Below are 143,341 nucleotides of genomic sequence, written 5' to 3' on the forward strand. Positions count from 1 at the left end.
AATATTGTTCAAATTAATATGAAAAATTCCATCAAATGTTTATTTTTAAAAAAACCTCATGCAATATCCATGCAGTTAATATGTTGACATTGCTGTTGTATGATTGATTTCTGTATTGTGCTGTTCTTTGGATGACTCTCCAGTGCTTTTCTCAAACTCTAGTTATTAATGAGTTCAGAAGTCAGAGTAGGAACAAAAAACTCTTCAGCTCTGTAAACCCTACGGAAAGAGAGTGTTGGCCTCAGAGGCAAGCAATACCATTAAAGTGTCATTGCTCTTTGCTCAGAGATATACAGCTGATTGCTGAGGCTGTCCTCAGAAGCAGTTTAATTTCATGTGATAAAGGTTGTTCTTATTCCATGTACCCTGCTTTCTGTTCTTCCTGGCAGCCCTGGGACTCACCGTAGTGATTTTCTCTGTCCTGTCAGGTTATCACCCCGTGTCGGAAACTCATCCTCTGTGCAGATAACAGAAAAGAGATGGAGGATTGGATTGCAGCACTGAAGACTATACAGAACCGTGAGCATTTTGAGGTAATAGAAGAACTCTCTTATTTACCAGCTGCGTTTTGTGCAGTTCCTCCCACATAGCATCTGTTTACGGGCTTGACCCAGTGCCCATTAATGGGAGTCCTTTCATTGACTTCAGTGGGCATTGGATCAGATCTTATAAACGAAACCTCCAAACTGCTGCCTGTGCACAACTCCCTCTTACAGTGACTTTTGTACTCTGTACACTCCCCTCTTGGTGAGTGTTAGAACACTTACCACAGGATAGGTAGGTACAGAACACATACCTCGCACCCCGTGTCTTCAAATGCTTGGTGTCAGCCTACCACCATTGCCCTGACTTGTCACACCTGCTCAGGATTCAGCCTCTTGCAACTGCAGTGTATCCAGGTGCTTGGTCTGTAGCAACCGAACTCCTTGTCCTTCTAAGTGCTTAGCCTGCCTAGTGTGTTAACTGCACAAGGCCTGCCCTCTCCCTACCCCCCAGGAAAGATTGTGCCTTTTCTGTCTGTTATGTTTGAGTTTCTCTCTTAGGAAAACTCTCAACCTCCACCTTAGGGTTTACTGTACTGTATTTATTTTAAGTCTACGCAGTACAGTATGGACCATTTCTCAGGGATGCATAACTGGTACGCCTGCTCACATGCTCGGCCAACGTACTGCAACGTGTGCCGGGAGGCATTATCTGGGGTCACGTCGCATGGACTCTCATGTGAAGGTAAAAGAACTTTATTGTCTCTCACTCAGGGCATATTGCCATGGTGACTCACTAGTGTATTCCAAAGATCATTTAAAACAATGGATCTGTTGTTCACTGTCTACAGAATGGGCCAGAAGAAAAGTGACACCAAACACTCAGAAAGCTACAGAGTGTGTAAGAATGGAACTCTTATGGGCTTGATCCTACATTCCTTTTGCTCTCAGATTCCTGTTGGCTTCCTGGGTGCATAACGAATGCAGGATCTGGTCCTTAGAGGGCTGTAGGAAGATGATAGTGTGTGTAGTTTTAATGCTTGTTCTTATGTTGTTGGATCTGGCAGTGGTGTGGTGAAGCACTTATTTTTGATCTGCCAAGATCATTACTATAGAATATTAGAATTTTCCAAATCCGAAGTGTGAAAGTATCCGTTTTTGAAGAATCAAATTGCAAGTGTATTTTTTATTATTCACAGCAGCAAGTGCATATAAGTGTTTGAATCTCAGGAGGTTAATCTTGCTCAGCTTTGGCATAGGAGACATTCACAGCTTCTTGTGGCTCATACTTCTAGCGTGGAGAAGGTTACACCCATGATGTATAAAGGGGTGCAGGCATATTTTACTGTACATATCATGTCATATTGTACAATCCAGTGGTGAAAATGAGGAGCAAGAGTTAGCAGTTAGAGCAAAATAGAGGATTTTAACCAACTCAGTGCATTAAGCTCTGATAGTTTTGCCATTGCTAACGAGGCAGAGGGTGCTCTCTTTCGGAGCAGACATTTGAAGCTCTGTGTTTCACTGCTCAGTCAGCCTTTATGCTCATACTGTATGTGTTCAGTGTTAGGATTAATTTATTTTTCTTCCTCTTTAGTATGCAAGTTTAAAGCTCACAAACGGTGCGCTGTCCGGGCAACCAACAACTGCAAATGGACGACACTGGCGTCTATTGGGAAGGATATCATTGAAGATGAAGATGGGGTATGTATTGGCCTAGACCATGTCCCCTCTGGGTTGGAATAGCTGGAACTGTGGAGTCTACTTTGCATTTGTCCCTCCACACACGCTGCTTTTGAGAGATCAGGGTGGAATGACTAGAAGCAACTGAAGCCTTCTTTCCCCAAGTCCTGATGTGGAAAAATTAGACGGAACTGCATGGCCCGAGGCTATAAAAAAAAAAAAAATACTGGCTGGCAAATACTCTGTACAATTAACTGTCCTGTGGAAATAACCGACTTTGTCTTTAAATGCAAATGGTATGTAAAGCCACTTGATGTCAGAAAGTGATGTTCTTTATGAAAGAGCCTTCCGTTATTACTCATGTGTTATATTGATAGGATTCCATGATGGCCAGAGACATAACTGTAGAGTTATGGACCATCAGAACATGGTGCTTTGAGGTTGAGTAGTTAAGGGTGTGGTTCCCTATGTCTCAGTCTTGGGAAAGGAAGGATGGTCCAGTGGTTAGGGCACTAGCCTAGGACTTGGGAGACCTGGATTCAAGTTCCTGCTCCGCCACAGACTTCATTTGTGACCTTGGGCAAGTCACTTAGCCTATCTGTGCCTCAGTTCCATGTAAGTACTTAAGATCGATAAATAGGTGTTTCCTAGAGATTGCCCTTGCTGGCCTTAAGCATCACATCTGTGTGTGTCTCATTGCTACACCATGTCTTATATTCTTAGAGTTGTAGTCTGGAATCTCACAGTGGTCCCTCTGTGCTTGGTTTGCAGATTTCAATGCCACACCAGTGGCTGGAAGGAAACCTCCCCGTGAGTGCCAAATGCATGGTGTGCGATAAAACATGTGGCAGCGTTCTGCGCTTACAAGACTGGCGCTGTCTCTGGTGCAAAGCCATGGTAAGCTGAGTGAATGTGGTGTACCTCTGTGATAGTGTCAGCTCCTCACTGCTCGGTGTACACGTGGCTGTGTGCTCTGTTAACTGCTGTTTGTGTGAAGCGACAGTTGAGGCCAAGCTCTCATTCAAATGTATCCATGTTCTTCTTTATGTCATTGGTGGCCTGCAAAGGGTAAGAAGTAAGGCTTGTGCCTAGTTGCTTCACTGGGATGTGAATATATAAGGCCTGAAAAGCTTTTTCACACCAAAAATACTCTGGATTTTTTTCTGACTGTGTGTTCCCTTAGAAATACCTGGATTGTCATGTCTATCCATCGTCCTTTTACCAGAGGTCTTTGATGAAAGAATCTAAAGTGTATAGGGTGTGTCCTTGGCCCTTAGCTGCAGTGGGTGGAGATGATGAATCTTTAACAAACCACTGTTTAGAGCTGAGTAGGTATTAACAGAAACAAACAACAAAGCAGGGGGTTTTAAACCACTTCAATAAAAACCATTTCCCCTCCCAATTCAACAGGTTTCACTTGCTTAATATCTATGACATCATAAATCCTGCTAGTTTTCCAGTTGGCTATAGGGGTATTAAGGGGAAAAAACAGTACATGAATTTCTCATGTTAAAAATAAACAACAACAGAAATTAAAAACAAAATAACCCTTATGCCGGGCCTTCTCCATACATCAGAAAGGAGCAAAAAGGTCACTAGCCTAATTTCTGTTTACCTATGCAGGGCACTTTATCACCCTCCTTTCTTTCTTATCTTACCCCACACCATGTCAGTTGCACCCACACTGTGTATTTACCCTACTGCCTCCCTTCTCTCTGCTTTTCCATTCTCTGTGTTCCCTCTTCCACTGCTCCTTTTTCTTTCCCAACTTTTCATTTTATTCCTACTTTCTGTGTCCCCACTTGGGCCAAAATGTTGAAAACTGGGTGCCTGAAATGAGATTTAGGCACCTGAGTGGCCTGATTTCCAAAAATGTTGAGCACCCAGCTGTTCCCACTGAGGTGGGTGAAGTTATACCAGGGATTAACTTGGCCCAGTGGGTCCCAACCTTGTTATCATGTGCTCTGAGTGTCAAGTGCCCATCTCGAAAGGAAAGGCAGTGTGTATAAACAGGAAGGGCTGAGGAAAGCTAACAGAAGAGATGAATGAACTGTGAACCCAGTTTGCTGCATGGGGTGTATCTATACTGCAGCTAGGAGCGTTCTGCCTAGCCCAGGTAGACAGACTCTCATTAGCAGAGCTCGAGCTGGCATGCTAAAAATAGCACTGTGGACATTGCGCTCCTGCAGAGACTTGGACTAGCCAAAAGAGCTTAAACCCAAGGGATCAGTGTGCTTGAAAGCCCAAGGTGCAACATCCGCAGTGCTAATTTTAGCACACTAGCTCAAGCCCTGCTAGCGTGAGTTTTGCTCTCAGCTGCAGGGTAGACATACCCTTGGGTTTGTCTACTCAGGAAATTTAAGACAATTAACTAAAGGTGTGAAGTTAATGTGCATAAGTGAAAATGCTTTAAACCTGTGTTTAATGTAGCTTATGAATTAAGGCAACTTCTGAATGAGTGTCCACATGGTTTTCATGCACTTCAATTTATGTACATTAACTTCACACTTGTAGTTAAGTTGCCTAAATCCTCAAGTAGACAAGCCTTTAGACCGCTTTCTTTAAAATATTTTTGGTCACTTCATACTGTTGATTCCCATTTCTTTGGATGCCCCCCCTATTTCCTGGCTGTTAAAGTCCTGTTTTCAAAGTGGGATGGGTTTCTGCATTGTGGAACAGGACCTAGAAGGATCTGGCTGAATACAGTTTTATTATTTCAGGTACACACAACCTGTAAAGACTTGTTGCCAACTAAGTGCCCTCTCGGCCTCTGTAAAGTATCTGTCATCCCTCCCACGGCTCTGAACAGCATTGATTCAGATGGTAAGTATCCACTAATATCTTCCCCTCTCTCTTTCAGTTACAGGCCTTTCAACTAGATATTTTTACCCCAAGGCCCTGAACTGAATTCTGCTAAAATTTCAAGTAAAACCCAAACTGGAGGTTTTGGCTGAAGCATGAGAATGAATAATCTTATCAGCATTGAGTTCCTTGGGCTGTTTATTTTGATATTACATTTAGTTTATTTGCTATTGCCCCCAAAGTTTGCTGCAGCTGTTGTTGTTCATACTGCAAAATGCAATTTTGGGAGGTGGGGAAGCTGGCAATTCAAGCATCTGGCTAGAAGAACTGCAACATTTGACCTCATGATTGGTGGAAGGTGGTTCGTGCTGGATTCAGTGCTGTGTCCATTTGGCTTACTCTGCGTATGTCAGCACCTCAGAGAAAGAATTAACTTCTTCATCCCTGTGCTTGGAGAACGTTACTGCGAGGTGTGAGGTTGTTTCTTTCTTTGCCCCTCCCCTAGTGCAGCTTCACCTTTTCTGTGTTCCTTCTTCCCATTCAGGGTTCTGGAAAGCCACTTGCCCCCCGTCCTGCACAAGCCCCTTGCTGGTCTTTGTCAACTCAAAAAGTGGAGACAACCAGGGTGTAAAATTCCTAAGAAGATTCAAACAGCTGCTGAATCCGGCACAGGTCTTTGATCTTATGAATGGAGGACCTCACCTTGGGTAGGGAAATATTCTCTGGATGAGCAGATTCCTTGTAAATATCAAAGAAATAGCAATGATTGACTCTTTGATTTAAAATCTCTCTCTCTCTCTTTCCCCCCACACTTCCCCCCCCCCCCCAAAAAAAATCTAGCAAGGATACTACTCCTCAGAGAGAACTATATATATGCAGAGTGTGGAGGGGCTTTCCCTAGCTGTTAATTGAGTTACTGATCAGCCAAAACCAGATCTTAATGTTGAAATGTGTAATTTCTATTCTCCAATAACTGCAAAACAGCTGAAGGATTTCCCTGAGATTCCAGAAGCTCCCCTCTGGGATGAGACCAAGCATGGAAAGCTTCAGCCCCAAAAAGCAAGTTATGTGAAGACAGGCTTCTAAGAGCCATCCTGATCTAACTATTACTGTTGCATTTGCTATGATGAGAAACAGGATATTGTAGATGGTACTTGGATGCTGTCAAAGTGAGCTGTATAGAAATAGCTGCAAATAAAAATGACATCCATGGAATAAACTTTGACCTCCACCCTGACCACTAAGTCATTGCTCCTGGGCTGTTTCTAACATCTCGAGCCTCGTTCACATGGGAGAATGCCTTTTTAAAGAAAAAAAGCCCATCACACGTGTTTCCTTTTCTATTCCCCCAATATGGCTTTAGTAAAAGCAGGAATTTCAAACCATACTGAGTTGGGGTCCGAGATCAGGCAGCATCCACTCCTGGACCATGACCATTTTAAAATCTAATAGCTTGTGGACTATTGTAGCTACCATAGACATTTTGTTCACCTTAGCAGGATGCAAGATAGTGGACCTGAAAACTGAAGCACTCTGATTGATGGAAAAGTTATATTAGATCATTTTTAGAGGGTTATAAAATTAAATAGTACTAGTTATTTCCTCTCTCTGCCTGTATGGTTGGATTTGTGGTACTAAGGCACATGTTTTCAAAGGGGAGGGATATGAAATATAGTATCAAATAATTTTATCTAATTTTTAAAATTGCTTTTTTGTAGAAAAAGAAAGTGGCAATAACAAAATAAATGATGGTGTGGTATAATGTTCACTGAGTAATTTAAAACTCACGCCAATCAAACCGTGCACCACAAAATGCCATCATCTATGACAGCTTTTTCTCAATGCTGTGGTGATTGCTTACAGTAATATGATTTTTCTGTAGTGCTGTAGCAAATTTATTTAGTACAGGCAATACCCTTGGATGCTTTACAGTGAGAACCACAGACAGCTTTTAAAAAAGGTTGATTTTTAGGCCTAATATTCTGAACAGTGTCCATACTAGCCCAGATGAATGGGAAAGTTACACTTTTCTCGGTGGTGAGTTGTTTTCCTGGTTGCAAAGCAGACAAGGCAGCAGAGCAATGATTTGCAGAGTACCTTTGTGACAGAATTGTGAGGTTTAATCTCCTGTTCCTGAACACGTGCATGTACTGAATCCCCATTCTTGCAGTCTTTCTTTAATTGGCATGGCTCTGAATATGGAGGCACTGAATTCAGAACAATCCAAATAATCCATGACAAATAACCTAACTGTATGCAGAACACCAAAAATCTGCAGACAGGTATTAATTCAGCAGATTATCAGCTGCCAGATATTTGTTTCCTCTACTGTTGAGAGTAAAGTAGGCTGATGCAGAAGTGGAGTGCCCTGGTATAGATTCTCCATTCTATACAGTGAATAGATATGAACATTGCACATAGCTGTATTTATACTTCCTTTTTACAATGAAGAATTCAAATTCACCCGAAATCTAGCAGTGACTTGTGTTCATTGAAAAAACAGCCTAGTCAAAGCTACCCAGCAAAGTTTGTAACCCAGATTGAAATAGCTAATCACTCCTGTTTCTTTAGTAGCACATTATTCTTCCCATCTGTTGTTTTTTTTCTTTCCTCCTGTAGTTTACGTTTATTCCAGAAATTTGACACTTTCCGGATTCTGGTTTGTGGTGGGGATGGAAGTGTTGGATGGGTTCTGTCCGAAATTGACAGCCTCAATCTTCACAAACAGGTACCTGCCCACAGGGCTTGTCCATGTGTAAGAATGAAGAACAGACAACCACGGGTGAAGAGGACTCTGATCAGACAGAAATACAGTTGTGCCAGGAGTGAAGCAACTAAAAGCTTCCCATAGCCGGTGCTCCTGCAGTAACTTCTGCTGAATGGGGCCGGGCACTACACTAACAGTGACACCTCTCACTGTCAGGGCTTCTACACAGTTCCCTCCTGTGACAGCCAGGTATTGGAGTAGCTCTGAGCATTCGCTCGGTCCGTGCTCCTACACCATTCCCTACATAGATTTCTCCTGGGAGAGAGCTGGGACTAGCTCCCAAAAGGCCAGCGCTCCTACTCCAGTCCCTCTAATAATTCTAGGAGAGGGTGTGAGTCCCTTTGGTATCAGAGTCCAGGAATAGCTAAATACTTTCCCAAAGTGAGTGTTCTGTGTGCTGTGTTAATTCTGGAGATTTTCTCCTGGAGATCCCTGTGCCATTCCGTTAGGAAAGGCAACAGCACCACCTGGTGTAAAATGAGAATATTGAGCTCTGCCCAGCTGTTGAAAGGTTTTCTTTGTAGTGGATAGGTCAGGAGTATCATTGGAATCTACTCCTCTCTCCGTTCACAGCTTTTTCTGGTTGTGCTCAGTCCTAGCTGGCGTCCTCTTTATCTTATGACTAGTTTTCTCTCAGGGATTGATCTAGGTTGGGAATCAGTGAGGTTCTTCTCAGTGTTATTTTTGGATGGATGGGGCTTGCGTTTTCTCTTTTGGATATCCATATTGGTCTTCTTTTCTCCTGGTGCAGTGCCAGTTGGGAGTGCTTCCCCTGGGTACAGGAAATGACCTTGCCCGGGTGCTAGGCTGGGGATCTGCATGTGATGACGACACCCAGCTACCACAGATCCTGGAGAAGCTGGAGAGGGCCAGTACCAAAATGCTGGACAGGTGAGTGTCAGCCCAACCACAACATCCACATCTCTGACTCAAGTTCTACCACCGAGTGTGTGCTAAGCTCTGTTCTGAGACATCAGCCTGCCAGGACAGTCATACTGTTCCTGACTCTTATTTGCCTGAATTACTGACTAGTTTCACCAATGGTTCCCCATTATACTCAGTTATCAGGGCAAAGCATTCTTACATTGCATATTACCCCTGCAGAATAATCGCACCAAGGAGATATTGTGCAATCTAGAAGTGATTAGTAACACCTGGCAGGAGAGAGGCAGAGGTCTCCCCTTACTGCCCAGAGTTACACATGCATCAGTGATGACTGTAAAATGAGTTTGGTGATTTCAACCTAGTCCCAAACCACTACACCGTTTGGTATGGATGATCAGAGGAGATCTAAGGCTGCAATAAACTCATAGTAGTTAGATATGGCAAGGATGTTATGTCATTTTGTACATCCGCTTCCCTATCCTGCAGTATAGTCTTGAGCATTATGTCATGTCTAGAAGTTGGGTGGTGGAGTTGGATAGCACAGTGAAATTGACATGGTCCACAATCTCTGTACTCCAGAAATCTTCTCAGTGTAACTTGGCTGCATTACAGTCTGTGATTTTGCCATCAGGTGTTCACTCAGGATTTGAAATAGCTATTTCATGTCTGAATCAAAAAGTAAAACTGAAAACTGAAGTGGACATCTGTACTGCTAGTGTTTATTTCTAGATCAAGCTGACACTTAAAAAATATATCTGCAGCAGCCTTTGAGAGTTGCGCCATGGAAATTCTCATAGCAAAACCTGCAGGTTTTTTCTGTTAGAGAAGGTGGGGGTAGCGAATAGGGAATACTAAGGACATGGGGATGGAAAGGGATGTTTGTTTGGAGGGTATCACTCCTTCCCTTCCCCCAGTTCAAACCCCTTTACAAAGTGACATGCTGTGACACTAAGCACCCCTGTATGTGACACATGCATCTATAGGAATGCGGTCTTTTTTTTATCCTGAATGCGCATGTGCATAGCCTTCCATTCAGGTCATATAAAGAGCCCTTTCATTCTGACTTAGTCCACGGTTGTTTGTATTTCTCATGGCGAGAAGGCCATCAGCTTGGTAGTAATAGTTGCAATGGTTTCATTTCAATAGGTGGAGCATCATGGTGTATGAAACCAAACTCCCTCGTCAGTCATCGACTTCCACAGTCACTGAAGATTTCAGTGAGGATTCTGAGGTACTTAGCCAGCTGCAAAGGGCTGAAGACTGGAAGGGGATTCAGCAGCGGATGGGCTCAAACCAGACAAGGGAGCGGGCTATGGAGAAGAGAATTTAAATGAAGTGGGCATGGGCTCTACATCAGAGGGGTGACCTGCTGTAGAGAAGGATGGGAATTGGGCTGCCGAAAGCAATAGACTCTTAAGGAGGCATGATAGGAGATAGGTTGCTGCAGAAATGGGGACGCTTCCATATTAGGCAAGTGAAGGGCTGTAGAGGAATACAGGTTGGATTGGAAGTTATATTGGCTTTTCCGTACACTGCCATACAAGCTGGCATGCTATAGGAGCTGCTGAAAACTGCACAACGTTCTCAGAATCATAAAAAACCAGTGTTTTCTATTCCCAAGTGGATAGTCCTGAGCCCCAACTCTGTACCACATTGACAAGCTGGTAGAAGTTTGTTTCCTGATCAGATAGTCACGCCAGACCAGTAACTGTGATCTGTACCGTAGAGCTCTCAGAGGAAACCCAAAGAAAGTCGAGTGAATAGAAATCATGGCCCTGCACCTTAGAGTGCACTATGGGAAGCCCAAGTGTAACACAGCATATGGGAACCCTGGCCATGGGCCTAGGTGCACGATGGGAACAATAATCTAACAGCTTGTTTCTGGCTCTCGCCAGGTGCAGAAGATTCTCTTCTATGAAGACTCTGTGGCTGCTCATTTGTCCAAAATCTTGACTTCTGACCAACACTCTGTGGTCATCTCCTCAGCCAAGTGAGTATGTCCAGGAGAGCCCATTGCAGGGGATCAAGGGGGAAAAGTCACCCTGAGAATGGTGAGCAAACCTGTGAATGACTGTCTTGCCTGCCTCCTTTGCCTAGGGTGCTTTGTGAGACAGTGAAGGATTTTGTGGCTCGAGTAGGGAAGGCCTACGAGAAAGCGACGGAAAGCTCGGAGGAGTCGGAGGTCATGGCCAGGAAGGTATGTTGGGAAAAGAGCACTTCAAATGTAGAAAGGAATGGGAGAAAACCACTCTGCTGTCAGAGAGACCCAGCTGGCGCACGTACAGCAGCAATCCAACAGGCAGGGGGCTACCCAGTTCCACTGGTATGATCGTGCACAAACCTTCTGCTTTAACCTGCAGTGCTCTGTCCTGAAGGAGAAGCTGGACTCCCTTTTGAAGACATTAAATGATGAATCTCAAGCCTCTTCGTCTTTGTCAAACCCACCTCCCACCATTGCAGAGGAGACAGAAGATGGTGATGGATCTGGCAGTGCTTGTGATTCTTCTAGTGACCACTCCATGGGATCATCATGCACTGCCCGTCCCCAGATATTCCGGCCTAGAGAGCAGCTAATGTTGAGAGCCAACAGCCTGAAAAAAGCCATTCGTCAGATTATAGAACATGCAGAAAAAGGTAAGAGGTGCGGGATCCTGCCTGCAGTTCATTGTCTGCTCTTGGGACATGTACATTGCCTTTACTCCAGGGAGGAGCAGGATTCATGATTTAACCACAACATTCCTGATCTGTATGACAATCTTCCAGTAAGCCTGTATGCATTTTTCCCCATACAAAGAAGGGTTCCTACAGGATTGACCTTCCACCCCAGGCCACCAGTTAGAAAATCTTTGCCATCATATGGCTGTTCAGTGCTATTCTCAGTCTGGCCCCAGTTAAAGGGCCCACATCAAAGGCATATAGTAAGAGTCCTAGCCTCTCCATCTTCATATCACACTGTAGGACCCACCTCTTCAGTAAAGCATTCCCTAAAGAATCAGAACAGAACCAAACCTGGCAGCTGGGCACCTCCTCCGTCTCTTCGGACTTAGCATTTCCCCCTCTGGTGGTGGTGGTGGGGACTGGGGTAAATCAGCACCGCCTGGACAGCGTTTGTCTTTCCCCTCAGGGTTTATTTATTAGTATTGCCAAGGCAGGCCTCAGGGCAGGCCCAAGGAGCGCTTCTCCACTGAATAAAAGAAACAAATTCACAACACAAAATAAAAGGGGGATACCTTTCCCTGCCCCCTCTCTGCGGGTTGGGGTGTTGTCCTGTTGTTGGCCCCAGGATGCCAGTCCTTCTAAACAGGCAGTCAGGTTGGTTGTTTTCCCCCATTGGGGGGAGAGCAGCCTCTCACCCTGGAGAAGCCTTTCTTCCTGCTGCCACTGGCCCAGCAGCAGTTTGTTTCCCCCTCCGTCACCCCCCAGAGGTTCTGAAAAGTTGCAGGCAGCCCTTAATTGGATCCATGTGTCCCTAGTTGACCTGAGGTAACCTCTATTCAGCTTGTAGGGAAGGGCCTTTATCATTCATGGGCGAATATACCTGCCTTCCATCGTTCTCTTACAGCTGTCCAGGCTGACTTGGTCACACAGCACACTCCAAGGTAGAAGGCAACAATTAAACCAAAGAATAGAATGGCAAATTGGCTGGCCTGCTGTTTTCTGCAACCCGTGTACAATGTGTAAATACTCCCAGGGGAGGTGCTTTAGAAATACTTTAGATAGATTGGATCCAAAACCTAACATCATGGTTGGCTTTTAATTGGCACCTGGACTGACTGTTTCATACTCATTAGGCCCACTGTGTGCTCACTGGCCCTTTGTGGCCCAGCTCCAGCGGAACACGCCAGCTGCCATGCCTGTGACCCATTCCCCTCTCCCTGCCTCCCCTCAGCTCCAAGTTCCAGTCCCTTCAAAAGTGTCAAGCAGGAAATCCTGGTTGAACTGAGAAGGAAGTATGTATTGGTGTATTACAGAAGGGAGAGAAAAGCGTAAAAGTCAGAGATTTAAAGTCTCTGCACACCTAAATGAGTACAACCGTAAGCAACCTTAAACTTGGCACTAAGCCTGAAGTTGCAAATCATTGAAATATTACCTGGATTTACAACAGTGTAATACTCTGGGTGTTCACTGTCCTTTGTCAGAGAAACAAGAACTGATGCGGAGAGGTTGTGTCTGGGAAAGAACAAGCCCGTTAGTTCCATCCAGAGGAGGTTTTGATTTCTCCGAGTAATACATAAGCATTTGACTTCACCATCCCTTGAACAAACAAGTTCCGTTGCATTTTGTGAACATATTTGATTAAGTCCTCTGTGCCGTTTTGTTTCCAAAAACACACATTTAATTCCTGCCTTCCTTTTTATTGGTTTATGCCCAAGCCCTCTCTTTTCTCCACATGATACCAATGTTGGTGGTCACTTCAAATGGCCTATTTTATTGTCACGGTCTGGGCTGAGCAAACAGAAATCTGACATGCACATCAGTTAGCATCTTTCTGTTTGGCTAGCAATTCCGAGGAACTCATGCAAATAAAGGCAGGTCCTTTATTTGTAGCATAGCTCAAATGAGAAATAGGTCCTTAGGTAGTATAAATACAGTTATGGCAAGCATTAAAGTTGGGCAAATTTTTTCACAGTCCATCAAAGCTCTCTTGATGGTGGTCTCAGCAGAGAGACCAAGAAATGAGTGGGCCTGGAGACTGAAGTACCCTCACCCCAACAGCTGAGTCCTCCAGGTCAGAACTGACTCATGTTAAACGGTGTGGGAAAGTCTGCATTGTCACTGCCATTCATTGCTAGATGAATTCAGCACCGTCAGAGCCCTCATCCTACTGTCATTTAAGTCAGAGAGAGATTTGTCATTAACATCAATGGGAGCTGAATCAGGCTCATAATTTGGTATCTTTCATGAAAACTAACATGGTTTTTTTTAAGCAAGGAGTTCTGTGGATCGCCCCATTCAAGACCCTGGGGCAACTCTGGATTAGTTCTGGTGTGGGAATATAATTTTGGGGCAGTATTGTATTTCCTTGCTGTTTGCCTTCCCTCTGTACTCTCATGACAGAGCTGTAAGACACATGTCTGATTTCTCTCTCTGTCCAGCTGTTGATGAGCAGAATGCCCAGACACAGGAGCAGGAGGACTTCATCCTGGGGCTTTCCACCTCTGAGGAGGGAAAGGAGCTGAGGAACGAGGATAAAACCTCCCTGCAGCCATTGCACAGTGGCAACTATGGAGTTCCCAAAGGGAGGAGTCATCGGAAAGGTACTAGTCGCTGTCAGGCAGCCCAGGTTCCTGCATTTGGACAAGCACTAGGGTTCCCTTTTCCATTGGTGCTTTAGGATATTTCTGTGCCCATCCCTTCTTGGAACCTGTTTTCCTCCTGTGTGAGGTTGGCGATAGTTCTGTAACCTCAGCTCAGACGCTTCACATCTTCTCCATGCTCAAATCCCTTTGCCAAACAGTCTCCTTCCTGCTCAAAGAGGAACCCCTCTCAGATTTTTGAGGGTTTGTTCATGATCTTAGTGTGCAATTTGTAAGACCCAAGAGATTCATTAGCCTTATGCTGACAGCAGCAGCCAGTCTTCTCAGTGCTGTCAGCTTGCCGTGCTCTCAGGTGTCGTCCACTCCACTCCCCCTCTGACCCCGGCCTTCCTGCACAGATACTAGAGCAAGGAACAAGCTTGTAATCACTGTTAAGTGAGAAAATTTTAAGAGAGCCCTATTCACTCCAAATACATTCAGAACTGAACTGGGCCTGTGGACTAGGCCAATAGCCATCATCTGTTTTCTTCTTCAACTGAAGCCAGACCTCTCTCATCTCCATTCCTAGTATTAGTTCAAGGTATTTGTGTGCCTCACTGCTGGTACCAAGTGTTTGTGTGTCTCTCTGTTGCACTTGGGCCAAACCTTTTTGTCTCTTCATGAGTCTGGTTCTGTCTCTTTGCGTAACTGTGCTTTGTATTGTCTGGAATGTGTTGACGTTGAGTGACTGGTAATTTTACCTTCTGTCCCCTGTTCCTTACTGCTTGTGCAGTGCTGGTGTGTGCTTGTTTCAGCAATACACAATGTTTGTCAATTCCAGTGTTTTGTGTTGTATTTTGTAGTGTCCAAATCTCCTTGTGAAAGGCTAATAAACAAAGGAAGTTTGTCGCTGGGCAGCTCTGCATCTCTTCCTCCCCAGACAGGAAACCGGGACAACCTGCCAATGCTCAACACAAAGATCCTCTACCCAAGTGAGTGTCTCACCCACCTCTTCCCATTCAGGCAGCCTGCTGAGCTGGGGTGACAACAGCATAGCTTAGCTCTCCAGCTGAGGGCATGAAATGTTTGTCTGATATCCGTTCTCGCAGATAAACCGTTGCCAGAGCCAAGTTAGAGAGTAATCTGTTTGCAGGTAACTTTCCAACGGGCTTGAATAGTGAAGATGTTGGGAAAAGATTAGAATGACTCCCAGCTGAGACCGAGACACAGATTTAATGGCTGCAGTGCAGAGACAGGATTTAGGTCTTGATGATTGCACAAAGGTGTAAGCTTAACAGTAGGTTGTTGCAATGGTAAATAAGTGTAAAATTCTCAATACAGTCCTGGAGTCTGAGTTCAAGAGAAGCCCGAGAGTGAAGGGTGGTCCTTCCAAGTCAAGGCCGAAGTCACTGGCAGTACTTTCAGTCTCCCTTGTTCCCATCTCAGAGATCCTGCAGCTGTTTCTATCCCTTGGTGTTCTTAGCAGGTCACTCACTGATAACTTTAACACCACAAATCCTGACTTATTTGTTTACATTGGTTTGTTCTTGTCCAGAAAGAGTCGGGGTCACTTTCTCCCTGACTAAACCTGGCACGTCTTCATTGATAGCTGATAATGTGGGAGCAAGAAGCAGCAGCTCCTGAAGAGTGGTGTGCAGCCTTGAACCCCACTTCTGTCCCCTCAGTCTAGTCAGGCAGAGACCCAGCTGCACTCCTTGCCCCAGCAGCAGGAGAGAGCTATTGCAGTAAGATTGCTTCTGTCCCCTCTTTCCCAGGCACGGACCCTACCACACCCAAACCAGCAAAGAGACTTATGCACTCCCTTCCCACCTCCTTTACAGCTTGATTGCTGACTGCGTCTTGCTGGAGGGTAGAAGAATGCTCTGGAGCCCTCCTTGGTGCTGGGGGCTATACAAATGGAGACACATGGACTTTTTACTTTGCCTTTTTCCTTTAAAAAAAGAAAAGGCAAAGGTGGATTCCCCACCATAAAGGTGTGTGTGTGTGTGATCTCCTTTTTCCAGAAAGAGCCAAAAATGATGACAGCCCTTTTCTGGCACATTGTAATGTTTTGATCCCAAGTAGAAGAATTAACACCTATGTTTGGACCCAGTGCTGGTTAGGGTTGAGCCCTGAGACTAGTACTTGTCATATGTCTGATTTTATTGTTTTTCCAATGGGGGGTATATGTCTCTCACCCCAGTCCTCTTGGCTCTGGGAGTAAATAGCAGTTCTTTGCCCAGTGTTAACATGCCCTGGCCTCCATATTTAATAAACTCCATGATGTGCCCTACATACTATTCCCTCTTTATTTTCTCCCCCAGATATTCGTGCTGGTATGTCTGGTTCTCTGCCTGGGAGTTCGGTCATCAGCCGATTGTTGATCAATGCAGATCCCTTTAACTCTGAGCCAGAAAACCTGTGAGTATGCAGAGGAGCTAGACGGGAATGAATGGTTCCAGATGAACCTCAGCGTCAGTAAATTGTGGGGAGGGAAGAGGGTTGGTTTTGAGAGTTAATTGGGGATGTAGGCGGCGCCGGGATGAAGAGATGTGTAAATCAGCCCTCCCATGCTGGATGTCAGTTATCAAGGTGTATGGGCATGAGGAGTCAATGCAGAAGATATGGGGCTTCTAGTGAGAGAATCTAACCAAGGCCAGTCTCCTCCCAGGACTGTGGATGTGAGGGAGTGTCTCCCTCTCCCAGTTAGTGTGATATGGGCAAGGTCCAGTTAGCTGTTCAGCAAGCTAGACCTGAATTCTCCAATAAGGCCCCTTAGATTCTGCAGGAATCTGTAAATTCTGCAGCAGCTTCATGAAAATGCAATAATGACACATTTTTCACTGACTGAGCTGTGAAAGTGACAAATGCAATCCCCCTGTGGTGTTTGTCCCCAGAGTAAATCACATTCATTTGCCTGTGTCCCTAAATTTTCAATTGGTGTGCTGCAGATTGTTGTATTGGCTATGTCTGACGAAGCTGTACAGGGGAAAAACTGGACAGTTTGGCTGTGGGCTAACGGGATGTTTGGGCCTTTTGGTGTCCAGAAAGGGAGTGGGAAAGGAGTTGGAATTGTGAGATAAACCCATGTTTTGGATGTTTCCACTCAAATCTTTAGCAGCAAAATAGCCAAATATTGACATTTCAATCATCATCATTACGTTTCACCCCATTGAGCTGAGCAGTTGACCACACTGAGTTATTGTTTCAGGCTCTCTGCTGAGTCAGGCAGCTATCACCTTGTCAGTTACACTTTGTCCACACTTGTGAGATTTTCTTCACAGCCATAAGGGCTAGAAATGTAACATTTTCAAAATGAAATTGTAGAGTCTTGAGCACAGTTCTGTGGCACAGGAGTGAATTCAACTGCAGATTCTGTGGCCAGGGATTGGCAGAATCCACAGGACCTTGGACCCCTACACAGTGTGTCCAGACTGCTCTTTATGAAGTTTCTTATGGGGTAGTTGAATCAGCTCTCACTAGACTACAGAAGATCCTGCTGGTCTCCTCCTCTTCTTTCAACTATCTGTGTGTCAGGAGATGTGGGATGGCTGAGAGGGGTGTAAGAGATATGGGTCAATTTAACAAAAATTGTTTTCTTTAACTTGACAGAGAGTGTTACACAGAGAAGTGTGTCATGAATAATTATTTTGGAATTGGATTGGATGCAAAGATCTCTCTCGACTTCAACAACAAACGTGATGAGCACCCAGAGAAGTGCAGGTAGGTCAGTTCTTTGGGAGGCAGATTTTGGTCTTTTCGGTCTATAGTGATTGCATCAGAAGTGATTACAGTTTATAATCTACTATGGCACCTCGAAGCTGGTCATCTGAAACCAGCATGAGTAGTTTCACCTTGATTACTTCCTAATTCAAGACATTGTAGATAACATGGGAGATCCAGGTAGCTAGCTCTGATATGGATTGGATGCAGTGGTTCAGGCATTTACTTCATTACCTCACTAGCAGCCTTTCTCATATGGCTGCTTTTTAGCTACGAAAGAATTGTGTCCCAACTCCAAATGCCATGGAACTCCATTCTAAACCCGCACCCTGCCCTATAAATCGGGCCTATAGTTCTATGGTCTTCAGGATACCTGTATAGAAACAGGTCCTTCAAACAACCTGCGGTTAATAGGTTTTCTCTGTCCTGAGCAATGTTCAGCAACACCCTCAGCTCAGTGATGTGTGTGACTGGTTGCATCTCCCTTTTGGGAGCATCTGCACATATTTCTGACGGCTCATGTTAGTGGATCATCCCTAATTCCTGTTTCATTTTTTTCAAGGGCAGCCTCTTTTCAGAATACAAGGGGTGGCAATTTCCAGTTCTTGTTTCTTCTGAAAGAGGAGGACTCTTGTTTTTAGGGGATTGGGAGGTATCATTGAAATAATCTTTTCTTGCAATCAGACAGTAAATGACAGTGCCTCATGCTGACTGGTGCATCTCTTGTTTCTTTGTTTGCCCCTCTAAGAAGTCGTACTAAAAACATGATGTGGTATGGAGTGCTCGGGACCAAGGAGCTACTACACAGAACATACAAGAACTTGGAGCAAAAAGTCTTGCTGGAGGTGAGAAAGAAAATGCCCTTACGTGGTTAAATCTCTCCTTCTCCCATCCCAGTCAATTTTAAATTTTTCGCTTCTGATTTGGCACATTTATTTTAGCATCATTTATCAGTCTTTAACTGAACACTTGAAGCCCTTCCAGCATCTCCGTCAGTCACCTTGAATCTGACCCAACCTGTTGATTCCAGAGGAACATTTCCATTTTCAGTCCTTGGGGTTCCCCAACCCAACCCCGCTGCACTATTAGCATATGTCAATCCTCAGCCTGATGAAAGTAGCCTCTGCTGATACTAGGAAGATATTCCCATTCTCCACACATGGAATCTGTGCTTGTGATAGGAAATTACATCGTTTTAGAAAACGTTGATTAACACAACGTTAGTAAGTAAAGACTTAGCCCTCAGCATAGACAAGGGTTTTTGTGTTTAACATTGTATCTCCTGTAAACACCATTGTCCTTATCTACTCTGGTTGTCTAACGTATTAGTTAACACATATTCTACGGGGGTCAGATTGGGGAAGAAAATGGTGATATTCTTCCAGGCTTCCCCCACAACATTAGCTCCATCCATGAGTTGTCAAAATGCGACACCGCTCACAGCAAATTGTACAGATGTTCAAAGTGAGATTGCAATGCCATTGGCTCCACTAGGCTCTCTCAGCTGGACCCCCCCCCCTCACTTGGGGCTTAAATGTGCCCATGAGCTCTGCTACATTTCTAAGGCATGGCTCATGCTTGACCGGGGGAAAAGAGGGGTGGTGACACCTGCTTGTGTCACCAGAATGAAACAGCACTTACGGGAAATTGTGCACCTCCCTCTTCTTTCTTACATGAGGAATGAAGTAATTAATGTTGCAATTTAAACTGTCATCAATAGGCATCAAGAGTTAACATCTCAGTGACATGAATAGGGCTCTTCATTACCCCAAGAGCTATTATTCCTCTCTGCATCAAATACTCTTGGCTCACATTTTTGAGTGTGTTTTTGCCACCATACCAGCTGGAGACTTGCTTTCTCTTTTTAAATAAAAGCTGAGATTCTGGAAAGCAAGCCAGTCACTCAGAGAAGTGCCGGGACAGCATATGGGCATGTACCAGCTGTTTGAGCCCTGATATTATAACATGATATAATTTCCTGGTGTAGACAAGGCCAGTAGTCCTGGGAATTCATCCAGTTATGCAGGCAGTGTGCTTCAGTGCCAGCCCAGTGAGTGTGCCCTCAACAGTATCTGGACAATGTTCTACTCTCTTCAGCAGTCTGCCTAGTGATGACTGAGTAATCTGGAGAGGCTTTAAAATTGCTGCCTGCTAACATCAGCACAGCTATAAATGTGACATTATCTTCTGTTCTGTGCAGTGTGATGGGCGTCCGATCCCTTTGCCCAGTCTTCAGGGGATCGCTGTACTCAACATTCCCAGCTATGCTGGAGGCACTAACTTCTGGGGAGGCACCAAAGAAGATGATGTGAGTATTCCTTGAAGGTGGCAAATGGGAACGTGACAAATTTCTTCAGTATTTACTGTTGAATGCACCAGTAGCACCTGAGACCTGACGACAGGAACAAGAGCATGTCTGGCTGAGGTTTCTCTGTGAAATGTGTGGCTACCCAAAAGTCAAACTTCAGCAACTTGTCAGCCACAGGGGTTCAGACTAGAGTTAGATCCTATTCCAATCCTTCTGACTTTCATGAAGCGCGATAGATGAGCTCTGGGATGCCCCCCTGTTCCTCTCCGCTCAAAAGGCCTGCTCTAAAGCCCATTTAAGCTAAGGGCAGTGTTTCCATAAACTTCAGTGGGCTTTGCGTGAGGCTCCAAAATTTTGACCTCAAATAATGGAGATGATCAAGTCCCATAAGAAGAATGTTGTGTAGAGGCTTATGTGTCATCACTGTGCAGGAATGATCCTTTAGCTGCTTTTGGAAGCCCATTGGGAATACGGAGGCTACTTTTTCTCCTTCCTGGATCACTTCAAAATCCACCTTGTAGCCTCATTGTTAATTATATAGTGAATAAACAGCAAAAGAGAGAGCCACAAACCTCCATCCATGGGAGGGAAGGAAGCTCTTCTAAAACAGAGAAATATGGGAATTGAATTCTCACTCCCCTTGTGTTTGCTTAGACATTTACAGCCCCCTCCTTTGATGACAAGATCTTGGAGGTGGTAGCCGTGTTTGGTAGCATGCAGATGGCAGTGTCACGAGTGATTAATCTACAGCATCACCGGATTGCACAGGTATCTGTTGCTTTTGTGAGCTTCTTGGCCAACCTTATGCCTCCCTCACCCAGAACACTTGGTTTGAAGGCTGAGATGTGTTTCTGCTTGCTGTCAGTCCCAACAGGGCAGAGAATGCAAAGCCTGTGGCTCTTAGACTCCCCTAGTCCTGATGTGGGGGCCTGCAGGGATCAGGGCTAGTAGCTTCAGATGGTTTTGAGCATGGAGTGGTTTTCCACTGTTCGCTGTGATCTAGATAGGTTGTGGCAGTTGAAACACTGACTAGCACAGCAATCCATTAGATAACCCAAGGCATGATGCACCGGAGGCCAGGGCCCCAAGGGAGTTTGCCCTGCACAGGAAGAACTGAATCAGGTGGTCCAGCCCCACCAGCAGCAATTAGAACAAGGCTGTCAGACATAGGGAAACATTTTGAGAGGAAATGTATACAACACGTCTTGTCTTTTGGGACCTATTTAATGCATTTATTAACTTTTATTTTGGGACCTATTTAATGCATTTATTTCTCGCAGTGCCGGACAGTGAAGATAGCAATCCTGGGAGATGAGGGAGTGCCTGTACAAGTGGATGGAGAAGCCTGGATTCAACCCCCTGGTTATATTTGGATTGTTCATAAGAACAGGGCACAGACACTAACTAGAGACAGGGTAAGAGTAACCCTGCAGTACAGTACATGTACAAGAGAGACATCCTTTAACACCATATATACCCCAGAGAGGAATGCAATAACCTGACAGACTGTAGAGAGAGACATACATATCAGGTGTGCAATGTATATATATATATATATATATATATATATATATACACATACACCCATATACACTGTTAAAAGAATATTGGTAACTTTGCAAAATCAAGCATTCAGAGAACAGGAAATGCTAGAATTAAGGTTGTCCATGCCACCTTACCTTGGCCCCCTTGCGTGTATGCATACTGTCTTTAATGACATGATCACATACTATTTTTTCCGCAGGACCCCTGCCTCATTCTGTGCACTGGATGGATGAGACTCAATTAATGAAGAGCTATTCAGTGTTTTGTTTTGTTTTCTCTTCATTGTTCAGTGTGTGGCTCCAGGCCTTATTGGCCAGGAGAAACGAGGTCCTACACTCAACTGAACGGCATTTCTCTGTCTGTAACATGATAATATTTGAATGCTGCACCCAATCAATTTCAAAATTTGAGGGAATGTTCTAGACATCATTGTCCAGAACCCCGTGATTTGGAGGAAACCTGGAAGGAGGAAATGTGGACACACGGAGCCACTGGCATCTGGTTAGCAGACTCAGCGGTTTCAGCCAGATTTGACATTGACTATAGACCATTGAGGCCAGCCATTGACACCTTCCAGCATAACAACACTCCCCATGTGAGCTCTGCCCATCCTCTCAATAGGGGTTAACATTTTGACCTCCTGAATGTCTTCTATCCCTGACAAAAAGAAAAGATATAAGAATGGGTGAATGTGGAGGCACATAGAGGCCCTAGGCTGTGGGGAGAATGGGGGACCCTAGTATGGGGGAAGAGGCAATGGCAGGGGCAAACAGAACACCTGGCTGGGAGGAGAATGGGGGACCCCATGGTATGGGGGGGACACGGAGCCCATGACATGGTGGGGAAGGGTGTGTTGGGAGAACCGGGGAATGACGGAACACAAAACCAATGGGATGGGGGAAGGAGGAATGGGTTGCACAGAGCCCCTGGCATGGGAAGACAATGGGGGACAATGGTAAGGGGAAAGGGGACAGTGAAGAAATGGAAGGCACACAGAACTCCTGGCAGGGGTGGAATGGGGGGCACATAGAGCCCCAGGCATGTGACTCATGGGGGGGGGGGTGCACAGAGCCCCTGGCATTGGGGGGCGGAGAATGGGAGATTATGGTATGGGGGAGGGGAACATAAGAGACACACAAAGCCCCTGGCATACGGGGGAAAGAACGGTTGCAGAGAGTCCCTTAAATAGAGGGAGAGGGGAGAGTGGCACATGGGGAGCCTCTGGGGGGAGTGGAGGGGCGCCTGGAGTCCCTGGTGTCTGTGATGAGCTTAGCCTACAGCAGCAACAAAGTGGATGACCCTCTAGTTCACTGCACACTACTAAGAGAGTAGTGCTAATTTCCTCGTGGGCTTTTCTATGGTGCGCATCACTTGAGTGCTCACAAACATTAATCATTCTATCTTCACAGCACCTCCTCAAGGTGAGAGGGTCTCATCCCTGTTTTACAGCTGGGAGCGCAGGCATGGAGAGAGTACGGTCAAAAGTGTCCACTCATTTTGGGTGCCCAATTTGAGACACCTAGGGCCTGATTTTTCTTCAGACTGCTATGCTCAAACTGCTCTATGCTCAAACTGAAGCCTGTTCCCACTGGCTTCAGTTGCAGCTCTGAGTGCTCAACCCTTCTGCAAAGCAGACTCCAGGGTACCAAGTTGGCCACTCAGAAAATGAGAAACACAGTTAGTGATCATCTGTGAAAAGTTTTGTTTAAGTGAGTTGCCCAGCATCAGCTAAGAACTCCGTGGCAAAGACGGGCCTTAACTGTGAGACTGTCCTTTCTCTTCCTGCAGTCCCCTGTTTCATTCTGTACACACCTTCCAACTTCTGCAACAAATGTAGGGGGCCTACAGACAAGTCTACTTTTCTACACAACCCTGCGTCATCCCCAGAGCAGGCCCATCCTGTGCACTGAATGAAGCAGAGCAATGGTCCTGTGGAAAATTAGTATATGATCATGTAATTAAAGGCTGTATCATGATGCATATACACAAGGGAGGGCAAACTAAGGTGGCACAGGCAACCTTAATTCTGGCATTTCCTAACTTTTGAGTGCTTGACTTTTCATGTTCTTTTAACGTAGTTTTGTGTGTGTAATTTCCTGTTTTTTAAAAAAAAGCAAACTGGAAAACAGTTCTAGTATTTGACACCTACGTGGGTCATCAGCGGGGTTGGAAATTTCAGATTCATCACCTAGATCTCTGCTATTTGAGCTAACAGAGTAACTGATAGCAATAGTAGGTTGTCATCCTCTACAGGGACCAGCACTAGAGGGGAATGGACAGACACTTTGGTAGTGGGTTTCACAGATATTAGTTGACAGCAGAGAAACAGTGAGACTTAACCTTGGGTTCCATTCCAGGCTCTGGATGGGAGTGTGCTCTAGTGGGCCCTGACTCTTCTGTCCATTCCCTGAGCTTGATCCCTTCTGCCCCATTCCCTCCAACCTGTCCCAGACCTGTCTCTTCCCCAGTCCCAGCCTTCACCCTAACCCCTCTCAATACCCTACCCCCTGAGATCATGTTCTAGCCCCACATTTTTAGCCTCCTTTTCCATGCTGCCTTGCCAGCAAGGGTGGGGTCACTCCCTGCTCTCCATTTTGATACCTGGCCCCAGGGAAAGCCTGCTCAGCCCCAAGTTGGAGTATGCCCAGTGTGGATGGAATCTTCAAGGACTTCACCTGTCAAGCTCTAGCAAGTTTCTACTGAGCATGTGCGAACTACAGTTTTTCAAAGGCTTATAACTTGGCCAGATCTGTGTGGAATTTCATGGGGAAAGCAAAATGACTGTTCCCGACATAAAGGCCACCCCCTGCCAAATTTCAAGTCCCTGCTCCAAAGCATGGGGATGCTAAAGCTTCTCCAAGAAAAGGTGACCACAATTTTTTGACATGGCCGAAACAATGCATTTTTCCCTAAACTCATTCTCAGGAACGTCTGAACTGTTTGGACTGAAATTTTCCAACACAGAAAAAAAGTAATGAGCCTGAGTCAAACGTCCAGCATGGGAAATTTCAGCCCAAATGTTTGTCACAGTTGTAAGTAACTGAGAACAGGAGGGCCTTATAACAGGGAGTGTCAATCGGCGGTGCTGCCAGCCCTGCCTGTAATACAGGCACACACAGGGTTGAAATGCTTTCTCTGGGAGATTTGCAAGGTAGTTTTGAGTGCATTTTCCTTGTTTGTAGGCATTTGAGAGCACCCTAAAGTCCTGGGAAGATAAACAGAAGTGTGAGTTGCCCCGGCCCTCCTCTTTCTCCCTGCACCCAGAGATCATGTCTGAAGAAGAGTCCACCCAGATTAACCAGTTTGGTCAAGCGGCAGGAGCTCTGATTCATAGGTGAGACCCGCTTCTCTTTTCCTGGAGCTCACAGTCCTACTATGGCATCTTGTTCCTCTGGGCTCATGAGGCCCCCTCCTGGCTTCTGAGTGTGGTGCTTGTTGTCACATTCCCTTTCCTTCCAAAGCTGGCTGTCTTGTCTGATCACCTGCAGTGCTCATCTGTATCCCTGGGAATAGCCTAGAGCAATGTATAACTTCATCTGCTCATTGCTCTACCGCAGCTGCATTAGAATTTAAATCTACAAAGTGAAGTTTTTTCAGTCACTGTGGACCAAATTCACTCCTGGCACAAGCAAGCACAGCTCCCTTTGTTGCTCCTTTCAGGGTGAGGTTAATTTTATATTTTTAAAGAACATGGGGACTTAGGTTCATCTGTTGTTCTAGCCCTAGATGTTGCCAGTGAATTTGTCAGAAATGAAACAGCTGCTTCTCAGGGAAGAAGCCAGACTTGCTGGGGACCTTTAACCCAGAGCCACAGCAAAGATTGGTGAAAGAGGACTTTCACACCAATATACACACTTGCACTCTTTTCGCTGGTGTCCTGCTCACTGATACTAGCATTTAGGAGAAAATGCACAGAGCGGAACACCTCCGAAGTCTTCTGTGAACTACCATGTACATAGCTGCTGCTAAAATCACAGCCTACATGTAGTATAGGGCCATATTTTAAACTCTAGCCCTAAGTTGTGCTTTTCAAAAAAGAATGTGCACATGTGGAGTTTTGTGCACATGCCCTGCATTTGTGTAAGTAATTGCATGTGTGTATTCATTTTCAGGCACAATTTAGTGCTAAAGTGTATAAATTAGTGTATTCTTTCAAAAATCCCTTTAGACATACAAGTACAGATATTGCAATCAGCTCAGCTGTCTTAGGGCTGTGCTTCCTTGCTTGTGGTCTGGTAAAACATGCCAGGGTTAGACTTGTGCTACTTTTCATAAGATCATATGAAAGGGATGCCTCACTTGCCTTGCCCTATCCATGGCAGATCACCTGGACGGGAACTGATCTGCCAGAGGTCAGATCACCTACACGAGCACTGCCATGCTGCTATGTCCAAAGCCTCAGTACCCAGAATGGCATTGGAATAGAAAAGAATGAGGATCAGCTGACATGGTCTATGTTTCTCTCCCCAGCATTCGGGAAATAGCCCAGTCCTATCAAGACATGGAACAGGAACTTGCTCATGCAGTCAATGCCAGCTCCAAATCTATGGACAAAGTATATGCCAAATCCAAATCAACAGAGGTACTTCTAGGCAGTTTGTTTCTTAAGCTTTGCCGCAATTTTGTTACTGTGTTCTGCTTGGTTCTTGTTCGCTTCTCTGAGACTCCTTTCCCTCTAGCCATTTGACTGCTGTGTTTTCTGGCCCTTACACGTTTGTTGTTGCCACAGGGTCTGAACTGCAGCCTTGTTGTAGAGATGGTGAATAACGTTAAAGCCCTGCATAGTGAGACAGAGCTTCTGCTGGCTGGCAAGATGGCACTGGTAAGGAGGGCTAAACAGGAGGGAAGGGCTTGGAGGTAGTTTCCCTCAGTCTGTTTACTTCCTCTGTTCTTTTACTGTGGCCATGGCACGAAGACAAAATCTTGCTGGCCCCTGGACTCCTTTGGCTTTGTAACAAGTCAGTGCAAACTTTACCAGTGGGATTTAAACAAATTGTGCCGTCCATTGCCTCCATGGTTTGGTAACGTTACACATTATACGACAAGATCAGGCTGGTTAGCTCTGAGTTCTGGTTCCTTGAGAGGGAGGAAGCTTAATATTGTCTAGAAAGGAATGTCTTGATATGTGGTTTCTTTAAAAATATCTTGAAGGAGATAACATGCTCTGCATTCCAGCCTATGGTTCTGAACGCTGTTTGCCTTTGGTTCTGTCTCTGATGCAGCAGCTGGATCCTCCACAGAAGGAGCAGCTCCTAGCAGCGCTGACAGACATGGACCTTCAGCTGAGGAAGTTAGCAGACATCCCTTGGCTATGGCAACTCATGGAGCCCAGTGATGATGAGGTAATAACTCTCAAATGCAGGAGCAAAACAGTTTCCCTAGGTGCTGTCCTCGTTAGTTAGCTCTGCTCATCTTGCTTCAGTGACTTCTTGTGGGTGGGTCACAGTGTGAGACAGAATCAGTTCAGAAGAAAACTCCATGGAGTTACTGCCAGAGGTCCCTGGGTTGACATGGAGCTAACCATTTTTCTTCCCCCTCCTGACCATGAGATTGGAAGCTCTTTCCTCCTCACAAGGGCTGTGAGCTGCACTAGATGCTAGGTTCATTCAGTTGGTATGGATTTGAGACATAAGTTTCATTGATTTCCCTGTGTGTTTCTGCAGAACCAGATGCTGGATTATTCCAAACGCAGCCGCAGTGGCAAATTTCGGCTGGTGACCAAGTTTAAAAAGGAGAAAAACAACAAGAATAAGGAGACTCGTAGCAGCATGGGACTGCCTGGTACCAACTGGCTGTGTATTCACTCTGTGTGCCCCTGCATCTCCTGTTTGTGCACACACACTCTGCCCCTCCTCTGCCTGTGTCTCCATTTTGTGTCTTTCTCTCTCTTTCCTCTGTTTTCCCTTTCATGTACTTTTACTCACACATTACACTCACATTCTGTTTAGTGTTTCTTTTTCACTTAGCAAAGTAGTTTTTTTGCTGTGCTCTCTCTCTGAACCGTAACACCCTGCACTGAGCGGATATTCCCAAAGACAAACTGATGGCACCCTCCGAAGAGGTCTACCAAGACTTGGACTGTTTTCTGGAATGTTTTGGGAGGGCTGTGGGAGTGGACTTAGGCTTTTAGAAATCAAAATGACTGTGGGGCCCAAATCCGCATAACTCCAATCCTCCCACTGCTGATGCTCCCTGATGTGGTTAATGATGTTTCTTTCATTGATTCGCCCCTAGGGTTTAATCAAGTCTCATGTCTAATTGGCTGGGGATCCTGCATCACCACTGGTGCACCCTGAGCTCTAATCCTATTGGTCAGTATGATAAAAACTGGCCCATGAAATCAACAAATTGACTGGTATCAGGACACTTTCTCTCCAATTGGGTTAGTTGATTTTTGGTTTATATTCTACCTATGAAGACTCTCTGCCACTAAAATTTGGAAGTACTACTTGTTCTGTGGGATCATGGGTACTGTCCTCTCCCATGGAATTGTGGGTCCTGTCACTCTTTCCTCCATGACCTCTTTCTCCACTGGGATTGTGGGGACTTTTCTTTCTCTTATTTAGAGACTAATCTGGAAGCTGGGGGTCACCCTGTGTTCATTGCCAGTCCTCCCTCCCGCATCAGAGGGAGATTTTACCATATTGTCTATAAAACATTTGATGAGCCATGAATGTAAAGAGACCTATGTAATGTAAGTGCCAGTATGTACTGTTTACTCTAAAACAGTGGTTCCCAAACTGGGGTTCGTGAACCCCTGGGGGTTCCCGAAATGTTACAGGGAGTTCTTGGGCAAAAATTCCCTAATGGTGGACAGAGCTGTCCCTAGGGATCCTGGGCAGCACGGGGCCAGCAGCCTGGAGCCCTGCGGACTTCCAAGAGCTAAGCAGAGCAAAGCAAGCATATCTATCACACTGAGGAGATTTAAATTTCAACACTCCTTATACGAAATAGAAAGGGAGGTGGATATATTTTGCTGTTTTTAAAATTAAATAGGCAGCTAGGATTGTTTTTAAAATTATTATGAAGAACAAGTTTAAGCTTTGTTGTAACGTGTGTTCTTTGCCTGGACTGCTCAAGACCTAAATGTTTGTGTAGGAGGAACTCTTTGAGTTGGCTTCTTAAATACCTTCATGCTGTTTCACATCTGATACTCCTTGATGAAACATAGGAGCCTTGTCTTATAACAGGCTTAATCAAAGTGATACAAGCGAAGAAAGTGAGATCTTGGAAGAGTATTGCCGTTTTATTAATGTCATAAAATTACTGTAATGATAAATAATTAGTGTGTAATAAGCATGTCATAAAAACAAATTTTATATTTCCAAGATCACTGCTTTTATTATTTATGCTCAGGTAAGGGAGAAAATCCCGGGAAATATTCATTTTTAGGAGGGGGTTCGCAAGACTTGATATTTTAGTGAAAGGGGTTCGTGGGTTGTTAAAGTTTGGGAACCACTGCTCTAAAAGAACAATAGAAAATTAACCTGGGCCTGATTCTCTCCTAAACATTTTGCATGGCTCTGTTTTGTTTTTTAAATGGAGGGAAATTGAGTTTCTTATTAGACACGGTGGTAAAGTTTCAGTCCCAGCAAGGCAGTGACTGGACATGGACATAAACAGACTCCCGTGGTTCATTACCTCTAGTCTCTTTTTAAGAGAATGGCTCTGATTTTAATCTGACCTCCTTCTTTGTTTGAGATTGTAGATCCTGTTGTCAGTCCTCCTCTCCCTCATTTGGGGTTGTGGTCCTGCTTGACGTTCTCCCTTGACTTTCCTTTTGGTTTTGGATACTGTCGGTGTTCTTTCTCACTCTCTCTTTCCTCTGGGCTTCTGGGTACTCAATGCACTCCTGCTTTTCCATCTCCGACAGTTCACCTCTGGGGAACGGAGGAGGTTGCGGCCTGGCTTGAGCATCTCAGTCTTTGTGAGTATAAGGATATCTTCATCCGGCATGACGTCCGGGGCTCTGAGCTCCTGCATCTCGAACGGAGGGACCTCAAGGTACTTTCATGATCAGCTCATCAGAAATAGCCAGCTGCATCTGCATGGCCTTCTGTGCTGAATGTGCTTGGAAATGGCCTGCATCCCGTCCGTTCCTCGTGGCTTTGGCTAGATGAATGGGTTCATCATGGCTTCATTTTACTCTCTTCTCAGGTCACCTAATTAAAATGTATAGTAGGAAGCTAGCATAAATAGTCAGCCATTGGCCCATAGGCCAACAGTCCAGCTCTTTCCCAGTTTCCTGAAGTTGTGGTCCAATCCAACACCCAAACTAGTCGTTGTTTTTAAGAATCTCTTTATTTTGGAGCACTGTGGAAAAGGAGGATTTCAATATTCAGCTCACTCCCACCCCTTTACAGAATGAGTCATGATTTGGACTAGTTGGAGTTGAGTGTGTGGCTGTATTTGAGGGCCTGCAGATCATTGCATTTGCTTTTAAAAAGAAACAACCACAGTCTTAGAGATGAGACAGTTGGACAGAGACTTGTAGCCAGTCATATCCTTAGAGAAGAGAAAACTGTACTGCAGACCCACTCTGCAATACTTCACAGCGCTCCTCCCATCATCAGGAGAAGCTTTTTCTGGGAAGGGAAGTTATGAAGATCTGTGACTGATTTTGTGACTTGCATGTGATACAAGAGTATTTGTGGCCCATGAGTTGTGTGTGATATAAATGAATATCCATAGGATTTTAATTTGTGACTTGCCTTATGTTCTGTGTGTACAGTGGTTAATGTGATATACGAGTGATAATATGACTCCTGTGCATGATCTCTAACTATTTTCTGTGATTTCTGTGCATGGTATCTGAGTGTTCCCATAGTTATTCTGTGTGATCTGTGCCTAGTTGTGTTCTTTACCCATGTGTTTTGTGGCTGGCTGCTGACTTAGTTCCCTGGGATATATATAGTCCTTTCTGCACATGGTTTGATCTCCTGGCTAGCCATGTACTTTGCATCTGCGGCTAGCCACATGGTTTGCAGTTGTAGCTAGTCACTGCTTTGTTCCAGTTCTGTGATTGTTGGTTACTTTGTCTTACTCTGGTAAGCATTCGATGCTTGGTTTAAGCATTCATATGACTGTAAGGTTTGTAATCTTTCTATATGGTTTCCTTCTGTTTTTCGTGATCGGCTGATTAGTTCGTAACTGTTGATTGGCTGTCTAGCTTTTTTTTCTGTGATCTAAGATGTGCTTTCCTCTTTTCTTCCAGGACCTGGGAGTGACCAAAGTGGGTCATATGAAGAGGATATTACACGGGATCAAGGAGCTGAGCCGGAATACTCTTGTCAGCGAGGTTTAGCCTCTGTTTTCACAGCCTGTGTCTACCATTCCCCCTAACTTCTGCACAGCATTCACCTCCCAGAGCAGCTATGCTCAAAACTGTCACTGTTCAGAGTTCATATCAGCCAGTCATGGTGCTACCTTTTTTCATGTGGGGTACAGTTGCATCCAGCAAGAGGCACCTTATCTGCTGAGGGGGGTGGAGCCTCCCAGAAGAGAACTCATCAGCCATTTGAAGAACTCTGTCCTTAGACATGGAAAGTCTTAGTTCTGGTGACAATGCAGGACAACTGACAATTGCAACACAGCTACCTTTAGTGTGTGATTTCATCATATTGGAATTATTCAGGGCAAAAGATGTATTGGCCAGTCATAGTCTTTTCAGATCCGAGACTTTCCCACTGGCCTGTATGTGACAGCTGTATCTGATATTGCTCAAATGGGGCGACACTTGTCCTTTTGGCCTATTGTAGCCCCCTTCTGGATACATCCTTCAGTTGCATGTGATCTGCAAGAGAAGCTCAAAGCCAGTGCAAGTCTGCCCTTGCAGTGATTCTCTCTGTGTCACTTATGCCTTGCAACAAACAATGCATGTGGTTACAGCCTTTTGCACCAGCCTACAGTCTCACCCTCGGCCTGTGTCTGTCCTCCTTCAGCCAATGATGGTGGTGCAGACAAATTCAGAGCCATTGCAGTTAGGTGAAAATTCCAGCCAGTCACAGAGGACATTCTCTGGCTAGCCCCTTATCCCTTGACAATAGAGCAAAAATTGTACAGGCAATTCACTTATTAAATCACCCATTCAGTATTCATCTTTAGGAGACTGGGGGGAAGAACCACTCATGGCAGGAGGGGTAAATTAGCCAAATGGGATACAGAAACAATTCGACCCACTTTGTTAGGGGAGCAGCATGTCAGGCACCAGATTGGAGCCGGTTAGGAACGGCTTCTTTTCAGGTCAGTGCCACTTCCATAGCTACAAGTGAATGGATACTAACAATAGACCTGTGGCTTCAATTTATATACAAGGGCAGAAAACACTCCCCTCTCTTGAAGGATACAAACCTATCATTGAAACTTGCATCTTTTCCCCTATTTAAGTCTTTGTGCTGCTGTTCCCCCTCCTGTCTCTCTCAAGCTACCTTGTTCCCTCACAGCAGTACTGGTGGATGCCAAAGGAAACAGGGTCACTTACTCTTCATGGCATTGTACCTGTTACTAAGAGAGCATGTGCCTTGGAACATTGAGGGATTTTGTAGAAGCATCTGGAGTTAGTGTTACATGGCAGAGGAGCATCATGTTGAAAAGTGATGTCCCTTTGGCAACTAGCCTCTGATGCCAGCATGTGGAAGATGGGAAAATCAGCACGTCTGAATCAGAGGTCATAGACTGCTTCCAGATTCCTGTTCTATTGATTAACCTCCGTCAAGTGACTGGCGAAGCCCAAAGCCCAGCAGACCTAGTTCAGTTGGTGTGATTATCATTGGGGAGGGGGCTTGCTGGCAGTTAGCACCAAAAAGCTGGAAAGAGGGGAGGACTTTTTTGTTACAACTTTTGTATGTTTTTTTTTTTTTTTAATGAGTGGCACTTGGCTGACCCTGCCCATAGGCAGGGAAATGAGCACATACACAGTGGCACACAATTTAATTTCCGAGGGCAACTTTTTTTTCCTGTTCTTCATAAGGCTTTTGTTAAAACTGCCTTAGCTGTGCATAGTTAACTGAATCTGCAGTGTCAGACATGATGTTTTCTGTGATGGGAGACAATGAGCCAATTTCATCCCTAGTGCCAACTCCTTTGAATTCAAGAGAATTACCCCAAGGGTTATTTGGGCCTTGAGTGTACGGTCTTGTTTTCTCTCCAGTTCATGTCTCCCTACACATCTCCTTTTCGAACAGAGGACATCAGGGTTTGCTTATGCTTGATTCCCATAGCAAAACACCTGATATAAGCCATTGTAAGGAGGGAGCAGAGAGAAGAAATTTTGCAACTCTGCTCCCAGAGCTTCTCCCTCCTTACTTTTCACTAGCATCCCTTTCCACGGTGATTTTTTTTATTATTAGTACAAAGGCCTCTTGCTGCATTGGATCCCCTAGTGTATTGAACAAGTAAGAATCATAATTCTCTTACAGCTGCTTTCATTTGCTTGTTTGGACACTGATCAAGGCCTGTGTGAGTGTTAGGAAAACCCACTGGTAAGCGAAGCTGTAGGACATAATGAAGAGTATTGCTGTATATTTTCATTCTTACTGATGATAACCAAGTAGCGCCCGCTTCATGGTATCTTCAAGAGTAACTTGAAGAGTTGGTAGCAGTGTATACACAGGTAGGAGAACACGTCAGGAAGAGAAGTACCATGTGATAATTCTGGTGGAAGATGCAGCAAGGAAAGAGAGGATTTCTCTCTTTTTGCTCAGATTGTGAAAGAACCACAATTCTTGCTGATTATGCTTCTTTAAGACATCTCATGGTTAGAGGAACAATGTGTGCTTACCATGCTTGCATTACTTAGTCCTGGATGGATTCAGTTCTTGTCTCAATAGGAACAGTTCCTCTGTATTTTTTTTTTTTCCTAATCAGACTGATGATGAGATCCTAGCAGGTCCCCTCCTGTTCAAACATACTCCTTAGAACTACAACTTATCCTAGGAGGACTGAAGGTCACTGGTGCATCTGCTTTTGGCAATGTTTCCATTTTGTTAAGGAGTTAAACTCTGCACTCTTTATTTCCCTCTGTGTATCCCAATATATTTCTTTTCATTGTTGAATTTTCTGAATACGCTTATAGCAGTGTCACTCTCCATTGCATTAGCTATCCTCCAGCAGCATCCCATGGGAGTGGAGACACATGTTCTGCCTCCTTTTAAGAGTTAGAGAATGGGATCTTATATTTAACCTGAGTGCCTTTGGCTGTGCATGAGGTACATATCTAAAGAGAGGGTGTACCTCAGTGCCACTGGGAGTAATGCCATCTTTCTATAGCTCAGGCTCTGGGCCTAAAATGGGAGCACTGGTGTCAAGCATCACTGAAAGATGTCTCCATGCACTGGGTGGTCAGACTGAGGTTCTAGCTTACCTATTTAGAGTTGTCCCTCTGGTATCTGATAAGCTTTTCTGTAGGAGAGAAAATGGCTTGGACAACTCAGGAAAACCAGACTGAAAAAAATGTCACTGCTACTTTGCCAAAAACAAAACTCTCCTGCCCTGTCAAGCAAAACACCCACTTGGGAGAAGTTAGAATTTCACTGGTCTCTTGTACAAGTTCAGTCTTTTAATTAAAATGTTACTAGTGTCAAGGCTTCAGGTCACCTTCTGCCTCATCACTCCACTCCCCTGACAATGATTTGGGAGGGGAAGAGCAGTGTTTTACTGTGGCAAATTGGGCATGTGATTTCTGTTACCAGTAATGGAAGTTCAGTGCCTCGTTTACCAGGCATTGCAGTGGAAATTTACTCATTGGTGGCAGATTCTGCCCTGTCACCCTATTCAGCCCCATTCAATTCTTGCGATTGCATGCAGTATGAGTTAGAACAAGATTTGCCCACTAGCTGATCAAGAATGTCCTAGTGTGGGCCTCCTGGGGAAGGAAAGGGTTTTTATTTATAACACGGTCTTACCTGTTTTGCTGGAGTTCCTTTACAGTGCTTAGACTATAAGCATTTGACCAAGAGCAGCATGTGCCAGGTGTTCAGTGTAGGTGAAGTGTGTTATTTATTCTGTTTAGTTCTAGTGGAGACTTGTACTCTGTCAGACCATGAAGACTTGGTCAGTATACATTTCACTAGAGAGATCCCATCTCTAGGAAAGCGCCTCTGCAGCTAGGAATCTCACAGACTGTACAGAGCCACTTAGTCCCAGAATTTCTTGGACTGCTCCTGACTCCTATTCAAAGCTTCTTTTGTTATTTTAGTATTATTTAAAGATGCATATATGAGCTGTGTGATAAAGTGAAAGACTGTTTACACAAAAAAATTTTGTATCTTCAGAAACGTGTGTACTGTAAAAAAGAAAGATGAAAAATAATATTGTTTATAAGGCTGTCAGCAGTAATCGCATGTCCGTATCGCTGCCCACCAAGTGTTATTCCTCAGGGGTGTCCACACCATTCCTGTGATCCTGTCAAAAGTATAGGGAAGCACTTTGATCCCTGTACAGTCTTGGAAAGAAGGTTTTGTGCCTTAAGAATGGGATCTGCTCCCCTCCTATTTATTATCGTAATTTATACAGTGATTGCCATGGAAACGCCTCTTGTATTTTATGTACATAGTTTGCTGTTGATTGTTGTAAATAAGTTGTTCTTGTATATAAAGCAAACCTGTTTCTGATCTTCCAGAAAATAATTCCTCTGTTATTATCTTCATCATGCAAGTGGGCTACAAAGTCCACTTATTGTTCTTTCCCAGCAAGAAGCTCTGCTTTGGGACAATGATTTTATCCTGAATAGCATCAAAAGCTCAGAGGCTTCAAAGCTGCTTCTGAGGTGGGTTGGGGGTTATCAAGGAAGTGAAGAGATCATAGCTCTGATTGGTGTACATTAATTTATAGCTGTTCCTCATCACATTAGCTTAATCAATGTGTGCAGGAGGAAGTATTTATTTGAACTTTATTAGACAAGTTTCTATAGCAGGAAAAAAATATTTCAAATTCCTTGGTTCTAACACTGCAAATGCTACTGCATAGTTTCTGTGGGTATAAGACCCACTGCTAGAATGGGCATAGACCCCTTGGGGATTTGAGAGGCATTTAGGTCCCCTTTCCCTTTCAACTGCCAGCTGTATTTTTTAGTGACGAAGAGAAATTCCAACACCTTCCTAAACATGAGAGGTTATTCCCCTCCTGTGATCTAGTATAGCTCTGCATCAATTTTTTTGAACTTTGAGCTGCTGTTGTAACTTATCTCTAGCTTGATCATGCAGGCTCCTGGATCATCAGCTTGTTGCGGACACAGTTTCTAGACTCAGGAGATAAGTGAAAATGTATTTGTAAAGCAAGAAACATACTTTTTTCCCAGGAAATGTAGAAATTCAGTTGCAATCAAAAGTACACAATGAATCTGTAAACTTCAAACCTAAAAGTTTAGAGGGATTTGAGTGAGCAATGCCATAGGCCATGCTCTAACTCCATTCTCCTTCCAACTGTGTAATCAGATAACGATCAATGTGTTTGTAAGACTAAGAACCTTGCAACAAGTTATTCCTGACCTTAGGGCACAGTTCTTACAGTTTAACAACATTTCAAAGTAAGTGGAAACTCAGTAATATTTGTTTGAATAAATTATGAATATTTTCAGATGGAAAACAGAGCTTCACATGCAAGAATTACAGAGTGAAAGTTGCTGGAGCCCTTCCACTGAAAAGGAGGAATATTTTTAATGTATCAGGGATGTTAGAAATCCTAGCAGTTGTGTAGGCCTGATGCTAGATTAGAAATGGTTCACCACCACATTATGTTGTATTCTATAAACTAACCCCCAAAGTCTTAACAACATGGAAGAAAATGCAGATTTTAATTTAAATATGCACCCACTTACCCCCAGGTCAGAATAACATCCTAAGAGCCATTCTCTTCTGTGGAATTGCACCACTTACCCCAGGTCTGAGTCTAGGTCACTGTGCAGTAAATAGTGCTATAGAAAGAACTATCGAAGAAGACAGACACCAGCAGGGACGAACCAGATGAGTTACCACTTAGATAGACCATTAAGACAAACACATTTTTAGGTTAGTTCATCTCTTACTTTGGATTGCAGAAGCCTCATATCCAAATCTCTGCCATATACAGCTGTAGTCACATCGGGGATAATGGGTCACTTTCAGCACTGCTCGGACTCCACTGATGTGACTGAACATGGCCCAGCGGATCTCTTCACTGTGAACTGGGGAAGGCCCTTAATGTGCTGAAGCAACAATGGGTTTTCTGTCATTCAAGCATCTCTACACACCTCTCCTCATCCCACACACCTTCTTTCTCACTTGGTGTGAAAAATGGGGAGAGGGGAAGCCCTGGAGACCCTTCTTCACCCTGCAGTGCTGGCAGCATTGGAAGCAGACTGGTTTAGAGGGCACCAGAAGTGACTGAGGGAAGGGAAGTGGCTCCCCACCTCCTAGCACTGAGAAGGCTGCTCTTCTATGAGAAAGGCATTTGCAGTGGGCAGTGTCTGCTGGCATATTGCGTAGCCCCGCACCCACGTCTTAGGGGGAGCTCCAGTAGAAAGGCTTGAGGCCTTCATTCCTGAGTGGGCAGATGGAGGCAGTGCTGATAACTGGGTGGTTACATTAGTGAGTTGGCATGGTGTATTTTCCCCATTGTAATTATACATTACATTTCTCTAGTAGCTTCCAGCAGAGGAGTTCAAAAGATTTACAAACTTCCCAAGCAACCTGCAAGGTAGGTAACTATTACTATCCCCACAGTGAGTAGACAGATGGAGACATTTGTACATGGGTGCGAGTGGGTGCGCTACTCACCACTGGACAGCACCTCCTCCTCGCTGTTCTGGGGATTAGCTCTGCGAGGCCAACACCCCTTCTGTTGATTGCACCCCATATCTCTGTCTCTCCCAGTCTGCAGCCCCTCTCTTACCCCAGGAGCTGTTGCTGCCTCTTTGAGACTCGGTCCTCTGGCCAGGTCACTAAGCAGTTCCCCCTTCCAGGGTACCCAAGCACTTCCGCACCAACTGTCTCAGGCAGCCTTCTCCAGCACTGCCCTGATGGTCCAGTGGCCAGCAGGGGAACCCCAGGCCCACCCACTACTCCAGGTTCCAATCCAGGGACCCTATATCTGGCAACTGTGGTCTGCTTTCCCTGTTGCTCCTTCCCTGGACTACTTACAGCTTCTAGTCCCTGTTCCCCCCAGGTGTACCATCTCAAACCGCCCTCCTCCCAGGAGTGACTGCAGACTACATCTCTGCAGCCCTTTCCTGGTGCCAGCTTCCTAGCTTTATAAACCCAGCCCAACTCCTCTTTCAGCTCAACTTCATCAGCCAGTTAGACCATAGCACATCCTGGCATTCCTCCAGGTGCAGCCTATAGGTTAATTGGCCTAATTTACCCTGTCAGTCCTTGTGTGGCATGGGCACTCCATCACAATGGGGGAAAAGACACAGCAGGGAACCTGTATTGGCTGACTCAGGACATACTGCACAACCCAGCATTTTCCTCAAGTGGCAGGAAGAGGGAGAGGGGGTGGTTTGTCTGGGGAGTCTGGTGGTAGTTTTTAACAGTGGGTCCATATAATGGATGACCAGTCTTGTGAGGGGAGGAGTCAGGTTGGAGTGGATAGCTAAGTGTTGGTGGTGTGGCTATTAGTCTCTTACTTCTGTGCATTTGTTAATATCTCTGAGCAGCTACAGCCTTGGATGGGTGTTTTGTAGAACAAATATCCATGAATCAACTGAGTGCTAGGCTGGGACTGAAGTGTCATATGACCAATTTACTCCCTGCACAGCATCTAAATTCTCCTCTCCTGGTAAGAACATGAGAGCTAGGATCAAGCCATGACGAGCTGGAGTTCTCAGCCACAAGCGAATGAACGATTTCTGCCCTGCCTCCCTACTAGGTACATTCTCTGAAGGGGCAGCCGTAGGATCCTGTGGACACACCTCTCTGCTCCCATATGAGCTGTACCAGCACTTGGCTTGTAAAAGTAACCTGTGAGGAGAAAGGTGTTTGTGCGTTTTGCTTGATCATGGGTAAAGAAGCCCTGAGGGTTGTGGGGTTTGTTGTATATTGCAAATTCAGGTCTTGTTTATGAGTACTGGACTGGGACTCAGGAGAGCTGGGTTCTACTCTTGCTTTGCCTCTGGCCTGCTGGGTGACTTTAGGCAATCACTTTGCCTCAGTTTCCCCATCTGTAAAATGGGGATAATGATATTGACATCTCTTGTAAAACACTTTGAGATATGCTGATGGAAAGTGCTAAATAAGAACGAGCCATTATTATTATTACCCTGTATCTCCTAAGACTAGATGACTAGAACACAGGATACCAAGAAGAATCATGCAAGTGAAACCTGATTAATTGAGGGGGGGAAAGGGATTCTTAGACTGTTGAACATTTTTTATTTAACTCAAGTACCTGAGAAACACTGGACAGAAAAGATGTCTTTGGTAAAGATTCAGCACCCTACCCCTCCCGTAAAGGACTGAGAGAGCTCCTGAGCCACATTTTGAGAACTCTCAGGAGTCCTCCAGAAAAACCAGGGAAGACCAGACTTGATATTCTTAGTGCAAAAGCACAGAAAGAAAAGGCAGTGTAAAGGAAAATAAACCTTTCAGCTCTCTTTATCCAACAGAAAGAAGCAACAGAGCCCAAACCCATCATTTGCCTTTGCAGATCAGCTTCGTGAGGGGATGGCTTTGAGCTGAGAAATCTTATGATCCATAATCCTTTTCACTTGACAGGATTGTTTTCCTCTGTGATGTCTATTTCTAATGCCTTTATCTATTTGTAATATCCTCTGAATGTGATCTCTCGCTACAGTATTATTTAATTTTTGCTGTGGATCCTGTTTCCTGTCAGTCTGCCAAAGATCCTTATCTTTATTCCCCTTTATCTTCCTCTCATCCTCAGAGTTCAAACTTTAGTTAACCATCCTTCTGACCAAGAGAGACCAGAAAGTAGTCCCTTAGGAGCCCACCTGTATCATTTCTTATGACTCAAGCCCAGGGCCGTCCCTAGCCATTTGGGTGCCCTACGCAGCCCCCCCATGGGGGGGCTGTGTGGGGCCCCAGGCCTCCCCCCCCCCAGGGTCTGGGAGGCAGGAGCTGTGGGGGGCTACTTCGGGGGCCCCACAGGCCCAGAGTGGCCCAGTGGATTAGCGGGGGGCTGGGAGCAGCCTGCTCCGCTTCCCTCACCCTGGCCCCAGCCGTGTCGCTCAGGGGAGGGGGCTTGGGGGAAGGGATCCCCCCCACACTCACTGGCAGCGGCGGGAAGCGGAGCAGCCCGGCCCCAGCCCACTCTACTCCGCCAGCTCCCAGCCGCGGCGCTCCGCTTCCTGCTGCCGGTGACACCCGGGGGCGGTCCTTTTCCCAACCCGAGCGACATGGCTGGGGCAAGGGAAGCAGAACAGGCTGGGGCCGCGTTGCTCCACTTCCCCCCGCCAGTGAGTGCTGGGGGCGATCCTTTCCCCGCAGTCACCGGCGGCGGGAAGCGGAGCGCTGCGGAGTGGAGCGGGCTGGGGCCAGGTTGCTGCGCTTCCCACCACTGCCAGTGAGTGCGGGGTCGCTGGGGGAAGAGGTGGAATGGGGGCGGGCTGCCGGGGGCAGAGCCGGGGGGAGGGTAAGAGGCAGGGTAGAGGGAGCTGTCCTGGGCCCCACACACACCGTAGGGACGGCCTTGCCCCTTGCAGTGGGCGCAACCTGTGAGGAGGCCGGCCGAGGGATAGGGCTGGTCGCTGGGGCTGGTGCTGCTGTGTATGCAGCACGCAGCTGCCTAGGTCACCATGAAATTTGGGGCAATTTGGTGCCCCAAATTTCATGGTGCTCTACACAGCTACGGATGCTGCGTATACCTAAGGACAGCCCTGCTCAAGCCATTCTCTGTCTGGCCCTTGGGCTTGAGCAGTGTTGCCAACTCGTCAGGATTTTATCGCAGATCATTAAATATTTGGTGTTTTTTCGTAAATCTCCAGCTCCTGGGGTCATGTGATTACCAATCAAATGCAGGTTTCCTACATGGTAACACAGAGCACTGTCTATAGGCAATTAGTCCAGCTCCGTATAATATATTACTGTTTGCTGAGTGAACAAACCTGATACAGTAGTTAAAATAATACAATAGTATCATTTATAAGCCCCTGTTTTCATTTGCTCTAACTTTCTGGACATTCCCCCACCCCAAATCCTCCATGTTTAGTCTCAGCTGAAAGTTGTTTTTTTTTTTAATGGAAGCTTTGAAGAAAAACTTTGCTGGGACAGTTGAAAAAATAACTTTTTCAACTTTTAACTGCCACAGTGTTTTTCACACAACTCCAAAAATGGCTGACCCTTGAACCGTGAACCTTGGCATGCAAAGAGTGTTTGTTCTGGAGACTGCCCATGACCAGGTTCAGAAAAAGTGGGTGAATAAGAGTTATAAGCCATTGAAAAATCACTTCTGAGCATATTCAGTGGCCATCAAATGAATTTATTTTGGTGGGACCCAGTGAAGCCCCACCTCTTTCTGACATGGCAATGACATGGTCTCTGATCACAGACCCAGTAGGATGGGCTGCTGTGGGGACAATTAGCATGGACAGTCCCACTCAGCATGCTGCAGACCCCTAGAAAAGCTGCCTTAAGGTGACCTGCAAAGGTGGGGATGGGGGGAATTGGTTTGTATCCTCTTTTGGGTCGCTGGGATTCACCGTACTCCCGGTTTGGCTGGTGTTACTGTTTCACAAGGTCTGCAGCTGTAATGGGCTCCTGCAATCCAGACTGCACCTGACTTTCTAATGTAAAGCAGAAAAAAAATCTTACTATCCCTCCTTTCCCCCTTCCTCCCCCCAAAATCAAACCAACCAACCAAAACCCTCCAGGTTTCCAAAAAATGAACCCTTTCAGGTCACCTTTATACATTAGAAAGAAGAAAAAAAGTGCAAGTAACTCCTACTTATTAATCCACCAGTCACCACTAAGGATGGCTTCCAGCCGCACCATGTGATTAAAACTCAGTTACTTTGCATCATTCCGGCACTTTCAAAGGAGACTATGGTGACTGTGCACCCAGCTCCCACTGAAATTAAGTGAGATTTGGGCCTCTAACCTTTGAAAAATCCCACCCGAAGTGTTCCCCCCACTTCCCAGGTCATGCTTTACATAACCATTTAAGCAGGCTGTCTTCTGGCTTTGCACTATCAATGGACAGGATATAGTCAAAATTCAAACAGGAGAAATACTGAATTTAACATCATAAACCCAGATACCAAAAAGACAGTCAGTTGGAGAGGTGTCCACACTAAATAAGTTGTGTTAAAATAAAAAAGGGCTATTTTCCAACTATCAGATTAATTAAATGCAAAACCAAAAAACCCTACAGTCATGCAATAGTAAATGTAGTTTATGCAACTGGCATGTATTTTTTTAAGGTAATACAGCTACCTTGTTTTTTACCATGCTTCTCTCTTCCAACAAAGACGCACCTAACCTCTGGGTAATGTAGTGCAACAGGTACTTGATATACTGTTATTTTTTGTTTGTATTATTGTAACACTTAGAAGCACCAGTCATGGACCGGAACCCATTGTGCCAGATGAGGCTCAAATGAACAAAAAGACAGTCAAGTATTAGAACTGTCACTACAAGGAGGGCCCAAAATGTTTTCAATGATCCAGCACCCATTGAAATTAATCAGTACACCTCTACCCCATATAACGCTGTCCTCGGGAGCCAAAAAATCTTACTGCGTTATAGGTGAAACCGCGTTATATCGAACTTGCTTTGATCTGCCGGAGCGCACAGCCCCTCCCCCCCCACCCCGGAGCACTGCTTTATCGCGTTATATCCGAATTTGTGTTATTTCGGGTCGTGTTATATCGGGGTAGAGGTGTATTTCCACTGACTGCAGGGAAGTCAGATCAGGCAATTGCACGTGTTACTGTGTCCCATTAGGGACAGCAGAAATTTTGAAAAATCAGGGAATGCAAAGGTTAAGGTTCCAGAAGCAGGGTTAACTCAGCCCCTTGCCGGGTATGTGTTGTCCTTCTTGGTTTTGTGCAGCTATTGTTTGATGTTAAATGTATCCCATAAAATGGAAATTATTACTAAACAGTGTAGGCTTCCTTTAATGCCTCTAATGGTACTAACCATCCTGGCTATCTTAGCACCTTCTTTCTTGAGTCCTATGCTGACTAGACTTGCCACCTGACCAGGTTTTCCCAGGGTTGTCCCCTTTTGGAGGTAGCTGTCCCAGGCAATCTGTAAGGGTGGTCAGTACACACTGCCACCTGTCCAGTGTTATCGGCTCAGGCTCATCCCAGATGTCCCAGGTTTCTGCATCTCAGAGGTGGCACCCTGGTTTTAGGTAGAGAAGGGCTCAGCTGAAAACTTTGGCCCCCTATTCTGCAGTCAGATCTACACAGATGGACCCTTAAACCTGCCTGGAGTCCCAGTGAAGTCAGTGTAGCTCTGCCCAGGTGCAAGAGCCTTCTGCATGGATCCAATTGCAGGGCCAGGGCCTTTGTATCCTGATCTGAATCACCCCAAATACCAGGAGGATGTTTAGAGTTGGGATTTGGGATCAGACCCACCCACTCCAATCTTAGGGATTCCTCCATCCCTTCTTAAGTCAGCAGAGTCTGCTTTCCCTTTGGTGATCCAGGGGACTGGAAGCTCCTCCCCCACTGTAGCCATCAGCCCCTTCCTCCCCACTTTTGAACCACAGCTGAACACGGACCGTTTTCAGAGGATTTTATTATTACGGCTACTGGTGCGACCACATTTGGAATCGTTTCGCTTCCCTTTTTTCATACTTAGGATCTCTCCACTGTTTTATAATACAGATTTTATTGGAATGATAAAATAGGACAGCGGGACAAACATGTAGAGTTACATGCAGTTTTCGGGGTTCCAGAGGGAAGATCAATCTCTCAAATTACCCAACCTAAATCAGAATAAAAATTAACATTTTTGGTCCTCCTGAAAGGAGGACCTTTAAAAAAACAAAAAACGGGGGTGAAGGGTGTATTATTGTGGTTCTGATTGTGTGTATGTGTATTTTGTAATATATTTATTATGGAATTATAGAAAAGATCTCCCTCCTGATCACATCAGTGAGGGTGAAGTGGGGAGGATGATGTGTTATTTAATTACAGAATGGGAGTTCCTGGAGGGGGGGGGGGTGCTGGCACGGGAATCTAAGCATTCAGAGCTCTTCCTCCCAGGATGGCAAAAGCGCATGTTATGGCACTCTAGTGACCCCATGTGGCTGTAAGGAATCGGCGCTAGCCTCCTCAGCTCAAAAGGTGGTCCCATTGCAGGGTGGGGACTGTCCAGGCGAGAAGAAAGTGGGAGAATACTAACACACTTGCCCCCATGTAGAATAATACCGGGAATAGGACCCACCCAGTGTGGAGAAGGCAGTGGATCCTTATCTGCAGGCTTTAGGATTCACCAAGAAGAAGGTTTCTCAGTTCTGCCATGGTTGCATTTACCACCATCCGCTTCAAGTGGATCTTACCTGTTAGTGGCAAAAAATAAAGCAACAGGAAGCCCAGACATGAACAGCTCAGACCCCCAGAGGGGCCGTTTTACTTGTGCTCCTTGGAGCAGGGAATTGTCCCAGGAGCTGTACCCTGTTTGTTGACTGACCGAAAGTAAGGCCCTCTGGGATGAGTAAATATTTGAAGTTAGGGATTAACTAGCCTCCACCAGTGCTCATGGCAGAAGAGTAGAGAGCTGTGATTCAAACTGGTCGGTCAGTAAGTGCTTCCAAAGTATTATACCCTGTTCGATTTAAGAGGGAGGCTTGTTTGGCAAATCCTGAATCTGGGGAGGGAAGAGGAGAGAGAGGACGTATGTGGGGAGGCTGATGATGGAACAAAGGGAACTAGCGGAACCGTTAGGATGGACTTTAACGATCCACTACTTTTGGTTTGCACTCCAGCTGAGGAGCAAGTCAGCCTTTCAGATGGGCTCCGGCTGCCTGGAAAACGAAGGAGGGAACAGTCTGACCCGCTGCCTAGCTAGAAATTCCTCCATCTCGGGGAGTGCATTGGGCCCTGCCAGGGCGTGCGCTTTCATTCCTCCCTTTTAATCTCCTAGGTGTGCCGTTCTGCACTATGTGGAGGCTCTGTACTCTGTGTGTGTTGGTGGCTGCCTGCTCTGTGCACCATGGACACGGAGCTTCAGGTAAGTTCCACTCTGAGTTTCTCCTTTGGTGCTATCCTGGTGCAGCTACCATTGTGGTATCCATGGGGAGAGCACTGTCGCAGACAGGCCACTGCATTGCTGCCATCCTGTCTAATCCTGCCCAGAGCAGGCTGAGATGACGTGGCAGTTAAAACCCTGAGTCCAGCATATGCTGCTCTCCCCACCACTGGCTGTGGTGGAGCTACCCCAGGGACAGTGCAGCGGCCCAGTGATTGGTAATGCTGACAGAACAACTATCCTAGTGCAAGGAGTCCTCACAGGGTCAGATAAGGCTCATCCTGATGATAAAGTAATGTCCTTCTGTGAGGGAACCCTGTCGGATTTCAGCCAGTGCCCTACTTCAGACTCTTCCCAACCAGAAACCTAACACTTCACACAGAGAGGACACCCGATGTAGAGAAACCAGTGTATGGCCCATGGAAAGCCATGTGAGAACATGGAGGAGTCATGCCTGCTGCCTCTGTAATACAAGTATAGGGTATGTCTACACAGCAACTAAATATGCATGACTGGCCCAGGCCAACTGATTGGGGTTCATGGCTTGGGCTGCGGGGCTGTTTCATTGCTCCAGGACCCTGTGAGGTGGGAGGGGACTCCAGCCCAAGCCTGGAAGTCTAAACAGCAATGAAACAGCCCTGCAGCCCAACCCCCACGAGTCTGAATCAGCTGGCACAGGCCAGCCGCTGTTTTTTCTCTGCTTTGTAGACATACCCATGTTGACCAGTGTGTCTTCACTTCCTGGCAGGTTAGTAAGCACAGCCCCACTCCTTCCCCACGTACTATGCAAGACACACCCACCCAGCAATACATGGCTGCTCAGACCCTACTGGGAGGCCCCATGGCAATCAAGCCCCTACCTCCGCTGCATCTCCCAGACTCCTGCAAAAGAAAGTGCTAAGGTCCCTTTTCTGTTCTATCACACAGATGTACAAGCCTACCACCCACCTGCCTGCTTAACTTCCCAGGCCTCTCCATTACCCAGCTCTCTCCCCATGTGTCCCACATGCCTTGTGACCCTGACTGTCTGAGAGGAGGTGGGAGGGATGGCTTGGCCTCACGGTCTGGTAGTATTTCCTGCCTCTGAAACCAGGCTTAAAGCACTCCTATCTCAGCTTCTTACTAGAGAAACAAGGCTGGGGGAGGTAATATCTGTTATTGGACCTTTGGTTGGTGAGGGAGAGAAGCTTTCGAGCTACACAGAGCTCTTCTTCATGCTGTTGTCTTCAGGACCCGAAGAAGAGCTCTGTGTAGCTCGAAAGTGTGTCTCTTTCACCATCAGAAGTTGGTCCAATAAAAGATATTAACTCACCTGCCTTGTCTCTCTAATATCCTGAGACCAGCACAGCGACCACAACATTGTCAGCTTCTTACTGTGAGGCAAATACAAAAAAGAATTGTTTAGTTCAAACAAGCAAGCAAACCGACTGCAACACAACATCAAATAGGAATAGACCCCAGGCCTCTTGCCTCCTGGAGACCCTCCAGCCAAAGGAAGCTGTGCTTCTTGCAATATGCTCCAGGCCACCAGAGTCAGTTGGACAGTGCTCCGGCATGGCGTCTGCAATGGGTGGGTGCAGCCCTGTGCCTCACAGCACATTCGCAGCAATTTGTGCAGGAGTGAACTCTCTTAAAACATCCACTGGAACAAGCCAAACCTGTGAACAGGTGAAAATGGAGGGGTACCAGCCCCAGGAAGCTGTGCCAGGCATTGTGGGAAAGGTGCAACAGGCTGAAGGCCCTGCAATACTTGTAAGGCAGTACTGTGTATTGACATGGGGCAGAACTATACCCAAAACAGACTAATTAGTGTGACTCCACAGCACTTGCTAATTTCACCGTGCAATCCCAGTGGTTCCATTACCAATGATTCAGTTCTCTAATGGAAATGCAGCCTCTGTGTCTCAAACCCAGACACACCACGGGCCTGTCCTTCAGTCTGCTGCCCACCTGAACGTGTTCTCAGGAAACTTCACAGATTCTATGTCCCTCTGGCTTTTTGGGTGTCCAGATTCAGACCTTCTGTGCCTGACATTTAGAGGTGCTTCTGTGGTCTTGGGCACCTCTAAAAATCAGGCAGAAGGTGCCTTAAGCTGGAGATAATAAATAAGTGAATATCTCTGAAAGGGGCTGCAAACTAAGATTCGGTGCCACGCATGAGCCCCATGTTGGTTCTCCTCTCTCGGCTTCAAGTATTTTACAGCAGCAAAGATGCAAACCAAATCCTGAAAATCCAGAAGCGGGCAAACTCTTTTCTGGAGGAGCTCAAGCCAGGCTCTGTGGAGCGAGAATGTAATGAGGAGCAGTGTGATTTGGAGGAGGCCCATGAGATATTTGAAACCAGGGAAGCAACTGTAAGTCGTTCCCCTAAAGCTGGACGTGAGAATGAATTAACCAGTGAAATGTTGATTTTGGGAATGTATTCACGTCAGGAGCATAATGAGAGCTTCCCTTAAATATCCCTCCTCTCTCTTAGGGCCAGAGCCCCTGCTTGTGTGAATGTGCAGCACTCCACTGATGTCAAGGGAGCTGTGTCGTTTTACACCAGCAGAGGATCTGGCCCTTAGTCTCTATTTATTCCTCGCGGTTCTGGTTGTAAAAACCAAAGCCAGCCCTGTCTCTCCTGTGTGTGCTGGTAGGTCTCCCCTGGCCACTGTAGCCTTTTCCTGTCTGCCTCCTGCCCCAGCTCTCCCACAGCCAGCCTGTCCTAAAACCATCTTCCTCTCCCCTGCCAGCCCGAGGCTCGGAGCCACTTTGCCCCTGCTTGACTCCCTCCATTGGCATCTTGACTATTACCACAGCACATTCAGGCTCCTTCTCCTCCCCTAGGAGGCCTCTGGAATCTTGCCCCACTGACATCTCGCTGTCACTTCCCTCTGAACTTTTCCTCTTTGCCCATTCCCAGCTTCTACAGTCATCTGGCAGCCTCTGCCAGGCGCCATCCCCTCTCTCCTCTTTCAAATCCCTTCTGACAGCCCCCTTTTATTTAAATCACTTTCTCCTTCCATGTGCTCCTCTTTCCTGCACTATTCACCTCATCCAGGGTTCAGCGTATTGTCTTTCTACTATGGTAAACTCTCTGGGGCAGAGACTGCCTCTGGCCATGTGAATGCCTGGCAGCGAGCACGGTGAGGCGCACATCTCAGTGTGCCGGTGAGCTTTATTGGCAATAACACAAGGGAGACTGTATGGTAACAACATGTGGCCATTACCAAAGTGGGTGGGATTCGAGCCAATCACCTAGAAGAAAAGGCTTCACTGTCGTCTGTCTTTTTACCTGGCTGGGCACTGCTTGTAATTGTACACCAGAAATACAGGGGACTTACCCAGTCAGCGGTTGCCTACTGACAGCAAAGAAGCTGATGCAGATTGAGGGGAGGTAAGGGGCACAGCTGGGCCCATCACTGAGGCAGCTGGGTCCTCCCAGACCCACCAGGATCAACCCCTCTGGATCAGCAGAATCAAGCACACACTCAGGACCAGCCAGCACCAATGTCCCTGAGCTCTCAGCAGTATGTAAGATGTGTGTGCTGTGATGGGGGGTTGGCTGCTGTTGGGGGAGGGGGTCTGGGAAAAAGGCTGGTTGGGATTGTTGTGGTACAGTGTACTGGGCTGGCGAGTGGTTGGGGGCAGGTGGGGAGGTGTGATGAATGGAGGAGCGGGATCTGCACGAGGGAAGTGGTATGACCTGTGTTTGCAGCATCACATCCTAGCCTGCCACCCAGCCAGGTAATTGAGTCTTATTACTGCTGTGTCAAAGGGGAGGATACTACAACTATTAGCTGGAGACCTGAACGCCGTTGCCCCAAGGCAGAGAGACAGTTAAAGTTCATTCATTTGAACAGTCTGCTTCCAGCCCTAACCCTGTTTTTATTTCTACACAGCTAAACTTTTGGACTAAGTATGTTGGTAAGTAAGGAAAAGTTTCCGATTCCACTCCCCCTCCCTCCCACAGCGGGACCTCTGCATCCTTGCTGCCATGTACTGTATATTAATTCTCTCTACATCATTCGTTCCAGCTTTTACGCATTTGCAAAGTCTGTGTTCTCATGTCACAGTGTGTTTCCCCAGCTACTACATGGACTGTAGGGGCAGATTCCAAACACTTCTATGCCTGTTTCCATATCCTCTCCTAGAGCCAAGCCCCTGGTCAAAGTTGATGGGGGATCATTCCTAATCCTGGTGATTACTGTAGACCTCCCTGGTGCACACAAAGGATGAACTCCACCATTGCTCTCTAGTTCTAAGAAAACCAAGCCATGCCCCACTGCATTCAGTGCCTGCGTGCCCTCCTTCCTGCCCCCAGCACACACGCCCTACAGCTGTAACTCAGAACCCATCACATTGTCCTTGTGCCTTGGAGAACATCTAGAGCGACACATACAACTGGCAAAAAAAGCACCATAAAGATATCGAGCTCACAACACCCAGTTGCTGAGCTGATGTGGGGTGGTTGGGACTGAAGAGGTCAGATGTAGGGTTCATGATCTGGGTTTCCTTGCATGTGTATTTCAGATGGAGATCAGTGTTTATCCAATCCTTGTTTCAATGGGACCTGTCTGGACAATATTGGACGATTTAACTGTATTTGTAACCAAGGCTGGGAGGGACGCCTGTGCCAACATGGTAACGCTGGCTTCAATCCACCATTTTAATATTAGAAATAAAACTGGGGGGAAGGGGCGGAAGTACCTCTGCCTGTATAGGGAAACCAACACTTATGTCATTGCAGAACCTGTCTGCTTCTGATGCTGTTTTTCTCTATTTCATGGCCTGCCAGTGGATTGTTTGTTTTCTAAAATAGCATAAAGCTGATCTGTAATCATGGGAGAGGTCTAAGTCTCTCGCCAATGAAAATATTCCTGTAAAACAGGGTCTGCCACAACTGCTAAAGCTGTCAGCAAAACAAGAAAGGATGGATTTTGTTTGCAAGATAGTGAAAAAACATCACAATCCAATACAGAGATGAGCGAATTCTGAGCTGAACTCTTTTAAAAGAGCTATTTTTCTTCCCCGGCAAACTGCTGACCAGTGTATGCAGTAGACTCATGCTCAATGGCAAGGAAGAGAATTATGAGACCTTCAGTCTACTACTTCCTGGCACACTCCTTGGTATCATGCCCCTGGCCTCTCCCTCAGCACTCCCAGTGGCTAGCCCCATTTTCAATCTGCCACTCAAACACCACAAAGTCAGAAGCAGAAGCTGGAATCCCAAATCCATCAACTGCTGTTCCCTCAAATCAAGGCACAGGACAATTCCCTCTCACAGTGCACCTATTCCAATTTCAAAGCGGAACGTCAAGTCCCGCTCAGACCTTACCATCAGGTGACTCCTAGACCTTCTAACCTTGCATCTCTTTTCCCCTCCTCTGTTTCCCAGAGGCTAACTACACCAACTGCTCCACTTACAATGGGGGATGTGAACATTTCTGTCATGAGGATCCGAAGCAGAGCCAGCGCCGCTATTGCAGCTGTGCCTCAGGGTATCAGCTGATGGACGACCATTCCAAGTGCGAGCCCGTTGGTAAGAAGGAAGGGTGGGGTGGGAGGACACCCAAAATTCCAATTTTATACAGTGTTCTTCAAACAAGAGAACAGGGGACACACTTCTTTTCTGAAATGTGAGAACCATATGCAACACGGTTTCTAATAGTTCCAATGCATCTATCCCATGCAGAGTGATTTTCTGCTTGGGATTTTTCCACTTCTTCGAGTGATGGTCCCTATTGTATTCCACCAAGGGTTATACACATGCACCATGTGTCCAGAGCCAGAGATTTGGAAAGTAGTAGTGTCCATTGATCCACGCATGCACCCTTGCTCTGCCTCGTGGTTTCGTCGGAGGTGATAAAGGGCGGGATATACCGTCCATGCCCTCAGTTCCTTCTCACCGCTGCATAGTCCGAGTCAGAGCCTCTCCTGTTCTCTCATCTCTTGTGATGCGCTTTCTAAAACACAGAAAAAAGACTCTTTTTTACTTCTATATGCTTAGTATTCTTGTTGTTTTGCAGTAGATTAGTGATAGTTTTCAGGATTTTGGGATGCCGTTTTAAAGGTCTCCCACTTCCCCCCCACCCTGCCCAGCACCCAGGCCTGGGTACTGGATTACGCTGAAGATACCAGGGTTCAAGATCTGCTCCTCCTGCCCTCGTTCATTCTCAGTCAGTGACGAGCACCAATGCTGCCTTTACTGCTTGAGAGAAGCCCACATTGCATCCAGGTGCAGTGTCTGCCTCTCCTTCCCAAACCGTATTCGGGAAGGCCGGGCTCTCCACCTCAAGAAGCACTTTGTGGAAATCACCATGAGGCCACAGTCGGATCCAGACTGGGGAACTCCCCCATACATCAGCCTGAGCAGTCGAGGAGCACACCTCCTACCGCAGAGACCCAGTCTGGTTCCGTTGGTACCAGTGCTATGGACCCCATGCCGGGACCTAGTCATGAGGCAAAGAAGTATGTGCATAAGCATGGCAGTAAATCTTCCTCCACGCCCAGGAAGGACACTGCCCCATCCACAAGTTCCAGCCACAGAAAATGGCATGTTCCAAATCTCACAAGAATAACAAGAAGTTGCACAGAATGCTAGTCCTGTCCACAAAGCCATGTACCCCTTCCAGATCGGCACCGCTGAAGTCAAAGGAACCTTCAGTTCAAAGGCAGTCCTCTGTTCTGGCTCCAGTTCTGACTGCGGAGCACATACCGTTGATGCACGGGATGCTTGAGTTGGCCCCTGAGCCTCATGAACTCTTGGCTTTGGAGGAAGTGACGTTTCCACATCTTCAGGTTCAGTCACCACCTAAGGGGGTGGGCTGTCCTACCTTGGACTTACCTCCTTTGGGCTGTGTTCCCACCCACTTCCCTACAGTTCCGCGATTCGAACCAGGCTCTGACTTTTCGGCATCGGAGGAGTCAGACAAAGCGCATAGTCCGCCCCTCCCGTACCAATGTTTCTGACAACTCAGTGGCAGTGTCCTTCCTATCCCCAGCAAAGAAGTCCATTGGTACACCACTCCTTGGGGCCCTCCACAACAACCATCAAATCTGCCTTGTTGGCCATACTGGGGGTCCCAGCCCCAGTACCTACCTTCAGAACCTTCCCACTCAGCTTGAAAGGAGTCCCCCATCTCGCCTGTTCAACCATCATTGAGCAGGTGCTCAGAACTCCAATACTGGGAGGAAGAACCGCTTAGTCCAACTCCGACAGTACCACCAGAACCGGAGCAGTTCCCTTCCTCGTCCCTGGATGCCACAGTGTCTTCAGCTCCCTCCTTGTCCCCAGACTATCACCAGTTCCAGGACCTGTTACACAAGATGGCTGAACACCTCTACATCCCGCTGGAGGAGATACAGGACAAACAGCACCAGCTGCTTGACATCTTGCATGCTTCAGTACCGACCAGAGTAACTGGCCATTCTGCAACCAGCCCAGACTATCTGGCACACTCCAGCCACTTGTGCACTCACCCCCAAGGGGGCAAAGAAGAGGTACTATGTACCTGTGAAGAGGTCTGAGTTTCTGTTCTCTCACCTCCCACCCAATTCCCTCGTCATACAGGTGGCAACAACACCCATGCTCTACCCTGGCAGACAAAGAGGGCAAGTGACTGGATCGTCTGGATCACAATGTCTTCTCCTCTGCCAGCCTACAATTTGGAATCTCAAATTACTTGGATCTATTCACTAAATATTATTTCCTTACTACGGCAAGTTGGTGGATTTTGCAGACAAGCTTCCTCCAGGCTATCTTACAGGAGGGGAAACTGGTCATGAAGATGACACTTCAGGCTGCAGTGGATGTGGCAAACACTTCTTCATGCACGATGGCTATGGGGATCGTCATGTGAAGGGCACGGTGGCTACTTCATCAGATTTCCCAGGGGAAGTCCAGCACACCATGGAGGACCTCCCTTTCGATGAGTCTCATCTCTTCAATGAGAAGACTGACGATTCCCCTCTACTCCCTAAAGGACTCCAGAGCCACTCTACAATCGCTGGGTATCTACACACCAGCACCCAAGCGCAAGTTCTACCACTTACCACCGACACAATGATTCAGAGCTTCTCAATCCTTCCATCAGCGGCCTAGTGAGCCTCCTCACTAATGACAGAGATTCCAACAGCCCCATCCTCTCAGTTCATCGTCACAGCCTTCAGCATCTCATACTCAGTCTTTGCAGAATTGATATTTCTGAGTGCATCTGGTGACCCACCAACCAACTTGCCTCTTGCCTTACACCCAGCCCACCCCCTTTGGGGGGCATCTAGCACTCTTCTCAACAGCATGGAGTTTGATAATAATGGACAAGTGGGTCCTGGATGTCATTCAACATGGTTATACGATTGAGTTCATGATGCTGCCTCACCTCAGTGATCACTCTTATGACAGTATCCTCACCCTAGAAGTGGACTCCCTACTCCAAAGGGAGTGATAAAACCTGTTCCTGTGACCTATTAGGGCACAAGGTTCTATTCCTTCTAGTTCCCAAGAAGAAGGGTGATCGGTGGAGACCGATCTTAGATCTCCGTCGTCTCAACCACTTCATACGCAAGCCAAAATTTCGTATGGTCACCCTAGCAGCCATCATACCTTCGCTAGAAAAAGACATGTGGTTTATGGCTCTCGATATGCAGGATGCTTACTTTCATGTAGATAGCCATCCTACCCACAAACATTTCTTGAGATTCACAGCAGGCCCTCAATAGTTCCAATACAGGGTTCTACCATTCAGACTCACCACTGCTCCACAGGCTTTCACTGAAGTTTTCTCTATGGTGGTGGCCCACCGTAAGCATCAAGTGGTTGTTATGTTACCTTATCTCAACAACTGGCAGATAGCAGTGTGATCCAAAAGAGGGCTCGAGCCTTGACCTCCATACTGCTCACACACCTCTCCTCCCTGTGGGTGAATGTAAACATAGAAAAATAGATTTTGGATCCTACACAGGCTATAGAATTCATTGGGGGCCTGCATCAATGCAGTCTTGGCACATGCCTACCTACTGGAGGAAAGGTTCCAGACCCTACAAGAACTGATTACCAAGGTGATCTCTGGTCCTGTTCCATCCAGGACTTACCTTTCCCTTCTTGGTGGCCTGCATGTACATTACTGCCTTCGCTCGTCTTCACTTTCACTGCCTGCAGCTATGGCTCCAGAAGGCCTATACTCCCATGCACCATACCATGGACTTCCTACTGACAGTTCCCCGAGGTTCTTTCCTGCCTCCAGTGGTGGAAGGACCCTGGTCAGGTCTGCACCGGGATATCCTTCCTCCTGTTCTCCCCAAGCACGACGATCATCACAGGCACATCACTCATTGGATGGGGCGCCCACATGGGTGAGCACATGATACAGGGGACTTGGAGTGCTCGGGAATCCAGGATGCACATTAACATCCTGGAACTTCGGGCAATGCGGAGAGCATGTTGCACATTTCTCCCATCCATTCACTCCCATCATGTTCTCATCATGTCAGACAACACCATGTCAGACAACACCACCGCCCTTTACTACATCAAGAAACAAGAGGGCACGAGGTCGTCAGCAGTCTGTGCAGAAGCTGTTGGTCTTCGGGATTGGTGTGTTCAGGGCTGGCTTTAGGGCGATTCACCCGATTCCCCCGAATCGGGCCCCGCCCCCCTAAGAGGGCCCCGCAACGTCCCTACGGACCCTCCGCCGCTGTGCCGCTGAAGGCACCGGCAGCCAATTGAGCTGCCGCCAAAGTCCTGCTGCTGTCTTCAGCAGCAGCTCTTTCTAATCGGGCCCCGCAGTGCCTAAAGCCGGCCCTGGGTGTGTTACCCACGAGACGCTGTTGTCGGCAGCATATCTTTCCAGGTCTCAGAACGTAATTGCAGACTCTCTCAGGAAGAAATTCATGGCTGACCACGAATGGGAGCACCATAACACCATGGCCACAGACATTTTCAACTACTGGAGGACTCTGACCAGGGACCTCTTCACCTCCAACACCAACAGCAAATGCACTGGAGGGCCAGGGGGGGCCTCGGCACCCTTTACCAAGACGATCCCCTAGTCATCCACTGGTTGGACCAGGTCAATTATACCTTTCCTCCCCTACTGCTCCTGCTGCATGTCCTACACTGGCATGTCCATGGCCATGATGGACTCTCCCTTTACCACGTTCCATAAGGACAAGGTTTCCCTGCGGTTGCATTCCAAATTTCTGCCAAAGGTTGTATCCTGCTTTCATCTCAACCATCCCATACATTTACCTGCTTTCTTCCCGAAGCCTCACACCTCAACGGAGGAACGGCACCTTCACTCCCTCGACATCCGCAGAGCCCTGGCCTTCTACTTGCAGAGGATAAGATCATTCAGGACATCCCCATGACTGTGTATTGCTCTAACAGAAGGGACTAAGAGGCAAGCGATTTCTACTCTGAGGATCTCTAAGTGGGTTTTGGGATGCATTATGCTCTGCTATCAGTTATTGGGACTGTCTCCACCCCTTGGGGTATGAGCCCATTCCACGAGAGTGCTAGCATCGACTATGGCCGCGCTTCATGACGTACCACTTACAGACATATGTGGGGGGGGGGGCCCTGTGGAGTTTGGTACGTATCTTCTCTTCCCATTATGCCTTAGTGTGAGACTGTGATGGATGCCTCGTTCGGCATGCCTGTTCTCCATTCCACGGTTCCATCATCTTCCTCCACTGTCCTCCTAACTAGGTACTGCTTGTTAATCACCCTCAGTGGAATACAATAGAGACCATCACTTGAAGAAGAGGAGGAGGTTACTTACCTGTAACTGGAGGTTCTTCGAGATGTGTAGTCCCTATCTGTATTTCAACCCCATCCACCTTCCCCACTGCTGCGGATCTGTTCAATTTACGGTGGAGAAGGAACTGAGGGCCCGGTCAGTCTGTCTCACCCTTTATCACCTCAGACAAAACCATAAGGTGGAGCAAGGGCACGTGCATGGACCAATGGATACTACAGCTTTCAAAATCTCTGGCTTCAGACACATGGCGCATGTGTATAATCCTCAGTGGTACACAGCTAGGGACCACACATCTTGAAGAACCTCCAGTTACAGGTAAATAACCTCCTTTTATTGGAATTAGAAATCAATCATGTATCTCTGTGTTAGGAATTTCCCCCAGAGTGAAACAATGAGGGAATGCAGAGAAGCCATTGCGAGCATCTCACAGAAGTAAGGAGACAGGGTGAGGGGTTTTTGGAACAGTAGTGAGTTGGAGAGTTTCTTGTTTAATAAGCTGACAGTGATTGTGTTGACCGCTTAAGACTGTAGAGGGAGTGGAGATTAAGGATAATCTAGGCATGGCACAATATCTAAACGAATATTTTGCATCGGTCTTTAATGAGGCTAATGAAGGGCTTAGGAATAATGGCAGCGTAACGGATGGGAATAAAGGAGGGGGGGTTGACATTACCGTATCCGAGGTAGAAGCCAAACTCGAACAGATTAACGGGACTAAATCGGGTGGACCGGATGATCTTCATCCGAGAATATTAAAGGAACTGGTGCGAGAAATTGCAAACCCGTTAGCGATAATTTTTAATGAATCTGTAAACTCGGGGGTGGTACCGTTTGACTGGAGAATAGCTAATGTGGTTCCTATTTTCAAGAAGGGGAAAAAAAGTGACCCAGGTAACTACAGGCCTGTTAGTTTAACATCTGTAATATGCAAGGTCTTGGAAAAAATTTTGAAGGAGAAAGTAGTTAAGGACCTTGAGGTCAATGGCAATTGGGACAAATTACAACATGGTTTTACGAAAGGTAGATCGTGCCAAACCAACCTGATCTCCTTCTTTGAGAAAGTAACAGATTTTTTAGATAAAGGAAATGTGGTGGATCTAATATACCTCGATTTCAGTAAAGCGTTTGATACGGTACCGCATGAGGAATTATTGGTTAAATTGGAAAAGATGGGGATCGATATGAAAATCCAGAGGTGGATAAATAACTGGTTAAAGGGGAGACTGCAGCGGGTCGTACTGAAAGGTGAACTGTCAGGTTGGAGGGAGGTTACCAGTGGAGTTCCTCAAGGTTCGGTTTTGGGTCCGATTTTATTTAATCTATTTATTACTGACCTCGGAACCAAATGTAGGAGTGGGCTGATAAAGTTTGCGGATGACACAAAGTTGGGAGGTATTGCCAATTCGGAGAAGGATCGGGATATCCTGCAGGGAGATTTGGATGACCTTGTAAACTGGAGTAATAGTAATAGGATGAAATTTAATAGTGAGAAGTGTAAGGTTATGCATTTAGGGATGACTAACAAGAATTTTAGTTATAAGCTGGGGACGCATCAGTTGGAAGTAACGGAAGAGGAGAAGGACCTCGGAGTCCTCGTTGATCGCAAGATGACTATGAGTCGGCAATGTGACGTGGCCGTGAAAAAAGCTAATGCGGTCTTGGGATGCATTAGGCGAGGTATTTCTAGTAGGGATAAGGAGGTGCTGGTTCCGTTATACAAGGCACTGGTGAGACCTCATTTGGAGTACTGTGTGCAGTTCTGGTCTCCCATGTTTAAAAAGGATGAATTCAAACTGGAACGGGTACAGAGAAGGGCCACTAGGATGATCCGAGGAATGGAAAACCTGTCTTATGAAAGGAGACTCAAGGAGCTCGGTTTGTTTACCTTAACCAAAAGAAGGCTGAGGGGGGATATGATTGCTCTCTTTAAATATATCAGAGGGATAAATACCAGGGAGGGAGAGGAATTATTTCAGCTCAGTACTAATGTGGACACGAGAACAAATGGATATAAACTGGCCGTCGGGAAGTTTAGGCTTGAAATTAGACGAAGGTTTCTAACCATCAGAGGGGTGAAGTTCTGGAACAGCCTTCCGAGGAAAACAGTGGGGGCGAAAGACCTCTCTGGCTTTAAGATTAAGCTTGATAAGTTTATGGAGGGGATGGTTTGATGGGATAACGTGATTTTAGTCAATAGGTCAATAACGTGCCATCGCTGGTAATTAGTAACAATGGTCAATGATGGGATATTAAAAGTTACTACAGAGAACTTTTTCCGGAGGGTCTGGCTGGAGAATCTTGCCCGCATGCTCGGGGTTCAGCTGATCGCCATATTTGGGATCGGGAAGGAATTTTCCTCCAGGGTAAATTGGCAGAGGCCCTGGAGGTTTTTCGCCTTCCTCCGCAGCATGGGGCAGGGGTCGCTTGCTGGAGGATTCTCTGCGACTTGAAGTCTTTAAATCATGATTTGGGGACTTCAACAGCTGAGTCAAGGGAGAGAATTATCCCAGGAGTGGGTGGGTCAGCTTTTGTGGCCTGCATCATGCGGGAGGTCAGACTAGATGATCATAATGGTCCCTTCTGACCTTAAAGTCTATGAGTCTATGAATTGTCTGGATTTTGCTGGTTGACCTCTTTTTGATGTATCTCTTGTAGTGGAGTTCCCCTGCGGAAGGGTGAAGGCAGATCACATGGAGCTCAAATCAGGTGTCCAAATTCGACTCATTGCAGGGAAAATGGGGAAAAAAGGAGACAGCCCCTGGCAGGTGAGGAATAAATAATCTTTCGTGGTGGAGCTTTCAGTCTGTACCCAGAACTGCTTCATATGCACAGTAAAGCACTTAGGTCACAAATGATGGCACGATTGCAAGCTAAACTTCCCCTTATTTTAGACTTTCCAAGGCCAAATCAAAAGTTGGAGAGCTGAAGCGAATGTAACTTTTGTTGTATTTTGTTAGCCTTAGCACTCTTTGCCAAGCTATATTTGTTCTTGCTAACCATTCCAATGCAAGCAGCATCATGATGTACCTGCCTGTGGTGTCCCACCAAGCTGGGGATGGCCACGTCTTGAACATATTGAATACCTCCTGCAGCATACTCTGGCTATCGTAGTACTATCATGGTCGCGTCTGAACGAAATCTTTGTTGGTTTAGGACAGCTTTGTTTTTATAAATGTAAACCAAGCCTTGCCAGGCATCAGTTAGAGTTACAGAGCATGCTTTAGTCTAACAGAACATACCAGACCTTTACAGAGCATGCTGGGGGCTCACAGAGGAAGGATCCACCGTATGGACCCTACCAGGGCATTAGAGAAAGTGCTTTTCAGCCAGCCCGAGTCTCATGTACACTAAGATCCCTTTACACCACTGTGGCAGCATAAAGAGCTCTTAGCATAAATGAGAATCAGCCCAAGACGTTTTGCTCACTTCAGGCACACAGTGGTTGTTGGGCTAAACCATCTCTTGCTTGAGCTAAGAATCTCCAAAACTCAGAAGGACCAGAATGCTTCCAACTGCTGGTCTGCAGCATCTCCTGAGCAGTGAGCCCAGCCAGTGAGAAACACGAAAACTGATTTAGATGGAATGCTCAAAACCCAAACCTTCATTCCACGTGGACTGTAGATATCTTGTTAGGATGCTTCTGTCCACCGAGCGAGGAACTTTGACCTCTGCTAATGTCACGTGCTCTGGTACCTGAAGGTGCAGTGTAGACTGCTGCACGCAGAAGGAATATATCATATCCTACGTGTCTGAGCTGGATCCTGTGGTGCCGTACTTCTCTATTTCTTTGTTTCAGACCATGCTGCTAGATGGCAAGGGAAAGTTTAAGTGCGGAGGTGTTCTCATCCATCCCTCCTGGGTTCTAACGGCAGCACACTGCGTTGAGGAGAAAGGGAGGTTCAAAGTAAGACTTGGTATGGAAAAAAGACCAGCTCCTGTGCTACCCTCTTTTAACATATTACATTCTAATTCAGGATCCTGAGGCTTGTCCTTTCGGGAGAAGGATGCCAGATTATAGAGGGAGCATGTCATTCTGCATATAGAACTGGGTTGGCTAGGAAGCCCGTCGGGCCTACCTGAGATTTAAAAAATATGTTGTTAAACCCATCTGATTTCATTTGAGCAGCTAAGAGCCTGACTATGAGCTAAGTGGGCTGATACATTGTGAGGACTCTTGTGTATCTTGGAAGTGAAGGGGAAGTAAAGTTCCCACACTGTAATCTGGGAACTGAGATGGGGGATCCCACACTCTGGAGGAGCTTGGATTGTGTTTCTACTCCCAACCCCTGTGTGCTTGCACCCCAACGGCAGGGCAGTGAGTCTGCACTCAGTGCCCCAGGGCTAATGAGAATGTTGCTGCTTAGGAAGCATCTCTAGATTCCTGAGCCCAAATCTGGAATAGGCCACGAGTACTAGAGGTGCAGAGGAGTCTTAATCTAGACCAAGTTGGGCATGCATCCACCTTGCAAAACTACCCAACAGGGTGGTGTACTTGGAAATCTCCGCTCAGGAGAGGGGTGGATTTGAAGTAGCCAGGGTGCTGCAGATTGAAGGCACAGGCAGATCGGTGTGGAGTGCCATGTACAGTACATTGCCATAGCCAGCACTGCTAGCCCTGCACATATACGAAGTATATGAAGCATGGGAAAATGTCCACCAAATTTACCCCTGAATTACCAAACAAAAACCACCACAAGCATTGTTCCCTTCACATTCAAATAAAACCCCTCTGGAGGAGCATTTTCTACCTATCTGCTCTGACAGCAAAGGGATAATACAGCCTCTGCCTCAGCTGCTTAGTCAGTGAAAATACTTTTTGTTAAGTGTGGTACAGAAGATACAGGTATGAAGTATCCCACTAAGGGAATCAATGGTGCCACTGCCCCAAAATCTGAGATGCCAGCATGGGCATTAATACCACTATGAGCATCTTTTCTGACCCACCACTCTGATCATGTCTTTGAGCCCCTTCACTGGCTCCCTTTTCTCCATTGCATCAAACGCAATCTTCTTGTCCGTTCCTTTAAGGCTCTTCACAGTTTGGGCCCTCCCTGCTCATCTGCTGTTGTATCTAATTGTGTTGCCCCTAGCCGCCTCCACTCTGTGCCAGCAGTGCAAACCTCTACCCCCAGTTTGTACACTTCTCTCACAAGCCCCTTCACTCTGTCTTCCATGTAGCCCTTTAGGTATGGAACTGTCCTCCTGGAATTGTCCATAAAGTCACTACCCGGGGTGATGAAGTTTCAAGTGGCCAATGGATGTGCAGCACAGTGACAATTGTAAAGTCTTAGGTGATCATGGATTTCTTACAATACAAATCCCAGCTTCTAGGATGGACTAGTCCAGGAAGTCAGTCCTAATGGCCTTTACGTCAGGGAGTTCAATCAATCAGCCACTAAACACCCGTCAAAGAACTTGTACAAGCATATTGCTTTTGCTGTGTTATAGGCATGTTCCCCCCAACTTTTATGCTGGGTCCCACAAAAGGACCCCCCAAGAAATTCTCTCCAGCTGTACAATTCCCATTGTAATATGGACACTCTAGAGCAACACTGAAGAGTTTCAGTGTCTTCATTCTGTTGATATATTTATGCAGTGCTGCATAATATGTGCACGATACTTTATAGGCAAATCAAAAGATGATGTCCCTGCCCTGTGGAGCAAGGAGTGGGAGGCCAGTTAAGTATAACCCTGTTAAAATAGAACAGGGTAACTTGAGCAAACTCATATTTAAAGAAAACAAGGACAAATCTGAGCGCTCAATGTATTTTAGTCCTAATGTGGTTTGATGCAGGGAGTGGGGCTGGAGGTCCAGGAGCCCAGTAACATCTCTCATCTCCTTCCTCATTGCTCTTTCAGGGGAATACCACCGTCTGCGGCATGAGGAAACGGAGGAAACCATTGTGGTTGACAAGCTAGTGAGCCATGAAAACTACAGCAAGGAGACCTCCGATAATGACATAGCCATGCTGCATCTGGCTCAGCCCATGATTTTCAACAAATTCGTGCTCCCTGTTTGTCTTCCCACCAAGAAACTGGCAGAGCAGGAGCTGACAGCGAATGGGAAGCAGATGGTGGTGACTGGCTGGGGGAGCAAAAGTGGTGACTCCTCGAATTACTCTGCTGTTCTGAGTTACATCGAAATCCCCATGGTCCCACAGAGTGAGTGTGCCCAAGCCATGAGGCATGACATCTCTGAGAACATGCTGTGTGCAGGGATTATTGGAGACAAGCAGGATGCCTGTGGTGGGGACAGTGGAGGCCCCATGATCACTAAGTTCAAGAACACTTGGTTCCTAGTGGGACTGGTGAGCTGGGGAGAAGGTTGTGGGAAACTGGAGAAGTTTGGAGTCTACACCAAAGTCAGCCAATACCTGGAGTGGATCCACCAGCAAATTAAAACAATGGACGTCTCATCTAAGGGCTGATTCTCATTAAGAGGAATTGGGACCACTGTGGCCATATGCTAGTGACAATACACAGTACAATGTGCTGTCATGTCTTCTGGTATTAAAGCTAGAGTATATAAAGCAAGACTATGTTAACTGTGTGCACTCTTTTCCTTGCTATTTTCCCCTTCTTAGGTAGTTATTTATTTGTAGGGGCACCAGTTGTGACTTAGGGCCCCAGTGTGCTAAGTATTATACAATTACGTGACAAAAAGATGGGACCTGACCCAAAGAATTTGCAATCTAAATATGAGACAAAATATATGATGTTATGCACCAGCCTGTAATTGACTTATCTAGTCACCTGAGCTGTTTGGGGGCTGAGGTGCAAGTTGAACAGTCCAGATGAACATAACAGTAGTTCACATTAAAGCAGTATAAGACTAAGGTGTTCAAGGCAGCATAGGGAAACTGGGGAACTGACTCCTATTAGGCTGGGCACCTAACCCCCTTGGGTTAGTTTTGAAAATCCCTAAATGTTACATTCCTAAAGTGTTTTCTTAAAATTAAAGTTTAAGTGGGAGTTTGTTTTTTTCACATGCCAGGTTAAGGGGAAATTATTTCAGTTTTAAAAGGCAAGATTTAAAAAGGTACTTTCTCACTAGGGAAACAGTAAACGATATCATAGATAACTCTATCATCGTTAACCCGGGTTACTGTTTCAGCCGTACGTGGCACATTTACTAGTTATTCATAATTTTCAGCTTGCTCCCTCATGGTCAATCCAGTCTTTCAACTCCGTGCTGCCATTATAACACTGCTGCATCCACTCGCTTATCCATGTCTTCTCCCAGTGTTTGCAGTTCGTGAGCTAAGTGAGACTTCCCCTCCGCAGGGCCGTAGCAACAAAGAACGTGGCCCCCTCCGAACATATGTCCGGGCGGGGCCCCTTACAATGCAGAAACTGGAATGCGGTATTTATTTTGCCACTTTTAGGGGCCCCCTTCCTTGCGGGGCCCCCTCCGGTCGGAGGGTACGGAGGGCGCTCGCTACGCCTCTGCCCCTCCGATTTAGTTACTTGCAAATTCAGGCCACGATGCCGCTCCCATTGAAGCCAATGGATGTTTTGCTGTTGACTCTAAAAGGAGTAGGAGAAGAGCTTTAATTCCTAACTTTTACAACACATCCAGATGAATGATGCACATGTGATTCCCTTGTCTCGCAATTATTGGACAAAACCACATGTATTTTGTTAATGTCCCTTCATTGGTATAGAGATTGCAACCAGTTCTGTTACTTTATTTACAGATCTGTGTAATCAGTAAGCATCAGTGGTTTCCCCAGGAATTGAAATTAGGGGGGGTGTCCGAATTTACAGGGGGGGTGTCAGGACCGATGAGATATATAAAAGAGATATGAATAAAATAAATGTTTTGTTAGGATAATGCAAATTTAACATAAGGATAATGCAAGTTACACCAAAACACATAACAGGTCTAGATTTCTAAAAAAAATATATATTTTTTAAAAATATGTATTTAATTTAAATTGACTTTTGAAAAGTAAGCCATCATGGGATAAGAGGGAAGTCCTCTCATGGATCAGTAACTAGTTAAAAGATGGGAAACGAAGGGTAGGAATAAATTATCAGTTTTCAGAATGGAGAGAGATAAATAGTGGTATCCCTGAGGGGTTGGTACTGGGACCATTACTGTTCAACATACTCATAAATGATCTGGAAAAATGGGTAAACAGTGAGGTGGCAAAATTTGCAGATGATACAAAACTATTCAAGATAGTTAAGTCCCAGGCAGACTGCGAAGAGTTACAAAGGGATCTCACAAAACTGGGTGACTGGGCAACAAAAATGGCAGATGAAATTCAATGTTGATAAATGCAAAGTAATGCACATTGGAAAACAATCTCAACTATACATATAGCTGTTAACACTCAAGAAAGAGATCTTGGAGTCATTGTGGATAGTTCTCTGAAAAGATCCACTCAATGTGTAGCGGCAGTCAATGATTCCCAACATTCTGTTTGCTTTTTTAAAAAGAACAGGAGTACTTGTGGCACCTTAGAGACTAACAAATTTATTTGAGCATAAGCTTTCGTGGGCTACATCCAGTGAAGTGGGCTGTAGCCCACGAAAGCTTATGCTCAAATAAATTTGTTAGTCTCTAAGGTGCTACAAGTACTCCTGTTCTTTTTGCGGATACAGACTAACACGGCTGCTACTCTGAAACCTTTGCTTTTCTAAGAAAGGGACAGATAATAAGACAGAAAATATCATATTGCCTTTATATAAATCCATGGTACGTGCACACCTTGAATATTGTGTGCAGATCTGGTCACCCCATCCCAAAAAAGATACATTGGAAATGGAAAAGGTACAGAGATGGGCAACTAAAATGATTAGGGGTATGAAACAGGAGGAAAAATTATAATGACTGGGAATTTTCAGCTTAGAAAAGAGACGACTAAGGGGATATATGATAGAGGTCTATAAAATCTTGACTGGTGTGAAGAAGTGAATAAGGAAATGTTATTTAATCCTTCACATAACACAAGAACTAGCAGTCACCCAATGAAATTAATAGGCAGCAGGTTTAAAAAAAAAAAAAAGGAAGTACTTCTTCACACAACATAAAATCAACCCGTGGAACTCTTTGCCAGGGGATGCTGTGAAGACCAAAACTATAACAGGATTAAAAAAATAACTAGATAAATTCCTGGAGAATAGGTCCATCAGTGGCTATTAGCCAGGATGGGGAGGGATGCAACACCATGCTCTGAGTGTCCCTAGCCTGTTTGCCAGAAGCTGGGAATGGGCAACAGGGATCACTTGATGACTACCTGTTCTGTTCATTCCCTCTGAAGCACCTGGCCTTGACCACTGTTGGAAGACAGGATACTGGGCTATATGGACCATTGGTCTGACCCAGTATGACCATTCTTATGTAAAAATTAATTATAATAATAAAAATGTTTAGTACAGAAACTCCCCAACATAATGACCTCTCAAGATAGCAACAATGTGAGATAACAACCTTGGCAAATAATGCATTTTAAAAATCTTGGCCTACTAGGAAACATATTTATATAAGTTTCCATTCCCAGTCACAAATCTAGCATTCTGGAGCAAAGTCACTAAAATATAGTCCAACAAACAAATGTTTATTTAACGTGCTCCTCACTTTTCCCTCCACTGCACCCCACTCACCAGTGTTGTCCTTGGTCAGTGGAGACTCAGAGTTCAGAGGTGCTTTCACGTGAGTTCACCTCCCAGGTGGGGGGCAAGACGGCACCTTGCTCATTCCTCCAGCTGCTCACTGTTCGCTCTGGCCACGGCTGTTCGTTGTGCCACCGTTCACTCTGTGAACCAATCTGTTGCCAATGGCCCTGCACAGTCATCTTCTGCTGCCACCTGCCACTGTGACCTCTGCGAGTTGGTCTCTTGAGGTTCCACCCAGCTCTCAGTGATTTCAGCTGAGCTCTCGCTGCTAGTGCAGTCTGGGCTGTCTCTTCCACAGAAACACTGTCCCCACAGCAGGACTAAGCACTTAGACCTGATTATCAGTGATTTCAGCTGCAGTGGTCACTTAACAGAACAAAAGACTATCTATGGAGCCTAATCAGCTCTGTCTTTAAACAGTGGAGAGGGACAGGTCCCCACCCTCTCTCTTGATGCCCTCAATCAGCACAGGCTGAGTACAGTTCTACTGCCCTTTACTCACACAATGAGAACAACAACATTTCATTCCCCCCCACCCCCCACCCCCACATTCAAGTGATTTGTAACCCAACCCCAGCCAAAATCTATCACTTGGGCAACACAGCTTTGTTTGCTGGATACCTAGGTAGATTAGGTGTGAATGTAAATACAATCTGGTCCTGAACCCTTTCCCCCCAGCCCCAGCTCATCACTAGCTGTCAGGGAGAGCTCATTTAGACTTTGCTTACAAATCATCATTTGAAATTATTAGGTTGGCCAACATCACCGAAATGAATGCACTGACATTGTCATAAAAAACAACAGCTGTATAAGGAAGCTAGTCTATGTTCATACTTTTCAAATCTATTATACTTTCAGATACACATATTTTATCATACACTGTATATGCTTTTAAAGTGTGTATTAGTGTTTCAATTTCAATTCAAATTTCCAAACAGTCACTAAATTGGCATGTTTCAGCGTAGCAGCCGTGTTAGTCTGTATCCGCAAAAAGAACCAGGAGTACTTGTGGCACCTTAGAGACTAACAAATGTATTTGAGCATAAGCTTTCGTGGGCCCACTTCAACGGATGCATAAAATGGAACATATAATGAGGAGATATATATACATACAGAAAACATGAAAAGGTGGGAGTTGCCCAATCAACTCTAAGAGGCTAATTAATTAAGATGCGCTATTGTCAGCAGGAGAAAAAAAACTTTTGTAGTGATAATCAAGATAGCCCATTTAAGACAGTTTGACAAGAAGCTGTGAGGATACTTAACATGGGGAAATAGATTCAATGTTTGTAATGGCTCAGTCATTCCCAGTCTCTATTTAAGCTTAAGTTGATTGTATCTAGTTTGCATATTAATTCAAGTTCAGCAGTTTCTAGTTGGAGTCTGTTTTCGAAGCTTTTCTGTTGCAAAATTGCCACCTTTAAATCTGTTACTGAATGGCCAGAGAGGTTGAAGTGTTCTCCTACTGGTTTTTGAATGTTATGATTCCTGATGTCTGATTTGTGTCCATTTATTCTTTTGCGTAGAGACTGTCCGGTTTGGCCAATGTACATGGCAGAGGGGCATTGCTGGCACATGATGGCATATATCACATTGGTAGATGTGCAGGTGAACGAGCCCCTGATGGTGTGGCTGATGCGATCGGGTCCTATTATGGTGTCACTTGAATAGATATGTGGACAGAGTTGGCATCGGGCTTTGTTGCAAGGATAGGTTCCTGGGTCAGTGTTTTTGTTCTGTGGTGTGTGGTTGCTGGTGAGTATTTGCTTCAAATTGGGGGGTTGTCTGTAAGCGAGGACAGGCCTGTCTCCCAAGATCTGTGAGAGTGAGGGATCATCTTTCAGGATAGGTTGTAGATCTTTGATGATGTGCTGGAGAGGTTTTAGTTGGGGTCTGAAGGTGACGGCTAGTGACGTTCTGTTATTTTCTATGTTGGGCCTGTCTTGTAGTAGGTGACTTCTGGGTACTCTTCTGGCTCTGTCAATCTGTTTTTTCACTTTAGCAGGTGGGTATTGTAGTTTTAAGAATGCTTCATAGCGATCTTGTAGGTGTTTGTCTCTGTCTGAGGGATTGGAGCAAATGCGGTTGTATCTTAGAGCTTGGCTGTAGACAATGGATCGTGTGGTGTGTCCTGGATGGAAGCTGGAGGCATGTAGGTAAGTATAGTGGTCAGTAGGTTTCCGGTATAGGGTGGTGTTTATGTGACCATCGCTTATTAGCACAGTAGTGTCAAGGAAATGGATCACTTGTGTGGATTGGTCTAGGCTGAGGTTGATGGTGGGATGGAAATTGTTGAAATCATGGTGGAATTACTCAAGGGCTTCTTTTCCATGGGTCCAGATGATGAAGATGTCATCAGTGTAGCGCAAGTAGAGTAGGGGCATTAGGGGATGAGAGCTAAGGAAGCGTTGTTCTAAGTCAGGCATAAAAATGTTGGCATACTATGGGGCCATGCGGGTACCCATAGCGGTGCCGCTGACTTGAAGGTATAAATTGTCCCCAAACGTGAAATAGTTGTGGGTGAGGACAAAGTCGCAAAGTTCAGCCACCAGGTTTGGCATGTAACTAGTTCACAAAACTGAGGGGGGGAGGTTGGGGAAATTCAGGGGGGGTGTAGGGAAATCACTGGTAAGCATCACAAGATTGACTCATAGTCAAACTAAAATTAAACATAATCACATTTTGTAGGCTTTGCCTTTGTCCCTAAACCTGGTAAAATAAATGTTACTGCAGAGAGTAAAGATGAGCCTTCAAGAAATCAAACAATTCAGGCACCGTGGTAAATGATGATAGCATCTCACCCACCCTTCCCAGCTTGGATCAGGGAACATGGTGATCCAGTTGTAACGCACATGTGCAAATACTTGTAAGAAATCTAATCCCCATTCAGAAATGCCCTTTTTTTAATTAATGTAAGTAGTCGCATTGATTTCAGTGGGACTGCTCACATGCTTAAAGTTAAGCATGTGCTTAAATGCTTCCCTGAAGCAGGTCCAGTGGAACGCTAGAGAAGGGCAAATGCTTGGTGCTGTCCTGGACTCCTCTGAAACACACTTGCTCTTTTCACAGTGTGTTTCATTTGGGACTAGAATTAAGGCGGAGGGAGTAACTAAGGATATTAATGCAGGATTATGTTTCTTGATAGGGAAGCATTTGCAAGAAATTGAACCCCAGGGACCTTTGCACCTGAGCGAATTGGGGCTGCTACCTACTGAGCTAGAAGGAAGGATCTGCCTCGTCTATTAGTAATAACCTTGTCAAAGCTTCTAAGCCAAGGTTCCAACTAAAGGCAGCAAACATGAATAGCCATGATTATCACAGGGCAACACTTGCCTTCCAGCAAATGGCTCCTCTGAATCCTTCTGCCCACACATGAATCTGAGGGTCACTCATTGCAGCAGATATTTACAGAGCTCAAAGTTTCATGGGTCATTCAAACCAGGTGATACCAATGCACCACCAAAAGACGGGATTTCAGAAGCCCTCCCACAAAAGCATAAATGATACAACCAAAACCCTCCCCAAGAAGCACGCTGCAGGGAAACAGCCTTTAGTGCAGGATTTAAAGATGGAACAAAACATTTTTGCTTTAGAGTGCAAGTTGGCTCCATGGACTCAAAAGGGCTTTGCTTCCTCTGTCAATATTTGTGATAGGTTAATGATCAACCTCTAGGCCCCCATCTCTGTCTTTGGTGTTCATCCAAATATTACTTCTAGTGCCCTAAAACGGTAAGTGTTTATAATTACAGCGCTTTCAAAATGCGAATGTATTCTGGGCCCTGGCTTTTAGAAGGGGCTGTCGGTGTCCCAAAACTGTCTGCACTGACCCGCTCGCAAGGTTCCCTAGTGTTTGATGACTGTGTGAAGAGATCCCATCATTCCCTCTCAGAACCCTTACTGGCAGGTGTGTGTTGCTGTCCTGTGGACTTGCATTGGCGGGTGGCTCACTGTGTAAAAGTCTAGCATTTGGATCTCACTTGACAAGCCCATCAGGAGCTCAACAGCAGCTAATAGACACCAGGCTCGACTAGCCAATGTGTAAGCCAGAGCTGGGTGTGAGGTTCTCCATAGACTTTAAACAGGGCTGTCAGAACTGGTTTCTGCTCAGTTTGGGCCTGATCCAAAGCCCGTTGAAGTCAATCAGTGTCTTTCCATGGACTTGGCTCAGGCTCTTTATCCTCTGCAACTTTCCTGGGTTCTGTCAGTCTGCACACTTTGCCTTGTGAGTGGAGCATTTGGCTTCCTATTACAATGTGCATCGTCAGTCACTTGGAGAGAGAATACAAATGGAGTCAGATGAATAAGACTAACAAAACCTAGTTTTTTTCTGTATTGCCTCCTCCTTTTTTCCCTTGAGTCCATTTTCCCTGTCTCTCTCTTTCACTATGTGTTGATCTCTGCTTGTTTTTGTCCAGGATCTGTCTACTTCATTCTCCTTTTCTCCCAGCAGGGGACCATCTGTAAACCAGAGGATTCTGCATGGCCACGAAAATGGCTAGAGGTTCCTTACTTGTGACATTTCTCTTACTAATGTGTTCCATCTACAGCAGCTGGTCAGTTTCATTTTCAGGTAGGGACTTCTGACCTACATTTTAACTTCACTTTCTCACACCGAGAGGCTGCATTTAAAATTACACTGCACCCATTTTCTGAGCACAGCGTCTTGAAGGTTCAGCCTGCCAGAGGCACTTCCTGAAATGCACAGGAGAAAAATGAGAATTAATTCATAGTTATTAATGAACTCACCATATCTGGGCTTCCTACTTGAGGCCCAGTAACCTCCTTGTGATGCTGGACTTATAGGATCCAATGAGTTTTGCACAGAGGGCCACGTTCTCAGACTTAGGCGACCAAAGTGAGGCACCTAAATCTGTGTTTTAGGAACCTGTGGTGATTTAATACTACTACTTTACTGTTCTGTAGTGCTTTTCCTACGTAGCCCACAAAGCGCTTCACAAAGGCAGGTATCATTAACCCCATTTTGTAGAGCTGTAATGAGAAATGAAGTGACCTGCCAAAATACACAAGTCAGCTGGGAACAGAACTCAGGTCTCCTGACTCTCAGCCCAGTGCACTATCCCCTGGACCCCACAGTGCCTCCTGACAAAGGACCCAATCCTGCAACTGGAATGGCAAAGGAAACAAAAAGCCTCATGCATCTGATTGCAGGATCAGAGCGTATATCAGCATTTAAGTGCTTCAAATTGTATTTAAGTGGCTCACTTCAGGCAGCCAGGTTGAAAATTTAGCCCAGAGAGACTCCCAGCTGAGACAAGCTTTGGAGAGCTCCTCCTGGCTCAGTGAGCGGGAAGTTCCCTTTCACTCATTCAGTGAAGCTGCTGATTATGATTCCTATGGTTTTTGGGGTTTCTTTTAAGATGAGCTAATAATAACAATCTAATTTCTTTCATTGGGTTCCGGGATCCCAGGGCTAGTAATTTACCGACTCAGGAATTGCAGTATTGTCTCACACAGCAGAGGTGCAGTGATACAATTGCTTAACTATAGGAGACTAAAAACTGCTTAACAACCTCTGATATTGGTCCCCCATTTCTCCAGGGCCACTGTTCAACAGGAGAGTGACAACAGTCCCTGTGAAATTCAGATATGCCAAACCAAACATTTGACATGCAATTGACAATCTCTACAGAATGTTTTAGCCAAAATGGGAAGCGAGTGATGTCACTGCCCAAGCAAAGGATAGGTGGGGAACTTTTCACAATGCTGCATGAAGCCAAGTGGTAGCAGTTTTCTTTTAAGGTGTTATCTATAGGCACTGATGTTCTCACAAAGGCGATTGTAAGCAATAGCTAAGCAGGTGGAGGTGACGTATTGTAGACTTTCCTCCACTGCTATGTTCTATCAGAAGCTTTTTTTTTTTTTTTTGTCCAAAGTTGCTTTACATTGGAAGAAATGTTCTGCCAAAAAGCATTATAACAGGGGAAGATGGGTATGCTTTATTGAGATATATATTCAGGGTGTTCTCTTTCATTTCTACTGAGTTTTTCTTCTCCTGGGTTTTGGCTTCATCTCTGAGGTGACACAGCAGAGAGACTGAACATTCTGTTTTTATATTTTGGACATAAAATATTTAGATAAGTTTTATTTATTTCATTTGGACACAGTAAGTCCTTGATTAACTGAGACCTGCCGAACACTATGCCTGGTCATTAGCACAAATAAATGAACTTTAACCCAACCTCATGAATTTTGAGGCTGGGTCCTTTTAAATGAAGTATTCTTTTAATCCACTGAAATACTAGTCAGCTGCTCACCGCCTAGTGGAATACTGACTCTTTGTTGGGGCATAGACAAACTGAGTAAAGTTGTCCTTAAGTCTGTTTTGATTTTTTGAAAGTTGTCTCCTCCACTGTGTTATTTAGCCAAGTTAAAGCATAAATGACTCATTTCTATCCTAAAGATGAAGCTTTGGCTTCCTGTGACAGCATTAATGGTCAGATCCAATTTTGTTTTCATAGTGTTTATGAGAAAAGAAGAAGCACACCAGGTGCTGAAGATCCGTAAACGCGCTAACCAGTTCCTGGAGGAAATTCACCCAGGGAACTTGGAGAGAGAATGCACTGAGGAAACATGCTCCTTCGAGGAGGCAAAGGAGATTTTCCAATCGCAGGAGAAAACGGTGAGGCATTTCACTTCAGAAAAAGCAGTGAGCAATAGTTGATCAGTTGGGAGTGTTCTCACCCAGGATTTCCATTGATATGATTAGGGCTCTGTGTTTGTCAAGGAGGTCACAGAAGTCACGGATTCTGTGACTTTCCACGACCTCCATGACTCCTGCAGCAGCCTGTGTGATTGACCCGAGGGCCGTCCAAGCAGCTGGCTCTGGGGCCAGCTGCTCAGGTGGGCCCGGGGACAGCCACACCAGCCGCTGCTGCAGCAGCTCCACAGCCAGCCGCTTGGGCGGCCCCCCAGCCAGACGCCCCAGAGCCACTGCTGGAGTGGCCCCTGGGGCCAGCCACACCGGCCGCTGCTTGGGCGGCCCCGGGCAGCTGGCCCCAGAGAACGCCCAAGCAGCGGCCGGTGCGGCTGGCCCCAGGGGCCGCCCGAGCAGCAGTCCTTGGGGCAGCCGGAGCAGTCACTGTCCAGAACCCCTGGCATCAGTCCTGGGGCGGCCAGAGCAGCTGCTGCTCAGCGGACCCCGGCAGCTGGTGCCGCTGCCCCCCCCTTGGCAGCGGCCCCCAGGGCACCCCTCCCCCCAGTAGTGGCCCCCCAAAGATTTAGTCAGGGGTATTTATAGTATGTCATGGACAGGTCACAGGCCATGAATTTTTGTTTATTGCCTGTGACCTGTCCATGACTTTTACTAGAAATACCCATGACTAAATCGTAGCCTTAGATATGATTAGGGCTCTACCAAATTCACAGTCCATTTTGGTCAATTTCACGGTCATAGGGTTTTAAAAATCATAAATTTCATGATTTCACCTATCTTAATCTGAAATTTCACAGTGTTGTAATTTGTAGCGGTCCTAACCCATAAAGGAGTTGTGGGGGGGTTGCAAGGTTATTGTAGGGGTGGGTTGTGGTACTGCTACCATTACTTCTGTGCCGCTGCTCGCGGCAGCGCTGCCTTCAGAGCTGAGCAGCTGGAGAACATCGGCTGCTCCTGGAGCGGATCTGCAGCCAGTCGCTTGGGCGGCCCCCAAGTCAGACGCCAGCAGCAATGCAGAAGTAAGGATGTATGGTATGGTATTGCCACCCTTACTTCTGCGCTACTGCCTGCAGAGCTGGGCCCTCAGTCAGCAGCCGCCACTCTCCGGCTGCCCAGCTCTGAAGGCAGCACAGAAGTAAGGGTGGCAATACCATGACCCCTGCTAAAATAACCTTGTGACCCTTCTGCAACTCCTTTTTGGGTCAGGAACCCCAATTTGAGAAATGCCGGTCTCCCCCATGAAATCTGTGTAGTATAGGGTAAAAGCACACAAAAGACCAGATTTCACAGTGGGAGACCAGATTTCACGGTCCGTGACATGTTTTTCATGGCTGTGAATTTGGTTGGGCCCTACATATGATAAACCACAAGGCCAAAGGCCACCAGAATGCTAATGGTAGAAAAAAATTATAATTTTGATCATTATTATTAGCTAATTCCAAAAATGTAATTAAGCATAAAACAAACAACCCAGAAATTATGTAACCTTAACAAAAGAGCACAGACAGGCTATGATGTCCTATTCCCCCATTTCTAAGGAACATGAGTTTTTACTCCAGGTTTCTGATGAATTGCAAAGCATCAAATAAGGTGCCAAGAAAGCTGGTTGAATAATTCAGTGCTACTGAAACATGCCATGAAGGAAATCAAGATTTTCAAAGACAACGGGTGATTTTTTGGATGTCCCACTTGAGACGTGTTGAAGGGCGATTCTCAGTGGGTGGATGTGGAGCACTGTCAGGACATTGGGTCCCTTTAAAGTGCCTGAGGTTGGGTACCCAAAACTACTAATCAACTTTGAAAATCTTGACCAATGTCAATACTGTCCTTGCTGATTCTGGAGATCCCACCAGCTTACTTCAGATGCAGGGGATTGGGGAGCCCTCACCACCCCAGATATAGGAAACAATATAAAGGAGGTACAGGATCTGTCAAGACCAGAGATGGGCAAGCTTAGCACTTAACAAAGAGAAGTACAATTATCTACAACCAGCTGATTGGGTGGTTACCTGTTAAACTCTTTAATAGAATCTTATTTGAGAGCCGCAGATGATAAATTAAGAGGCTAGAAGATCAGAAGTTTCAGTCTCTGAACACAGGAATTAGGATTCTTGGCTACTGGCAAGTTAAAAAAGGAAAATTTTTGGGGAAATCCTTATGCCTTTCCATGTTGTATTTTCCAAAGCAAAAGCAAGAAAAATAATCTGTCACTCGCTACCTGGTTCACTACTAGTTTAACCAGTTAACTGTCACTTTGGCCCAGTGGTTAACTGGCTAGCGAAAGAGGCGCTCTCAGCAGCTAAGGGAGAACCCACAGCCACAATATAGATTAGTTAAGGAAAAATGCTACAGGGACCATTATTTCCTATTTCCTATAGTCAGTAGATAATGTGTCTTGCCCTATTAATTAATGTTTTCCTCTCTTGTGATTATTTCTTGCAGATGGAGTTTTGGTTTGTTTACAAAGGTAGGAGCGGGGGAGATTTTCTTATGCTGTTGTTGGTTGCCACAAGGCAGTGTGGAGAGAAGACCCAGACAGAATGCATGTCAGCTTCCTCGTGCCAGGCCTTTGCTAAGTCACGGAACTGTATGTGATGTGACAAGGTAGCACAATGTGCGTCTCTTCTTCCAAACAGATTTAAATCCCTGCAAAGAAAATCCCTGTAAGAACGGTGGCGTTTGCAAACTGAAACACTATGGTTATTTCTGTATCTGTCCCCCACTGTTCGGAGGAAAGCAGTGTGAAATAGGTGAGTGTGGAAATGCACACAGGCATTCTCTTGAAGAAAGGATAAAGGGTGAAATTCACCCTAGGCACTTGTGCTGGCTATCTAAGGGCTGAATTTCACCTATAAAGAAGACATTATTATTAACTCCATTGGTCTGATTGAGACACAGCTCCTCCAGTGCCCTAATACCACAGAAACATATGCTGTGATCACAGAGCTGCATGGACTGGGGCTCCATTATCTTAGTAATCAGCTTCATCAAATGCATCAAATGCCCATGAGGGCAGGGGACTGGACTCGACCTCTCGAGGTCCCTTCCAATCCTAGAGTCTATGAATCTATGAATCAGACACGCTAGCCAACACTCAGTGTACAATACAAACATGGAGAAACGATATGTGCTAAGTTCATGTTACGTGAACCATTCTAGAACAAAATGGTGGCACTATTGCCTTTTTTTAAAAAAAAACACCTGATTCCTTCCCCTCTGAAACACCATCTACAGTCTGCAAGAAAGAACACGGCAGGAAATTACTGCCCAGAATAACTAGAAGTGGGAACTAAGAAAAATTACGAGTGACTCTTTCTTTGTCCATAATGATCTCCCCAGTGAAGTTTCATTCACTTGTTTGCCAAATGTATCTCATTACAGCAATGTTGCTATTATTTATTATCTTTTCAAGTGCAACAATATGTTCAGCACCTCCCAGAAACAAGTGAAGGCATCTTCCCTACCCCCAGGCGCTTACAGACTAACTGCAGAAGGGAGATAGATAGTACTGTAAGCTCTTCAGGGCAGGGCCAGATTAACTCGCCTAGGGCTATTAGATTTTGTGGATCTGCTGGGGTGTTGGAGTGAGGGAGTGGGCTCAGGGCTGGGGCAGGGGATTGAGGTGCAGGAGGGGGTGCAGCTCCAGCTGGGGCAGTTGGGCTCTGGGATGGGGCTAAGGATGGGACGGGGTTGGGATGCAGGAGGGGGTGCGGGGTGCAGGCTCTGGCCGGGAGGCGCTTACTTCAGGCGGCTCCTGGTCGGCGGTGCAGCAGGGCTAAGGCAGTATCCCTGCCTGCCCTGGCTCTGCGTTGCTCTGCTCTCTGAGGTGGCCGGCATGTCTGGCCCCTAGGCAGAGGGGCCAAGCTGCTCTGTGCCAATGGGAGCTGTGGAGCTGGTGCTGGGGGCAGCATGCAGAGATTCCCTGAATGCCCTTTGCCTAGGGGCCACAGGGGCACCTTGGCGAGCTGGTGCTTGCGGCTTCAGCCCTGGGGGGTGCACTGAGGCTCGGGGACTGGTGTCCGGCCCACGGCGCAGAGACTTGCCGTGAGCCAGATGAAAAGAAACAGCAGGCTGCATCTGGCCCGCAGGCCCCCCTTAGCCTGAGGCCCTGGGCTGCAGCCCCTAAAGCCCCTGCATTAATCCAGCCCTGCCTCTCACTCTGTCAGGATAACACCTAGCACAGTGGGGCCCCAATCCTCTTGCAGTGTCTAGATGTTACTGTAATACAAATAATAAATGAGCAAGGGGAGGGAAAGGATTAAGACAGTGTGTGTCAAAGTCACACAAATCTTGGCCATTCAGTTAAATTGTGGGATGTGGTTTTACTTCTGTCCTCCAAAGCAGTAGATCAAATAGCATAGAGATGTATTTCTTCTCTGCCATTGGCTCCATTTGTTTGTTACAGCCCTGCTGCTGAGAAGCTGATGTGCTAGTGGGCCCTTTCCTAACAATAAGCAAAATGATTCAATGTCTTTCCCCTGCAGAGAAGTTTGAATGCTGGTACAAGAATGGCGGCTGCTGGCAGTATTGCCAAGACACCGCACACTCCCTTCGTGTGGTGTGCTCCTGTGCGGCGGGTTATGCCCTGGGTGATGACGGAAAGAGGTGTACGCAATCAGGTAATGGCTCTGGGACTCTGGGTTACTTAGAGTGAAGAGTAGGACAGGTTTACAGCCACTGCCCTTCCCTCTTCATTGGGTTGCCCATTTGCCCTTGGACTGTCACATGCACCAATGAATCTATGGCAAAAACTGGTTGCTGTGATGTAGAATTGAAGTATACTCATTTACCAATGGAAACACCAGCAAGCCTGGAAAATCTGGCTTTTTCTCCACTGTGTTTATTCCACTCCCTTTACTGAAGGCAAACTCTGATCTCGAAGCCCAAATATCCCTCTAGGACTTTCAGGCTCTGCCAACATTAAAAAAGAAAAGGAGATTACTCCACACTGTGCTGTGTAGTACAGGGAGTACACCGCTGACTCGGTGACCAGACAGGGAGCCTGGGGAGGTACCAGACACAGCCGCTCACAGTACAATGAGTAAAAGCACTTGGCATGAGTAACAGAGTTCCTAGAGCCTAGGAACCAGTGGCGGCAAAGTGTTTGCTCTATCAGGAGTTGATACCCATTGTACGTCTCTTCACTTGCATTTGGATGATGGGAAGGATTAATGGGTGGTCAATGGTTCATCTTCAGACAGCTGAAGAGGAGCAGAATTAGTTTAGGGATCAAAACTTGACACTTAAACCCAAAGGCTGTTTTTCTTATTTTTCAGCTCAGTTTCCCTGTGGGCTGATTAAAAGATCCATGCGTGCTTTGGAGGAAGTTGCCCCTGGGCTCAATGGGATGGCGGAGGGGGGAGCCCCCAGGCTCAACGGGAAGGTGAAGAGGGGTGCCCCCGGGCTCAATGAGTCGGTGGAGGGGGGCACCCCTGGGCTCTATGAGTCGGTGGAGGGGGGCACTCCTGGGCTCAACTGGATGGCAGAGGGGGGCGCCGCCCCTGGGCTCAATGAGTCAGCAGACGGGGGCACCCCTGGGCTCAATGAATCAGTGGAGGGGGGCGCCCTCGGGCTCAATGAGTCAGTGGAGGGGGGCACTCCTGGGCTCAACTGGATGGCAGAGGGGGGCGCTGCCCCCGGGCTCAACGAGTCAGCAGAGGGGGGCGCCGCCCCCGGGCTCAATGAGTCAGCGGAGGGGGGCTCCGCCCCTGGGCTCAATGAGTCAGCAGACGGGGGCACGCCTGGGCTCAATGAGTCAGCAGAGGGGGAGACCCCCAGGCTCAATGGGTCGGCAGAGGGTGGCACCTCTGGGCTCAACTGGATGACAGAGGGGGGCACCCCAAAACTCAATGAAACAGCAGAGGGGCGCGCCCCTGTGCTCAGTGGGATGGCAGAGGGGGGCACCCCCGGGCTCAATGGGTCGGTGGAGGGGGGCGACCCTGAACTCAATACGTCAGCAGAGGGGCAGAATGTGCACGACGGCCTCAGTCAGACCGAAGCTGAAGGAAACTTGACAGATGGAGATCTACACAGCTGGACAAATGTCTACCAAACTACAGCGCATGATGATACCAGGATCACTGGGGGATCTTTCTGCCATCGTGGCCACTGTCCCTGGCAGGTAACATTTCTCTTGCATATTGAGTCATGAACACGGCATCTCCTTCCCTTATCACTGCTCGCTCTGTGCCACAGCCAGGACCTAATCAAGGTGTTGCCAAGTATCCCTGTTCAGGGCCAAACAGAACCACGTAGATCCTCAGTGTATCTCTGAAGCTTCTTTTTTGGTGGCCCACACTGTAGTTACAGTAACTCCTCACTTAACGTTGTAGTTATGTTCCTGAAAAATGCAACTTTATGTGAAACGATGTTAAGCGAATCCAATTTCCCCATAAGAATTAATGTAAATGTGTGTGTGTGGGGGGGGGGTTAAGTTCTAGGGAAAATTTTTTCACCAGATAGAAGACATTATGTACATATACAATATAAGTTTTAAACAAACAGTTTAATATTGTACACAGCAATGAATGATTGTGAAGCTTGGTTGAGGTGGTAGAGTAAGGGGGTGGGATATTTCCCAGGGAATGCCATGCTGCTAAATGATGAACTAGCACTCGGCTGAGCCCTCAAGGGTTAGTACGCTGTTGTTAATGTAGCCTCACGCTCTACAAGGCAGCATGGACTGAGGCAGGAGGGAGGAAATACAATAGATGCAGGTCAGTAGCTGCAAACACTTCCCTGCAAAAACTGAACACGATGATGAGCCCACGCTATCCAGCTGGAGCGCACCACTCCCTCCTCCTGACAGCACATGCACGGCTGCACAGATGCTGACTTTCCAAAGTGCTGAGGGGTGCATGCATGAGTGAGAGAGAGAGATGTGCATTGCCCCTTTAAGTATGCTGACGCCACTTCAAGTACATTGCCCTTTTAAGCAGATCAGCTAGTTCTGACAGGAAGCAACAGCTTAGAATATCAGGGTTGGAAGGGACCTCAGGAGGTCATCCAGTCCAACCCCCTGCTCAAAGCAGGACCAATCCCCAACTAAATCCCCAAATCCCTAAAAGGCCCCCTCAAGGATTGAACTCACAACCCTGGGTTTAGCAGGCCAATGCTCAAACCACTGAGCTATCCCTCCCCCCTTCCAGCAAGCTCCCTCTGTTCTGTCCCCGAGTCCTGTCCCTGTCCTCCACTTTGTGGAGAGGGGGTACGGAGTGGGGGGCAGGAGCAGGGGAACATCCTGATATCAGCAACCCTCTCCTTCCCTCCCCCAGCAAGCAGGAAGCTCCCGGGAGCAGCTCCAAGGCAGAGGGCAGATCAGGAGCAGCACAGCAGTGGGGGGAGGGACAGCTGAACTGCTGCTGGGCAGCTGCCGAGCCAAATACCTTACAGGGAATTTAGAGGAGCTGATGGGGGGGGGGCTGCCAGCCCCCCCGGTTCTAATCCCCTCGAGGAGGGGCTGCTCTTCCAGAGAATCCTGCAAACAGTGGACAAAGCAGGCAGCTGCCAAACGACGTTATAAGGGAGCATTGCGCAACTTTAAATGAGCCTGTTCCCTAATAGATCAGCAACGTAACAACGTTAACCGGGACAACGTTAAGTGAGGAGTTACTGTACCTCATTCATTGGTGTACATGGAATCCTAAATATAGTCTATCATAGCTCCTCTTCTTGCAGTACAGCCAACCAATCATCGTCAGTCTAACAACATGTCCTTCACCTTAGTTTACTTCCTTACCCAATGGTCAGTGGCAAATATTTTCATGAATCACTGTTCAGATTTTAACTTCTGCATCATCTGCTTGGTATGTGGCTATGTTTCTGTTCCATGCATCCTGCCTGATAGGATCATGGTTTCGAATACCGTCTCTTATCAGCAGAAAAGGCACTTACTGTTTAGATACTGAGCTTTTCACAGACCTTTATATTCACTCATGATGCTTCTCTTTATTTAATTTTCCTATCTTATAACAGCATGTGGCAGTGAGCCCAGGGAACAAGACTCCTAAGCCTTTCCTATCCAGTGTGATTTTGGCCATATCTGTAATTAAAAGAACAGGAGTCCTTGTGGCACCTTAGAGACTAACAAATTTATTTGAGCATAAGCTTTCGTGGGCTAGAGCCCACTTCTTCGGATGCATAGAATGGAACATATATTGAGGAGATAAATATACACCTACAGAGAGCATGAAAAGGTGGGAGTTGTCTTACCAACTCTGAGAGGCCAATTAAGTAAGAGAAAAAAACTTTTGAAGTGATGATCAAGATAGCCCAGTACAGACAGTTTGATAAGTAAGTGTGAGAATACTTACAAGGGGAGATAGATTCAATGTTTGTAATGGCTCAGCCATTCCCAGTCCCTATTCAATGCCACCCACAGGTCTGTCATCTACCAATGTGCTATATGCCATTATGTGCCAGCAATGCCCCTGGGCCATGTACATTGGCCAAACCGGACAGTCTCTACGCAAAAGAATTAATGGACACAAATCTGACATCAGGAATCATAACACTCAAAAACCAGTAGGAGAACACTTTAACCTGTCTGGTCATTCAATGACAGACCTGCGGGTGGCAATTTTGCAACAGAAAAGCTTCAAAAACAGACTCCAACGAGAAACTGCTGAGCTGGAATTGATATGCAAACTAGATACAATCAATTTAGGCTTGAATAGGGACTGGGAATGGCTGAGCCATTACAAACATTGAATCTATCTCCCCTTGTAAGTATTCTCACACTTCTTATCAAACTGTCTGTACTGGGCTATCTTGATTATCACTTCAAAAAAAATTTTCTCTTACTTAATTGGCCTCTCAGAGTTGGTAAGACAACTCCCACCTTTTCATGCTCTCTGTATGTGTATATTTATCTCCTCAATATATGTTCCATTCTATGCATCCGTAGAAGTGGGCTGTAGCCCACGAAAGCTTATGCTCAAATAAATTTGTTAGTCTCTAAGGTGCCACAAGTACTCCTGTTCTTTTTGCGGATACAGACTAACACGGCTGCTACTCTGAAACCTGTAATTAAAATGAGTTTGGCCTTCTTCATCTGTATTTCTTATTTTACATGTTCACTGCTTCTAGAACTTTCAGGTGTTTTTGGCAAGGTGACAATGTCATCTGAAGTTCTTCTGGATCCCTTATTATTTTCAGAGCAATAGATTAGTCAAGCGAGTTTCCCTTTGAAGGTGTCTGGCAATACGTTACAGATGAGATGAAGCGTTTCATTTAGTATTTCCTTGTCTACCTCTCTACTGCCAACCTGATCTCTTCACCCACTTTGTCAAGCTGAAGTACCTCTCGATTAGTTAGGTACATGTGATTTAACATACTTCTTTCTACTCTCATTTAAGGGCTTCCTCCAGCTCCCATTAAAGCCAATAAAAATTGACTTCAGTAGGAGTCACATATGGGCTAAAGGTTGCCTAACTCTCTTAGGCTCCTTTGAAAATCCCAGCAAAATAAAGTCATATATGATGGTTCATTGATCCATGAGTGAAAAGTTACATCTAAATCAATGCGGGAAGTCCAGAAATTTTGTACTCTCTTCATTAGTTGATGGCTAAAGATTTTTTCCTGCTTTTAACACTCAATTGACTGCTCTATATTTAGTGAGCTGCAACTTGCCTTCTTCTGAATGCACACCATTGTTATAGTGGTCTATCTTTACAATATTGTACCTTTGCTTTCTTTTGACCCCTTTGTGAATAATTTCCCTCCCGGGTCTAATACAGAATCCAAGGTAGTGCCATCCCTTGCTTCATTGTCCTTTGCCACTTTTGTGGTCACATTTTACTTTATATTTTTAACAGTACAATAACTGGGGTTGAGTCTCAGCTCTTTTACACAGATGTAACTCCAGTGACTTGTGTGACACTACTCCTGTTCCAAAGCACCGTAAAAGAGTTCAGAATCAGGGCTGAAATTTATAAGCATCAAGCTCACAAAAGTCCTGAAATACCAAACATTCAGGTTTAATGCTCATCTTTAAACTTGTTCACATATAGCTATGCCTTGACCGTGTAGTACTGCTGTATTTTATAGCTTGTTCCCTTTTTGATTTCTTTACGATACTGTTTTTAAAAAGGGCATGAAAGTTTGTTGTTTTCCCCCCCAAAAAGTCATTTCTTCCCCATCGCCTCTTTAATTTTAACTTTAAAAATATGAGGAATATCAAGTCTGGTTTCCTTTAGCTTTGGTGAAGGACTTATTAGCAATTTCAGGGAATGTGTGTTTTGATCTTTCTCAGTCCTTTTAATTAAAGTGTTTATGGTGTTGATTCTTTAGCAAAGCCAGCACTCCATTCAGGGTAGACAACACCTGAACATCTAATATTAAAAAGAGGGGCCTGGGGAGATATCTGCCCCTCCCCCCCCCCCCCCGCACACTTTTACCCTTTACAGCTCCCCCTGAAGTCCAATATCATTTTTCCTTGCCCTTTCTGTGTGTGTGGTTTTGCACAACTTTATAAATCTGGAGACCTGTGAGATGCTGGCTCAGTGGCCCCAATTCCCACTGACCTAAAATTGCAGGTGCTCAGGATCAGTTCCTCTTCATTATTTCTAATACTTCTGTTTCTTGTCTTGGCCCTTAACTTTCGCTCTTCTTGTGCAGCTTCATATACAGCATTTTTTAAACTAGACCCTGTTTGGCTGTCATAGTCTCTTGGTACTGACCTTGCTTTCTTTTGTTCTAGCATCTCCCAAAGCTTTGCAACCAGTACTGGAGCTCACATTAGATTTGTTTCCCCTACAAGACTAACATCTCCACTTTGGTTATCGCCTTCTGCTTGAATTTCTATCCTGGTCTGGTGATTATTCTGCTCTGTTCTTACAATCTTATCATTTTCCATAATTACACTCCTTAGACACATCCACCCTAGTGATATCACACTGATTAATTCTGAACACCTGTGTAGTATTTGGGATTTAGTCCTAATCATTTTCATCCTTGGTATCATAAAATTAGTAGTATTTTCTAGGGAACTACTACAGTACATTTAAATAAGTCCTGTTGAGTGTGTTCTTGCTCTTGTTTTTTCACTGTAGGTACTTATCCGAAATAGCAGAGGTTATGGTTTCTGTGGAGGGAGTTTAATTAGCAGCCGCTGGGTGGTCACTGCTGCCCACTGCCTTGAGATTGTTAAACCACATCATGTTACTGTAGGTGAGTGAACTCGCAACTGGAAACGTCTCTACGCTCCCGGAGACACTATGAAAGCATGAGTCTGCTCTGAAAAGTGACTAGAAAGGCATTGGGGGTGTTCCAGTTCCTTGACTCTCACTGCTCAGTTTATAAATAGAAAGAATTTTTTTCTAACTCCCAGCCCTGCAAACGCAGGCTCTGTTGTGACCATGGTAATGGAACCGGCTAGCAGGAATTGAGCTACTTTCAGCTTCAGGTTTCCGCAGATAGCTGACAGGGCAAACCTGTGGTTAACAGAGCCACTGATGATAAAACAAACCTCAGCCCAAGTTTGGCTGTTCGTAGGGTTTCCTGCAGGACCATCTAGTGTGTGCACCTAGTTCCCTCTGAGCAGAACATGCTAGTTTCTCTTAAGGTCTATCATGGTGAAAGTAACAAGTCACATCTGCCTCACTGAATCGGCAGAACTTACTTAGCAATTGTATGCAGGATTCTAATTTCCTTTAGCAGGAATGGGGGAACTGGATGATGAGGAAGAAAATAGCCTGTAGTTGAGGCACTGGACTTGGACAGGTGAGACTTAGGTTTAATTCCCAGCTTTGCCAAAGACTTCTTGGGCAAGTCACTTAATCCAGTGGTTCTCAAACTGTTTTAATGGGGTTGCCAGGGCTGGTTTAGATTTGCTGGGGCCTGGGACTGAAGCCCTAGGTGGTGGGGCTCAGGTTACAGGCCTGGGGCTGGAGCCCTTGGGCTTTGTGCCCCTCCCTCCCCTCACCCAGGGCAGAGGGGGTTAGGGTAGGCTCAGGCTTCAGTCCCCCCTCCTGGGGTCGTGTAGTAATTTTTGTTGTTAAAAGGGGGTCATGGTGCAATGAAGTTTGAGAACCCCTGACTTAATCTATGCTGTGCCTCAATTCTTCCTATATAAAATTAGGATAGTACTTCCCTCCCTTACAATGTGTTATATGGATAAATCTACTACTGGTTGTATTAGGAGTCATGAAAATTCCTAATTAGAAGAGCCCTGTATCCCTATGAAGAGTCAAGCCACCATACGAAGGCTAGTGAGTTTTTCTTCCCTCTTGAATTGGAGTAATGTTTTCTTGGAGAGGAAACTGGTTGCTCTGAATACCTGCAGCACTGGAAACTTAAGCAGTATCCTCTGCTCTTAATCTATCTATACACATGTAGACATAAAATAAGATGTGAAATTTCAAAGGACACATGACTTTCATTATCTACTTTGAGCAGGCTTGTGTCTCCATGCAAATTAACAAACAGTCCAGTGTTCATTCTAATAAACCAGCTAGTTCTAGTTCCAACCAGCTTTGAGCCTGTAGTTAAATTGTGGTGGGTGTTTTAAAATGCATTTAAATTCTTCATGAGCATGGTAGTGAGGACCCAATAAACTCACACTAAACAATTTCAGATAGTTCCGCCCTCCCCACCCTCTGCTATGCATAGATCTTGTCATGCCAAATTATAAAGTGGTAGCAGTGCTGGCTTTAGACTGTAACCTCCATATTTAGGTTCATGGGTGTTGTAACCTATTTTGATTTAATTTGTGAAGTTAAAGCATTAATTTACTACCATAGCTGCTTCCCCCATGAAACTCTTACAGAAGGGATTTAGAATTCTTTAACATCTTTGTTTTCAATTGCAGGAGACTTTGACAAACACCAGAGAGAAGTGAAAGAACAAAAGATTGAAGTGCAACAGAGCTGGATACATCCACACTATGACTCAGATAACTATAACGGTGACATTGCTTTGCTCTACTTGAGCAGCGATGTTGTATTTAATGAGTATGCACTCCCCATTTGCCTTCCCAATCCTAACCTGGCAACCTTGCTGGCTTCAGAAGGGACTAGGGGGATGGTGAGTGGATGGGGTTCCACACATCACAGGGGTCCTGGAACACGCTTCCTCATGAAAGTCAAGCTGCCCATAGTAAGCATGGAAACCTGTAGGCAGTCAACAGCAAAGCTCATTACCGATAACATGTTCTGTGCAGGCTATGCTGCCAAAGCCCACGATGCTTGTAAAGGAGACAGTGGAGGCCCCTTTGCTGTCTCTTACCACGACACTTGGTACCTGCTAGGGATAGTCAGTTGGGGTGAGGGCTGTGCTGAAGAAAGGAAATATGGTGCATATACGCGGGTAGCCAACTATGTACCATGGATAAAGGAGGTTGTTGAAAATCTAGCTGATGCAGGAGGATTTTTACCTTCATTCTAATGAGGACCATTTCTAAAACATCAGAAATGCTACCAGTAATAAAACTGGAAATTTTAAAATAGTTTTAACTTTAAAAAGTAGCTTATTCAGTATGAAGCTAAATATAGTCTATTCAGTATTCCTTGTTCTGCTAATAAATGTAATACAGTATTTGCTGCTCCTGAGACTTTTGTAATACAAACCACTGCACTAGAAATGTTGAAAGTGGAGGGTTTAACAGTGTTAGGGATTTTGTTGTCTTTATGTTGCCGTGGAAGGAAATAACTTTGTTCTCCAGCTATTCCACTCAATGTGAAAGTACATTAACCGTTAAAAGAATCAGGACAGTTCACTATGTTGACAGTGATATATCTGAGTTAATCACTTTATAGTATGATTATTATCTGCAATGTGGAGGCTTCAGAATTCATCAAGTTGTCTAATGATAAGACTGAGTTTGAATTTGAGTGAAGAAAACATATTAATATCATTTGTTAGCTTTATGGTAATCAGGAAAATAGGTGAAAAACTTTAAATATCCATTTTATTATAAAGAAAGTTGAAACTTTACAAAGCAGCAGCATTCAAAGGCATGGACATTTAACCCAGTAAGAAGGGAGAGGAACAGAATATAGTAACTAGTGGGAAACTATTAGAATTCCCAGTAGCAGCAATTATTCAAACTAACAACATGCAGTAAAGCAGGTTTAATCATCTTACTGCTCATGTGATGTCCTTTGATTTTTCTTGCAAGGCATTTAGTGCATTTAAGCACATTAGACTCTAAACTACTCTCCAGCAGCTGGGGCAGTAGTTACCTATCATGAGCCAGCTTTCACTGTTGGTATTTCCCTTTTACACAGTCTAAAGGGAAAAAAGTAGCACTAGCCCCATAGAGAAAGGCATTCCACCCCTAGACAATTCTATGGTTCTACAGGGTTTAATATTCAAGTTAGATGATTGTTCGCAGCAGAGGATGCAAGATTAGTGGTTTTCTGAATGAGTATGATAGACTGGTGGGAGCAGGAAATGGGGTAAAAAAATTAGACAAGAGCTCTTTTACTGTGAAAACTTACATGCCATATACAATTGATTTTTGCTGTCAGACATGAAATAGTGGTGAACAAACTTGGAAAACTTAGTAATACTATGAGAAACAACTTTTCTAACAGTCTAAAAGCCAAAGGGCGCGGGGGAAAGAGGACCAAGCCTCTAGTCAGCCATCCCTCTGCAAGAGTTTGGCTTTCAGGGTTTCATTTAAAAAAATTAAGAATGTCGCATAGCCTTCCACATAAATATACAGGTGAAACAAAACAGTTAATTCTGCAATCTTATTCTAAATTAATATCTCCTCTCACCAAGCAGGACTGTTACCACACTATGTTAAAGAACTTCACACTGCTGTCCTCGGGTTCAAATATCATTAAACAGCACCCTTGTGCAGTATTTGGAGGTGATGGAGAAGAATTCCTTCCCACTTTAATTTTTTTAAGGTTGTATGAGACCAAACATTCAAATTTACTATTAAGTTTTCAGAGTTAAAAAGTAATAGGAGTTCAAATTAATAGAAATCTGTGTCCCTTCACCCTCCCTCCTCAAAGCATTTAACCCCTAACTGTCACTGCTCTGGGGGAGAATTAAATGCAACTTTAAAGATTGATTCCCATCAACTTGAAAGGAAAAGTCTGCTCATTTTCCATTGCAGGAAAGGACATCAACTCTTGGAGCAGTTGATAAGTGGAAGAAAGTACAATGTAGAGCTATAGTACAATCTGCAATTTTAAATTTCAACCCTTCCCCATGTGGGGAGTAGCAGACTGCTTCATTCAACCATGAAGCAAATAGCACTAAAATACTTGCAAAAAACTCATGCATCAATGACAGGGGGGAAATCTTAGCAGTTGAAAAAGGAAGCTCCAACACATAAGGGCCAAATTTAGCCCTGATATTTTATGGAACTTCATGGGTTTCCACAGAGTTGCACCTAGTTATGTAGCAGAAATGGAATTTGGCTGCACCTTTTTTCAAGGAATTCTTAATAAACTAAATCAATTCTCAGCATACCATAAGGAAGATGTAGTTGAACAGACACTGTACCTTAACAGAAAGCCATGCAATTCAATGCAACAGTCGACAACTCAAGTTCAAATAATAATAGGCTCTAGATCAGAGTCCATGGGTTTGCTTCTCTGCATTGTCAGTTACCTGCTACTTCTCACATCAGGCCTTTGTTTATTTTTTATGACCATGGTCCAAGCTCAGTTTCAGAGGGAACAAACTGGAAGAGGAAGCATCCAGTCGCCTGGAGTTCTAATTTTTTCCAGCAGAAGCCAAAGCATGCTAAGTGCTTTCCACATACAGAAGGCAACAGCACTCCTGCCTCAAGGAACTCACTGTGTATCCACTCTGATTGTAGAGATGTTATGTGCTTACTTGGAAAGATCATTGTTTTCTCACTGAACTCCAAACCCCTCTCTCAGCCCCAGTTTTACAGACACCAAGAACAGTTTCAGAGATAGAGGTACACAATTCCACTCTAGTCTTTTTGCAGCAAAGAAATAGCAGCATGATCATCTAGGGGTTTTATGGGCCATTTAGTAAAGAAAATGTCAGGCTGCTTGAGCACCCTTGATATCCTAAAGATTCACCCTTATGGCTCAGTTTTTAAGACAGTGAAAGTAATTGAACTAAGGACAATTTTCTTTAGTTAAGATGACATCATACTTCACAGTACTGCTCACCAACTGCAGCTATTATCATTCACTCTTAAAGATTTTGCCTTGATCTTTTATCAGTGATGACTAGTGATTCTTAAATGCTGTGCAATCTTAGGTCAACCAATCATTTTAGTCACTGGAAGTTTCAGCTCTACAAAGTCTTATCTTCTTGGGGTCTACACCATGAGATGAAAAATTACTAGTGGGAGACAGCCACTGTTTAAGATGTTTGGAGAGCGGCAGGTGTCAGCTTTGGTATCAAAAGGCAGAATAGGTAATTAAAATAAAATCACTGGCACCAAAATAAAGGAAAAAACTGAAGAACCAGATGGTATGAACAGAATTCACAATTACTAAGTGAATGCTTGTTCCTAAACATTAGGTATTTACTGCCTTGGCCTGGCTGTCTCCCCACCCCACCCCTTTCACCAATCAACAGACACCCCCCAAAAAACAGAAGTATATTTTATTGTCTAAAGTGGGCAGCAGTACAACAAGTATTTGATCTGTACAAAGGACACAACAGAACAAATTTAAATACAGTCAGGAGGGAAAAGTCCCAGGATTCACAATCCTCAGACAACATTTTATATCAGAAGCTGAACAAACAATTTAAAGATCCACTAAAAAAACAATTTTGTTAAAAAATTTCAAGGTCTCCAAAGAGTCTATGGGTGCAGATCTCTCAGCAGAGATCAAGGAGTATTCTGTGAAGGGTCACAATGGCATCTTATTGCCTTCAATGCTGATTTTCACTGCGTGGGCTGATCTGCTTTTTTTCCTGATATCTGTGAACTTCCGCATCTGTTTGTCCAGTCGACTTACCCCTTTCTTAGAGGTGCCTTGGTACTAAAAAAAAATAAAACTTAAAATTACCACTGAAAAAAACAGAAGAAAGCCCAGAGATTAAGCAAGATGAAACATGCATTGTTAAGTCTTCCAGCACCTGTTGCCCTGCAATGAGGGTTCTGAAAGTTCCAGAAAAATTCCAACAGGTTTTTTGGGACAGACGAATCCCACAAGTATATGCACTACAAACACACACAGCACACAATAAAAGCTTTCAGAATAAGGAAAATAAAGTGGCCATTTCATTATCCACATTCTAGCTAAATGCTCAATAGTTAGAATAGTTCTTAAACTGCATTAAACAATCTAGTGCAGGGGTTCTCACAACAAAATTTTAGGTGGCCTCAGAGTGCGGCCACCAACTCTTGCTGGTGGTCGCGCTGACAATTTTTCCTAAAATAATTAACTAACTTTAGGAAAAACAAATAAATATGCACATATACATGTCCAAATCATTGTAATTTATTTATGTAGGTTTTTTTTGCAGACTCAATAATAATAATAATGTACAGTTGTCCCTATTCCTTACTGGACCTATACAGAATAAAAACACAAATAAAGTGCTTTGCCTGTTTTGCTTTTTTTGGTGGTGGGTTTTTTTTTTTTTTTTTTTTTAAGACTTGCTAGCTAGTAAGTCTGCTTTTGTGAAAAGTGATATTTGTATATTGTTAATATCACTTTTCACAGCAGACTTACTCATCGCAAGCTGGGGGACAAATTAAATCCTGGATAGGGAGGTAGGTAAGGAGGCAGGAGGGCCAGGGGGGACTGGATGGGGGGTGGAGGAGGCAGTGGGGGTCAGGGGGATGGGGGGTGAGTCTGGGCCTGGAGTCCTGCTACATGAGTGGGGCTGGAGGAGGCAGCGGGAGCTAGGGGCGATGTGGGGGTGGGGTGGGTGTGAGCCTGGGGCCAGAGCCCGAAGCCCTGCGGCTGGGGGACAGAGCCTGCTGACCAACCACCACCCCAGGGCTGAAGCCCAAAGCCCAAGCCCACCACCTCCAGGAACGGGGGGAGAACGCACACTGGTCACCTGGCTTCTACAGTATTTGTGGCTCCAGAAGGGGGCTGGGAACAAACCTGCTGGTGACCCTGGGGGAGGGGCCACTGCTTTGCCCCCCACCAACCACCACCCAGGAGGCTGTGGCCACAAGAAAAGCCCCTGGTGGCCGCATTTGAGAAATGCTGATCTAGTGCCATAAGTACATTTCATCACAGCTTCATAAACTGCAGGTTTCCTGGTGGTGGCTGATGTGAGGACACGACCATACTTGGTGATGTTAATTGGTCAACTGAAAGTGATTCTACAGGTCACTGTAATAGGCACCAACAAGACTGGAGACTACTGGGAAATGTAAGTGGAAAGGAGAAAAAATGCCTGAGAAAAACTGGCCACAGAGTATTACTATTACAGGTGTGCTTGCATTTTATTTCTGTATTTTGACTATTTGCAACCGGAAGGCTGGGATGCAGCAGTAGGTAAGTTATTTTGCATAGACAAACTGTAAAGGCTCTGTAGAACAGTACAACAGAAAGACAGCAGGGCCCTTTCAGTCAATAAGCAATATTTCCTTGAAAAGATGAGTATTCAGACTGTATCACAACACAACGTGCAGTAATAATAAATGATGGAGATTCAGGGAAAGAAAAGGGTTTGGGAGATCTGATAGAAACATCTCTTCAGAAGCTCAGCTTTTACTTGTTGAGAATCCAAATGGTAACCAGTCCATTATCAGATTTGGACTATTAGTAGGGTAGCAGCTCTCCAACACCTGGATCCAGACAGACATTCTATCCACAATACAGAGAGAAAACGGATTCCTGACTGGAATTACATGCAGGGCTTCTCTGCTTTTTCATTTATTTTCTACAATAATTTAAAAAAAAAAATGAAATATGAAGCTGAAGAGTGGCAGGGATATTCCAGCATTATTTGCACTATCCTTTCTAGCCATCAATTTCTGCCATCCCTGCTCAAAGAACTGGAATATAGAAACTAAGTTGTCAAAAGAAATTCTGGTTAATATTTACTACTTGTTCTCTCTCCACCTAAGATTCTCAGCAGAGGATCAGCCTTCCTCCAGTCCCCAGAAGACTCTTTTGCCTTATACTGTCACTTACTCCTTAAGGCCTTGCAACACAAATAACTTCCGAGGCCAAAAAGGGTTGAAGGGTTTCTTCTTTTAGATCTTGTTCATACTACTAAAAACTCAGCCACAGAGGTTATTATGAAGTGACAATGAGGTACTAAATTAAGGGCTAAGAATGCTTGTTCTGTGTCATTTCCTAGGTAATTGTTTAAATTAAATTGGAGGCCCTAATTAAAACATGAACATGTTTTACAACGTTACACCTGCTCATCTCAGATTACTCAAAGGTGGCTTCCTTTTTACTTAGATGCCTACCAAAGATATTTTTGTGGGTGGGTATTTTAAATAATACCTGCCATCAGGGCATGTGGAAGCTGTAGTGGCAGGACCATGGCAGAAGTTATGTGCTACATCAGATTATTTTCTGCATCAATTTGCACAATTGTAGGTCACAGTACAGACATTACAGAGATTAAAAGAGACGAGCTGCCTATGTGCAGGTTAGTGAATTCACACTACTTCCACTGGATGTGCAGACTGCCAACTCAAGCACATGCACTGTTCATACCTCCCTTAAAAGATACCTCTAAAACTTGGGGAAGGCAGAGTGTCAGGGCTACAGGGGCATCCTGTTGCCTTCAATGCTGAATTTGATAGCCCGATGCACTTTGCTGAGTCGTTTCTGTTCAGCAAATCGTCTCTTGTGCTTTTCCAAGCGACTAATACCCTTTTTAACAGTCCCGGGCTAGAAACAACATCTCAATTAATGAAAGGAAGGAAAAATGATGACAGCAGAATTTAATGATCTCTCCTTCCTCTTACATTTGGTTTGCCATATGAAGATACTGACATCTCTACAAATTAACCTGTACAAGATAAATGGATGAACCAAGGTGGAATGCATGGGCCACATTTACTGGCAGAATGTTAATACTTACCAAGTGTTTGATTCCTCAACTCTGGGAAAGCCAACAGGAAGGCCATGATACTAAAACTTGGAAGTGGTTGAGGAGTTATAATAAGAGACTTCTTTGACTCCAAGATGGTCTAGAGCAATGGGTTTTCAGTCAGAGCCTTAACCTGGATATAAATAGCTTGTTCCTCTGTGTCAGTTATTGATTTTCATTTGATCTTATATGAGATAAGGAACCATTTAATAGGATTTATAGAGTCCACCTATGAGCAGGACTTATGGTCCTTAGACTACAATAGACGTAACAGTAAAGTGGTGCACAAGAGCCAATGGCACCTGAGATAATATAGCAGTGATTAAAGGATCAACTGATTCTCAGTCTTAACCACAGAGTTTCTAGATATAGGATCAGCATAAGAGACCAATTTCTTCCCTTTGCTCTGTGGCTTACCCTGGAAGATTCCATTTCCACATTCCACTTGGGTCTGACCACATAATCCTTGTTGGAGGGCATTGGAACCCTTGCACGAGCACAAAATCCAGGATCACCAGGTCTAAGAGCTCTGGGGGAACAAAAGAAAGTATGTATGTTAAACAGATCACTCTCACACAGAAAGATATACAATCAATACAATCCCTTCAATCAGCTGTATTTTCTGACACCTTTAAAAACACAAAGCACCACCACTTCAAGCATCTGCATTTCCATTACAAACAGAAAACAAACAGCTGCAGTGAAGAGCCTACAGACAGTCTTGTCATCATTGCTAGGATGCTGCGAAAAAAGAGAACTTACTTTTCTTCTCCTGTTAACACCTTCTCCAGGTCTCTGCGAGGGGTCTGACCACCAGAACTGTACAGACAAAGCAGAATGTTACAGCTGCAGACAAATACAGGGTTTCCTCCATAGGACAAAGACCACCTATCACAGCAGCCTCTCCCCCACATATTCAAAATATTTGATGTTGCTCTGGAGCTGCATCTATGAACTACACAATAAAATAAAAACCCACCACATTAAAATAAGATCCACCAGCTCAAATAGAACACAAACCAACCTAAAGGAGTGCTACAAGGGCATACCCCATAACTCTTGGGCAAATTCACTCCAAATAAAAAGGGACCAAGTCTATTTAAAAAAAGGTTTCACAGATACAAAAAGTATGCAGAACAAAGGAGGAGGCCAAAACCATAAACAAGAGTAAATGCAAAAACAAGGGTGGCTTGTGACTTAGACTGACCCATCTGCCAGATGATGACAAAGCAAGAAGCAATTACTCAACTTCTTAGAGCCAAGATTATGAATAGCAATATTTACCAATACTAAGTGCTTCAACTATATCCTTTGGCATGCTGGCACTTAGTCCAGATCATGGAGAGCAGGCATAACCAACACCACTGCTACTCTCAAGGAACCGGAGCAACTACCTGGGTGAATTTCAAGTAAAGAGTGCTATATAGCAGCACATTAAAGGAATTAACCTGCACGGGATTCCTGGTTGTGATAGCGGCAACAGAACAATTATCATGTCTGTTTGTCTCAGAAAAGGAGTAGATTTTCTGGATAGATTAAAATAACAGCGACTTGACTACCATCACACATGGGGCTTCACGCTGAGAGAGCAATCAGGAGGGCCCCAAATTTAGAAAGGAAAACCTCTGTTCATTATCCAGTGTAGAAAATCTTGCAACACATTGTAAATTAGACAAGGGTAAAGACAACAGCAATCTACTAAGGGAAAAGGATTGCTTAGAGGAAGCCTGCAGGTTTCCCCTAACACTTTATTAGCAAGTTATCTGATCTACCATATTGATCAGGTTTCCTAAACAGAGTCTCAGATTCACAACATTCTTTGTTTGTCCATATTTGCAACTCCTACCTGCTCAATCGCCTTCGCTGAGGCATCTGTTCCAAATCCCTCTGCTCCCTTTCCTCCCTTGTCATTCCTTTGTAGTTTGAGGTAAGGCCAAAGATGGGTCGAGACCATTCATCTGTAAAAAGAAACATTTCAATGCAGAAAGAGTATCACTGGGCACATACGTTTTACTTGCAGGGAACTTCAATGGGTCTAAATGCAACTTGCAACAGCTTAAGGCTAGTGTTTGTGCTGCTTGTCTTTTTAACCAATAGGGTTTTAACCACTTTTAGTGTCTCATATATGTCAGAATTAGGTGACTTCTAAAACCCAACCTATTGGATTATAAAATGAGTTCTTGCCCATCTGTAGAGCTTTGGAAGAAGCATTTAGTGTCATGAGTGTCAAGGAATTACAACATGTCATAGCAGATGTGGTTTCAGATAATTAAGGCTAAGATTTTGTCATGGATATTTTTAGTAAAAGTCACAGACAGGTCATGGGCAATAAAGAAATATTCACGGAAATCGTGACCTGTCCCAGACTTACTAAAATATCCATGATAAAATGGGAAGGGGCTTGGCAGCTGTGAGGTGGCTGAGAGTTGTGAAGGTCCCCCTGCCCCGCTGGCCGGGGAGCTGCGAGGGTCCCCCTGTCCTGCTGTCCATGGTAGCTTGGAGGCCCGCTGCCTCAGATGGTGGGGGTGTCTCACAGCTCCTTGACACTGCAGGAGGCGGCGGGACCCTGCAGCTCCCAGCTGCCGGAGCAGAAGTCACGGAGGTCTTTGGAAGTCACGGATTCCGTGACTTCCGCGACCACCATGGCAAAATCGTAGCCTTAAAGATAATGTATACCTGTTGTGCTCCATACAGACTACAACTTGCAGTCCTTCCGTTTTTATAAAAAAAACAAAGAACTAAACGTAACACAATGTCTTGTCAGAGATTTGAACATGTAAAGCAATGTTACACAGATTCATCTATGATCATATAGATTCTCTTATATCACCAGGTCAATTTGCTCTACATAGAACAGAAAATCAGTGTGTGGAAGAAACAGGTTAAACGCTAAAATGAGACCTCTGTGAGCAGACATGGTGTTGTAGGGGGAGGTTTACATACTGATTAGCTTCCCTGCCATGTCCTTGTTGGGTCTTGACTCCTTGGGGTGCTTGTAGAGGTACATTACAGCTCGCCCAATTCCACTGTGCTTCAGGGTCTCTTGGCTCACACTAGGCAGCTGGAGGACAGAAAAATACTCCGTAAACCATGAATGACATCGGATCTTATTGGTGCCAGATATTAATAAAAACTAAGCCCAATAGTTAGCCATACAAAACTGAAAGCAGAGTATATATTTTGTTACTAACTTGCTATTGTCATCATAGCTATAAAAACACTCCAGAGACCTTTTTTAATCAAACAGCTGTACTGGAATTGCAGTCTACCGCTAAACAATTAAAGGTGGTGGTTCTTTTTTCTCTAGACATTTGGCATGTTCACTTATCCTGACAATTTTTCTTACAAATTATAACTTTGTTTCTTAAATATAAAGTGATCTAAAGTTCCTAAAAGAAAATACTCTTTTGCTTATATTAGTTACCTATGTTAAGTGCCCGCGATCGTATTAATCTGGCTCTGAAGCAATAGTTTGTTGATAATGGCAAAAAGATCTCTCTGTGGGTTGTTTCTTTCAGTTTTATGGCCAGGGATTAGCATAATTACTTGTTTAATAGAGTAAATAAGGGAAAAATTAAAACAGTGATCAGGATTAAAGAATTGAAGTTTCCTAGTTGCCCTCATCCCAAGCTTTGTTCAGCCAGACGACATTTGTATGAGATAGGAAAAGCCTCTTAAAGCAAACTCAACATTTGTTTCAGAGTTTGCTCCTCCCTATGCCTCACCACTATGGTCAGTTGATAGCAGCATCCATACTGCATCTCACTACTAACTGCACATGCCATTTCCTGAAATGTACATTCTGGGTTAAAAAAGTTCATAAAGGCTCATCACTTTAAGGCTGCAAGTCTGTCACGGAGGTCTGGGAAGTGAGCAGCCGGTGCGGCTGGTCTGGGGCCCGCCTGAGCTGCTCAGGCAGCCCCCAGGCCAGCTGCACCAATCACTGCTGGGGCAGTCTCGGGCTACTGCGCCCGTACGCCCACCCCCCAGCAGCAGCAGGAGTTTGGGTGTGTGTGGGGGTTCAGGGCGGGGGCACGTGAAGGAGTGAGGGCTTGGGGTGGCGCTTACCTCGGGGGGCTCCCCAAAAGTGGTGACATGTCCCTCCCTCAGCTCCTAGGCAGAGGCGCGGCCAGCCAGGCGGCTCTGTGTGCTGCCTCCGCCTGCAGGCATTGCCCCCACAGCTCCCACTGGCCGCGGTTCCCAGCCAATGGCAGCTGTGGAATGAGTGGTCGGGGCGGTGACAGCACACGGAGCCCCCCCGGCCGTGCTTCTGACTAGGGGCTGCAGGGACATGCTGGCCACTTCCAGGAGCCCCACGGCTCCGGGTAGGGAGCCTGCGAGCCCTCCCCCCCAGCAGCAGTAGGGGTCCTGGGCCGTGTGCCCCAGAGCACCCGGGGTGCCCCCGGGCCACCCCCTGCCCCAGAGCATCCAAGTTTTAGTCAGGGGTATATAGTACAAGTCATTGACAGGTCACGAGCCATTAATTTTTGTTTACTGTCCATGACTTTTACTAAAAATACCCGTGACTAAAACATAGCCTTACTCATCACTAATGAACAGATTCAGCATGCAGGATGCAAGTCAGACCAAGGCAAACAGCTAGGCACCAGCTTCTAACCTCTTGCAGGATCTTCAAGAGCTCCTCACGTATCTTTAGTGCTGGTAGACTCCGATCTGGAAGAGGGGAAAGCCACTCTTTGATGGCCGACATCACACCACTGTCAATGAAAGTTTCCTTAAGGTCCTGTCTGGAAAGTTTAGAATAAAGGAAGGTCAGAGTTTCAGGAACAGCTATGTCCCACTTCAGAGAACTGGTGAATGCAAGTTCTAAAAAACACCTACTCCTCTTGCTGCACAGACACATCCACTTACAAGACTTGGGCCTTGCTCTTAGTTTCTCCACAACAGACATTACTCTATAGTGGCTCCCGAATACAGGGAAAGTGACCCCTTCAATCTCCTCTTACTCCAAAACTTATGACATAAGCCAGTGGTTCTCAACTGGGGTCCGGGGCCCAGTGGGCAGGCCGCGAGCTAGTTTCAGGGGGCCCGCCAAGCAAGGCTGGCATTAGACTTGCTGGGGCCCATGGCAGAAAGATGAAGCCCCGCCATACGGGGCTGAAGGCCAGGGCCCTGAGCCCTCCCACCCGGGGCTGATGCTGAAGCCTGAGCAACTAAGCTTTGCAGGGCCCCCTGTGGTGTGTGGTCCCTGGCAACTGCCCTAATTGCTGCTGCCTAACACTGGCCCTGGCTTTTATATGCAGAAAAACAGTTGTTGTGGCACAGGTGGGCTGTGGAGTTTTTAACAGCATGTTGGGGGGGCCTCAGAAAGAAAAAGGTTGAGAATCCCTGACATAAGCTACAGAACTAAAGGAAATACTTGTTCCAAACAGCAACTGAGATCTATAAAACTACTCAAACTGTTGAAAGAAATCAAAGCTATCAAGCATCTCAGCATAGATTAAATAGGGGAAAGCCAGGCAGCCATTACTTCACAGCATGTGGTTTCTATACATTGTATCCTCAGCATGGCAACACATTTTAACTCATTTCGAGATAAGGGATCTTTTTTCTTTTTAATTATCTTTCTGAGAAGCCACCTAAACTCCAGCACGTTGTAGCTAGAACAGAAAAGGAATCGGATTTTTTTAGCACACACTCAGCATCACCAGAGGGTTAATATATGTAGCCTTCCCAATATTCCCCCAGGAGAGTAAGTAATAGGGAGAATCAAACACTTACTTTTTAAGGTGCATAACTACAGTTGGTAGCAAAGTTAGCTTTTTTAGTGCTGGTTTCTTCTGTGTATTCAGCTGTCTATCTTCCTGTGGGGAGTTCATGAAGAAAGAATTTCAAAATAATTCTTTCAAAAGAAGAGTAGAGTAGCAATAAACCCCAACTCTTCAGACAGTCATAGCAAAATGATCTGTCTTCTCTTGCAGTAGAATGGCTATCTGGGAAACGATATTAACCCTTGAAGGAGGACAATTCACTAATTGAGAAGTACCCAAACTCCAGTTGTGAAGCAACTCTTGCCTTCATGTGGCCCTAAAACCTGCTTTAAAGAAAGATTTCTCTAAGGAGTCTCAAACTTGGTCAGTCAACGTTTTCCTTAAAAGATGGTAAATGTGAAAGGGGAAATTCCCAGTAAAATTAATCACTTTTTCTACTTCAGTTCTATTGTAATTCCAGAACCTAATTTAGAGTTTTGTAAAAAGTTCTGCATATTATACATGGGTAGCCAATCTATAGAGCTATTTAATAAAAGACACAAAAAATCCTACTCAAAATATATATATATATATACACATACATATAATGTAAGTATCAAGGCCACAGAAAACATAAGACAACACATGCGTTGTATGTAAAATGCATGCTAAGAGCTAATTTAACCTAGAAGTTTTGGGCAAAGCACAACACATTATATTACTAATTTACCACCACCCAGATATGTGCTTGGGTACTTCAAAAAACAAATAGAAAGATGTGGTCCCAGTTCCAAAGGGCTTATTATCAAAGGCTTTGATCATAAAAAGACTTGTGGCAAGGGCCTGACTTTACAGATGCAAAGAAATCCCATTACAGTCAACAGACCTGTGCCTTGATCACCTCATGTTGACTAGTACAACAACTTCCTTTCCCACCTCCTACTCTCAAGACTATCCAACATGCTGGAACTGAAAATCTTTCTTTTTTCCCAGTGTTCCAACCTTATCACTCCATTTGAGACACTTCACTGGCATCTTGTCCTTACCATCAAGGCGCTACACAGTTTTCTTCTACATTTCATTTCTCATCTCCCATACTTTTCCCTCTCACAATGTCTGCACTTCCTGTTTCTTTCAGTCTCACTTTCTCAATGCGATTCCCTGCCTTTTCCACTATCTTGTAAGCCTGGAAAGGTCTGCTCCTTCTCATGCTTCAAACGACTTAATTCCTTCCCTAAAACTTATTTGGGTTACCTTTACAACTTCTACACTACATACTCTCCCTAGAGTATGATCTTACATAGATACTCAGAGCCAAAAAAGGCAACAAAAATACACTAAATATGCATAATCTGCTTTCCTTGAGAAAGGACGCTCTGCCATCAGTTGTTCCTTTCCCATAATACTGTTGTCTTGCCATCATCTACCATGGTGTGCTGTTATTAGCAATGCTGTACGTAATCTAAAGAAGTTTCAATCCCAAGAAGCTTGTCTAGAAGAGCAAACACACAAATGGTGCTATATATTCAAGTAATGTTATAATAAAATTAACATTGATTGAAACTTGAGAAATACATTCTGAGTATCCAAGGTAGCGGACATAAAAAAACAAGTAAATATATAAAACTCTAGAAATAACTGGTTTAACAAAGTTTAGACCATAAGCACCAGTTTTATTCTCATTTTCAACAGCAGAAAACTTTGAAATTCAGATAAGTGAAAGGATTATTTGATGCAATAGTAAAGTATTTGGATATTTGAAATTTTCAGCTATTCGCGGTGTACTACAACTGAACACAAGATTGTGTCTTATATTATGCTGAAAACAATTACTTTCCCAGTGAGCAAAAAGGGAACTTAACCAATATTCCTGGCACATGAGAAAACTCACCTCTGCAGCTTCATTCATTTTAACAATCATAGCACTGACTACATCATCTGCATCACTAATAAATGTCCCACCATCACGGTTTCGTCTGCGCTTGCCACTCATGCTCTTCTTCCTTTGTAGCATCATCTCAAAATCTGACATGAAGTCCATACTGAAATGCAGGAAAAGAGTTTACTGAAAGTCTGATAAGGAATCTTCCCCCTTTCATTTTTCTCTCTGCAGGTAATGGCTTTTGCACACTTTTATAATGCAATCCATCCAAAGATCTCCAAGTGCTCTATAAACACTGAGCAAGCCTCATTACATCCTTGTGAGGTAAACAATATCCCTATTAGACAGTGTGAAAAACTGGCCAAGAAAGAGGCTAAGTGATTTCCATGGTCTCACAGAAATCTTTGTCAAAACTGGACTAGCTTTGTTCTTCTGAAATACAGTTTTCCACTAAGCTTATGCATATTTCTCTCTCAAACTCCCAAGGAAAGGAGATATTATAAAAATTGTACTGTATTCTATGGGTTTGTGAACTTGGTGAGGTTACATTTAACAGGGTTTCTCACAGGATGGGTAAACAAAGATTGTGAGTGGTAAGCCATCCAACATAGACAAAATCTACAAAAGAACATACACATACAAAGTCCAGAGTTCAAATCTGCTAAGAATACAAGTGAAAGTAGGAAACTTAACTTAGCCCCTACTACACATTTGTGTCAGCCTTCCCAAGGCACTTCACAGCTCTATTGGCCACTTTTGATCAGAAGATGCCCAGGACTGAACTAACGTAAGTGATATAGAACTGGATTCCTGTGAATTGTGGAAAGGCTACATTGGAGAGATGTGTGTAGTAGATCCTTATCCTATGCACTGGTTTATAGTCTGGAAATAAATCCCATTTTGCTCACCTGCCCATAGCAGCAGTATGAAACTGACAAGGATCCATTTCACTTTGCTGTACTTGTAGGGGAAAGGCTCTATGCTGAAGCAGCTGCAACACAGATGTGCTGCTCTGTTACTAGAGGAGCAAAATGCAAAAGCATAGGAAGGAAGAGGAAACGTACTGACTGTATATCCTTCCACACCTCATCACCTGCACTAGTAGAATATCACACCTATGCCGCCACTGTTCCTACATGTAGCACTTCACCAGTGGGCCATCAAAAATAGAGAATGAACCGATTAGATGTCAGTTTCACTCAGCTTCTGATGGGGAATTATTATCCTCAGGAACAGCACAGGTGGTTTGCTATGGGCTCAGAAGTCACTGACAAAACCAGGTTAGAAAGGGAAAAGAAAGAGGAGCTGATTTGGTGGCCCAGTGGCAGAACATGTTACTTGAATATGGTCCCTTGCCTTTCTAAGCCAGCGGGCAGCCCACTCAGCCTCTGAGGATCCCTGTCACATGAAATCATGTGCTGGATGGTGGGAAGGGGGATATATAGTTGTCTGAGAGAAAATAAAATTAACTCCTTGCCATGTCTTCACATGGACTTACTGTTTCCCTCTTTTGATGTTATCATCAGAGTCTGAATCATCTGCTGTCTCTTTCATCTCTGCCTCAGCTTTCTCTTCTTCCAAATCCTCCTGGTTAAAACCCTGGTGGTACAGACAGTGCAAGTCAATATGGGGAGTTATTTTTGTATATTTACTCACATCTTCTCAATTTACACAATACATGCACTATCTTTTTACTGTTCTCTTCTTCATGCTATTCTCTAAACCCAGGCCAACACTTTTCTCATCTACAACAAGGATTCTTACACAGACAGTACTCTCCAAACAGCAAGGGCTGACAAGACCATCTAATTCATGAATTGCCTCAATGAATCTGACACAGACTCAGGGCTTGTCTACACATGAAAGTTATTCCGGAATAAAGTAAAGTGTGAATTTAAAGTGGAACAGCTGTTCTGGATTAACACTACATACAGACAAGCTTCTAAAACAATGGTTAGCTATCATGCTGGCCAATGCTGTCTCATTGTTTCTTTGTGCTCCCCCATTGGTCTATCTGTATCCACCTGATGACTCTTGGCTTATACTTAAGATTGTAAACTCCTTCAGGCAAGGACTGTCTTTTTGTTCTATTTATGCAGCACCTAGCACAATGGGGTCTGGTCCATGACTGGGGCTCCTAAAATACAAGTTAATAATAACAAAACTGAACCAGATCCATTGTCCAGTGGTTTACATACTTACTGTAAATTCCTCCTCCTCTTCATCACCAGACTCACCAAATATATCTGCAATCAGGTTCCTGCAAAAGTAATATACTTATATTTTCCATTTCTAACAGATAACCCAAGAATAATATGACAATGACTATAACAATGTTTGCTGGGCAATTACTAATGTAATTGTGGGAATATCTGAAACATACAAAGAACTAACGTGTTCTTCCTGTGGACATTCATACTGTTATTGGGACTCATCCCTTTTCATTTGAGGCAAACCTCACTGTTCATTACCATATAGGAATTCACATTTAGAAAGAAACATACTTACTCTTGTTCATTTCCTGATTCACTGTCACTCCCAAAAAGATCCTTCTCTTCTTTTTTCTTTCCGGCGCTGTCCTTGCTCTCCTCCTCTTCCTCACTATCTGATGCTACAGCATTCTTCTTTCTTTTGTCAGATTTCTCTGATGCATCGCTATCAGATTCTTCCACATCTGAGATGATGCGCCCTTTCTTTGCAGCTTCTAACACACGGGAACATATTACAGGACACACAGTGACTAAGTTGGCTCAATTACAAGTGGTCCTCCCAACTAGCTACGTTGTGGCAAGAAAAACTACAAGACAAGGGAGAGAAATGGAAACTGCCCAATTCTTTTTTGACAGCAATCTCTTAGCAGAGATTTTTTGTACAGATACAGTGGCATTCCTAACCATGTCACCACTGACACTAATTTTTAAAACATAGCCTTCACTAAAAATTATTTATACTCTCCTGCATGTCTTCTCTAAAGGGAGATTGTCATCTTGAAATCTAGCCAATTCAATAAATAAATTAAAGTGATTTTAGATGCTACACTTAACCTAGAGCCCCACTGACAATTTTTGTAGTTTTACCATCATTTTCCTATTTTCAAAATTTTGTTTCTCTCTCCCATTGTATGAAAAAGAGGAGAAACTGTCTATAGAAGGATAACAGTGAAAGTGACTTTATTCAAAGTGCTGTCAAATGCATGGAGTGAACACATTGCAAAAAAAACGAAAAAACTTTTCTCTAATCTCTTATAAGTTCTAATAAACTTGTGTTACTTGTAAATTAGAAATAAAAATTAAGAGAACAGTACAATTTTTAGCAAACATTCCTTTTGAGTGCAGTTATCTAAAAACTACTGTGTGGAGTTTCATATTTATGGTCTCTCATTTAATCCTATGTGAAAGCTACTTAATTTTCAAGGAAACATTTTTATTTCTGCAAGTCTTGATCACTCAGTTTGGAGTCTAGAAGTCAAGTTGGATTCTCTCTCGCTCGTGTAACACCAACAATAAAAATTCTGTTTCAGGAACGTAATCAACAGTTCTCCTGTTGAAGCACAAGCCATTATGGAATCTACCTCATTCTCCTATAGCTGTAACAACTCCGCAGGGGGTAATACAAGTTAGTTTGCCAGGCAATTACTAAGGCAACTGTGGGAATATCTGAAAAATATATAAGAATTGAAGTTCATACTGTGGACATTCACACTGCTATTGGGACGCATCTCTTTTCATTTGAGGCGAACCTCACTATTCACTACCATATGGGAACTCACTACAGAAGTACTTACTCGTGTTCATTCCCTGATTCACTGTCACTCCCAAATAGATGGCAGTAAAAACTTGTTTTAGGCAATAATTGAATACAATTCTAAATACATATAGGGAGCAGACTGTTTTGGTAAGAAGGTGCTGTTTTTACAAAGCCACATTTCAGGATAGAATCATTCTTGAAGTGTATGAAAAAATATCAGCTGGGATACTGCTTAGTGGTTCATAGATTAGCAGGCTACATACATCAAGAAAAAGAGTTGCTGCCACCTAGCAACTGCTCCTACATAGAACAGGGTTTCCAAAGAGACCAATCTGAAGACAGGGCACTATCAACCCCAGGAAGTTAGCTACATCGAATTCCTATGGGAAAAATGGACACTGAAAATAAATATTCAAAAGACATCTGAGTAAGTTCACACTGTTAACAACAATAGTAGGCTGAACTTCTCTTATCTGGGGATTTCAAGCAATGAAGTATAGTTAATAAAGAGGTGGGAAAAGCAAATGTGATAGAATGAACTTTTCCAGCAAACGGTTTGGAAGCATTTAGTGTATACCCTCCTTCTCCAAGATATGTAGCCACAACTTATCAGTTTAAATTATTATTTAAACCGAAATTTGATCCTTGGAGAAAGAGCTAGTTATCCATTACACAACTGTTTCTCGTATAGTTAGTATTTCCTTACGTGTTTTCTCATCATCCTCGCTGTCAGAAAAGACTGCTGCTTTCCTCTTGACTGCCTTGTCCTCATCTCTCTCCTCGTCTTCATCGCTGTCTGTTATTTTCCGTCTCTTAGGACCATCCTCCTCACTGTCAGACGCATGAAATCCTTCTCCTGCCTGCTCGCTATCTGAATGCCGAGAGTCATTCTGCATTGCCTCTTTCCCATTCCCTCCGTCACTGTCATCAGACTCTATTTTTTGTTTGTGTCTGGGAACATCTTCGATCTCAGAGTCACTTGCAGGATGTTTCTGAGGCTCTTCGTTCTCAGAGTCACTAGCATGAACTTTTTGGGGCTCCTCATTTTCAGAGTCACTGGCTGCATGTTTCGAGGGCTCCTCATTTTCGGAATCGCTGGCTGCCTGTTTCGGGGGCTCCTCATTTTCGGAATCGCTGGCTGCCTGTTTCGGGGGCTCCTCATTTTCAGAATCGCTGGCTACATGTTTCGGGGGCTCCTCATTTTCGGAATCGCTGGCTGCCTGTTTCGGGGGCTCCTCATTTTCAGAATCGCTGGCTACATGTTTCGGGGGCTCCTCATTTTCGGAATCGCTGGCTACATGTTTCGGGGGCTCCTCATTATCGGAATCGCTGGCTGCATGTTTCGGGGACTCCTCATTTTCAGAATCGCTGGCTGCATGTTTCGGGGGCTCCTCATTTTCGGAATCGCTGGCTGCATGTTTCGAGAGCTCCTCATTTTCAGAGTCACTAGCTGCATGTTTTAAAGGCTCCTCATTTTCAGAGTCACTAGCATGACCTTTTTGATGTTCCTCATTTTCCGACTCACTATGCAGATTCTTATGGGGATCCTCATTTTCAGAATCGCTATTGTGAACTTTCTGAGGTTCTTCATTTTCCGAGTCACTTGCATGGTGATTTAAGGCATCCTCATTTTCAGAGTCACTTATATGATGAATTGGATGGTCCTCAATATCAGAATCACTGTCTTTGTCCCCATGAGCCCCTTCATTTTCTGAATCACTGGCATTGTGATTCGGAGGGTCCTCATTTTCAGAATCACTATCTTTTTGCCTTGGGGTGTCTTCATTTTCAGAGTCTGTCATGTGATGGCCTCTAGTTTGGCCATCATCTTCTCCATCACTTTGTTCATTCTGGAAAAGAAAAACAATCCCAGACAAACTGTAAGTTAAGAAGCACAGTAACACAAAGAATAACTTTCCATTTGCTTAAGTGTGGCAATCTGAAAATATTTTAAACACAGAAATAAACAGACTATTATATCACAGCGCTCCATCATCAAATTATTCAAAATGATGAAAACATTAAAAGAAGATCCCCATGAGAATTCTGTCCGCTTTACTGTCCAATCATCTATTTAGGCCAAGATTTACAAAAATAGTGACTTTGAATACCAAGCCTGAGACACCTTAAGAGGCCTGATTGTCAGAGGATGCACAGACAGCACTTTCAGAAAATCAGGCTCGTAAGGTGTTTCAGTTTGGGCTCCCAAATACTGAGCCATCCAAAAATCACTAATTACTGTTGAAAATCTTGGCCTTAAGATTGTAAACTCCCAAAGAAGGGATTGTGTTATTTTAGTATGGAATATATTCCATACTAAAATAACATGTACAGCTACTGTTATTCTTTATAACATATTGCAAAGGGGAAAAAAATGGGTTTGTGCCTTGTTCTTTAGGCCTGGTCTACACTATGGGGGGAGATTGATCTAAGTTACGCAACTTCAGCTACGCGAATAACATAGCTGAAGTCGACGTACTTAGATCTATTTACCGTGAGATCCACACTACGCAATGTCAACTGGAGACGCTCTCCCGTTGACTCCCCTTGCGCTTCTCATTCAGGTGGCATACAGGAGTCAATGGGAGAGCAATTGGCGGTCGATTTAGCATGTCTAGACACACTAAATCAACCGCTGATGCATTGATCATCGCGCTTCAAACCCTTGGTAAGTGTAGACAAGCCCTTAGAATGTACAAAGGCGGCCTGAATTTTACTTTATTTTTAATCCTGCTTGCTGTGTTATATTAGAAATTCAGGTATTGTCTGCTCTGGAGAACTATGACTGGAGATCTATTGAATTGATACCAAGAGGGTGAAAGCTTAACAACAGAGAAGAAGAGATTTTTAATCAAACTTTTAACAGTGGTTTCTGTTAATTTTTATTAACATGTGTTCAATGACTAATGAACATTTTTGGGAAAGGACATCTTTTTTAAAAGATTCCACACCTCTGCCCTTTCAGGGAAGCAGTGAGCTAACAATATGTCTCCTCAGATACCCAGAAGATCACTTAGCAAAAAACAAAGAAGACCAAAGATGACATTGTTGATACTTAAGAAGTAAAACAAGCCATTTTTTAAACCAATCCTATCACGTCTTTTGTATGTCACAAATAAATGAAAAATTTCACAAGCCCAAGCTTTAAAAAAAACTTTTGAATATGAATGCTGGTAACAAGGTCTAACATTTTAATTTATCCTGGATGGAAAAAGGAAGTCTATATAATCCATTCTCCCACCAGGATAAAAATTGAATATTAAATTTTCCTGTTTAAAAACAAAACAAAACACCATCATCATCCATTCCTTCAGAGAGACTTTTCAGACTTCCATCCCCTAGATATTATCCAATTCAATAGTTCAGCATATCAAACTTCCAATGCCAGAATAAGCCTGTCTTCCTCCCAAACAGAGAATATAGCACAGTGAAAATAACTCATTTGTTCTTTCTATAGCACTGATTCAAGTGGGACATCTCCACTTCTTACTAAGTTTTTTCTCTTGCCTAGTCTAAACTTTATCTTCCTTAGCTTTAGACTCCATGCTCTACCATCTTTGCAAAATTACTAACTTCTTTCTTTTGTTTATTTACCATGAACACATTTATAGACATATCTTCCCCCACGTCTTCACTTGGCCGTAAGTTTAACTCTCTTGGGAAGCTGCATTCCTTATTCACCTATTTCTTCTACATGCATTTTTCCCCACAACTGAGAATGGCATACAATATTTCAGATGCATTCACACCAGAGCTAAACTGAAGAGCACTGTTAATTTCCAGTTTTACTTAAAATTCTCTCATGTACATACACTTGAAATTTGATCATGATTTTAGCAACTGCTGTCTCCAGAATGACGATAGCTAAAAAAGCAATGCTGTTTACTATTCAGTCTTAGATGCCAGATTTCAAGTGATGCATTTATCTCTAACTAGCAGTCCAAAGATATTACCTGCTAAATTCCATCACTGCTGCAGACACAAGGAAGCAGCAAGATAGTATCAGAACTACATGATCTTAAAGCATGCATGTGACCAAATTTATCTTCAAAATGTTACTGAATGGTACTTGTGTAAAATCTCTCAGCAGCACCACAAAAGCAAGCTAACATTTTCTCTCTTGTTTGGTTCTCTCTCCCTGTAACACTGGAGGCCATTTGAATCTCATGATGATAATGTTAGTATTCTAAGTACTTCCCATTTTCTATGTTTATAAGAAACTACAGTGCCACAATTAGAGAATATATTAATTTTAAGAAAAAAATTAAAACAAAAAATTATAAAGGTAGAAAAATCCCTCCAGCAGCATGGGACCAGTAGTTCTGCTTGACCACAGTACTAACCACCTCCCACAAGTCACTGCAGGTTCCCTCGGGAACTAGCTAATCATAACATTGATTCTCTTTCCCTCCACTGCAAGGTATCTCCTAAGTAATGTACTAGGAACATGTCAAGTACATCTACAGATTATTGCTGCATTTGGCGTGCTTTCTCTCAACACATTATTGAAGAAAGAGCTACGATCAAGAAGAAAGCTGCAGCTGAGGAAGAGAAAGGTCAAGAATGCCCGCGGCAGTCAGCGCTGTAATCAAGAATGTCAGGATGGAATCTACAGAGTGAATGCTGGTCAGCGCTGTAGGTGGGGAGGATTAGAGGAACTTCTGGTCACCTTCTGGTAGAAGAGCCTTGTACCTTCCCACCCAACCTCCTCAAGTTATTTTTTTTTAATTTAATTTCATTGAACTGTACATCATGAAACCAGGAATTGTTCATGATACCAGCAGTAGCATGAGATTTTGCTGGGAAGGGAAACAGCAGCAGAGGTACAAACATTAATGTTTAAGTCCTTTATCTTACAACCTGCCAGGGCTGGAAACTCTTTGGGGGATATGTAATGAGAAAGTAAAACAATTCGATCCCTGGGCCAATAGCGTTGACTGCAGGCTATTGGTTTATCTTTCGGAATACACTAGAAAGATCTTGGTAACTTGGTATTCATATTAGTTGGTAAGAAATCAAAGCAGAACAATCACGCAGACACATTAATAGCATATCTTAGAAATCACACTGCTATAGCAAATCATAGCAATTTGCAGCAGCATTAATATATGTTGCATCCTATGGAAACAACATCTCTCTCTAAACCTGTGACAGACTGACAGTAAGCGTCAGGTCAGCCCTAAGAATGAAGAGGAGCTAACATCCTATTTAGCCTGTATGATGTTTGGTGCAGGAATTGTCTTTAATTTTGTTTGTTGAGTGCCCAGCAACATGGGGCCTCATTCAATCCTGATTAAGGCCTCTGGGCCCTACCTTACTACAAATAAATAACAAGCGCTCTAAAGACCTGTTTCAGAGAATACAATAGAAAATACACAGGTAACTATATGGGCTGAAAAGTGTTTATGAATAAAACAGTTTATGAAAGTCTGTCTTGGAGTACATAGTTTATGTGTGTAACATTAAGAATGTGACTTTGCAGAGATATTATTTTAGTTAAATGACTAAATATGATGAACTAGAAAATGAAGCAAGGAAGAAGTTTGGGATCTAAGCCTTATGAGATAGTCAGTTATTTTACTAGTTCGTCTCTAAAAATTTGTTCAGCAGAAATTATGCAACACATATGCATTTAATATCATAAGTTTTCTATTTTTCTTTTCCAAATACTTAGTTCAAAGAAAAGATCAGACAATGTTAATGATAATAGGTCTCAGATAGCTGTCCCCCACCCTATTTTTTGCTCTAATTCCTTTGCTTTCTTTTCTTCCTTCTCTTTATCTATGAACTTTTTACTTGAGATGTCCTTAATTATCTTTTTTAGCTGAAAGAATTCAGTAACAGCAGACTTTAGTACAGTACAATGTAACAAATATATTAAAATCAAATTTACAGTTTTAATCTTCTATGTAAAACATTAACAGATTAGTAAACAGGTTATTGGATCAATGCATAAAGTTAAAAAGTTAGCCACCCAGTATGATCCCATGAATTATTACACCAAAGTTTATATAATCATCAAATGGTGATCTGGCAATTAATTTTGATTTAAAAATCCAAGGTAAATAAGAAAATGTTTTCCATAAAATCCTAGAACCCCAATTCTGCAACTGAATATGCAGGGATGGATCCTTATACCCACAGGGTCCCATTGCAGTCAGTAAGGCTCCATATGGGCCTGGTCACAGAATCTGGCCCCCAAATCATACCAACACTGTAAATTTGATTTAATATGCATTACTGTACTAAAACTGTGTGTTATCTAATTCTATTTAGCTAAAACAAAACTGATAAGGACATCAAAGAAAACATTTAGAGATAAAGTGGGATGGGGGAAGGAAAGCCGGGAAAGAATTGTAGAAAGAAACCCTCCCCACATACCTGAGACCCACAAACCTAAGACCTACATAAATAAATCCTCAAGAGCCCTCTTTCTTTAAGTTAAGAACCTGGAAAAGAAATTTGAAAATTTTAAAAAGTTTAAAAAGTTAGTTTAAAAAAAATCTAATTGAATTCTAATTTAGAGACGAAATAGTAATTAAAAAGACTTATCTGATTAGGCTTTCTCAAAGGTTTTATTACCCTTGAATGTCATTCTTCCCACATTTTCCTATGGATGAAGAAAATAAGAGGACATAAGAAAACAAATTCAGAAAGGAGAATATGGTGAAACACTGAAAGTCATTCCTTTTGGGGGGCGGCTCTAGTGTGTTATAATTTCAACTACATCTCTAATCTTGACTTGTAGGAAATCTGGAAATTACTGTACCTTAAGACTTGGCATGCAAAATTAACACCTTTTAAAATAAATTTGTGGTTTTTAAGATTACCCAAATATCTTTAAAATCTAGTGTTAGGAGCCTTGTTTGAAATTAACTGGACTGATTATTTTATCCATTTTCAAATACAGAGGAGTCTCCAAGCAAGCCAGAGTGTACCTACCCCTTACATCAGTGTCACAAACTGGTCGATCGTTATCGACTGGTTGATCCTAGAGGATCTCCCTGTCGATCACGATCTCTGGCGGCACAGTGTGACTGCTGCTAAGGAAGACTCCCTGCCTACCCTGGCCTCATGCCGCTCCCGGAAACGGCCAGCGCAGCCCTGTGGTCCCGGGAGGGCAGGCGTCTCCCTCTGTGCGCTGCTCCTGCCTGCAAGCACCGCCCCCACAGCTCTCATTGGCTGGGAGAGCCACGGGGGTGGTGCTTGCAGAGAGGGGCAGCGCATGGAGCCACATGCCCGCCCTTTTCGGGAGCGGTGTGGGGCTGAGGTAGGCAGGGAGCCTGCCTTAACCTTGCTGCACCCACCGTTGACCGGGAGCTGCCGGAGGTAAGTGCTGCCCCGCGGGAGGCCGCACCCCAACCCCCATCCCTGAGCTCCCTCCCAGAGCCACCACCCCATACCCTATCCTGCACCCCAAGCTCCCTCCTGCACCCCAATCCCCTACCCCAGGCTCAGCCCAGAGCCCCCTCCCACACTGCAATCCCCTTGGCCCCAGCCCAGAGCTCGCACCCCCTGCCCCAGGCTGGTGAATGTGAGTGAGGGTGGGGGAGAGCGAGAGACGGGGTGCGGGGGTGGGGGGTGGAGTGGGCGGGGCTTTGGGGAAGGGGTGGGGACTCGGGGGAGGGGCGGGGTAGATCCTGGGTTTCCCTTAGATTCCAAAAGTGATCTTGGGCGTAAAAAGGTTGGAGACCACTGCCTTACATACTACATATCCCTTACATACTGCCATGCGCATGTACAACAAGGTCACTTAAGAGTGATGATAGCTCCCTAATGTTAGTATTCTCATATGTTTTTAATAGCAGTGCATATGTGAAAAGAGTCTGTCAATGCAAAGGACAGTCTGAAAGCAATTGCTTGTGTATTTAAACCAGATCTCAAATGACCATAAATGCAGTATGTAACACTAATGCCCCACAAGACTATACAAGAGTTTGAATGATTAACTCAACCCTCATACATCAGATGAAATGCTAATGGCCCCAAGGCTCCAATGTTACCTTCCCTGATCAGATTGGCAATTCTTTTGTTTTGCAATTCCTGTCATATTCTGAAACTATTAATTCCCTAAAATACTACCTGATCTCCATCCTGCACCTACTGAAGCCATCCCTCTGAGACACTATCATCTCACTTATGCTAAGAAAATTGGTCCTACACAGGGCCACCTCTCAAGCTTCCCCACTCCCACAGAAGTCACCCCTGATCACCGCCACTGACCATTTCTGATCTGGCTTCTTCTACTGCAAGCACTGACCTTTTTTTCCTCCCTTACAGGGCATTCTAAATTTAAAATTTGAACTTAAGTAAATTAAAAAAATTATATTTCATGTTGTTAATAAAAAATACTTTGTTCTATTTTCTCTTTCCAACATTTGGGGTTTGAATAAAATATAGTACACGAATTGCTCTTCTGCGAGAACAAAATTGGCTTGCATGCTAAGCTATATAAAAGAGTGAAGTGTTACAGTGTATCACATTAAGTATTTAAACAGTTTGTAACACATAATACACATCCAGAGACATCCACATCATGTAGTGTCAACCTGGAACACAGAACCAACTTACACAAGAAAGCAACAGAGGGTCCTGTGGCACCTTTAAGACTAACAGAAGTATTGGGAGCATAAGCTTTCGTGGGTAAGAACCTCACTTCTTCAGATGCAAGAATCTGAAGCCATCCCTCTGAGACACTATCATCTGCATCTTCATGCAGATACCTTCATTGCATCTGAAGAAGTGAGGTTCTTACCCACGAAAGCTTATGCTCCCAATACTTCTGTTAGTCTTAAAGGTGCCACAGGACCCTCTGTTGCTTTTTACAGATTCAGACTAACACGGCTACCCCTCTGATACTTTACACAAGAAAGTTACTGTACACAAGCAGATATCCATATTGTAATTAAGGCATTTCACAATGAGTGTGAATAGGCCTTTGCCACATCACTGACTAGGAAAAGACAGAATTTCATAGGCCCAGATTATACCATCTCATGAAGGAAGCAATAGGCAGGTGAGAAAACTTCACAAAGACATCCTTGTTGAGATTCCTTCATAAATGTCCTGTCAGGTGGAGGGGAAGGGGTGGGGAAATCCTCTACAGCCCATGAAAAACTTGCTCTTTAATCTGGGAGATCCCATGGGATGTGCATGAAAGCGCTGTATCCCTGCAGCAGTTCTGGCAGTGCTTCCCTCTCCACATCCCACTCCCAAACTCCAGTCATAGTACATTGAGTCTACCCCATCCCACTCCTGGGCCAACCTGACTCTATCCCCTTTCCTAATATGGATTCCAGACCACATGAGGAGCCATCCATACCATGAACTGCAAGAGAGGCACCTGTACTCTTCCCACAGGGATGAGCTTTTTGACACAGAAAAACATCGCAACACACCCAAAATAGTGAAGATGTATTTTCCCCACGCCCATTCTGTAACTTAATTGACCAGAAGTGTTGATGTGTTTGTTCTGGGACTTTTTTCCCCCAAGAAAATTTACTCCTGTACTGAAAAACTTCAGCATAAACATGCTAAATTTTATGCTAAGCTACAAATCCCTGAAAAACAGCATTTATCATTTCAAATATATTTGAAATTATTTGCAGCTATGTTAATGCGTTGCGATATCTGTAAGGATATTTCTAAAGCATCCTTGCAAAACTATCATGAAACTTTTACTCCTAGGGGAATTCTGCGCCACTGCACGTGTGCAGAATTCATGTCCCCCACAGATTTCTTTGCTTCCCTGCAGAAAATGATAGGGAAGCTACAAGAGTGGTCACAAGTCTCTTACCAGCAGCGCAGGCACATCGTTTTGGGCACCTGGAGCAGCCAGTGGGGATGTAAATCACTGCCCCGGGGAGGGGAAGGGGGAGAGGAGAGAGAACCGACATGCGCTGGAGATGCTCTACCCTGCGCCAGGCTCAGCTGCTAGTCCCAGCTGGGCTGGAAGAGGATAAGACATTCTCTTCCCCTGCAAGGAGCAGCCAGGTCAGGGTCACACCCACCCCCAGAAACCTTCCCGGCTGCAGGAAGCTCTGCACCCCTTCCCCTCGCTTCCTGCTCACATTCCTCCTCAGCCGAAGGGGTCACTATATGGGGAGCTGCTCCCCCATCCACCCAACCCCAGTGCATCCCCCCAATGCCGAGCCTCAGCTGCCCCCATCCAGAACTCCCCCACCAAGCCCCACCCTCCCTGCATCTGGACTCCCACCCCTACACCCAGGCCACCCCCTGCTGAGCCCCCCCCCCTCAAACCTCCATCCTGCAACTGGATCACCCCGACGAGGCCCCCGCACCTAGACCTCCACCCCACAAAGCCCACTCCCCCAGCAGCGGGACCCCCATGCATTCCCCCACACCTAGACTACCTTGTTGAGACCCAGCCACCTTCACCTGGATCTCCTGCAGAGTCCTATTTCACCTGCACCCAGAACCCCCCACCAAACCCCTATGCATTCAGACCCCCCACCGAGCCACCTGCACCCATATTGCCCCACACAGAACTGTCTAGCTCCACACCTGGATCCCCCCACACTAAGCACCTCCACACTTGGAGCCTGCTGGGCTGAGCCTGCTTGCCCCACACCTTGATCAGGGGCCAGAGCTGGGCGTGCGTGTGAGACTGTCCCTCTTGCTTACTATCTTGGTGCACCTGGCATGAAGGGGCAGGGCCCCAAGGTGTTTCTGGGGTAGGCCCGGGCTTTGCGCTGTGTCAGGGTTGGATGCAGCCTCACTGCCAAGTCCATATCCCGGGGAGGGGGGTGCAAGGTGATCTCTCGCCTCTGTGCGGCCAGTGGCCTGTGCTCCCCACTGCCATGCTGGAGCCTCCACATTTATTTGACAAATAAAATATGCAGAATTTTTAAATACTGTGTGCAGATTTTTTTTTTTTGGGTGCAGAATTCCCTCAGAAGTAAACTTTACTAGCTAAAGCACAGAATCTGTTATTTTATCATGATAAGAAAACTATTATCCTACTTGCTTGCCAAAAAATTACATCCCCTGGCTGTCTAGGGAAGTAAATTTTGCAAGACTACTCTAAGGGTCTGGTATAAGGAACCCAATATAAAATTAATCTCCATTAAGAGTAAGGCCCTCTCTCATTTAAACTCAGGCTACAGAAAGACATGTTTGGTTTGATCAAATAAAAACATTTCACTGGTACCTCTGAATGATGCCCTAAGCTTTCATTGTCTGATCCAGAATGCTGATCATTTACATCATCTTCAACGTCAGACCCTGAATCTCGCTCATCTTGTACTGGGGTGGCTCCACCATCATCTACACCAAATTAAAAAAAAAAAAAGTAAGATTCAATAACATCTTTCAATACCTATAAAATATGAGCTTTTTGACATTTCTGCAAATCAGAGAGCCAACAGGCATGACTCACAACCAGAACTTCCAGTTCCAGAATTAAAACAATAGACACTGTTAAAAGACAGAAAAAGACATCAGCAAGTAGTGGATTTCAGAGCATAAAACCAGAAGCTACAGTACACTACCAGTTAAATGACAAAAGAATAAAGTTTGCTGCTTTTATAGCAGCTCCTTTATAGGTTGCGATTCCCATCATCTACATTCTTAAAATGAATCACTTTAGATTATCTCCAGAACAAAATTTATCAAGAAAATTTGAGGTAGAGGCAAATCCGCCACTGTGATCCTCACTACTCTCAGAGACACAGGCCATAGAAACTTACAGTATAACAATGTGACCAACAGGCTCATATGATCATCAGAAATACTATGTGTATCATAAAATCAAACACTTCATATTCAATCACACTTAAGTAGACCTGTCACAGATCTAATGATGTTAATTACCTGCATGCTTTAGGGCTTGTCTGCATAGTTTTTGTACTACTATAACAACTTCTGTTTAGAAACAGATGTAGTTAAATGGTAAAACTCCCATGATCAGGGCCCAATCAGCCCATATGACAGCTGCAGCCCATATGACATCCTGAGGGCCATCCAGGTAGTATATATATTGTGTGGATGCGTCCCACATATAACACAGAGAGCTGCATATGCAGCCCACAATGGTAAATAGGTTGAGAACCACAGTATGCATATGCATATACAGCCCACAATGGTAAATAGGTTGAGAACCACAGTTATACTATATACACCAGTAGCTGCAGCCACTCTAGAGAGTTGTACCATACAAGAACTGCACAAAAGTGGCATGTAGTCAAGCCCTCAATCATGGCTGTCTTAACAGCCAAAAATGGTGCTTTCTTCCATCATATCAGCACAATCGAATTACTTTAACACAATTTCAAAGTCACCTTAATACTCATTAATATGCAGGCTAACACATTTGAAAGCAAGTTAGCTGGTTGTACTGTATCCTAGGAAGGAGTCTAGGATAACACAGCCACCTAACAAACCTTCAAACATGTTGGCCTACATCTTAGGTCCTGTCTACACTAGGAAAAAGGTGTCCTTTTAAAATGCAATAGTTAACATATTTTAAGAGTCTAGTGCAGTTAGGACAAGCTGTAGTTTTAACAATAATTGGTTCACCTCAACCAGCTAACATGTGTTAGAACTACAACTTGCCCTGACTGCTCTAGGATTTTAAAACATATTGGCTATCATCTTTTAGAAGCACCCCGGTTTTTCCATGGCAGACATGCTATTAATGAGAATCAAGAGGAATTTTAACTGTGTGAAAATAACCTGACCGAGCTGACATTTGAAAACCACACTTTTTTGCTCACCAAACCAGGACCTTAGATCATTTCAGCTGATCATGCTGTAGCCCGTAGGCTTCATCTAGACTAAGATTTGAGATGTTAAGCATGTTAGCCAACAGTGCTAATTAATAAGTCTTAAAAATCTATTGTGGACAAGGCATAAGCTAAACTAGTCGAGTTAAAACCTAGTACCTAGCATGTGTAAAAAGGTGCTTATGTCAACATTAAATCCTAGCTTAGGCAAGACCTCTTGCTAGCTCAACTGAGTCAACCTGGTTGAAGAAGACATCCTCAACAACCTAGACAATCTACAATAATTCACCAGCCAATGTGATGTAGGCATCATTTTGAGGCTAAAATATCTTTGAAGACAATTGTGGAGGTTCTATTAGGTCAGAAACATCTACCTGTAATAAACAAATGGGATACTTTGTTTAGAAAAAACTTTTATTTGTGGGGCGGGAGGAAAGCTTAATGACCTGATTCTCAGAGATCCTGAGCTTCATAACTCCTGATTTAAAAATGGTAGGTGATAGTAATGAGAACTTTACATGGTAATCTCTTTGGCTTTTTATAGCATCTCTCAACCTCATGCTTAATTTGTCTCACCCATATTGGTCAACACCAAGTCTGTCCATTTCCAAACAGTACAAAATAATCCGTCACCACTCAGCCTGTCACTCACGCACCTCAGCCCAAGCCAGACCTGTTGCTGCCCAGCCCAACACCCAGGCACCACCTCCCAAAGACAGCCCCGGTGGCCTCCAGCCTTTCACCCATTCCCTCCCGGCCAAAACAGCCCCCATCAACACCCAAGGTGTCACCCAGTTCCCCACCAAGGACAACCCTGTCAGCACCCAGGGTGTCACCCAGCTCGCTGCCCCCAGGAGGGCCCCCACATCAACCTCCAGCCTGTCTCCAAGACCCCCCGAGCCAGCCTGTCACCGAGGCAGAGCCACGAGCGCACTCCTAGGATATGCCGTCCCTTACAGCCCACTCCTCTCTCCCTGGCCCAGGCGACCCCGCGCTAGGCCCACAAACAGGCCGTGCGGAGACAGGAGTCCAGCCCTCCGGTCGGACGGGCCTGGCGGCGCTGCCCGGGAAAGGGGATGAGAATCTCTCCCTTGAAGGAGCTGCCCCGGGCCCGGCAGCCGCCAGCCCTACCCGCCACCCCCAAAACGGTGTCTCCCGCCCCGCACCTGACTGGTCCCCGCCGTAGTACTCCGCCTCCATCGCGGGCCTCCGGCCCCCGCCTCCCTCTCAGGGCTCGCAGGCTGCTGGTGGAGGGGGCGGGGCAGGGCCCCGACTCCGGGGCTTGGTACTGGGGACCTGCCGTTCCGACCCCCGCGCCGCGTACAATCAAATCCCCGGCGCTTCCTGCTGCCGCGGGCCCAAAATGGCGCCTCCCCTGCACCCTCACAGACAGCTCGCGCGCATGCGCTGCACCGGCCAGCGGGGTCAGAGGGCAACACAGCACGCTCCGCTCGCGAGAGGTCAGGCACAGAGAAGTCTCGCGGCGTTTTGGCGGCGCGCGCGCTACCTATTGCTAACTGGGTCCAGCGACGGGGGCGACCGCCCGCTCGCCCTGTCAGGGCCAGCCCACCGGGAGGGTGGAGCCGGGCTAGAGCCGTCTTCGTCCGCCCCCTTGAGCCTGGGGGAGACCAGGGCCCCACCGAGTGCCCCTGGGGCGGGCCGCCCCCAAGGAACAGGCAGGGGCCCTCCCCACGGAGACCAAACCAACCCTGAACGACATAAACAGCAGCGTTTATCTCTCTCTGAAAGAATCCATAGTTCTGTGACACACTCCAAATCGCCCATAGCCTATTGCAGTGTTTCTCAGCCGGGGTACACAGAGATCGTCCAGTGGTACATCAACACATCTAGATAATTGCCTGATTTTACATCAGGCTGCATAAAAAGCACTAGTGAAGTTAGTACAAACTAAAATTTCATACAATGACTTGTTTATATTGCTCTATATACTATACACTGAAATGTAAGTACAATATTTATATACCAATTGATTTTTTATAATTATATGGTAAAAATGGGAAAGTCAGCAATGTCTCAGTACTAGTGTGCTGCGACACTTCTCATAGACTTTAAGGTCAGAAGGGACCATTATGATCATCTAGTCTGACCTCCCGCATGATGCAGGCCACAAAAGCTGACCCACCCACTCCTGGAATAATTCTCTCCCTTGACTCAGCTGTTGAAGTCCCCAAATCATGATTTAAAGACTTCGGCCTGGTCCACACTACCCCCCCACTTCGGACTAAGGTACGCAAATTCAGCTACGTTAATAACGTAGCTGAATTCGAAGTACCTTAGTCCGAACTTACCGTGGGTCCAGACGCGGCAGGCAGGCTCCCCCGTCGATGCCGCGTACTCCTCTCGCTGAGCTGGAGTACCGGCGTCGACGGCGAGCACTTCCGGGATCGATTTATCGCGTCTAGACAAGACGCGATAAATCGATCCCAGAACACCGATTGCCTGCCGTCGGACCCGTAGGTAAGTGTAGACGTACCCTTCAAGTCGCGGAGAATCCTCCAGCAAGCGACCCCTGCCCCAAGCTGCGGAGGAAGGCAAAAAACCTCCAGGGCCTCTGCCAATCTACCCTGGAGGAAAATTCCTTTCCGACCCCAAATATGGCGATCAGCTGAACCCCGAGCATGCGAGCAAGATTCTCCAGCCAGACCCTCTGGAAAAAAGTTCTCTGTAGTAACTTTTAATATCCCATCATTGACCATCGTTACTAATTACCAGCAATGGCACGTTATTGACCTCTTGACTAAAATCACGTTATCCCATCAAACCATCCCCTCCATAAACTTATCAAGCTTAATCTTAAAGCCAGAGAGGTCTTTCGCCCCCACTGTTTCCCTCGGAAGGCTGTTCCAGAACTTCACCCCTCTGATGGTTAGAAACCTTCGTCTAATTTCAAGCCTAAACTTCCCGACGGCCAGTTTATATCCATTTGTTCTCGTGTCCACATTAGTACTGAGCTGAAATAATTCCTCTCCCTCCCTGGTGTTTATCCCTCTGATATATTTAAAGAGAACAATCATATCCCCCCTCAGCCTTCTTTTGGTTAAGGTAAACAAACCGAGCTCCTTGAGTCTCCTTTCATACGACAGGTTTTCCATTCCTCGGATCATCCTAGTGGCCCTTCTCTGTACCCGTTCCAGTTTGAATTCATCCTTTTTAAACATGGGAGACCAGAACTGCACACAGTACTCCAAATGAGGTCTCACCAGTGCCTTGTATAACGGAACCAGCACCTCCTTATCCCTACTAGAAATACCTCGCCTAATGCATCCCAGGACCGCATTAGCTTTTTTCACGGCCACGGCACATTGCTGACTCATAGTCATCCTGCGATCAACCAGGACTCCGAGGTCCTTCTCCTCTTCCGTTACTTCCAACTGATGCGTCCCCAGCTTATAACTAAAATTCTTGTTAGTCATCCCTAAATGCATAACCTTACACTTCTCACTATTAAATTTCATCCTATTACTATTACTCCAGTTTACAAGGTCATCCAAATCTCCCTGCAGGATATCCCGATCCTTCTCCGAATTGGCAATACCTCCCAACTTTGTATCATCTGCAAACTTTATCAGCCCACTCCTACATTCGGTTCCGAGGTCAGTAATAAATAGATTAAATAAAATCGGACCCAAAACCGAACCTTGAGGAACTCCACTGGTAACCTCCCTCCAACCTGACAGTTCACCTTTCAGTACGACCCGCTGAAGTCTCCCCTTTAACCAGTTCTTTATCCACCTCTGGATTTTCATATCGATCCCCATCTTTTCCAATTTAACCAATAACTCCTCATGGGGTACCGTATCAAACGCTTTACTGAAATCGAGGTATATTAGATCCACCGCATTTCCTTTATCTAAAAAATCCGTTACTTTCTCAAAGAAGGAGATCAGGTTGGTTTGGCACGATCTACCTTTTGTAAAACCGTGTTGTAATTTGTTCCAATTGCCATTGACCTCAAGGTCCTTAACTACTTTCTCCTTCAAAATTTTTTCCAAGACCTTGCATATTACAGATGTTAAACTAACAGGCCTGTAGTTACTTCTGTATCCTTATGTCTGATTTTGTAAGAAAGTAGTTTTGAAGTGAGGTGAAACTTGGGGGTACACAAGACAAATCAGACTCCTGAAAGGTTGAGAGCCACTGCCCTGTTGCTAATATGCTAATATGAATAAGTAACTGGTGTTTGAATATATATAAATGGCAAAATACCTCTCAGGTCATCCCAAGTGATGCACCTATGCAGCCCTTAGTTTTGAACAGGAAACAGCAGAAGAGTAATGTGCATTCTTCCATCATCCAGTCCCATCCAAAACACCATATCTAAAGTGTTCCCAGGCTTGTAAGTGGAGTCTACCAACTACCTGGGACCATCCAGTGATTTTTACAGCAGCCCTGAAAATCTAAAGCAAAGCAAAAGAATCACCATCTGGGTGGTGCTGGAAACCCAAGAACTATAGGCATTGATGACATCAGTTCCAGCATAGGAAGGAATCTAATTAGCCCAGCAAGGGCCTCTGCAGTGGAGCAGGTTGGCATGAACATCAACACCCCAATCCTATCCTATCATCATCCCAGGCTTCACACATCAGATGGAGACACTCAGTTTGATACAGATTTGAGGTTTGATGCACTCTGCCAGCCACACTTTGGTTACACTCTGGCTCTCAGCAACCTTGGTTATACTGCAGGGTAACTCCAAAAGACCGCCAGTCCTGGATTTTCATCAGCAATGTATGTCATTTACTGCCCAGCCCTCTCCTAGAAAGTACAAATGTTTTAGGTCCATTATTCCTTAAAGGGAATAATATGCCATCTTATTATCTCAAATAGTTATTCAGACATTTCAGTTTAAACACACTGGATTAAAGAAAACAGTAAAATAGGTTTATTATCTACAAAGAGAGATTTTAAGTAAGTAGAAGCAATGATATATCATTATATATATAGAAATGGTTACAAGAAAAATAAAGATAAAATGTTTACTAATGCCTAACATAAACTATATCAGATTCAAGCAAAGTTTCTCACCACATGCTTTCAGCAGTTTTACTGACCAAACCCTGTAGGTCAGGACCCCCCCTCCCCCAGAGTCCAACGAATGCTTCCTTTGTCACTTCAGGTGCAGTGAATGTGATGGGCAGGGAGAAAAAGAGAGAGGTCCCTTGGGACGCTTGTCCCTCCTTTTTATAGTTTCAGTCTCCCTCTTGAAAAACATTTCCAGCTGGGCACTAGGAGACAAAGAACACTGCTCTACAGCCAAAATGCTTCTGAAATAAATGTAGTCAAACTTTACTAATTCTGGGTCACTGAGAACGAAAATGATGCTTAAAATTGTTGATTGGCTCTAGTTTTCAAGATATGCTATTGGGTCAGTATATACGACCCTTGACTTGGGAATGGCGGAGGATAAGTGAGTTATAAAGGGAAGGGATCTCAATTTAAACCAGAAATGACTAAAATACATCTTTGACTGGATCTATGAATAAATCTATGTCTGGGTTTGGACAGTACTTGCTTTTTAGGCAAAACAATGAATGATGCAGTCTGAAGCTGGTATTGCATCATACATGATATGAATTGCATCATGTTATTCCTAGAAGTCATGGATGATGCAATCATAACGAAGCTTACATCACTCTGCTGAACAAATTGCCCTATATCAGCTCTAGAAATCATACAGTGTCATGCTCTCTTATTTGTCAGTGTTTGATTTTGCAAAGGGACACATTTCTGTTTAGCCAAAGTGAGCAGAGATGCCTCGTACTTGTGTGAACAGTGCAGATAACTTCTGCTATGTTTGTGGTGAAGTGACTTTTGCATCACAAAAGCGCAGTATAACCACTATGGTTAAGAAAGCCTATCACCTTTATTTTGGCTGCAAAATTGGAGATCAGGACAAGAGGTGGGCCCCACACATATGCTGCAACACTTGTGCAACAAATCTTGGCCAGTGGTTGAACAGGAAAAGGAAATCTATGCCTTTTGCAGTGCCAATGCTTTGGAGAGAGCCAACAGATCATACCAGCAATTGTTACTTCTGCATGGTGCCTCCAGTTGGGAAAGGTGTGTCAAAGAAGAAAAAGTGGACTGTGCATTATCCAAACATTCCATCAGCTATACGCCCAGTACCCCACGGAGAAGGACTGCCGGTTCCTGATGCACCAGAATCATTCTCACTTGAGTCAGATGAGGAAGAGGAAGAGGATGAAACTTCTGGTCCTGAACCATCAATGTCACAGGACCCACATTTTCTCCCATCCTCCTCCTCTGAACCACACCTCATAACACAAGGTGAACTGAATGACCTTGTCAGGGATTTGGAACTACCCAAGAGTAAGGCAGAGCTGTTGGGCTCCAGACTACAGCAGTGGAATCTCCTGGCAGGTGATGTTAGGGTTTCCATGTTCCGTGACCGTCAAAAGGAGCTTGTCCCATTCTTCTTCATGGAAGGTGATCTTGTAGCCTGCAACAGCATCGATGGTGTGATGGCAGCCCTCAACGTCGTTCACGATCCAGATGAGTGGAGACTGTTCATTGATTCATCGAAGAGGAGTCTTAAAGCTGTTTTACTGCATAATGGCAATGTTTTGCCATCAATTCCAGTTGGTCATGCAGTCCATATGAAGGAAACCTATGACAACATGAAACAACTTTTGAGGTGCATAAACTATGACCAAGATCAGTGGCAGCTTTGTGGCGATTTGAAGGTTGTTGCTCTCTTGCTTGGTCTGCAGACTGGATACACAAAGTACTGCTGTTTTCTCTGCGAATGGGATAGTCGTGCAAGAGATTCCCACTACATCAAGAAAGATTGGCCACTCCGACAGTCATTGGAGCCTGGGAGGAAAAGTGTTCAGCATCCACCACTTGTTGAATCAAGGAAGATTTTGTTACCACCCTTACACATCAAGCTGGGTCTGATGAAGAACTTTGTCAAGGCCATTGACAAAACACAAGCAGCTTTCAAGTACCTCCGTGGAAAATTTCCAAGGTTAAGTGAAGCTAAGATAAAGGAAGGTGTCTTTGTTGGTCCTCAGATTCGTGAACTTCTTCGAGATGATGCATTTGACCATGCACTGCGTGGCAAGGAAAAGACGGCATGGAAAGCCTTCCAGTTAGTGGCAATAAATTTTCTCGGAAACAACAAGGCAGACAACTACAGGTTGTTGGTGGAAAACCTCCTCAAGGCATACAAAAGTTTTGGTTGCAACATGTCACTAAAGATACATTTTTTGCACTCTCATCTAGATTTTTTTCCGCTGAACTGCGGAGCAGTGAGCGACGAGCACGGCGAGCGATTTCACCAGGACATTGCAACAATGGAGAAACGCTATCAGGGCAAATGGAGCCCATCAATGCTTGCAGACTATTGCTTGACAGTGACAAGAGATGCTCCATTTAATGAATACAAGAGACAAGCCAAGAAGCGCCGAGTAGACACTGAATAGGACTAACCTATGTACAGAATAGTTTTTTGCCTTTTGTTTCATAATAAATTTTATTTATATAACCCTTTTGCTGATTTTTAAAGTGTTACATAAACAGGACAGGTGAAATATTATCATGTAAAGCAACCATAAACACATGAAAAGACCTAGGTTTACAATTTATGATTAAAACTCTACTATCTACACAATATACATAGACATAAAATGTAAAAACTTAAATATCTTAGAAACAGTAGCCAATCAGTTGTTTTAATTGTCATATTTGAATTCAGCACATCAAAATACATAATAAATAGCACATTTTATCTCTGAAGCAGACGACTTCTCAAAAATTGTAGACCAGTGAGAATCTATGCGGACAGATGTTCCCTGCTGGCTTTTTCTCACCTGTTTGAGCTTTCTTTGTTTCCATCCTTGCTTAATGACTCTGTTTACTGCTTAAATCTAAATTAAGGCGAGCACATATTCTTTTCTTTAGGATAAAAAATTCTGCCGACTTTTGCCTGTGCAAGGTTGTGGGGTTTGGAACATGTGATAACATCATACAGGGAAATCTTATAACTTCACATACAATGTTGCCACACATATTTTACCAGGACGATACTGACCAGCAAATTATGAGTTTTGAGTGATGCCTTACAAGACATGTCTTGTATAAAAATTATTACAATAGTGTGTAGGGTGTGAACAGAGGCATATGTTTTGTCACAGCCCCCTAGGAAACCTGTCATACAATGAGATGAGATTTCCTCTCCACTGGACCATGATCTGGAAGCATATACTATGGAGCTGGGCATTATGGACATGCCTAAGGAACAGATGAATGTTAATGACTGTTTTGCAGCATCTGTAGTTGGTGCATTTATATCCATGAATATCCTCTGAGTTGAAGGGATGAATGTCTCTCAGGATACATCCTGCTCCTGCCGCTATACCACAACTTGCCAGCTGTTGTGCCACTCTCTCATTGGCTGGTCAACAGCTGTCCCTCCCTGCCCTTTGCAAAGAGCCACATGGACTTTTTCCTTCTCTGTGAGCAGTCTGCACAGCTGCAGAAAAATTTGTCACTTCCAATGAGTTGCTACCTCACTGCGTAGTTGTACGTCAATTCCAATAAGATATTAACTGTGTTACAGCTCTGTGTGTAGAGTATTTGCATGCCTATTTGTGTGTGCATGTGTGTTTGTGCCTCACGAGCTAGAGCTTGCCACTCAATTCCCCATAATATATGCTTCTAATGCTCTGTTGGCTGCATTCCAACTGGAAGGATGGAGAGACACTCAGACCATAATGGGATTGCACGGCAGGGGAGCATGACCTGCCTTCTAACAGCCAGAGTGAGAAGCCCCACATTGTGAGAGTGGAGAAGTGCAATGCCACGGATCCAAAAGCCTCCTGGATCTGCTTTTCAGCCCAACAGCATGAAGTGGCTGGAGTGAAATAAACCTTCCTTAAGAGACAGGATGCTCAAGAATACCTGGGGATGTATTTGAAAGTCCTTTGCTGGTATGTACTTTTCTTATTCAGTCAGCTTTTATTCTTTACAATGTGCCTTTAGCATTAACTACAGACATCAGTGATTTACAGCTACAAATCTGCTTAGGTAAAGGGAGGAGGTTAATGGGCAGTTACCAAAGGCTCAGGTTTCTGGGTGAGCAGTAAGCGTTTAGTTGTTAACCCATAGCCACAACTCTTCAGAACACCCAGAAATGTGATTGGGACTAACATAAACCTCTGCTCAGCATCTGGGATTCTGTGATATGGAAATGCTGAGGCCTGTATGACTTATCCAAAGACACTAGTGCCATGTGCTATTTAAACCCTCTGATCCAGAGAGAAATCTCTTAAGTAGGGAGCTGCTGGGAAGAAACAGTTTCGTCAATGGATGTCCTTACTGATAGATCTATTGTTCTTCAGAGCGGCAGGATTATTGTCACCTGGATTACACAGATTTTAACTTGTCACATTTCTGACCCATTTATTCATCAATATTGACCAAACTATCAAAATTATTACCATGTTACCACAAATTACATCTATAAATGTGTCTGAGTCCCATAACCATCACTGGGCTGAGCAATTAACATGTCCACTCACTGGAGGGCAGTCCTAGACAAATTCCTCATGCCTCTCTGTGACGCAGCAAGGAGTGGGGAGTATTGACCTGGGAATGTTGCAGGGGAGTTTTACTGGGACTGTCTGCATTGGGGATGGGAGACTTTCCTTGAGGGAAGATACCTGAGCATGTAACATGAGAGCCCAGGAGGGGGGTTGGGGCCAGGTGACACCTTCTGCCTGGGAAACGGCACAAAGAAGGGAGGAGGAACCGGGGGAGAGGGGTGAGACGGCTGGAGGGGGTTTACGTTTACAGCTGGCTGGGGAAACGGAGGGAGCCCCAGGGCTGGGGTCTAAGCTCCCTGCCTCCCAGAAGGACTTGACTGAGGGGTCCTGGTTGTACCTACAAGCTCTCTTTGGGACTGTGTTCCTGTTGTCCAATAAACTTTCCATTTTACTGGATGGCTGAGAGTCACGGTGAATCGCAGGAATTGGGGGTGCAGGGCCCTGACTCCTCCACACTCTGTGACAACTGGTGGCAGTGGTGGGATCTACTGCACCCCCTGGACGGTGCTTCATGCAGTAAGTGACTGGGGAGCAGCAAAATGAAGGGGGATTGACGGGGACCAGGCATGCTGAAGATTCAGAGAGGAGCGGTTTCGGGGGGCGGAGGAGCTACGCTTAACCCCTGGGAGTGTGTGACCGGCGAGAAGAACTGTTGCAGTAACAGGGTCCCCCTGGGGACTGCAGTGAGCGGTCCCAGGGGCAGAGGAGCCTGCAGCTTGGCCCTGGGAGAGAGGTGGTCCGATGCAAGGAAGGGGTCCCCCGGTGAGTGATTACAGGGGCGGTGGAGTCTGCAGCTCGATCCTGGGAGAGAAGTGGTGACCTGGAGAAGAGCTGGCACACTAGGGGTTCCTCCTGGAAACTGTGGGGAGCTGCAAGCACACAGGCCTGCGAGTGGCCAGCAGGAAGATGTATAATAAGTGCCTTAAGAGCGACCTGGTTGAGCTGTGCAGGTAGAGGGGACTGCGCATTGGGAAGCTCACCAAAGAACAGCTGATTGCCCAGCAGGAGGAGGAGGATCGCTCGGAGGAGCTGGTCCCTGACTCTGAGGGAAGCAGCCCAGCAGATGCAAGGCAGGCACCAGTGTCTGTCCCAGCTTAGAAGGGTCAGACTGCTACTGAGGGCATCCCGAGACCCCTCCTACCTATGCCTCGGGGAAGGGCTGGGAGGAGCCCAGTGAATACCAAGGGCACTGTGACCCCTGCAGCCAGCAGGGGATCCTCCCGGTGGAGCTCCCCATCCCTGGAGCTGAGGCGGCTGGAATGGGAGCGAGAGCAAAAACAGAGAGCTAGAGGATCGCGAAAAGCAGTGTGAGCATGAGCTGGGGGAGCGAGAAGAATGGGAAAAGCAGCGGCAGCATGAGCTGGAGTTGGCAAGGCTGAGGAGCAGCAAGCCCCCGGCTGTGATGAGTGAGGGGGGACCCAGGACTGCATGGAGCTTTGATAAGTGCATCCTGGCCCAGCGTAAGGAAGGGGAGGACATAGATGACTTCCTGAATGCCTTTGAGAATGCCTGCGAGCTGCACAGGGTTGGCCCAGCAGACAGGCTCCGGTTTCTCACCCCCTTACTGAACCCAAAGCCGTGGCGATGTACAGCCGAATGGAAGGGGCAGAGGCAGGGGACTACGAACTATTCAAAAAGGCCCTGCTACACGAGTTTGGGCTGACTCCTGAGATGTACCAGGAAAAGTTCCGAAGTCAGCGTAAAACCCCTGAGGTCACATATCTACAACTGGCCATCCAAATGCAGGGATATGCCCACAAGTGGGCAGATGGGGCCCAGACAAAGGAGGACCTGCTTGACCTAATCATAGTGGAGCAACTGCCCCAAGCTCCAGGACAGACTGAGCAAACTGAACCCACACAGGGTTAACTGGGTAGGGACCCAGCCGGACGAGGGGCAGGCTTCCCAGGCAATGGGGGGCTGACACCTTTCCACCTGCTCAGGAGGGAGGAGTTTCCCAGACCAGCTCCTCTGGAGGGCTGGATGCTCCGGACTCAAGGTTCTCCATTTACAGGGTGGGCGCGGGGCTGTCCCAGGGGAGCGAGTGCCTTGTTCCCCTGGAGGTGGATGGGAGGAAGGTCAATGGATACTGGGATATGGGTGCGGAGGTGACGCTGGCCTGGCCCGAGGTGGTGGCTCCAGATCGGGTGATGCCCAACACCTACCTGATCCTGACGGGGGTGGGCAGGACCCCATTCAAGGTGACCGTGGCGAGGGTATATCTGAAATGGGGGCCAAGGAGGGCCCCAAGAACATGGGGGTGCACCACCATTTGCCCACCGAGGTGTTGATGGGGGGGGGGACCTAGAGGACTGGCCAAGCAACCCCCAGAATGCCCTGGTCGTGACCCGTAGCCAGAACCGGCAAGGGGCATTGCGCCCTAACCTTGGTAAGGGTACCTTACCAGAGGCGCAGGACCCTACCCGGTGGGGAGGGAGTGCCCAGGGACAAGGCTCAGGGAGGCTGCGGCTTCAGACCCAGCCGGCGAGAGGGAGCAGGTCCCCATCCCTTACCCAGCTGCTGAGTTCCAGGCCGAGTTGCAGAAAGATCCCTCCTTGCGGAAGCTAAGGGACCTGGCCGACCTCAGTGTGGTACAGACCGTGGGGAGAGGTTCCCAGGAGAGGTTCCTGTGGGAGAAGGGGTACCTGTACCAAGAATGGGTTCCCCCAGGGGAAATGGAGTCATGGGGGATCAGGAGGCAGCTGGTGGTCCCCCAGAAGTATCGCCGCAAGCTACTGTACCTGGCCCATGACATCCCTCTCGCAGGGCACCAGGGAATCCGGTGCACCAGGCAGAGGCGCTACAGAACTTTTACTGGCCTGGGGTCTTTACCACTGTCCAACAGTATTGCCGATCCTGTGACCCCTCTCAGAGGGTGGGGAAGACCCGGGACAAGGGGAAAGCGGCTTTGAGACCTTTGCCCATCATAGAGGAGCCTTTCCAGAAGATGGCTATGGACATAGTGGGACCTCTCAGCAAGATGACCGGGTCAGGGAAGAAATAAATTCTGGTGGTGGTAGATTTCGCCACCTGCTACCCCGAGGCAGTGCTCTTATCTTCCATTGAAGCAGACACCGTGGCAGTTGCACTGCTGACCATTTTCAGCCGAGTGGGGTTCCCCAACGAAGTCTTGACAGACCAAGGATCCAACTTCATGTCAGCCCTGCTCCGGTGCTTGTGGGAGAAATGTGGAGTCCGGCACAGCTGGGCCTCAGCATACCACCCCCAATTCAACGGGCTGGTGGAGAGGTTCAATGGAACGCTAAAGATTATGCTGAAAACCTTTATGAACCAGCACCCGCAGGATTGGGACAAATACTTACCTCACCTGCTGTTCGCGTACAGGAAAGTACCCCAGGAGTCTACCGGGTTTTCGCCTTTCAAACTGTCATATGGAAGGAGAGTAAGAGGGCCCCTGGACTGATGAGAGACAAATGGGAGGGGAAGGCCACTCCCGATGCAGAATCAATGGTGGAGTATGTCTTGACCTTCCGAGAAAGACTTGCTGAGCTCATGGGCCTGGCCATGGAGAATCTGGCCAGATCCCAGAGGAAGCAGAAAGTCTGGTATGACCGCACGGTGCGGGCCTGCGCCTACGCCACCGTGGATCAGGTGATGGTTCTCATCCCTGTGAGAAAAAACAAACTACAGGCCGCTTGGGAAGGCCCTTTTAAGGTTGTCAAGCAATTAAATGAGGTAAACTATGTGGTGGAGCTGTCCAACTGGGTGCATCACTGCCGGGTGTACCATGTGAATATGATGAAGCCATATTACGACGGGGAAATGTGGTGTTAGCCGTGTGTGCACATTGGGAGGAGCAGGGAGATGACCCTTTAGTAGATCTATTCCCTGAGACAGGAGCTGGCTCCTCCCAGGAAACAATTCCTCTCTCTGATTGGCTAATCCCTGCCCAGCAAGCTGAGATCATAGGGATGCTGCATCTGTACCGACAGCTGTTTTCCAACCAGCCTGGACTCACTAATCTGACTGTCCACCGGGTGCAAACAGGATCGCACCCGCCGATGAGATGTTCCCCCTTCCGAGTCACAGGGAAAACTGCTCAGGACCTGGAAAGAGAGGTCAATGACATGCTGGCTTTGGGGGTGATCCGGCCATCTTCCAGCCCTTGGGCCTCACCGGTGGTGCTGGTCCCCAAAAAGGACGGGTCGATCCGGTGTGGACTATCGGAAGCTCAATGCCATCACTGTATCTGATGCCTACCCCATGCCCAGGCCTGACGAGCTCCTAGACAAGCTGGGAGGAGATTGCTACCTTACCACCATGGATCTTACAAAGGGCTACTGGCAAGTGCCACTGGATGCAGATGTCAGGCTGAAATCGGCCTTAATCACCCCTCTGGGGCTCTATGAGTTCCTGACCCTGCCTTTCGGCCTCAAGGGAGCACCAGCCACTTTCCAGCACCTGGCTACTGAGGGGGATGGAGAGTTTTGCCGTGGTGTATATTGATGACATCTGTGTCTTTAGCCAGACCTGGGAGGACCATGTGTCCCAGGTTAGACAAGTGCTGGACCGACTCCAGGAGGCTGGGCTGACCATAAAAGCGGAGAAGTGCAAGGTGGCGATGGCTAAAGTATCCTACCTGGGCCACCGGGTGGGGAGCGGCTGCCTAAAGCCAGAACCCGCCAAAGTGGAGGTGATCAGAGACTGGCCCGCTCCCCAAACTAAAAAGCAGGTCCAAGCCTTTATTGGGATGGCGGGGTATTATTGAAGATTTGTGCCCCACTTTAGCACCATAGCTGCCCGCATCACTGAGCTATACAAGAAGGGGAAGTCAGCCAAGGTGGTCTGGACCGAGCAGTGCCAGAAGGCTTTCTGGGCGCTGAAGGAGGCTCTGGTCAGTGGCCCAATTCTGGCAAACCCAGACTTTGACAAGCCCTTTATGGTGTTCACCGAGGCCTCAGACACGGGACTAGGGGCAGTGTTAATGCAGGAGGATGAAAAGGGGGAGAGACACCCCATCGTGTACTTGAGCAAGAAGCTGCTACCCTGGAGGCAAAACTACACGGCCATCGAGAAAGAATGCCTGGCCATGGTATGGCCCTTAAAAAACTAGAGCCATATCTATTTGATCGACCCTTCACCATGTACACCGACCACTCTCCCCTGACCTGGCTACACCAGATGAAGGGAGCCAGTGCCAAGCTCCTGAGGTGGAGCCTGCTCCTGCAGGATTATGATATGGACGTGGTCCATGTGGAGGGAAGTGCCAACATGATAGCGGATGCTTTGTCCTGGAGAGGGGGCCCTGAACTTCCCCAGATCACTGGTCGGAGTGACCCCGCTCAGTTCAGTCTAGAAGGGGGGAGAGATGTGACGCAGCAGGGAGTGGGGAGTATTGACCTGGGAATGTTGCAGGGGAGTTTTACTGGGACTGTCTGCATTGGGGATGGGAGACTTTCCTTGAGGGAAGATACCTGAGCATGTAACATGAGAGCCCAGGAGGGGATTGGGGCCAGGTGACACCTTCTGCACGGGCACAAAGGCAGGAGGAGGAACCAGGGGGAGGGGGGGAGACGGCTGGAGGGGGTTTCAGTTTAGAGCTGGCTGGGGAAACGGAGGGAGCCCCAGGGCTGGGGTCTAAGCTCCCTGCCCCCCAGAAGGACTTGACTGAGGGGTCCTGGTTGACCTACAAGCTCTCTTTGGGACTGTGTTCCTGTCATCCAGTAAACCTTCCATTTTACTGGCTGGCTGAGAGTCACGGTGAATCGCAGGAATTGGGGGTGCAGGGCCCAGGGCCGGCTCCAGGCACCAGCCGACCAAGCACGTGCTTGGGGCGGCACCTGGTAAGGGGCAGCCAATCTTGGGGTGGCGGGGGGCGCTCAGGGTTTTGTTTTTTGGGGGGGGTTCGGTCGGGTGGCGCTGGGGGTGGGGTGGGTTGTTTTTGTTTTGGCGGCTGGGGGGGGGATTCGGCAGTGGCGCTCCGGGGGGGGGTGTGGCGGCGCGGCGGGGCGCTCCACGGGGGGGGGGGGGTGTTCGGCAGCGCAGCTCGGCGGTGGGGGTGTTTAGCGGCGCGGCACTCCGCGGTGTGGGGGGTGTTCAGCAGCGCTCGGCGGCGCTCCGCGGAGGACTGGGGGGGTTCGGCGGCGCTCCGTGGGGGGCTGGAGGGTTCGGCGGCGCTCCGCAGGGGGCTGGCATGTTCGGCAGCGCGTCGCTCCGCGGGGGGCTGCGGGGGTTTGGCAGCGCGGTGCTGGGGGGTTCGGAGGTGCGGCGCTCCGCGCGCGGGGGGGTAGCAGCGCGGTGCTGAGAGGGTGTGTTATGGCGGCGCTATGCAGGGCCCTGACTCCCCCACACTCCGTGACACTCTCCACATCTGTTTGCACATAGTTTAGGAATCTTCCAAACTACAGCTTTCACACCCATTGTCAGACACTTAGGGCATGTCTACACTGGCAGAGTTACAGCGCCGGCAGTTACATCGCCACTCAGAGAGCGCTGAAGGGAAACCAATGTTGTGTGTTCACACTGTCAGCTGCCTGCGCAATAGCATGTTCACACTTGCGGCACTTGCAGCAGTATTCGGAGTGGTGCACTCTGGGCAGCTATCCCACAGAGCACCTCTTTTTCTTCTGCTGCTAAGAGTTGTGGGAAGGTGGAGGGGGTTGAGAGGCATCCTGGATCCTGTCCCAGTGCCCCGTGATGCATTTCTTCGCATCCCAGCAATCCCTGTGCTTCCGTCCACATTTGGCGCCATCTTTCAACGGTTTGTGTACTGCGCGCCCTGCATCTTTGGGCTGTAGGAATGGATCCCTAACAGTTGACCAGTATGCTGCTCGCTGTGGAGTCATTCCTTAAACTACAAAGGCAAGAGGAGTGCAACGTTGATCTCACCATGCGTAACAGCTACGATACGAGAATGCTTGTGGCATTCACGGAGGTGCTGACCACAGTGGAATGCTGCTTTTGGGCTTGAGAAACAAGCACTGAGTGGTGGGATCACATCATGATGCACATCTGGGATGATGAGCAATGGCTGCAGAACTTTCGGATGAGGAAAGCCACATTAATGGGACTGTGTGATGAGCTCACCTCAGCCCTGCGGTGCAAGGACACGAGAATGAGAGCTGCCCTGCCATTGGAGAAGCATGTGACGATTGCACTGTGGAAGCTGGCTACTCCAGACTGCTACCGATTGGTCGCTAATCAGTTCGGAGTGGGAAAGTCTACCGTTGGACTTGTTTTGATGGAAGTCTGCAGGGCTATTAATCACATCCTGCTTCGAAAGACCGTGACTCTGGGCAATGTGCATGACATTGTAGATGGCTTTGCATAAATGGGCTTTCCTATGTAACCCTTCTGCCCGTCAGAGTTGGCAGCAACAAGGGCCGGGTTCAGTATCTAGGGGTTCCGTGTCAATAACACAATGCAAAACCAGCTCGAGCCCCCACTCAGTGACCTGGGACAATTACATACCACCCCCCTGGGCGCCTCTAAGAGGCAATACTTCCCCTCTCACAAGCACGGAGTCTGAGTGTAGCAAAAGCCTTTTAATAAAGGAGGGAAACTGCAGCCCCTGATCAGCCCCTGAAGTCCTTTTCCACAGCTCACCACCAGATGTCGGGAGAGCTCATTCCGACTCTGCTTACACCTAACTGCAGAGGGGCGATAGATGGCACGCATATTCCATTTCTGGCACCAGACCACCTAGCCACCAAGTACATTAATCGCAAGGGGTATTTCTCAATGGTTCTCCAGGCGCTTGTGGATCACCGTGGGCGTTTCACTGACATTAACGCAGGCTGGTCCGGAAGGGTGCATGACACACGCATCTTTCAGAACACTGGCCTGTTCAGGAAGCTGCAAGCAGGGACTTTCTTCCTGGACCAGAAGATCACCGTAGGGGAAGTTGAAATGCCCATTGTGATCCTGGGAGACCCCGCCTACCCCTTAATGCTGTGGCTGAGGCCATACACGGGGCAACTTGACAGCAGCAAGGAGCGGTTCAACAACAGGCTGAGCAAGTGCAGAATGACTGTTGAGTGTGCTTTTGGCCGTTTAAAAGTCCACTAGCACTGCCTCTATGGGAAACTGGACCTGGCTGATGACAATATTCCTATGCTTATACATGCTATACGCTCCATAATATTTGTGAAGGGAAGGGTGAAAGCTTCACTCAGGACTGGACTACAGAGGCTCAGCGCCTGGAGGCTGAGTTTGAACAGCCAGAGACCAGGGCTATTAGAGGGATACAGCGCCGGGCCATAAGGATCAGGGATGCCTTGAGGCAGCAATTTGAAGCTAAAAGCCACTAATATTTGTTGCTATGATCGGGAGTGCAGTGCTTTTAATGCTAGGAGGTGATTGGTGCAGATGAGGCAACATGTGGGTTTAACAGAATTGTATATTGCTTTGCAGGGCTCTTTTTGCTTTCAGTTAATAGAATAAAGATTGCTTTCAAACCAACTCAATTCTTTTATTAAAAGACAACAACTGAAGGAGAAAGTCAAACAAAAAAACCCGATCAGCATTGAGGGGATGGGAGAAGGGAAGGTCCCAAGAGGAGGAGGGGTCCCGGGACGGTTACAGATTTGTGTATGTCTAGGGATCATATCCAACCAAGCAGCAGGTACTGTACTTCAGCAGGGCCAAACTGCAGAGGGATGGGTGTGGTGGGTAGTGGAAGTCTGCAGTGCTGGACTGTGAGGGGGGGAGGAGTGGAATGCAGCGGGTACAGACTGGAGCCAGGAGGTTGATAACAGTGTATTGGCAATGTCTGGGGGGAGAATGGGAAAAAGTTTTGCGTCGGTGGCTGCAGGGGAGGGCGGGCGCAGAGCTGCTCGGTTTGAAGAGCTAGTATTGCCTGGAGCGTGTCTGCTTGGCGCTCCATAACCTTTAAGAGCCGCTCCGTAGTTTCATTCTGGCATGATGCATTCTCCTTTCGGTCCCTCTTCTCGCTGTCTGCCACTCCTTCAATTCCTGTTTCTTGGCGGCGGAGTGCATCATAACATCACGCAGAAAGTCCTCCTTAGTTCTTCTTGGCCACTTTCTAATTCTGTGCAGCCGTTCAGCCGCCAATAACAAAGAGGGAGGCTGGGCTCCCACAGTCATCTCTGTGAAGTTTAAACGCAACATTTTACAGAAGCAGTATTGTTTGCAACACAGAGAACACTGATTCAGTGATTTAAAACACCACCAGTACTCGCACACCTGTCACTAACTAGCTGACCCCAGGCAAGCACACATGAGCCACAAGACCCCAAAAATGGTGAACAGCGGCAGGGTAAATAACTCTTCCCAGACCCTGCTGTACAGTGGGCACATGGCTCTTGGGGAGAGCCAGCACAGTAGGTGGGGCCTGATAATCATTCCTGTCCCCACACTTTCCACAGGATGTGATCATTATGGAAGATATCTTGCTGCTGAGGGTGAGCAGGGACTCAAGGGAGGGTCGTCTCCAAGACTGTGGCTTCCGCCCTGGCCCCTATGTGGCTCGCCTGTGTGCAGCAATGGCCCCTCCTGTCCCCCCGTGACGGCACATTGGCGTGGGAAAGTTACCATTAATGGGGCCAGAAACAAAGCAGCTCTGGCGAAGAACCTGTGGCAGCAGATTGCCCAGTATCTCCACAAAAGTTTCCTGGACATCTGGGGGAGATTCCCGTGAAATGAGGGGGTCAATCAACAGCCTGTTCCACCGCTCAGATTAGGCATGTGGTGGGAGACAAGCCTGCTTTCTGCAACCCTCCTGCCCCCAACAACTTGCTTCAGCGATTCCCAAAATCAAATCCACTTACCAGGGGCCTCCTCTCCTGTTTGCACTTCGCCAACATCCAACAGCTGTGACTGGCTAGCCTCCTCCAGGGTAGAAAACAGCTCCTGGCTGCATGTATCTCTGACCACCGAGTCATCCTCTGCCTCTGGGTCCCCCTCCCCCACCACATCCTCGTCCAAGATTTCCTCCTCCTGGCTCGGTCCACTCTTGACTGGCACGCAAGCCACCGAAGTATCCACAGTGGTCTTCACAGTGGAGGTGGAATCGCCACCGAGTATCGGTTCCAGCTCTTTGTAGAACCAGCAGCTCGTGGGCGCAGCACCGGAGTGGTGGTTTGCCACCAGCGCCTTGTGGTAGGTGTTCTGCAGCTCCTTCACTTTGACCCTGCACTGCAATGTGTCCCGGTCATGGCCCCTTTCTGTCATGCATCATGAAATCTGTCTGCAGGTATCATAATTCCTACGGCTGGAGTGCAGCTGGGACTGAACAGCCTTCTCTCCCCAAATGCTGATGAGGTCCATCAACTCGGCATTGCTCCAAGTGGGGGATCGCCTGGTGCATGGAGCAGGCATGGCCACCTGGAAAGATGTGCTGAGACCACTGCATGCATCACTGAGCAAACAGGAAGGGGACTTTCAAAATTCCAAAGGAATTTATGGGGTGGGGATGACGGGTGGTCACCTGAGGGCAGGGCAGTAGAGTTCAAACCAATGACCAGAGAGGCAAGAACAGGCATTTTGGGACACCTCCCGGAGGCCAATCGCTGTAATCGACCACAGTGTCTACACTGGCACCGCGGTGCTGTAGCCCCAGTGCAGAAAGCTCTACGACTCTCGTCAGGATGGTTTTTTTAAAGTTCTACAACTGCGCAGTTTCTGCGCACTAAGTGGCATGGCAGTGTGTACACCTTGGGAGTTACAGCACAGAAACTTGCTAGTGTAGACAGGCCTTATACTGCAGGGCCCCTTAGCAAGCAGCCCTCCTTCCCCCAATCCATGTTTTACAAAACTCCTTGTAGGTGCTTCTCCTTGGTATGTCTGCACTTGAGCAGTCTGGCCTATGGTTTTTGTGATCCCTTTGTACTATGCTTGCTGTGCTGATCCACGGTGGCGCTGCTTCACACTTTCAGTATGTACTTCAGATTTATGATGCCAACAACACTTCCTACAAGCATAGGGCTACCATATGTCCGGATTTCCCCGGACATGTCCAGCTTTTTGGTCTATAAATAGCCGTCCGGGGGGGGATTTTTAAAAATCTAAAAATGTCCGGGATTTCCCCCGGTCGGCTATTTATAGATAGAAAAGCGGCGGCCAAGCGCCGCTGGGCACCCAAAGCCCCTTCCCGGCTCCCCCCATCCCCTGCAGCCTTACCATGCTGTCCGGCCCGCAGCTGTCTTCCCCCTACTCCTCTCCCCTGAACGCTCCTCCCCCCTGCTCCTCCCCCTCCCCTGCTTCCCGCGAATCAGAAGTCTGAAGAAGCAGGGGCAAGCTGGAGGCAGCAGCAGGTAAGCTGGGGCAGGGGGGCGCGAGGAGGAGAGCTCCGGGGAGGCGCGGCCCTGGCCGAGCGGCTCCCTCCGGCCCGGGCCGAGCGGCGCCCGGCTGCCCCAGCGGCTCCGGCCCAGCTCGGGCCCCAGCACCCCCAGCCCGGCCCCGGCCCGGCTCGGGCCCCAGCAGCGCCGGCCCGGCTCGGGCCCCAGCACCCCCAGCCCGGCTCGGGCCCCAACAGCGCCGGCCCGGACCCGGCCCGGCTCGGGCCCCAGCACCCCCGGCCCGGCTCGGGCCCCAGCACCCCCGGCCGAGCACCTCCGGCCCGGCCCCAAGCCCCGCAACCCCGGCCGGAGCGCAGCCCGATTCCTGGGCTCTTTAAAGCCGGCCCTGGTCAGGGGACAGGGAGGGGGGGTTGGATGGGTCGGGAGTTTGGGGGGGGGCTGTCAGGGGGGCAAGGGTGTGGAGAGGGGTTGGGACAGTCAGGGACAGGGAGTGGGGGGGGTTAGATGGGTTTGGGGTTCTGGGGGGGCTGTCAGGGGGCAGGGGTGTGGAGAGGGGTCGAGGCAGGCAGGTAGCAGAGGGGGTTGGATGGGTCAGGAGTTCTGGGGGTCCTGTCGGGGGCGGGGAGCAGTTGGATAGGGCATGGGAGTCCCCGGGGGTCTGTCTGGGGGCGGGGGTGTGAATATGGGGTGTGGGTGTGGATAAGGGTTGGGGCAGTCAGGGGACAGGTAGGGTCGTAGGGCGTTCTCAGGAGGGGGCAGTCAGGACAAGAAGCAGGGCAGCTTAGATAAGCGGTGGGGTCCTAGGGGGCAGTTAGTGGCAGGGGTCCCAGGAGGGGGCAGTCAGGGGACAAGGAGTGGGGGGGGGGTTGGGGGTTCTGAGGGGGGCAATCAGGGGGTGGGAAGTGGGAGGGAGTGGATGGGGGTGGGGCAGGGGCGGGGCTCCTCCCCCCCCAGTGTCCTCTTTTTTGCTTGTGGAAATATGGTAACCCTATACAAGCATGCAGTTTGTTTTCATAGGATCACTCAGACAACCTTGCATGGGCGGCAGGTAGCATAGGCAGGGGAAGGCTATGACTCTCCAAACAGCCTTGCGTGGCCCTGCCCACGCTCCGCCCCGAAGCCCCCTCCCCTGCCTGCTTCCAGTTCCCTTCCTGCTCTTCTGTGGCCCAGAGGCTGGGGCAGGCAGGCTGGGGCCAGTGTGCACAAGGCCTGGGGCTGGGGCCATGCCTTGCTGCCTGTCCACCCCGCGCTGAGGGTGCTCCAGCTGCACTGCCCACCCAGCGATCCAGGGCTGGGGGCGCTCTGGCCACACAATCTGCCCGGTGCTCTGGGGCCGGGGCTGCTCTCCGGCCATGCTGCCTGCCCAGCGCTCCGGGGTGGCGCCCACGCCGGCCATGCCGCCTGCCCGGTGCTCCAGGGTTGGGGCTGTGCCACCCATCCACCGGGGGCACACGGTGGGGCTGGAGGCCGTGCGGGGTAAGAGGGGTGCTGAGGACAAGGGGGGGCATATGGGGGGGGCAGGGCACATTCACACGCACGTTCACCTGCTGTCCATGCCTCTTGGTTCAGATTATTCTTTCTCCTGTTGCACTATAGTACCATAGAAACACTGTAGTTCTAGCAAAAATAATACCTCCAGTCTAAACTCCTAGTTTCAGTCACTTAAAACTCTTTTAAAAAACAGCTACCATTTTAGAATGAAATGACTCTGCCCAGAAACCCATTAAATTTGGAAAGTTTCCTAAAAACTGGCTAGGCAGCTTATTTGCTAGGGAACTGGAAATAAGAAAAGTGTGTTTCAGCTATTAAGCAATGTTCCAAGTCTTTTTTTTTTTTTCCACTCTAGTAACTCAAAGTAGTTTTCTTTTAAACTTCAGATGTGGTATGTGTAAAGTCCTGAATCAGAGATGCGTGCTTTGACCTCTGTGACGATATGTACCTGGATGTAATGAAGTTATGACTGCTTAAAAACTAACCTCTTGAACATGTGTATATACATTTCGTCAGCTTCAAAAATGTCATGTTGAAAATAGCATCACACTGGTTCATCACCATACTTCCATTTAAGTACACAAGCAAGAAGAGTTTGCACTCAGAAACTTCAGGAAAGCCTTTCTGCCTCTTTCTAGAGGTCTCTGATCCTTAAAGAGACAGTACTCCGTTATTGCAATAATATCTTAAAGACAACTATCCCTACAGAAGCTATACTGAGCTCTCAGATGAGGCGCTTGGTATTAAAACCCAAACATAACAGAATGGATAGAATTTTATCACAAGCAACCTGCAGCGCTCCAAATGTTTCTTGCTGTGGCTCTTTGAAAGATTGGACCTACAATATATGTATTTGAATGTGGAACTACAGTAAAAGCCACCAGAGTGCATAGATCATACAGCAAGGTCTTTTTGTTTTTATTATCCCCCCCCATAAAGCAACTGAAATGCATCTGGGAAACAAGAAAATAGAATAAAAGATATGAATATATTACAATAGCACTGTCACTGATGCTTAGTAATGCCAGTAAGTTACAGTTTACAAAGGATATACAGAATAGTCAATGGCAAGGAAAGCCACGAAATACAGTAGTTAATCCACTACATACAATGTTTTAGTCTATACACTCACATCTGTAGGATGACTGAAACTTTAGTTTATGGTAGACATGGAGTGCGTATCCATGCTGTTTTTGTATTCATCACGCGTACAAAATTTGATCACATTTATGTAGCAGCTGACCATTTGGCTTTTACAGTCAGGATGAATGCTGCTCAGTAACACACTTCAGTAACAATCCCCCTCAGAACTCCAGTTTGTCACCTAGGTAGCAATTTGTACAGCTTTAAAGCTAGTGCAACAACACATTCTAATATGACACTTTATATGTGCAATTGGATTCTGGAGTGGGTCTCTAAATCAGTATTGAAGTAGCAGTGGTGGATGCTAGAAAGAATATGGCAATTGTTATTTGACTAGGTCCAATGTCATGGGACTAAGAGCTAAGCCAATTTGAATCTGGTCAAAATATAGACATAGTACCTCAAATTACATGGGACCAGATCCTCAGCTGATTTAAATCATCATGACTGCTTAGAACTGCTCTAACTTATGTGGGCTAATAATGGTTCCCAAGGGTCCTTTATGCTGGCTGGGGATCACTGGAACACAGGCTGCTCCGATACAGTGCAACTGCCAGTGTGGGGATTCCACACTGCCTCTTTAGTGTGGTCCCTTAGTGCTTCAGCAGCACTGCAAAGGATTTTTTTCCACCCAGGCTAGGATCTGGCCTGTAGAATTTACTATAGACAAATTGCAACACTTCAGAACTCATCTCTTGATTGTTACCAGATGTGCCCGTTACTTTGGGTTATGCTCATTGACTTGGGTTACTCTTCGGGGGGGGGAGGGGAGGGGGGTGTTTCTGTAATTCTATCAATGTACTGCTTGTGTCACTTGTGTTTTCATATGGAGCTCTACTTCTCCCTTATGCAAGTCCCCTCCCAATGGAGCTATCCTGCAGGACCTAGGTTCCCCAGTGCTGGGTTCCTCCAGCCCCGGACCCAGATGAACACACACACCCACACACCCACATTAACAGAGCAAGTCTGAGCGGACTGGGTCAAGCAGCACTTTCAAGTTTATATGTCCCTGGACTCAATGGGCTGGATGAAGCAGCACTTTCAAGCTGCCCCCCCCCCCCCGCCTTATGTGCCCCTGGGCTCAATGGACTGGGTCAAGCAGCACTTTCAAGCTGCCACCCTTATGTGTCCCAGATTCAGCACATCCCTATCCCCACTCTCAGATCACAATTGTACTGGTAGTAACCTACTTGATGAGCAAACCCCACAGTATTTTGGGTGCTGCAGGGATCTTTAGCTTAGGTAAAAGAAGTGTTGCCGCAGAGTAAATGGGGGAAGCTAAAAACACAAAAGAGTTAAGTTCAGCAAGAGAGAGAGAAGCAACCAGCTTAACCATAAAAGTTATTTATTGAATAATAGTGATAACTACACAAGGAGAGCCTAAACCAACATAACATACATTATTAAAGATTAATGCCTAAGGTAGAAAGGAAAACAGAGAGAGAGAGACAGAAGAGGATCTCACCCCTCCCTGAAGCTTGAACTGGTCGGGGTTCCCAGGTGATGGTGATAGCTCAGAGTCCTGAGTTCTGGAGACAGGCAGAGCCCCCAGCATGATCAGTCAGGAGAAGATGGAGTCCCAGTGGAACTGATGCATAGTTTGGATCTAAGCATCAGAACACTTACTGGAGGGTAAGTAGAGATTTTTGTAGAGAAAATACAATGGTTCAAGGGAGAACACTAGATTTGTTTATAGGTAAACTGATGACTCAAGGGTTTTCTTTAGGCTAGACAATAGGAGCTGATCACTCTTGGCTATGGGTGGTGTTTTCTTCCAGGGAGCTCACAATGCAACTAGGCTGCTTCAGTATTTTGGATATCAATCAAGGATTCATTACTAGAATTGGTCTGATAACTGCTGAGCTGGGTGTGGGCAGGCGTACGTTCATTAACATCTGGAGCAGAGATTCCCATGATGCAGTGCTTCCCTGCTTTTTCTGGTCCCAGAGTTCAGTGCGGTTCTCTGTTCTTTATTCTGTATGCTAATCCCTGTCCCATTTTTCATGCAGATGAGGCTAGGGGAGTTGTCTCTGCTCTCCATTCTGTATGCAAATGGAGATGTCTTAATCTTGGCACCTTTGTCAGGAGGGGTCTAGGTGTGTCTCCCAACGCCCTTCACTGCTCTCTGCAAGCCTTTTCTCTGATCGGTTTTGGTTCAGGCAGAATCTGGTGGGGGGAGGAGAGGAGGGTGTCTTTCATGAGTCAGACAGGCTAGATACTGCGCCCTGGTTCCCCAAGAACACAGAGCTGACTGGTATCATGATGAATAAATAAGTTGCAAAATTGTCCTGATGTAACCAACCTAAAGTAAAAGTGTTAGTTTTTCCAACTCTTTCCAGGTGTGTTTGTGCCATAATGGCCCTACATGAGACTCCAGTAGAAGACAGACAATGTAGAACTCTCTTAGTACAAGTATCAGAGTGGTAGCCCTGTTAGTCTGAATCTGTAAAAAGCAACAGAGGGTCCTGTGGCACCTTTAAGACTAACAGAAGTATTGGGAGCATAAGCTTTCGTGGGTAAGAACCTCACTTCTTCAGATGACGCCATTACTTGCATCTGAAGAAGTGAGGTTCTTACCCATGAAAGCTTACGCTCCCAATACTTCTGTTAGTCTTAAAGGTGCCACAGGACCCTCTGTTGCTCTCTTAGTACAGCATCTCTCATTCCTGACTGTCCGATTGCAGCTGCTCATTAGCTAGGTACTCCCTCTGTAGAATTCACTTTTTTTCAATGCATTCTCAGCACAGAACATGGAAATATAAATTGCTCAGACTAATTTACCATCCCATTCTCATTCCCTGTCGATTGTAAACCCAATGTCTGGCGTCAGGTGCTTTGGAACTTCGCAGGCAGATGATGGCAGACAGAAATGCTAGTACTTTAACAGTTCTCTGTTTAAAGAGAACATTTTAATAGTGTGTTTCGTTAGAGAGAGGCATCAGCATATTGATGTACAGGGCAGACTCATGTCCTTGAGATTGTAAAAAAAAAAAAATAAAAAAAATGAATGGAGATATCCTATCTCCTAGAACGGGAAGGGACCTTGAAAGGTCATCAAGTCCAGCCCCCTGCCTTCACTAGCAGGACCAAGTACTGATTTTGCCCCAGATCCCTAAGTGGCCCCCTCAAGGACTGAACTCACAACCCTGGGTTTAGCAGGCCAATGCTCAAACCACTGAGCTATCCCTCCCCCCTACAGTCTTTACTAGTGTAATCATGACTGTCCTCCCTTTTCTTGCATTTGCAACATCGTGGCAAATTACAATGCTTATAATAGTATCCTGGCAACAGGGCCGGCTTTAGGCCAATTCAACCAATTCCCCTGAATCGGGCCCCACCCCTAAGAGGGCCCCGCGCCCAAGCCCCGGTACGGTGTACCGGCAAGAGCCAGTGCGCCGTACCAGGGTGGCCCAGCTTCCCTAGGGGGCAATTTAAAGGGCCTGGGGCTCCCAGCAGGGGCTGGAGCCCCAGACCCTTTAAATTGCCACCAGACCCCCAGTGCTGGAGCCCTGGGGTAGGGCTGTGGGGCTCTGGGGGCTATTTAAAAAGTCCAGGGCTCCCGCTGCCTCTACCGCCCCGGCCCTTTAAATAGCCGCTGGAGACCCACCGCTTCCCCAGGGCTCCCTTGGCTATTTAAAGGGCTGGGGCGGTAGAAGCAGGGGAGCCCCGGGTCCTTTAAATAGCCCCCAGAGCCCTGGGATAGCGGGGGGCTCCAGCTGCCTCTGCTGCACCCCCTGCCTGCACCAGCCCTGCACCCCCTGCCCTGCCCGCAGCCAGCCCCTGTCTCCAGCCAGCCCTGCACCACCTGCCCGCAGCCAGCCCCTGCTGCACCCCCTGCCCTACCTCCAGCCCCGCACCCCCTGTCCGCACCAGCCCTGCACCCCCCGCCCTGCCCGCACCAGCCCTGCACCCCCTGCCCTGCCTACAGCCAGCCCCTGCCGCACCCTCTGCCCACAGCCAACCCCTGCTGCACCCCCCTGTGACCCTGCCCGAAGCCAGCCAGCCCCACACACACCCCTGCCTGCACCAGCCCTGCACCCCCTGCCCTGCCTGCAGCCAGCCCTGCACCCCCTGCCCTGTCTCCAGCCAACCCCTGCCACACGCCCCTGCCTGAAGCCAGCCAGTCCCGCGCTCCTCTGTTTCCAGCCCTGCCAACCGCTGCCGCACCCCCCTGCGGCCCTGCCTGAAGCCAGCCAGCCCACCCCACACCCCGCTGTCTCCAGCCAGCCCCGCATCCCTTGCCCTGCCTGCAGCCA

The 143,341-nt window shown here is 46.1% G+C and overlaps 4 protein-coding genes across 4 annotated transcripts; 3 read left to right on the forward strand and 1 right to left on the reverse strand.

Moving 5' to 3' along the window:
• Positions 1–464: 464 nt before the first annotated feature.
• Positions 465–30,736, forward strand: DGKD (diacylglycerol kinase delta). Its single transcript, XM_065411246.1, has 27 exons — positions 465–533; positions 1,095–1,227; positions 2,080–2,186; positions 2,937–3,062; positions 4,886–4,988; positions 5,512–5,674; positions 7,587–7,695; positions 8,486–8,625; positions 9,766–9,850; positions 10,515–10,609; positions 10,717–10,816; positions 10,980–11,253; positions 13,716–13,877; positions 14,720–14,848; positions 16,181–16,277; positions 17,469–17,579; positions 18,328–18,424; positions 19,780–19,887; positions 20,542–20,655; positions 21,168–21,302; positions 24,615–24,766; positions 25,903–26,014; positions 26,162–26,254; positions 26,655–26,774; positions 27,096–27,213; positions 29,306–29,436; positions 30,647–30,736. Exons 1-27 carry the CDS (start codon positions 480–482, stop codon positions 30,734–30,736), a joined length of 3,258 nt encoding a protein of 1,085 aa, XP_065267318.1. The 5' UTR covers positions 465–479.
• A 13,737-nt stretch (positions 30,737–44,473) lies between these two features.
• On the forward strand, positions 44,474–61,731 carry LOC135883752 (vitamin K-dependent protein C-like). The gene is made up of 8 exons (XM_065410994.1): positions 44,474–44,543; positions 46,755–46,915; positions 48,446–48,470; positions 49,077–49,187; positions 49,942–50,085; positions 57,959–58,068; positions 59,100–59,217; positions 61,163–61,731. The coding sequence occupies exons 1-8, from the start codon at positions 44,474–44,476 to the stop codon at positions 61,729–61,731; spliced, it is 1,308 nt and encodes a 435-aa protein (XP_065267066.1).
• A 7,675-nt stretch (positions 61,732–69,406) lies between these two features.
• Positions 69,407–84,983, forward strand: LOC135883999 (coagulation factor IX-like). The gene is made up of 9 exons (XM_065411278.1): positions 69,407–69,497; positions 71,407–71,567; positions 74,043–74,067; positions 74,237–74,350; positions 76,085–76,219; positions 76,877–77,184; positions 77,287–77,721; positions 82,652–82,769; positions 84,409–84,983. The coding sequence occupies exons 1-9, from the start codon at positions 69,407–69,409 to the stop codon at positions 84,981–84,983; spliced, it is 1,962 nt and encodes a 653-aa protein (XP_065267350.1).
• A 3,149-nt stretch (positions 84,984–88,132) lies between these two features.
• IWS1 (interacts with SUPT6H, CTD assembly factor 1) lies at positions 88,133–116,860 on the reverse strand. The gene is made up of 14 exons (XM_065410695.1): positions 116,812–116,860; positions 114,073–114,188; positions 103,609–104,752; positions 101,664–101,859; positions 101,358–101,415; positions 100,654–100,754; positions 99,165–99,315; positions 97,305–97,387; positions 96,181–96,310; positions 94,506–94,623; positions 93,409–93,520; positions 92,325–92,381; positions 91,980–92,091; positions 88,133–88,528 (listed from the first exon to the last, which is right to left on the reverse strand). Exons 1-14 carry the CDS (start codon positions 116,843–116,845, stop codon positions 88,397–88,399), a joined length of 2,544 nt encoding a protein of 847 aa, XP_065266767.1. The 5' UTR covers positions 116,846–116,860; the 3' UTR covers positions 88,133–88,396.
• Between the last annotated feature and the right edge of the window lie 26,481 nt (positions 116,861–143,341).

This window comes from Emys orbicularis, chromosome 9 (genome assembly GCF_028017835.1).
Source record: "Emys orbicularis isolate rEmyOrb1 chromosome 9, rEmyOrb1.hap1, whole genome shotgun sequence".
Taxonomy (NCBI): domain Eukaryota; kingdom Metazoa; phylum Chordata; order Testudines; family Emydidae; genus Emys; species Emys orbicularis.

Excerpts from the sequence above, each read along its gene's own strand:
- DGKD (XM_065411246.1), top strand. The coding sequence starts at position 480 with ATGGAGGATTGGATTGCAGCACTGAAGACTATACAGAACCGTGAGCAT. Across the intron at positions 7,696-8,485 it reads GCCTCAATCTTCACAAACAG|TGCCAGTTGGGAGTGCTTCC; the intron begins GTACCTGCCCAC and ends CTCCTGGTGCAG. Across the intron at positions 17,580-18,327 it reads GAGCACCCAGAGAAGTGCAG|AAGTCGTACTAAAAACATGA; the intron begins GTAGGTCAGTTC and ends TGCCCCTCTAAG.
- LOC135883752 (XM_065410994.1), top strand. The coding sequence starts at position 44,474 with ATGTGGAGGCTCTGTACTCTGTGTGTGTTGGTGGCTGCCTGCTCTGTG. Across the intron at positions 50,086-57,958 it reads TTCCAAGTGCGAGCCCGTTG|TGGAGTTCCCCTGCGGAAGG; the intron begins GTAAGAAGGAAG and ends TATCTCTTGTAG. Across the intron at positions 58,069-59,099 it reads AAGGAGACAGCCCCTGGCAG|ACCATGCTGCTAGATGGCAA; the intron begins GTGAGGAATAAA and ends TCTTTGTTTCAG.
- LOC135883999 (XM_065411278.1), top strand. The coding sequence starts at position 69,407 with ATGGCCACGAAAATGGCTAGAGGTTCCTTACTTGTGACATTTCTCTTA. Across the intron at positions 69,498-71,406 it reads CTGGTCAGTTTCATTTTCAG|TGTTTATGAGAAAAGAAGAA; the intron begins GTAGGGACTTCT and ends TTGTTTTCATAG. Across the intron at positions 74,068-74,236 it reads GTTTTGGTTTGTTTACAAAG|ATTTAAATCCCTGCAAAGAA; the intron begins GTAGGAGCGGGG and ends TCTTCCAAACAG.
- IWS1 (XM_065410695.1), bottom strand. The coding sequence starts at position 116,845 with ATGGAGGCGGAGTACTACGGCGGGGACCAGTCAG. Across the intron at positions 114,189-116,811 it reads CTACGGCGGGGACCAGTCAG|ATGATGGTGGAGCCACCCCA; the intron begins GTGCGGGGCGGG and ends AATTTGGTGTAG. Across the intron at positions 88,529-91,979 it reads TGGAAATGGAATCTTCCAGG|TACCAAGGCACCTCTAAGAA; the intron begins GTAAGCCACAGA and ends ATTTTTTTTTAG.